Source organism: Engystomops pustulosus, chromosome 7 (genome assembly GCF_040894005.1).
Source record: "Engystomops pustulosus chromosome 7, aEngPut4.maternal, whole genome shotgun sequence".
In the NCBI taxonomy this organism is placed as follows: Eukaryota; Metazoa; Chordata; class Amphibia; order Anura; family Leptodactylidae; genus Engystomops; species Engystomops pustulosus.
The window spans coordinates 12,512,060-12,656,238 of NC_092417.1; the positions used below are offsets into that span (position 1 = coordinate 12,512,060).

Consider the following 144,179-nt stretch of genomic DNA (forward strand, 5'->3'; position numbering starts at 1 on the left):
TAGGGGGCAGTATTATAGTAGTTATATTCCTGTACATAGGGGGCAGTATTATAGTAGTTATATTCCTGTACATAGGGGGCAGTATTATAGTAGTTATATTCCTGTACATAGGGGGCAGTATTATAGTAGTTATATTCTTGTACATAGGGGGCAGTATTATAGTAGTTATATTCCTGTACACAGGGGGCAGTATTATAGTAGTTATATTCTTGTACATAGGGGGCAGTATTATAGTAGTTATATTCTTGTACATAGGGGGCAGTATTATAGTAGTTATATTCCTGTACATAGGGGGCAGTATTATAGTAGTTATATTCTTGTACATAGGGGGCAGCATTATAGTAGTTATATTCCTGTACATAGGGGGCAGTATTATAGTAGTTATATTCCTGTACATAGGAGGCAGTATTATAGTAGTTATATTCCTGTACATAGGAGGCAGTATTATAGTAGTTATATTCCTGTACATAGGAGGCAGTATTATAGTAGTTATATTCCTGTACATAGGGGGCAATTTTTATTAGTATAAAACAAACATAAATACATAAATACTTTTCCATCAAATAAATCAACATTAAAGGTCATCAGTATAAATCATACATGTTCATAAAAATAAAATTTAGATTAACTGTAACTTAAATGTCCATTTTGGCTTAAAAAAAAAAAAAAAAAAAAAAAGAAAGAAAGATATATATATAACAGATACAATCGCATATTACAATCAGTCTAGATGGATGTTCCTCCAGAGTCTTATATTCTGGCTCTTTTTCTTGACCTCTAATGACTGGATCCACCTGAGCTCGGACATGATGAGGCTTATGGCTTTATCATGGTGGAATGGCTCGCTGTGTATGGACACTCTGGTTCTCATGTGCCAGTGATAGTATTTAATGACTTGGATAACTATATACATGGTCTCCTGGTTGATGTTATGTACATTAGATCTTATACCATAAAGGATTTCTGGGTACTGAAGGGACTGCAGTGATGGTATCTTTAGCTTGGTGGATATGTGACGCCAGATATTACGTCCACCCCAGCACTCAGATATAAAGTGGACCATAGTCTCCTCTGTCTGACACCCGAGGGGACACATACGGTCTGCCACACTAAGGAACTTTAGATTTCCCCTGACAAAGAGCTTTCCCTGTAATGAGAGCCAGGCGATGTCACAGAACTTGGGGGGCAGCCTCCGACCATTCAAAAACCTCAGACTGTCCTGTAGGGTGGTGGTTGGACAGTCTGGAATTGCCAGCTGTAAGCAATAGAAGGTCCTACAGACTCTGGAGTACAGATCTTTCCTGGTCTTACTCTCAATAAAACCTTTGTCTATCCCCCATTTCTTCAGACACCTTATTCCATACTCCAGATACTGGGGGAGGAAGCCAGGAGTCCATCGGCCCCTCTTGAGACTGCCGCCTCGCATCCAAGATTCTGCAAAAGGCAATATCCAGTCCCTGACACTACTTACCCACAGGAGACTGTTATTTGAGTCCAGGCAACCAAAATTGACTTTCAGAAACATGGAGTCAAAGAAAACCCTTGGATTTAACATATCCAGTCCACCCTCTCTCCTCCGTAGGTAGGTTATCCCTCTTTTTACTGGGTTCAACCTGTTCCCCCATAAAAGCTGGAAGAACAGGCTAAAGAGCCGAGCGGAGAAAGATTCTGGCAAAGGAAATACGACAGAGACGTAGAGGAAGACAGGGACCAGGTAAGTCTTCAGCAGAGTAACCCTTTCTCTATAGGTCAGCCTCCAGTTCTTCCATCGCTGAACCTTTGCATTTCCGGTATCCAACTTCTCTTCCCAATTTAACTTGGAATTATCTTCCCTCCCAAATTTCACCCCAAGGATTTTAATATGGGTGGAGGCCTTGGCGAACTCTGGCAGATCAAAGCCAGGAGCAGTATCCAATGTCCAGAAAGCTTGACTCTTCTCAAGGTTGACCAGAGACCCGGAGGCCTCTGAGTAACTTCTGATGGCTGCAGACAACATCTCCACCTCACGAGGTTCAGATATCACCACAGTCACATCATCCGCGTAGGCAACAACATCCAGGGGCAAGCAATGGGGGACCGGCACCCCCTGAAAATCGCACCGCTGCAGTGATCTCAGGAACGGATCGATGGCAAACACATACAGAAGTGGACTCAGGGGGCAGCCCTGTCGCACCCCTGCCTCTACCCTGAAAGTGTCCCCCTGCCAACCATTGATCAGAGGAAAGCTCTTCGCCTCTCTATACAAAGTCCTGAGCCAATCCACAAATTCTCCCGGAATACCGTACTTTGATAAAGTGGCCCATAGATAATCATGATCAACCCTGTCAAAGGCTTTAGCCTGGTCCAGACCTACAACATATCTCCCACACCTCAGAGCTTTACATCTCTCCAACATCTCCCTTATCGAGATGACTGCTCCAGAGATGTTCCGCCCTTTTACCGTGCCGTACTGAGAGCCTGCCAACAGTGCCGGGGACAAACAGACTAATCTACAGAATAGAATTTTTGCCAAAATTTTTCTGTCAACATTCAAGAGGGCGATCGGCCTCCAGTTCTTGATGTCACTAGGCTCCTTACCTTTGGACAGCAGAATTAGCGATGAGACCCTCATGGATGGAGGCATCAGGTTATTTTCTAGACAATTTCTGTAAACATCCACGAGGATTGGAGCTAAGAGGTCTCTGAACTTCTTATAAAATTCTGCCGTTATCCCATCAGGACCTGGTGCCTTCTTCAGATTTAACTTATCAATTGCCTCTTTTATCTCCTCCACCGTTATTTCTGCTGTTAAAGGAGAAAAGTCCAATTCTCTAGTATCAGGGCCTGGAGTTGCCTCCAAGAATTGGGTCACTTTTTCCTTATCCAAAGCTTTCTTCTGAAACATGTCAGTATAGTACGATCTCACCACTCCCAGGATTCCCTCCCGAGACTCTTGTAAAACACCCTGGGAGTCAGTGAGACCAGCGATCAGTTTTTTCTCCACACGCTCCCGGCAATTCTCAAATGGATCCGGTGCCCCTCGGGTGCCATAGTCACGTTCGACTACCAGGGAGGTGTACCTACTGTACTGATACTGTCTTATCTCAGATTTCAGCCGGTCAATCCTTTGTTGGTCATCCCCACCCACCGAATAGAGCGACTCCAATTCTTTCCGCAGTCTCAGATACTGGCTGTACTTACTTCTCCCTTTCTTAATTGACAGTCTCTGCAAGAGGGATCGGATCTCCTCCTTGACGTCCTCCCACCAGTCGGCCATGTTGTCATAAAAATCCACTCTGTCAAGTTGGTTCTGGAAAAAATAGTGCAAGTATTCCTCAACAGAATTGTCATCTAATAGACTAGAATTTAGTCTCCATAGCCCTCTACCAACATCAGGATACTTATTGGCACCCAAACAAAAATATAAGGCCAAATGATCGGAGTATGGGACCGTTCTTTCCCTTCTTTCCCTTATGGCTTCAGTAGGACTCACCAGAGCGAGATCTATCCTACTGCTGCGTCCTGCACAAGTGTAGGTGAACTTAGGACTCCTACCACCCTGTACAAAAACATCGGACAGGCCAGCCTGCTGAATTATACTATTAAGGACCTTACAGTCCCTGGTAAGGGGCCTACTGTTCCTGTCCATGGTGGTAGTGGTGGCATTAAAGTCCCCAGCCATGATGACAGGAATAGACGTGAATAGATAAGGCTTTACATCGTTAAAAAGCTGAGTCCTTTCGGTCACTGTTTGTGGGCCATAGATGTTAATGAGCCGGAGTCTTCTGCCTCTGATGGTGACCTCTAGCAGCAGGCACCGTCCCATCGATACCTCTGTGAGTCTGTGGACGGTGACATCATGGGTGTTAAACAAGATAGAGACCCCGGCATAAGGCTCCACAGCCAGCGACCAAAAGGAAGGACCAGACTGCCAATCTCTCTCCGCCTCTCGCATGAGACCCAAGGTGTTTAATCGTGTCTCCTGTAAGAAATATACATCGGCCTCGAGATACTTCAGGTGGTCATATACAACATGCCTGGTCCTTCTAGCCCTAATGCTATTCACATTGCTGGTGACCACAGAAAGATGGAACTCTGCCATCAGAAGAAGAAATAGAAAGAGCATCCCCATCATCATAGATCAGAGTCAGAGTTGTCTTGCTGACTACTAATCTCCATATCCCATACAGACTGAGACTCGGCATGAAGCGGTTTCCTTTTTGTGGGAGGATCCCCCCCCTGGATCATCATCATACTCCTCCATCATGCGCTTCAGTTCTCTCTCTATTTCCTCCTCTCCATCTGACTCGGACAGTACGCTGTACCTATTAGTGGTTACGGTAACATCAGCCTGACTCTGTACTTTCATTTTAGAGGGTTTTTGGACAGTGGTCCATGCAGTCTCAGGTTTTCTGGTGCTCCTGTCCTTTTTCCTCTTTTTAACAGCACTATTATTATCCCCAGTGGCAGGTGCTGAGGCAGGGGAAGGGACAGGCACTGGCTGCTCTGCAGGCTGCTCCACTACCTCCATGTCCCCCTCAATGTTAGCTATCTCTGGGTGGTCCGGGGCACTACCACCAATGTCAGGGGTCTCTGGTACCGTTTGAACTGACCCTGACAATAGGGCCTCCTCCTCCTGCTCCTCCTCTGGTATATCTGCCCCTTCCATCAGGTCTTCATCGGGGAGGTCCCTACAGATGTTGTGCCAGGCTTCAGGACAGTCCCTATGGGGGTGACCAATCTGACCACAAAGGTTGCACCTGATGGTCTTGCAGTTGGCGCTCACATGGCCGAGGTCCCCGCACAGGGTGCACTTCACTGTGGTGCAGTTACTCGCCATGTGACCGGATCTCCCACACCTAAAGCATAACCTCGGCTGACCAACATAAAAGCATACACCCTTCTCTCTGCCGATAAAGAATTCCTAGCCCGCAGGCTGTTTAAGCTTGGGGGCGGCAGGACTGGCAGTGTTTCGCTTCCCCCCCCCCCCTTTTTTGGTTATTATAAGTAAATCCCGTCCCCTGCCCGGGGTTTTTTCTGGGCAGCCAATCAGGTGGCCAGGAAGTGCTCCTGGCCACTTGATGGCGCTAGCCCTGGGCTATTTAGCCCCGAGCGCGGAGCTAGTCCAGCCTCTTTTGGACTTGCTCCGCGCTCAAGAGATTCCAGTGTACCCCTGCAGGAACTGCAAGTATGGCAGACCCTGCGCTCCTAGCTCTGCTGGAGGAAAAGCTGAGGAGAGAGGGCTCCGGCTGGTTGACTCCGTTATTGTCCCAGCCGGATCCCTCTCCTCCGTCAGTGGCTGCTCCTCTGTCCCCACCCCCCTCTGCCCGGCCTGCACGGCGCGGTCGCGCACCGTGCAGGCTCAGCCCTTCCCCCATTAAGACGCGGAGCCGGGCGAGGGCTCCGTCTCGGAACCCGACCTCGGCTCCGACGTCTGCGGAGCGCACCCGGCGCTCTGCCAGGAATAAGTGTCGCGTGCCGGCCGCTACAGGTGGGCCGGCCGCGACCACCTCAATTAGGCCCCCGCGTATGGAGGAGACACAGGACGGGGCTGCTCCTGTGTCTCCTCCCCCCGGCAACTTGCCTGCGCCGGCGAGCGCAGCACAGGTTGCTGGGGTGAATAAGTCTGGCCCTCCGCCCACACAGCCTGGCCGACTGGCCAGGTGGTTTGGGCTGGGGGTCAGTAGTGCACAAAACACTACACAGCAGGACACTTCCCAGCCCCCCCCACACCCGCCCCCATCTTCCACCACGGCCCCCCGCTCAGAGTCTAGTGCGACGGCGCAGCAGCCGTCGCGTACGCGTAGCACATTAAGCCCCCCCGCACACACGTTCACCCCCTCCCTCCCCTGTCCGGGTCCCGGTAGTGAGAGCGAGAGCGGAGAGTTAGATGAACCCCCGGATCGGCAGTGCTCGATTTCAGCGACTGGCGGTGCGGGGGGCCGGCGTGACGGGGGCTTCGGCCACTCCAGCGCTGCCTGTGGTTGCGCGGTATTCCCGCAGCATGGGTGCTGCTCGAGGGGTGGGTCCCGCGCGCGTAGCCCTGAGGGACGGTGTAGCCACCGCTCTCGTTCAGCCCGCTCTTTTTCCCGCTCTTCCTATGCGAGCCGCCGGCGGTCCAGGTCTCGTGGCGGAGACAGCAGACGTTCTGGGAGATCCAGCTGGGGCCGGACTTGGTCCAGGCGCTCTTCGTCCTCATCTAGTGGTGGCTATACCCGCTCACGTGGTAGGCGGTCAAGGAGACGGCAGGACAGTCCCCCTCCGCAGGGGGTAGATGATGCCAGGGTGCCGCCGACGGTTCCAACTGCGGTGCTGCCTAGTGCTCCCATGGCGCCTCCTCCTACACCGGCGATGTCCCAGGTCGTTCCCCCGGCGGGTGAGTTGACGTATGACAATGCATGGAAAAAATCATATGTTGCAGGGGATGATGTTGTTGGCGCCCTTAAGGCGGTATTAGCCAAGATGGAGGCTGGGGCGCCCCCAGGGGCGACACAGTTGCCGCCTGAGCAGGCTATGGGGTCGGCTGGGATGTTGTTTAGAGATTCCCATTTTTGTGGCGTGGCTCCTCTGGGGCTGCGCGTGGCGGCCGACCTCAGGGAAAAAATAGTGAAGTTCGAATACATTGATATTTGGTCATTGTTATCTCCGGAGCAATTGACTGTTGATAAGGAGAAGCGATTCGAGAAAGGTGACGATAGGAAACCAAAGGTCGCTAGGACTTTCGGTAATTGGCTTCAGGCATTCGCGATTATGGCAAGTATTGTGGTTAACCGGAGGCCTGAGTGTGCTCGGGATCTGTTTGTATACATGGATACCATTTACACTGCACACAAATTACACGGGGGTGCGGGATGGTGGAGGTATGATGAGGAGTTTAGGCGCCGCTTGGCGGACAACCCGGAAGTGGGTTGGGCGTCAAAGGCGACCGATGTCTGGATTCAATTCATGATGTCGCAGAAGCCACAGGTTCCTTTTCAGTCGGGAGCCGTCTCGGGCGCTCAGCCTGGGGCGGCCGCCAAACGACCGGGCTCTTGTTGGCTTTTCAATGAGGGACACTGCCGCTTCTTTGCCTCCTGTAGATTTAAGCATGAGTGTTCCATATGTGGCGGGGCGCACTCTGCCCTTCGCTGCTTTAAGAGGAACAGACCCCCATCTAAATCCGCTGCTCCAGGCAGGGGGGAGGACACCAGTACAGGTGCAAAGGATGCGGCCGTGGCTAGACAGCTACCATCTGAAGCGGGAGGCAAAGGTGTTGCGTGAAGGTTTCACTTTTGGTTTTGTAATTCCCTTTGTGCCGCAGGACGGTTTGATGTTGTCCGGGAATCTTAAGTCGGTAAGGGATAATGAGTTGCTGGTGGTTGAAAAGTTGTTAAAGGAAGTGGAGTTGGGCAGAATGGCGGGCCCCTTTTCTGTTCCGCCTTTTGAGAATCTGCGGGTATCACCATTGGGTCTTGTACCAAAGAAAGAGTCTGGTAAATTCCGTTTAATCCATCATTTGTCCTATCCGGCGGGCGAATCTGTGAACGACGGTATTCCTCGGGAGGAGGTGGCGGTATCCTACACTTCGTTCGACAAGGCAGTGCTTTTGGTTAATGCAGCGGGCCCTGGGGCCCTTATGGCCAAGTCGGATATTGAATCTGCCTTCCGCCTCCTTCCGGTGCATCCGTCCTCTTTTCATTTGCTGGGTTGTAGGATAAATGAGTCTTTCTTTGTGGACATGTGCCTTCCGATGGGTTGTTCTATTTCTTGCAGTTATTTTGAAATGTTCAGTAGTTTTCTTGAATGGGTAGTCCGTTTGGAGTCAGGTTCCAATTGGATTATTCATTATCTGGACGATTTTCTGTTCATAGGTAAGAACGGTTCAGCTGATTGTTTGAGGCTGCTGAATGTTTTTCGCTGTATGGCTGAGTATTTTGGAGTTCCGTTGTCGGCTGAGAAGACGGAGGGCCCTACTACAAGGCTGACCTTTTTGGGAATCCTTATTGATTCCGAGGCAATGACCCTTGGCCTCCCAGCCGACAAGTTGGAACGTTTGCGTGGAGACATTGATCGGTGTTTATTGTCAGAAAAAGTTACGTTGCAGCGCTTGCAGTCGTTGTTAGGGCAGTTAGCTTTTGCATGCAGGATTTTTCCTATGGGTAGGGTTTTTTCGAGGAGGTTGTCACTAGCTACGGCTGGCACCGTCAAGCCGTATCATCACATTCGTTTGACTTCGGTCTTGAAGGAGGACCTGAAGGTGTGGCGGTCCTTCTTGACTGATTATAGCGGTGTGTCAGCCTTTCTGGAACAGGAGATTGACAACGCCGATTTACAGCTGTATACGGATGCGGCAGGGTCAGTAGGCTACGGAGCAATTTTTGAGAAAAAGTGGTCTGCAGAGCGTTGGCCCGCGCAGTGGGTGGAAAGAGATTTCACTAAGAATTTGACGTTGCTGGAACTCTTTCCGATCGTGGTGGCGGTGGAGCTGTGGGGGCAAGAGATGAGGAATAAGAGAATTCGTTTTTGGTCAGACAATGAGAGCACGGTTCAGGCTTTGAATAATCTAACCTCAAGTTCACTGCAGGTGTTGGCCTTGCTCAGACATTTGGTGTTGCGCTGCTTACAGTTGAATATTGTTTTCAGGGCTAGACATGTTCCCGGTGAATTTAATGTTGTTGCTGATGTATTGTCTCGTTTTCAGCTTCAGCGTTTCAGGGATTTCCACCCCCTGGCGGACCAGGAGGGGTCCCCCTGCCCCCTTTTCCTGTGGGATCTGGTGGTGCACAGTTGACCCCGTTGATGCAGTCCTCGTTGGCGGAGAGTACTTGGAATAGCCATGGTAAGGCGTGGGGAGAGTGGTTTAGTTTGCTGCCAGCTGAACGAGGGGATGCTGTAGCGGTAGCTAAGGCTACTACGTTGCGTTATTTGGCAGGGCTGCGGGCGGACGGTTTGTCGGTCGCGGCGGTAAAAAAGAAGCTGGCCGGGGTGTCTTTTGTCCTGAAACTGTGGGGCCTGCATGACGTTACAAAAGATTTTCAGGTCCAGTTGCTGTTGCGGGGTTGGGGAAAGGAGCCAGTTGCCAAGGATTTGCGCAGACCTGTTTCCTTTGCGTTGTTGCAGCGTTTATGCATGGCTGCCGTGGATATATGCTCCTCGGAGTATGAGGCGTTATTGCTACAGTGTAGCTTTGCGCTGGCGTTCTTTTGCGCTTTGAGGGTCAGTGAGTTGGTTGCTGCATCTAGCCGGGCGAAGGCTAGCTTAGTAGAAGGGGACGTTATCGTGGTGGGGGAGTTTGTGAAGGTCCTGGTGAGGAGATCTAAAACGGACATTTATGGCGCGGGCCGCTGGCTGTCGGTGGGCAAGGTGGGTGGCCCCTTTTGCCCTTTCCTTTTGTTGGGTAGATTCATCGCGCAGCGCCCAAAAGCCCCCCCCTTCTTGTGTCATAGGGACGGTTCCCCCCTCACAAAATTTCAGTTTACTTCTTTGTTTAAGAAGGCGCTGGCGTGCGCAGGTGCACCTGTGTCGGAGTTCGGGACGCATTCATTCCGGATAGGGGCCGCAACAACGGCCGATGCGGCGGGGCTCTCGGATGCTGATATTATGCGCATTGGCAGGTGGAAGTCAGATTGCTTTAGGCGTTATATTCGCCCAAATCTGCTGTTGGACTAACTTGTTTTTCTTTTGCAGAGTTTGCCCGTCCGAAAGTTTGGATTGTCGGTCATTCATACATACATTGGGCTGCACGGAGGGCCGCTGTCCGGCCAGGAGGCCTGAATTTGGGTTTTACCTCCGCAGAGCTGTCTTGGAGGGGAATTAGAGGCCTTAAATGGCTCCAAGTTTTGCCGGAGGTGGTGGCCATCAGCAAGGCTTCTTCGGGGCCTACAATACTCGTTGTCCACGCTGGGGGGAATGATATGTGTTCAACTCGCCTCGCTGATTTGATTTCGGTGATGAAATCGGATTTCGAGCGTTTTTCCGCCTTTTTCAGTGACCTTGTGGTGGTGTGGTCGGAGGTAGTGCCACGGGTGATTTGGAATGGCGCCCGTAACCCAGATTCCATCGAGAGGGCTAGGCGCATGCTCAATATGCGTGTAGCCCGTTTTGTGAGGTCCAGAGGTGGCGTAGTTATACGCCATAGGCAGTTGGAGGGGGATAACTCGGGCCTTATGAGAGAAGACGGGGTTCATCTGAATGAGATTGGCCTGGATATTTTTATTTCAGGCCTTCAGGACGCCATTGAGAGGGCCCTGTTCCTGTTGTGTGGGGGTCGGAGCACAGTGTAGGGGTACACTGTACTCCTAGTGGCCTGTGGTGGAATCTGGACCCTCTCGGCTTACGTCGAAATCACCTGTCGGACCAACAAGGACATGCCCCCGCGTAGGCGGGGCCAGGCATGCGAGGTGAATAATGCCGGAAGGGTCTGGGTCTTCCCACAGGTCAGTTTAATTGTTTGTAAATATTGTTAATAAATAAAGCTGTGGCCGACCTCCATTTTTTCCCATCACACAGCCTCACGTCTAGTTTTTAAGCAGGGGACGGTTGGGGGTTATACCATTGGGTTGGTTTGTTGATACTGCCAGTCTTCCTAGCCCGCAGGCTGTTTAAGCTTGGGGGCGGCAGGACTGGCAGTGTTTCGCTTCCCCCCCCCCCCCTTTTTTGGTTATTATAAGTAAATCCCGTCCCCTGCCCGGGGTTTTTTCTGGGCAGCCAATCAGGTGGCCAGGAAGTGCTCCTGGCCACTTGATGGCGCTAGCCCTGGGCTATTTAGCCCCGAGCGCGGAGCTAGTCCAGCCTCTTTTGGACTTGCTCCGCGCTCAAGAGATTCCCACCCGCCCACCCTTAGATAATGTTTTTGGGTTTTTGATAGGTAGTTGCTAGGTAAAGTTTTTTGTTATGTATATTTTTGTTTGCAATTTGTTTTGTATATATTTGATGTTTTAATTATTTCTCTGTTTTGTTGGTAGTCACAGCTTGGCCTGTGGTGGAATCTGGACCCTCTCGGCTTACGTCGAAATCACCTGTCGGACCAACAAGGACATGCCCCCGCGTAGGCGGGGCCAGGCATGCGAGGTGAATAATGCCGGAAGGGTCTGGGTCTTCCCACAGGTCAGTTTAATTGTTTGTAAATATTGTTAATAAATAAAGCTGTGGCCGACCTCCATTTTTTCCCATCACACAGCCTCACGTCTAGTTTTTAAGCAGGGGACGGTTGGGGGTTATACCATTGGGTTGGTTTGTTGATACTGCCAGTCTGAGTTGGGGAGGTGATGGGTGATGTTCTGGTGTTGGTGTAATTTAACCAGGACCCTCCACCCCCCGGTCCAGATCCCATCCTCATCCCTGGTCTTAGTCATGTCTGACATGAGGGTGCAATGTCTCTTGAGCCATATGATGATGTCTTGAGGGGGGACAGACTCGTTCCAGAACATTATGGTGACAATCGCTGTATCTAGTTTGGAGATGGGAATGAAACTAAACTTACTCCACCCCTCAGTATCTCTGTATCGGGGGCATTGAGCCCAGAACCGGTCCAGATTACACATGAGCTTGAAGCTGATATCATACCCCTGTCTGTCTGGAAGATTTATTACGGCCAGGATGTCGGCTGGCTGGAAACCCATCTGGGTGCACAACATGTCCCTGACCACATGCCTCCTGTCAGGCAGATCTTCCTTAGCCCCTCTATGCCTAAACCTGACAACATTCCTCCTCTTGAAGGCCTGGCCGGTGTAATGGGTGCTGGAGGAGAAAAATGGGGAACCCCGGCTCCACGCATTCCCAGATGACTGACCCCTGTCCTGCTGTGGGGGATGTGTGGGCTGTGCACTGTCTGTACTAGGGGGCAGCTGACCACCCGGACCATGGGGCATCTGAGCAGCTGGACCATAGGGCTCTGCTGCTTGTGGTGTAACTAAAGGGGGAAATTCCTCGCCCTCTACAACATCAACATTGGGGGTCTCTGTGTCACCAGCTGCCACAGATTGTACCTGAGATGACTCCTCAGCTGGGACATTATCAACCACAAAAACATCAACATTATCAGAAATATCTGCAATATCAGACATGTCAGCAACAGTATCAAAATTAACCCTTTGCACAGCACAGTCCTGAATGTCCTGCTCAGATTCATCCTGAACCTCACAGTCCTGCTCAGATATACCTTGGGGTACAGATACAGTGTTACCTGCATGTGAGAGTCCAGAGTCCTCCTGCAGTGCGCTGCCTTCTGGGACTTTTGGTGTCTCCTCCACTACTTCACTGGCAACATCAGGTTTACTTACTGCTGGAGCTTGTAGTACCTTGTCATGGCATGCTGGGACTTGTAGTACCTCGTCAGGCCACGCTGGGACTTGTAGTACCTCGCCAGGGCATGCTGGGACTTGTAGTACCTCATCAGGTGTAGTGGCAGGACTTGGCTGTTGTTGCTCTTTCTTGTAGACTTGTCCCTCTTCAAAGGGCAGAGTAGCTGGCTGTAGTATGGGCCTTACATGGGACTGCTGAGTCTCAGTCCTGGATGATGAGGCCTTGTCTCTCTCAAACCTCTGCTGGTTTCTGAAAGTCTCTCCCACTGGCCCCATTTGCTCAATGATGGACTCCATCTCCTGCACAATGTCAGCAAGTTGTTTTGCGCACGTGTCCAGCTTCTTGTCCAGCAGGTCCTGCTTCCCCGGGTTTGCTGCTTTTAGCTTATACGTGCAGTCAATCTGTTTTTGCAGGAAAAGTTTCTGCTCTTTCAATGCCTCCATCTTCCTCACCAGTCCTGGGATCTGTCTGGCCAGCTGGAGCTCAGGTGATGGGGGCTGGAGCTCAGGTGATGGGGGCTGCAGTTTGCTGCTGCGCTGTTGTTCCGGCCTGCTTGCAGTACTGGACCCTGCAGGTGCACCATGACTGCTGTTTCCTGGCACTGAACCCCGTGATTTTGGTGCAGAGTTCAGAGATTCCTGGATTTTCCCGGCTGCTGTCACAATCTCCTGATGGGCGACTGGATCCCGGATGTCTTGCAGACACGACGCTGGTAGCACCTTTGGATCTTGCTTCATGGCTGCCTTTGGTCTCTTTCACAGCCTGCATTCCCCCAAACCTGGTACGATCAGATGGTAACATCACCTGCTGCTGCAGGTTCTCCTGGATGGTCTGCCTTTCCAGTGATGTCCTCCTCTGCCTGCCCGGGGTGGAGGTGGATTGTCCACCTGAGGCTTGCACTGGACGCTGCTGCACACTCTGGATGATACCTGACTTTGGACTCTGCAATACTTCATGCTTGTTCACAGGCAGAACAACCTTCCTACTGGTAGGTGGTTTCACCAAATTCTTGCTTACTGTTGCTTCTTTTTCTACACCAACTTTCCTGACACCACTGCAACTGCTGACATTTGTTCCAATAACAGACATTTTAGGGTTAACATCTCTTACTTCAGCTTGCTGATTGCTGTTCGCCAAATTAGGCCTAGAAGCCTGGGCCTTGCTTGGGGAGCTTCCCCACCCAGGGTGGCCCCGCCCTGGGCTATCTCCAGACATGCAGAGGTCTCAGGAGCTCACACCACGCACAATCTCACCTCTAGGAGGCAGGATTATAGTAGTTATATTCTTGTACATAGGGGGCAGTATTATAGTAGTTACATTCTTGTACATAGGGGGCAGTATTATAGTAGTTACATTCTTGTACATAGGGGGCAGTATTATAGTAGTTATATTCCTGTACATAGGGGGCAGTATTATAGTAGTTATATTCCTGTACATAGGGGGCAGTATTATAGTAGTTATATTCCTGTACATAGGGGGCAGTATTATAGTAGTTATATTCTTGTACATAGGGGGCAGTATTATAGTAGTTATATTCTTGTACATAGGGGGCAGTATTATAGTAGTTATATTCCTGTACATAGGGGGCAGTATTATAGTGGTTATATTCCTGTACATAGGGAACAGTATTATAGTAGTTATATTCTTGTACATAGGGAACAGTATTATAGTAGTTATATTCTTGTACATAGGGGGCAGTATTATAGTAGTTATATTCTTGTACATAGGAGGCAGTATTATAGTAGTTATATTCTTGTACATAGGGGGCAGTATTATAGTAGTTATATTCCTGTACATAGGGAACAGTATTATAGTAGTTATATTCTTGTACATAGGGGGCAGTATTATAGTAGTTATATTCTTGTACATAGGGGGCAGTTTTATAGTAGTTATATTCTTGTACATAGGGGGCAGTATTATAGTAGTTATATTCCTGTACATAGGAGGCAGTATTATAGTAGTTATATTCTTGTACATAGGGGGCAGTATTATAGTAGTTTATATTCCTGTACATAGGGGGCAGTATTATAGTAGTTATATTCCTGTACATAGGGGGCAGTATTATAGTAGTTATATTCTTGTACATAGGGGGCAGTATTATAGTAGTTATATTCCTGTACATAAGAGCAGTATTATAGTAGTTATATTCTTGTACATAGGGGGCAGTATTATAGTAGTTATATTCCTGTACATAGGGGGCAGTATTATAGTAATTATATTCTTGTACATAAGGGGCAGTATTATAGTAGTTATATTCCTGTACATAGGGGGCAGTATTATAGTAGTTATATTCCTGTACATAGGGGGCAGTATTATAGTAGTTATATTCTTGTACATAGGGGGCAGTATTATAGTAGTTATATTCCTGTACATAAGAGCAGTATTATAGTAGTTATATTCTTGTACATAGGGGGCAGTATTATAGTAGTTATATTCCTGTACATAGGGGGCAGTATTATAGTAATTATATTCTTGTACATAAGGGGCAGTATTATAGTAGTTATATTCCTGTACATAGAGGGCAGTATTATAGTAGTTATATTCTTGTACATAGGGGGCAGTATTATAGTAGTTATATTCCTGTACATAGGGGGCAGTATTATAGTAGTTATATTCTTGTACATAGGGGGCAGTATTATAGTAGTTATATTCCGGTACATAGGGGGCAGTATTATAGTAGTTATATTCCTACACATAGGGGGCAGTATTATAGTAGTTATATTCCTGTACATAGGGGGCAGTATTATAGTGGTTATATTCCTGTACATAGGGAACAGTATTATAGTAGTTATATTCTTGTACATAGGGGGCAGTATTATAGTAGTTATATTCTTGTACATAGGGAACAGTATTATAGTAGTTATATTCTTGTACATAGGGGGCAGTATTATAGTAGTTATATTCTTGTACATAGGAGGCAGTATTATAGTAGTTATATTCTTGTACATAGGGGGCAGTATTATAGTAGTTATATTCCTGTACATAGGGAACAGTATTATAGTAGTTATATTCTTGTACATAGGGGGCAGTATTATAGTAGTTATATTCTTGTACATAGGGGGCAGTATTATAGTAGTTATATTCCTGTACATAGGAGGCAGTATTATAGTAGTTATATTCTTGTACAAAGGGGGCAGTATTATAGTAGTTATATTCCTGTACATAGGGGGCAGTATTATAGTAGTTATATTCCTGTACATAGGGGGCAGTATTATAGTAGTTATATTCTTGTACATAGGGGGCAGTATTATAGTAGTTATATTCCTGTACATAAGAGCAGTATTATAGTAGTTATATTCTTGTACATAGGGGGCAGTATTATAGTAGTTATATTCCTGTACATAGGGGGCAGTATTATAGTAATTATATTCTTGTACATAAGGGGCAGTATTATAGTAGTTATATTCCTGTACATAGAGGGCAGTATTATAGTAGTTATATTCTTGTACATAGGGGGCAGTATTATAGTAGTTATATTCCTGTACATAGGGGGCAGTATAATAGTAGTTATATTCTTGTACATAGGGGGCAGTATTATAGTAGTTATATTCTTGTACATAGGGGGCAGTATTATAGTAGTTATATTCTTGTACATAGGTGGCAGTTTTATAGTAGTTATATTCTTGTACATAGGGGGCAGTTTTATAGCAGTTATATTCTTGTACATAGGGGGCAGTATTATAGTAGTTATATTCTTGTACATAGGGGGCAGTATTATAGTAGTTATATTCTTGTACATAGGGGGCAGTATTATAGTTGTTATATTCTTGTACATAGGGGGCATTATTATAGTAGTTATATTCCTGTACATAGGGAGCAGTATTATAGTAGTTATATTCCTGTACATAGGGAGCAGTATTATAGTAGTTATATTCTTGTACATAGGGGGCAGTATTATAGTAGTTATATTCTTGTACATAGGGGGCAGTATTATAGTAGTTATATTCCTGTACATAGGGGCAGTATTATAGTAGTTATATTCTTGTACATAGGAGCAGTATTATAGTAGTTATATTCCTGTACATAGGGGCAGTATTATAGTAGTTATGTTATTGTACATAGGGGGCAGTATTATAGTAGTTATATTCTTGTACACAGGGGGCAGTATTATAGTAGTTATATTCCTGTACATAGGGGGCAGTATTATAGTAGTTTTATTCCTGTACATAAGGGGCAGTATTATAGTAGTTATATTCCTGTACATAGGGGGCAGTATTATAGTAGTTATATTCCTGTACATAGGCGGCAGTATTATAGTAGGTCTATAATACTGCCCTTGTGTACAAGGATATAAGTAGTTATAGAAGTGACTCCTTTACGTTCCTTCTATTACACTTTGTATATTGTAGTAATCTTCATGCTCACGCTCCATGTAGAATCAGTCATTATGTGTTAGGCTTCTCCTCTGCACTTCAGTTGCTATGAATTTGTGTTGACTTCTCTGGTTCTCTTGGCATCTCCAGGGCTCGTTGCTATATTTACCCGCATCGCTCCGACTTTTCTGATTTATTCCTTTAATTATCAGCAGTATTTGGGTACATTCTGTGTGCTCCGGAGCTGCTGATGCGGCTGTTGTCCGGTTTGTTCATAGATTCTTGAGTTGTGAGTTGGTTTCGGGATCTTCCGGGATGCGGGTTATGGTGGTGTAACTCTTACGGTTGTGTTAACGTCTATCGACCTCCTGTGTATAACGGCAATCAGAGTGTCTGGGGCCGCAGGCTCGACTCTTTACTTATTGCATTCAGGCGATGTTATGTCCTTGCAGTCGGAGCCCCCAGGGGCAGGAGAGCTGTCAGGACAGACGAGAGATGTCAACCGTTGCCTGCTCGATACGTCTTTTCAAACTTCCGGAGAACAAAAGGTGATGGAGACAAAGTGAACCTCTGGGAGAGCAGATCCGGCAACGAGGCAACACAAAATGCTGTTTTTCTGCGCCGCAATGCCATTTATTGTGTCTGGACTTGACGGATCTTTTCTTATAGTCCATAGGGTTATCGGGAAAACATGACCTTCCAGCGAGACGCAATGATATGCGTCGGGGAGACCGTGACTGTGCATAGCACGACCATGGAGGCTTCAGTGCGGGGATTATTTGTGGGTCTAATCTGTCAGATAATTGGGTTGTAAGGTCTACGTAGACTTCAATCATTCATTCAGTCAATGACTATTCCAAAAAATCTTCCCATAACCATGAACATTTGGTTCTTTCGATAGGGTAGAGTAACCCACATCTTGCATCATCTTATCACCTCCAGAGTAAATTCTAGGAACCATGGAGGCTTCAGTGAAGAGATTATTTATGCTGTAATCAGTTTTTAAGATTTGCATACACTTTGATCACTCATTTGGTCAATCACTATTCCTAAAATTCTCTCCATAGACATGAACATATGGTTCTTCTGAAAGAGTAGAGTGGTCACTTCTAACATCACCCTCGAGAACGAATCTTAAGAATCATGGAAGTCTTAGCCGATGGATTAATTGTCAGATAATTGGCTTTTAAGGTCTTCATCAACTCTTTGGTGGGACTTTGGTGGGACTTGCTGGGTTTCTGGCTAGACTTCTGGCGTATTCTGTACCAAAACCCACCTACCGACATACTTATGAAGTCCATTTTGTTCCCCATGGTTGGGTGGAAAGCTCTACAGTCTTAAAAGACTTAAGTTGTCAAGGTCTGCACTGTCATAATAATTCCACCATTGAGTAAAAAGTGATTCCTAAAAATCTCACCACACACGTGAACATCTGCTTTTATGCTATTCCTTAAGATGTCCCTATACACATGAACACCCGGTTCTTCTAAATGGGTGAAGTGACCACCACTACAAGCCAGTAATCTCCATAAAAAATAAATCAAAGAAATCATGGAGGCTCCATTGGTGGGATTATTTGTCAAATAGCCGTGTCTAATAGTCTTCTTGTTCTCTTTGGGTCTATATCAATCCCAAAACATCTCTCTGAACACATGAACTCTTGGACCTTCTGAATAGGTAGAGTGGTCACCTCTGGAATCCAGTAATCTCCTTCGAGAATAAACTGTAGAAATCATGGAGGTTTTGGTGGTGAGATTATTTGTTAGATGTTAGGATCAGTGGATCCTCTGGACCACCGCGGGAGGTGGTACTAGCCAACACCCGGGTCCGGAGTCTTGCAGCACCTGGTATTCACCAGAGCCCGCCACAAAGTGGATTGGACTTGTTGCGGCAGGATACCACTAGGTCGTTCCCAGGTGTGACTACCCCGCAGTGGCAGCCGAGGTCGAGGTACCTTAGCGGATGACAATCTCGTAGTCAGGTCCAGGCACAGGGTCAGGGCAAACGGCAGAGATGCAAAGTCCGGGGTCAGCAACAGGAGGTCCAGGCAGGTGGGAACGGGAACACAGGCACACGGAACACAGCAACACGGAGGAAATTAGGTAACACGGCTACACAGGACTCAGGGGCGGAGACACACAGGAACACAGGAATACACAGGAACGCAGGAATACTCAGGAACGCAGGAATACTCGCTTGGAAGCTTTCTCTAAGGCTATGAGGCACAAAGATCCGGCAGGGGACACAGGAAGAGGCAGGATTCTTAAAGGTGAGGTGTTCAGCCAGTGCACCAATTAGCGGCGCGCTGGCCCTTTAAATTTTCGGCAGGAGCCGCACGCACGCCCTAGGAGGCGGGGACGCGCGCGCACGGCAGTCGGGGAAGAGCAGGAGCCGGGAGAGGTGAGTGATGAGACCGGGCTGCAGCGGGGGCACATGGGGGAGCACGGATGCGCCCGCGATCCAAGACAGGGATCGCGGGAGCACCCGTGACATCAGATAATTTGAGGTCTCCATATTCAATTTTGGTCAACAACCTAAAAAGATTGCTACACACATGAACACTTGGATCTTCTGAATGAGTAGAGTGGTCACCTCTGGCATCCAGTATTCGTCTTCAACAATTAATCATACAACTCACAGAGACTTCAGTGGTGGGATTATTTGTCACTCAACTAGTTCTCAAGGTCTTCATAATCTCCTTTCGTCAAGAACTATTCCAAAATTGTCATCATACGATTGGATTGGACAATTGGATCTTCTGAATAAGAGGGCGGTCAACCTTGACACAAACTTATCGTCTTCGAGAAAAACAAATAAGACATGTTGAAATTTAAGGAGCCCATTGAATGTTTGCCTGGTCCTACAAAATTAGGAGTCTAATAAGAACGATCACATCTAAGAAACCTTGGAGAGATATGTAATCATATCTTCATGAATGGTGTAAGTAGCAGTGTAATCCCAGATAAACTAGGGGTGCAGCATATCCTCACACAGCTGTGCTTGGCTCACTGCATTGAGCTGCTACTAAGCCCCTCTACTTTGCTCTGAGTAAAAGCTGTAGAAGCCTTCTAATTCAATATTATGGTAAAGGGGAGGAGTTGTGGAGCAGTTTGATGCAGAGAGCACAGCAGTGTGAGGATAATACTACAATACTGGAATATAAATCCAATTTTCACAGTCCTGCTGGCACCAGCCACAGACACAAAGGTCTGATTACACATCTCTCCAGGGCCAATACCTAACACTCTCTCGAAACTGTTGAACGATCTCTTTAACCATCTATATATCTACGCCGGGGTTCACTCTGGGCAACGTTCCTGGGATTGTTGCCCTAGGATACAATGTATCCGTCTCTCCATGTGTGACTATCACACCCAGGAGGAACACACGGAGTCTGTGTTTTTGTAATGTAGCATCTGCGGCTGACAACTGCTGTGTGCTGAGAGGGCTGGGGGCTCATCTCCACACCTCCGGAGTAGAAGCTACCGGTGGATCCAGCCAGACTGGTAAGAGCACTTGAAGTGCGGGGAGAGATGATGACCTGATTTTCCAGCACACTGCTCGTACACTACGGGGAATATCATGCGAGAGGATGGAGGGATGGGGGGGCACAGAGAGCGAGGCGCCGAGTTAACCTCTTCTCCACAAGACGGTCATTTCCCTTCAGACACAACTCAAAAGTTTAGGTAACATGTGATAAGCCGCTGTCAGCTTACCACCCCTGGTGATAGCGCCCCCTGGCACCATATCTGTGGTATTAAACGTAAAGTCTACGAGATTAAAGAGGTCCAGATCAATGAATATTGGAATAAGGCGAAATACGTCCTTCGAGGGCAGTAACAACCTTGTTGCCTCGGAGACGCATTGATCGGGCGTTTAACTTAAAGAGACCTTAAAACCCACCAGTGAACATTTATGTGTCTGTGATGTATCTCAGCGGATGTATCGCAGATTAATAATTCAGATACCGCCTCTGCCTTGTTCAGAATGATCCATGTTGTACTTGGATGATCTGAAGAGAAGCCTTCGAGTAAACTTCTCTCACTGCTGGTGTATCTAAGCCATTCCTGTGAGATACAATAAGCCTTTCTTGTATATGACTGTCGGCTGAGCTGCTGTATCTAAGCACATTACTTGCTGTATAATTCTGTCTGAGTATCTAATCCTCTAAAACATAAAACTGTCTCCAGAGTAGCACATCTCATACGTGATACTGCACTGTGTGGTTGTATCTAAGCCAGTCAAGTCCAATACAGTCCACTCTTCTGAAATATCTAAGCCCGTTGGGTGTGATACTGCCTCCAGGAAGTGAAACTGCTCCATATATCCTGGACATGGTATCTTTGTGCTTTGGACTACCCTCCTGTTGGTGGAGGTCAGACTGTAAGTTCTGCTCGCCCAGGAGATGATAGGAAGTGGTGGGGTGTGACCGGGTGGTAATTGTCATCATCTGTGAGTCCAGGAAGCTTTATGAAGAGAACTGGATCTCTGCGCTGTCCAACTGCTGAAATGCATCAGGGGCTCTGGCTTGGCACGGGTGGCGGGCTGGAAAGAGCACCAGCTGTTTCACCCATTTGCTTAATATGAACCGTGATTTGGGGGACACTTTCTCTGGAAGCGTTTGAGGACAGAGGCGAGACGATGTCTGGCGAGGAAGAACACCAAGACCGGGAGCCAAGATCTTCTGAAGTAAATAGTGCGAAGTTCTGCAAGAATGCAAAGGACAGATCCAAGGTTGTCTTCAGCTCACAATGGTTGGAAGTCACCCGTTCCATGCCGGTATTGTACAGGGTGGGATTGGTGACCGATACCACGCCTCTGGAGGCCGATGATGGAAAGAAAAGGAACCCATTAGGAACACAATGGCCCACACTTATCAACGTTTTCATGTATTTATGAAGCGTTTGTGTTGCTGCACTTTGTACTCCACAACACAAAGCTGTGCACCTAAAGGGGCGCTCCGGAGCGGATTCGCACTGGCCGATACATTAATGACCGTGCGACGGTCTTTAATAATCTGGCGCACCCTGCACATTAGTGAGGACAACTGCACATAGTGCCCTACTGCCTCACTATTGATAAATGTGGTCCAATGTGTACAGATACACTTAAAGGTACAAGGTCTTGGAACAGTTTATCACCTTCCTAGTACTTTAAAGGGACCCAAAGGCAACAGGGATAGAAACCATAAGAGGTCAATGATTAGGTCACTTAATCACAAGAGGCCAAGGACTGGGCCACCTAATCACAAGACCTCAGGGCCTGGATCACCAAGTCATGTAATATTGCTCACTGGGTCACCAAACCCCAATACATCTGGGCTGGGTCACCAAGCAACTTAACACAGGACACTGCATCACAAAGCCACAAGACACCAGGGACTGGACTATCAAGTTTGTAGACACCAAGAACACCCATAGGACTGCAGCGACTGAATAACCAAACAAAATGACACCAGGGAATGGACACCAATGTACCAAGGTACACTGGGCCACGCAATATCAAGGGTAAGACCTTCAAGACGTATGACATTGGGGTCTGGACCACCAAGCTACAAGACACCCGGGAATGGACCACCAAGTCCTCAAAGCCAGTTACGAGGACATTAACCCACAAGGCAACAGGCACTGGATCATCAAGGAACAAGACAACAGAGATGGAAACACCAAGCAAAAAGAGACCAGGAACTAGGTTGCCAAGTCATAGGACACCAGAGGCTTGGTCACCAAGTCTCAGGACGGCAAGGGTCGAATCAATAATCCACCAGTCATCAAGGACTAGATTGCCAAACCACAAGGCATCTGGGGCTGGGCCAAAAAGCTACAAGACATAAGGGAAGGGCCCACCAAGCCACAAGACATCAGAGACTTGACCACTTATCTTCAAGACATCAGAGATTGGACCACCAAGGCACAAGACATCAGAGAGTTGACCACTTATCTTCAAGACATCAGAAATTGGACCACCAAGCCACAAGACATCAGAGAGTTGACCATTTATCTTCAAGACATCAGAGATTGGACCACCAAGCCACAAGACATCAGAGAGTTGACCATTTATCTTCAAGACATCAGAGATTGGACCACCAAGCCACAAGACATCTGGGGCTAGACTACCATGCCACAATATGATGAAGGCCACTATCAAAGAATCACAAAGAAAGTTAACCTTAAAGGTTTGGTTTTAGAGGAGTTCTCCTTTAAGACGTGATAATAATGACCCCACCTTAGCTTACATCCGGATATGGAGCAGATACAGTACATAGATCCTGCTATCCCCCCATTACTCTGCGGAGTAGACGCCTCAATGTAACCTTCCTCTGTGCACGAGGAGAAGTGTGAAGATTTTATAAATAGTTGAAGCGCTCGACAGATGTTCTAGACGGAAGATAACAAGTCTGAATTATCGATAACAAACGCATTTTATAATTAGACTGTAACTCAGGGGAAGGCGAGATCTGCCTGCGAGCCACAACCCCACCACAGGCACAGCCGGATTATCCAGAACATTGGATGAAGCAAGATGGTGGCAAAATGCATTCTCCACCCTCCCCAGCTATATGAAAACGAATATTTCAAGGAAGAAGGTAGATACAGGCTTAGATACATAAGCAGTATCGCACAGATTAGTAGTAGAGTCACAAGGAGAAAATGTCTGCGATATTGGCTGGATGTTGGGGTTGGAGGCCCCCACAATGTTCTCAGACGGATGTTACCAAGGCTGTAATGATACAGGAACAACCTCATTAGTCTCTGTGATTGGTGAGGTCACACAGGGTCAGAGAATATGGGGGGGAATTATTCTCAGGAATTCTACTAATGATTATGAGCTGGAAGCTATGAATAACCCTTCTCCAGCATAATACCGACAATAACATAGATTATAGCAAAAAACTCTCTAAGACTATAACAAGTATACTGGATTAAAAAGCATTAAATAGTGATAAAATATACTAACCTAGTGTACTAGAATATAACTACTGTAATAGAGCCCCCTATCTACCAGAATATAACTACTGTAATACTGCCCCCTATGTACAAGAATATAACTACTATAATACTGCCCCCTATGTACAAGAATATAACTACTATAATACTGCCCCCTATGTACAAGACAATAACTGCTATAATACTGCCCCCTATGTACAAGAATATAACTACTATAATACTGCCCCCTATGTACAAGAATATAACTACTATAATACTGCCCCCTATGTACAAGAATATAACTACTATAATACTGCCCCCTATGTACAAGAATATAACTACTATAATACTGCCCCCTATGTACAAGAATATAACTACTATAATACTGCTCCTATGTACAAGAATATAACTACTATAATACTGCCCCTATGTACAACAATATAACTACTATAATACTGCTCCTATGTACAAGAATATAACTACTATAATACTGTCCCTATGTACAAGTATATAACTACTATAATACTACCCCCTATGTACAAGAATATAACTACTATAATACTGCCCCCTATGTACAGGAATATAACTACTATAATACTGCTGCCTATGTACAAGAATATAACTACTATAATACTGCCCCCTATGTACAAGAATATAACTACTATAATACTGCTCCTATGTACAAGAATATAACTACTATAATACTGCCCCTATGTACAACAATATAACTACTATAATACTGCTCCTATGTACAAGAATATAACTACTATAATACTGTCCCTATGTACAAGTATATAACTACTATAATACTACCCCCTATGTACAAGAATATAACTACTATAATACTGCCCCCTATGTACAGGAATATAACTACTATAATACTGCTGCCTATGTACAAGAATATAACTACTATAATACTGCCCCCTATGTACAGGAATATAACTACTATAATACTGCCCCCCTATGTACAAGAATATAACTACTATAATACTGCCCCCTATGTACAGGAATATAACTACTATAATACTGCCCCCTATGTACAAGAATATAACTACTATAATACTGCCCCCTATGTACAAGAATATAACTACTATAATACTGCCCCCTATGTACAAGAATATAACTACTATAATACTGCCCCCTATGTACAAGACAATAACTGCTATAATACTGCCCCCTATGTACAAGAATATAACTACTATAATACTGCCCCCTATGTACAAGAATATAACTACTATAATACTGCCCCCTATGTACAAGAATATAACTACTATAATACTGCCCCCTATGTACAAGAATATAACTACTATAATACTGCCCCTATGTACAAGAATATAACTACTATAATACTGCCCCTATGTACAAGAATATAACTACTATAATACTGCCCCTATGTACAGGAATATAACTACTATAATACTGCCCCCTATGTACAAGAATATAACTACTATAATACTGCCCCCTATGTACAAGAATATAACTACTATAATACTGCCCCTATGTACAGGAATATAACTACTATAATACTGCCCCCTATGTACAGGAATATAACTGCTATAATACTGCCCCCTATGTACAAGAATATAACTACTATAATACTGCCCCTATGTACAGGAATATAACTACTATAATACTGCCTCCTATGTACAAGAATATAACTACTATAATACTGCCCCCTATGTACAGGAAAATAACTACTATAATACTGCCCCCTATGTACAGGAAAATAACTACTATAATACTGCCCCCTATGTACAGGAATATAACTACTATAATACTGCCCCCTATGTACAGGAATATAACTACTATAATACTGCCCCCTATGTACAGAAATATAACTACTATAATACTGCCCCCTATGTACAAGAATATAACTACTATAATACTGCCCCCTATGTACAGGAATATAACTACTATAATACTGCCCCCTATGTACAAGAATATAACTACTATAATACTGCCCCCTATGTACAAGAATATAACTACTATAATACTGTCCCCTATGTACAGGAATATAACTACTATAATACTGCCCCCTATGTACAGGAATATAACTACTATAATACTGCCCCCTATGTACAAGAATATAACTACTATAATACTGCCCCCTATGTAAAGGAATATAACTACTATAATACTGCCCCCTATGTACAAGAATATAACTACTATAATACTGCCCCCTATGTACAGGAATATAACTACTATAACACTGCCCCCTATGTACAAGAATATAACTACTATAACACTGCCCCCTATGTACAAGAATATAACTACTATAATACTGCCCCCTATGTACAGGAATATAACTACTATAATACTGCCCCTATGTACAAGAATATAACTACTATAATACTGCCCCTATGTACAGGAATATAACTACTATAATACTGCCCCCTTTGTACAAGAATATAACTACTATAATACTATCCCCTATGTACAAGAATATAACTACGATAATACTGCCCCCTATGTACAGGAATATAACTACTATAATACTGCCCCCTATGTACAGGAATATAATTACTATAATACTGCCCCTATGCACAAGAATATAACTACTATAATACTTCCTCCTATGTACAAGAATATAACTACTATAATACTGCCCCTTATGTACAAGAATATAATTACTATAATACTGCCCCTATGTACAGGAATATAACTACTATAATACTATCCCCTATGTACAAGAATATAACTACTATAATACTGCCCCCTATGTACAAGAATATAACTACTATAATAATGCCCCTATGTACAAGAATATAACTACTATAATACTGCCCCCTATGTACAGGAATATAACTACTATAATACTGCCCCCTATGTACAATAATATAACTACTATAACACTGCCCACTATGTACAAGAATATAACTACTATAATACTGCCCCCTATGTACAGGAATATAACTACTATAATACTGCCTCCTATGTACAAGAATATAACTACTATAATACTGCCCCCTATGTACAGGAATATAACTACTATAATACTGCCCCTATGTACAAGAATATAACTACTATAATACTGCCCCCTATGTACAGGAATATAACTACTATACTACTACTCCCTATGTACAGGAATATAACTACTATAATACTGCCCCCTATGTACAAGAATATAACTACTATAATACTGCCCCCTATGTACAAGAATATAACTACTATAATACTGCCCCCTATGTACAAGAATATAACTACTATAATACTGCCCCTATGTACAGTAATATAACTACTATAATACTGCCCCCTATGTACAAGTATATAACTACTATAATACTGCCCCTATGTACAGGAATGTAACTACTATAATACTGCCCCTATGTACAAGAATATAACTACTATAATACTGCCCCCTATGTACAAGAATATAACTACTATAATACTGCCCCCTATGTACAAGAATATAACTACTATAATACTGCCCCTATGTACAGGAATATAACTACTATAATACTATCCCCTATGTACAAGAATATAACTACTATAATACTATCCCCTATGTACAAGAATATAACTACTATAATACTGCCCCCTATGTACAGTAATATAACTACTATAATACTATCCCCTATGTACAAGAATATAACTACTATAATACTGCCCCTTATGTACAAGAATATAACTACTATAATACTGTCTCCTATGTACAGGAATATAACTACTATAATACTATCCCCTATGTACAAGAATATAACTACTATAATACTGCCCCTTATGTACAAGAATATAACTACTATAATACTGTCTCCTATGTACAGGAATATAACTACTATAATACTATCCCCTATGCACAAGAATATAACTACTATAATACTGCCCCCTATGTACAAGAAAATAACTACTATAATACTGCCCCCTATGTACAGGAATATAACTACTATAATACTGCCCCCTATGTACAAGAATATAACTACTATAATACTGCCCCCTATGTACAAGAATATAACTACTATAATACTGCCCCCTATGTACAAGAATATAACTACTATAATACTGCCCCCTATGTACAAGTATATAACTACTATAATACTGCCCCTATGTACAGGAATATAACTACTATAATACTACCCCCTATGTACAGGAATATAAGTACTATAATACTGCCCCTATGTACAGGAATATAAGTACTATAATACGGCCCCCTATGTACAAGAATATAACTACTATAATACTGCCCCCTATGTACAAAAATATAACTACTATAATACTGCCCCCTATGTACAGGAATATAACTACTATAATACTATCCCCTATGTACAAGAATATAACTACTATAATACTGCCCCCTATGTACAAGAATATAACTACTATAATACTACCCCCTATGTACAGGAATATAACTACTATAATACTGCCCCTATGTACAAGAATATAACTACTATAACACTGCCCCCTATCTACCAGAATATAACTACTATAATACTGCCCCCTATGTACAAGAATATAACTACTATAATACTGCCCCCTATGTACTGAAATATAACTACTATAATACTGCCCCCTATGTACAAGAATATAACTACAATAATACTGATCCCTATGTACAGGAATATAACTACTATAATAATGCTTTCTATGTACAAGAATATAACTACTATAATACTGCCCCCAATGTACATGAATATAACTACTATAATACTGCCCCCTATGTACAAGAATATAACTACTATAATACTGCCCCCTATGTACAGGAATATAACTACTATAATAGTGCTCCCTATGTACAAGGATATAACTACTATAATACTACTCCCTATGTACAAGAATATAACTACTATAATACTGCCATCTATGTACAGGAATATAACTACTATAACACTGCCCCTATGTACAAGAATATAACTACTATAATACTGCCCCATACGTACAAGAATATCACTACTATAATACTGCCCCCTATGTACAAGAATATAACTACTATAATACTTCTCCCTATGTACAAGGATGTAACTACTATAATACTGTTCCTATGTACAAGAATATAACTTCTATAATACTGCCCCCTATGTACAAGAATATAACTACTATAATACTGCCCCCTATGTACAAGAATATCACTACTATAATACTGCCCCCTATGTACAAGAATATAACTACTAAAATACTGCCCCCTATGTACAAGAATATAACTACTATAATACTGCCCCCTATGTACAGGAATATAACTGCTATAAAACTGCCCCCTATGTACAAGAATATAACTACTATAATACTGCCCCCTATGTACAAGAATATAACTTCTATAATACTGCCCCCTATGTACAAGAATATCACTACTATAATACTGCCCCCTATGTACAAGAATATAACTACTATAATACTGCTCCCTATGTACAAGGATATAACTACTATAATACTGCCTCCTATGTACATGAATATAAGTACTATAATACTGCCCCCTATGTACAGGAATATAACTACTATAATACTGCCCCCTATGTACAATAATATAACTACTATAATACTGCCCCCTATGTACAAGAATATAACTACTATAATACTGCCCCTATGTACAAGAATATAACTACTATAATACTGCCCACTATGTAGAAGAATATAACTGCTATAATACTGCACCCTATGTACAAGAATATAAATACTATAATACTGCCCCCTATGTAAAGGAATATAACTACTATAATACTGCCCCCTATGTACAAGAATATAACTACTATAATACTGCCCCCTATGTACAAGAATATAACTACTATAATACTGCCCCCTATGTACAAGAATATAACTACTAAAATACTGCTCCCTATGTACAAGAATATAACTACTATAATACTGCCCCCTATGTACAAGAATATAACTACTATAATACTGCCCCCTATGTACAGGAATATAACTGCTATAAAACTGCCCCCTATGTACAAGAATATAACTACTATAATACTGCCCCCTATGTACAAGAATATCACTACTATAATACTGCCCCCTATGTACAAGAATATAACTACTATAATACTGCTCCCTATGTACAAGGATATAACTACTATAATACTGCCCCCTATGTACAGGAATATAAGTACTATAATACTGCCCCCTATGTACAGGAATATAACTACTATAATACTGCCCCCTATGTACAATAATATAACTACTATAATACTGCCCCCTATGTACAAGAATATAACTACTGTAATACTGTCCCTATGTACAAGAATATAACTACTATAATACTGCCCCCTATGTACAAGAATATAACTACTATAATACTGCCCCCTATGTACAAGAATATAACTACTGTAATACTGTCCCTATGTACAAGAATATAACTACTATAATACTGCCCCCTATGTACAAGAATATAACTACTATAATACTGCCCCCTATGTACAAGAATATAACTACTATAATACTGCCCCCTATGTACAAGAATATAACTACTATAATACTGCCCCCTATGTACAAGAATATAACTACTATAATACTGCCCCCTATGTACAAGAATATAACTACTGTAATACTGTCCCTATGTACAAGAATATAACTACTATAATACTGCCCCCTATGTACAAGAATATAACTACTATAATACTGCCCACTATGTAGAAGAATATAACTGCTATAATACTGCACCCTATGTACAAGAATATAACTACTATAATACTGCCCCCTATGTATAGGAATATAACTATTATAATACTGCCCCTATGTACAAGAATATAACTACTAAAATACTGTCCCTATGTACAAGAATATAACTACTATAATACTGCCCCTATGTACAGGAATATAACTACTATAATACTGCCCCTATGCACAAGAATATAACTACTATAATACTGCCCCTATGCACAAGAATATAACTACTATAATACTGCCCCCTATGTACAAGAATATATCTACTATAATACTGCCCCCTTTGTACAAGAATATAACTACTATAATACTGCCCCTATGTACAAGAATATAACGACTATAATACTGCCCCCTGTGTACAAGAATATAACTGCTATAATACTGCCCCCTATGTACAGGAATATAACTACTATAATACTGCCCCCTATGTACAGGAATATAACTACTATAATACTGCCCCCTATGTACAAGAATATAATTACTATAATACTACCCCCTATGTACAAGAATATAACTGCTATAATACTGCCCCCTATGTACAAGAATATAACTGCTATAATACTGCCCCCTATGTACAGGAATATAACTACTATAATACTGCCCCCTATGTACAGGAATATAACTACTATAATACTGCCCCCTATGTACAAGAATATAACTACTATAATACTGCCCCCTATGTACAGGAATATAACTACTATAATACTGCCCCCTATGTACAGGAATATAACTACTATAATACTGCCCCCTATGTACAAGAATATAACTACTATAATACTGCCCCCTATGTACAAGAATATAACTGCTATAATACTGCCCCCTATGTACAAGAATATAACTACTATAATACTGCTTGCTATGGTCAGGGGTATGACATGGTATAGCAGCGCTCCTCTCCCTGGTGTGGTATGATACTTGGGTATTCGGCTGGTGTCTCAGGACGGGGTAATCACGGTAATGGCGGTGATTATGGTCGGTCTCTGGAGGGGCTGTATATGTTGCTGCCGGTCATGGGCTCTGATTGATGGGCGCTGTGTCCTGTAGGGGGAGTGGTAATGATGCATGTGACATGTAGCATGCGGCTGCTGGATTGTTTCCAGTGTGCAGCATAAGGGGGATGGGATAGATCTGCATGGAGGGAGTGCAGGGCAGAGACATCACAGTCACATTTAGAAGGTTCTGATGGACCTCATGGACCTGTAGTACCGCCAACTATTATGATACACATCACAGTTCCCTGTTAGAGTTCTAGGAAATTTGCGTGATAATAGAGAGACAGTATAGTCTTGTGGTAGTGCCCGCTGTACTATATAGTGGTGGTCCCTGTACTATATAGTGATGGTCCCTGTACTATATAGTGGTGGTCCCTGTACTATATAGTGGTGGTCCCTGTACTATATAGTGATGGTCCCTGTACTATATAGTGGTCCCTGTACTATATAGTGGTGGTCCCTGTACTATATAGTGGTCCCTGTACTATATAGTGGTGGTCCCTGTACTATATAGTGGTGGTCCCTGTACTATATAGTGATGGTCCCTGTACTATATAGTGATGGTCCCTGTACTATATAGTGGTGGTCCCTGTACTATATTGTCGTGGTCCCTGTACTATATAGTGGTGGTCCCTGTACTATATTGTGGTGGTCCCTGTACTATATAGTGATGGTCCCTGTACTATATAGTGGTGGTCCCTATACTATATTGTGGTGGTCCCTGTACTATATAGTTGTGGTCCTTGTACTATATAGTGGTGCCTCCTGTACTATATTGTGGTGGTCCCTGTACTATATAGTTGTGGTCCTTGTACTATATAGTGGTGCCTCCTGTACTATATAGTGATGGTCCCTGTATTATATAGTGGTGGTCCCTGTACTATATAGTGGTGCCCCCTGTACTATATAGTGATGGTCCCTGTACATATATAGTGATGGTCCCTGTATTATATAGTGGTGGTCCCTGTACTATATAGTGGTGCCCCCTGTACTATATAGTGGTGGTCCCTGTACTATATAGTGGTGGTCCCTGTACATATATAGTGGTGCCCCCTGTACTATATAGTGGTGGTCCCTGTACTATATAGTGGTGGTCCCTGTTCTATATAGTGGTGGTCCCTGTACTATATAGTGGTGCCCCCTGTACTATATAGTGGTGGTCCCTGTACTATATAGTGGTGGTCCCTGTACTATATAGTGATGGTCCCTGTACATATATAGTGATGGTCCCTGTATTATATAGTGGTGGTCCCTGTACTATATAGTGGTGGTCCCTGTACATATATAGTGGTGCCCCCTGTACTATATAGTGGTGGTCCCTGTACTATATAGTGGTGGTCCCTGTACTATATAGTGATGGTTCCTGTACTATATAGTGATGGTCCCTGTACTATATAGTGATGGTTCCTGTACTATATAGTGATGGTTCCTGTACTATATAGTGGTGGTCCCTGTACTATATAGTGGTGGTCCCTGTACTATATAGTGGTGGTCCCTGTACATATATAGTGATGGTCCCTGTACTATATAGTGGTGGTCCCTGTACATATATAGTGGTGGTCCCTGTACTATATAGTGATGGTTCCTGTACTATATAGTGGTGGTCCCTGTACTATATAGTGGTGGTCCCTGTACTATATAGCGATGGTTTCTGTACTATATAGTGGTGGTCCCTGTACTATATAGTGGTGGTCCCTGTACTATATAGTGGTGGTCCCTGTACTATATAGTGATGGTCCCTGTACTATATAGTGGTGGTCCCTGTACTATATAGTGGTGGTCCCTGTACTATATAGTGGTGGTCCCTGTACTATATAGTGGTGGTCCCTGTACTATATAGTGGTGGTCCCTGTACTATATAGTGGTGGTCCCTGTACTATATAGTGATGGTCCCTGTACTATATAGTGGTGGTCCCTGTAGATCTCCCTATAGATGTGACAGCCGCAGTCTTTTCCAGTCTCTCAGATATAGTGGGAGGACTGGAGCGCTGAGTCACTAGGGGGCAGCGCTGAGGACGTTACAGTCGCTCTGATTAAATGTTTTCCTTGATAAATTAATTTTCCTTAGGACAAGGAGTTCTCGTCCCAGTCTGTTCATCCCAAAGAGAATCCGCAGCCTGTGTCCTGATGTGATTGGCTGCTACCAAAGACACATCCTATATACAGCCAGTACTACCTCAGCCCTGCTACTACCAGACACATCCTGTATACAGCCAGTACTACCTCACCCCAGCTACTACCAGACACATCCTGTATACAGCCAGTACTAACTCAGCCCAGCTACTACCAGACACATCCTGTATACAGCCAGTACTACCTCAGCCCTGCTACTACCAGACACATCCTGTATACAGCCAGTACTACCTCACCCCAGCTACTACCAGACACATCCTGTATACAGCCAGTACTACCTCAGCCCAGCTACTACCAGACACATCCTGTATACAGCCAGTACTACCTCAGCCCGGCTACTACCAGACACATCCTGTATACAGCCAGTACTACCTCAGCCCAGCTACTACCAGACACATCCTGTATACAGCCAGTGCTACCTCAGCCCAGCTACTACCAGACACATCCTATATACAGCCAGTACTACCTCAGCCCAGCTACTACCAGACACATCCTGTATACAGCCAGTGCTACCTCAGCCCTGTTACTACCAGACACATCCTGTATACAGCCAGTACTACCTCAGCCCGGCTACTACCAGACACATCCTGTATACAGCCAGTACTACCTCAGCCCTGCTACTACCAGACACATCCTGTATACAGCCAGTACTACCTCAGCCCTGCTACTACCAGACACATCCTGTATACAGCCAGTATTACCACAGCCCTGCTACTACCAGACACATCCTGTATACAGCCAGTAGTACCTCAGCTCAGCTACTACCAGACACATCCTGTATACAGCCAGTACTACCTCAGCCCGGCTACTACCAGACACATCCTGTATACAGCCAGTACTACCTCAGCCCAGCTACTACCAGACACATCCTGTATACAGCCAGTACTACCTCAGCCCTGCTACTACCAGACACATCCTGTATACAGCCAGTACTACCTCAGCCTGGCTACTACCAGACACATCCTATATACAGCCAGTACTACCTCAGCCCTGCTACTACCAGACACATCCTGTATACATCCAGTACTACCTCAGCCTGGCTACTACCAGACACATCCTATATACAGCCAGTACTACCTCAGCTCGGCTACTACCAGACACATCCTGTATACAGCCAGTACTACCTCAGCCCTGCTACTACCAGACACATCCTGTATACAGCCAGTACTACCTCAGCCCTGCTACTACCAGACACATCCTATATACAGCCAGTACTACCTCAGCCCTGTTACTACCAGACACATCCTGTATACAGCCAGTACTACCTCAGCTCGGCTACTACCAGACACATCCTGTATACAGCCAGGACTACGTCAGCCCAGCTACTACCAGACACATCCTGTATACAGCCAGTAATACCTCAGCCCAGCTACTACCAGACACATCCTGTATACAGCCAGTACTACCTCAGCCCTGCTACTACCAGACACATCCTGTATACAGCCAGTACTACCTCAGCCCAGCTACTACCAGACACATCCTGTATACAGCCAGTACTACCTCAGCCCAGCTACTACCAGACACATCCTGTATACAGCCAGTAATACCTCAGCCCAGCTACTACCAGACACATCCTGTATACAGCCAGTACTACCTCAGCCCTGCTACTATCAGACACATCCTGTATACAGCCAGTACTACCTCAGCCCAGCTACTACCAGACACATCCTGTATACAGCCAGTACTACCTCATCCCAGCTACTACCAGACACATCCTATATACATCCAGTACTACCTCAGCCCAGCTACTACCAGACACATCCTGTATACAGCCAGTACTACCTCAGCCCTGCTACTACCAAAGACACATCCTGTATACAGCCAGTACTACCTCAGCCCAGCTATTACCAGACACATCCTGTATACAGCCAGTACTACCACAGCCCAGCTACTACCAGACACATCCTGTATACAGCCAGTACTACCTCAGCCCAGCTACTACCAGACACCTCCTGTATACAGCCAGTACTACCTCAGCCCAGCTACTACCAGACACATCCTGTATACAGCCAGTACTACCTCAGCCCGGCTACTACCAGACACATCCTGTATACAGCCAGTAGTACCTCAGCCCAGCTACTACCAGACACATCCTGTATACAGCCAGTACTACCTCAGCCCGGCTACTACCAGACACATCCTGTATACAGCCAGTACTACCTCAGCCCGGCTACTACCAGACACATCCTGTATACAGCCAGTACTACCTCAGCCCAGCTACTACCAGACACATCCTGTATACAGCCAGTACTACCTCAGCTCAGCTACTACCAGACACATCCTGTATACAGCCAGTACTACCTCAGCCCAGCTACTACCAGACACATCCTGTATACAGCCAGTACTACCTCAGCCCTGCTACTACCAGACACATCCTGTATACAGCCAGTACTACCTCAGCCCAGCTTCTACCAGACACATCCTGTATACAGCCAGTACTACCTCAGCCCAGCTACTACCAGACACATCCTGTATACAGCCAGTACTACCTCAGCCCTGCTACTACCAGACACATCCTGTATACAGCCAGTACTACCTCAGCCCAGCTTCTACCAGACACATCCTGTATACAGCCAGTACTACCTCAGCCCAGCTACTACCAGACACATCCTGTATACAGCCAGTACTACCTCAGCCCAGATACTACCAGACACATCCTGTATACAGCCAGTACTACCTCAGCCCGGCTACTACCAGACACATCCTGTATACAGCCAGTACTACCTCAGCCCAGCTACTACCAGACACATCCTGTATACAGCCAGTACTACCTCAGCCCTGCTACTACCAGACACATCCTGTATACAGCCAGTAATACCTCAGCCCAGCTACTACCAGACACATCCTGTATACATCCAGTACTACCTCAGCCCGGCTACTACCAGACACATCCTGTATACAGCCAGTACTACCTCAGCCCAACTACTACCAGACACATCCTGTATACATCCAGTACTACCTCAGCCCAACTACTACCAGACACATCCTGTATACAGCCAGTACTACCTCAGCCCAGCTACTACCAGACACATCCTGTATACAGCCAGTACTACCTCAGCCCAACTACTACCAGACACATCCTGTATACATGCAGTACTACCTCAGCCCAGCTACTACCAGACACATCCTGTATACAGCCAGTACTACCAGACACATCCTGTATACAGCCAGTAGTACCTCAGCCCAGCTACTACCAGACACATCCTATATAAAGCCAGTACTACCTCATCCCGGCTACTACCAGACACATCCTGTATACAGCCAGTACTACCTCATCCCAGCTACTACCAGACACATTCTGTATACAGCCAATACTACCTCACCCCAGCTACTAACAGACACATCCTATATACAGCAAGTACTACCTCAGCCCAGCTACTACCAGACACATCCTATATACAGCCAGTAGTACCTCAGCCCAGCTACTACCAGACACATCCTGTATACAGCCAGTACAACCTCAGCCCAAGTACTACCAGACACATCCTGTATACAGCCAGTACTACCTCAGCCCAGCTACTACCAGACACATCTTATATGCAGCCAGTACTACCTCAGCCCTGCTACTACCAGACACATCCTGTATACAGCCAGTACTACCACACTCCAGCTACTACCAGACACATCCTGTATACAGCCAGTACTACCTCAGCTCAGCTACTACCAGACACATCCTGTATACAGCCAGTACTACCTCATCCCGGCTACTACCAGACACATCCTGTATACAGCCAGTATTACCTCAGCCCAGCTACTACCAGACACATCCTGTATACAGCCAGTACTACCTCAGCCCAGCTACTACCAGACACATCCTGTATACAGCCAGTACTACCACACTCCAGCTACTACCAGACACATCCTGTATACAGCCAGTACTACCTCAGCTCAGCTACTACCAGACACATCCTGTATACAGCCAGTACTACCTCATCCCGGCTACTACCAGACACATCCTGTATACAGCCAGTATTACCTCAGCCCGGCTACTACCAGACACATCCTGTATACAGCCAGTACTACCTCAGCCCGGCTACTACCAGACACATCCTGTATACAGCCAGTACTACCTCAGCCGAGCTACTACCAGACACATCCTATATACAGCCAGTACTACCTCAGCCCAGCTACTACCAGACACACACTGTATACAGCCAGTACTACCTCAGCCCGGCTACTACCAGACACATGCTGTATACAGCCAGTATTACCTCAGCCCGGCTACTACCAGACACATCCTGTATACAGCCAGTACTACCTCAGCCCGGCTACTACCAGACACATCCTGTATACAGCCAGTACTACCTCAGCCCAGCTACTAACAGACACATCCTGTATACAGCCAGTACTACCTCAGCCCAGCTACTACCAGACACATCCTGTATACAGCCAGTACTACCTCAGCCCAGCTACTACCAGACACATCCTGTATACAGCCAGTACTACCTCAGCCCAGCTACTACCAGGCACATCCTGTATACAGCCAGTACTACCTCAACCCGGCTACTACCAGACACATCCTGTATACAGCCAGTACTACCTCAGCCCAGCTACTACCAGACACATCCTGTATACAGCCAGGACTACCACAGCTGTGCTACTACCAGATACATCCTGTATACAGCCAGTAGTACCTTATCCCAGCTACTACCAGACATATCCTGTATACAGCCAGTACTACCTCAGCCCAGCTACTACCAGACACATCCTGTATACAGCCAGTACTACCTCAGCCCAGCTACTACCAGACACATCCTGTATACAGCCAGTACTACCACAGCTCTGCTGCTACCAGATGCATCCTGTATACAGTCAGTACTACCTCAGACCAGCTACTATCAGACACATCCAATATACAGCCAGTACTACCTCAGCCCTGTTACTACCAGACACATCCTGTATACAGCCAGTAATACCTCAGCCCAGCTACTACCAGACACATCCTGTATACAGCCAGTACTATCTCAGCCCAGCTACTACCAAACACATCCTGTATACAGCCAGTACTACCTCAGCCCATCTACTACCAGACACATCCTGTATACAGCTGGTACTACCTCAGCCCGGCTACTACCAGACACATGCTGTATACAGCCAGTACTATCTCAGCCCAGCTACTACCAGACACATCCTGTATACAGCCAGTACTACCTCAGCCCAGCTACTACCAGACACATCCTGTATACAGCCAGTACTACCACAGCCCAGCTACTACCAGACACATCCTGTATACAGCCAGTACTACCTCAGCCCAGATACTACCAGACACATCCTGTATGCAGCCAGTACTACCTCATGCCGGCTACTACCAGACACATCCTGTATACAGCCAGTATTACCTCAGCCCGGCTACTACCAGACACATCCTGTATACAGCCAGTACTACCTCAGCCCAGCTACTACCAGACACATCCTATATACAGCCAGTACTACCTCAGCCCAGCTACTACCAGACACATCCTGTATACAGCCAGTACTACCTCAGCCCAGCTACTACCAGACACATCCTATATACAGCCGGTAGTACCTCAGCCGAGCTACTACCAGACATATCCTGTATACAGCCAGTACTACCTCAGCCGAGCTACTACCAGACACATCCTATATACAGCCAGTACTACCTCAGCCCAGCTACTACCAGACACATCCTGTATACAGCCAGTAGTACCTCAGCCCAGCTACTACCAGACACATCCTGTATACAGCCAGTACTACCTCGGCCCGGCTACTACCTGCCACATCCTGTATACAGCCAGTACTACCTCAGCCCAGCTACTACCAGACACATCCTGTATACAGCCAGTACTACATCAGCCCATCTACTACCAAACACATCCTGTATACAGCCAGTACTACCTCAGCCCATCTACTACCAGACACATCCTGTATACAGCCAGTACTACCTCAGCCCGGCTACTACCAGACACATCCTGTATACAGTCAGTACTACCTCAGCCCAGCTACTACCAGACACATCCTGTATACAGCCAGTACTACCTCAGCCCGGCTACTACCAGACACATCCTGTATACAGCCAGTACTACCTCAGCCCAGATACTACCAGACACATCCTGTATACAGCCAGTACTACCTCAGCCCAGCTACTACCAGACACATCCTGTATACAGCCAGTATTACCTCAGCCCTGCTACTACCAGACACATCCTGTATACAGCCAGTACTACCTCATCCCAGCTATTACCAGACACATCCTATATACATCCAGTACTACCTCAGCCCAGCTACTACCAGACACATCCTATATACAGCCAGTAGTACCTCAGCCCAGCTACTACCAGAAACATCCTGTATATAGCCAGTACTACCTCAGCCCTGCTACTGCCAGTCACATCCTGTATACAGCCAGTACTACCTCAGCCCGGCTACTACCAGACATATCCAGTATAGAGCCAGTACTACCTCAGCCCTGCTACTACCAGACATATCCTGTATACAGCCAGTACTACCTCAGCCCGGCTACTACCAGACACATCCTGTATACAGCCAGTACTACCTCAGCCCAGCTACTACCAGACACATCCTGTATACAGCCAGTACTACCTCAGCCCTGCTACTACCAGACACATCCTGTATACAGCCAGTAATACCTCAGCCCAGCTACTACCAGACACATCCTGTATACATCCAGTACTACCTCAGCCCGGCTACTACCAGACACATCCTGTATACAGCCAGTACTACCTCAGCCCAACTACTACCAGACACATCCTGTATACATCCAGTACTACCTCAGCCCAACTACTACCAGACACATTCTGTATACAGCCAGTACTACCTCAGCCCAGCTACTACCAGACACATCCTGTATACAGCCAGTACTACCTCAGCCCAACTACTACCAGACACATCCTGTATACAGCCAGTACTACCTCAGCCCAGCTACTACCAGACACATCCTATATACAGCCAGTAGTACCTCAGCCCTGCTACTACCAGACACATCCTGTATACAGCCAGTACTCCCAGACACATCCTGTATATAGCCAGTAGTACCTCAGCCCAGCTACTACCAGACACATCCTATATACAGCCAGTACTACCTCATCCCGGCTACTACCAGACACATCCTGTATACAGCCAGTACTACCTCATCCCAGCTACTACCAGACACATTCTGTATACAGCCAATACTACCTCACCCCAGCTACTAACAGACACATCCTTTATACAGCAAGTACTACCTCAGCCCAGCTACTACCAGACACATTTATATACAGCCAGTAGTACCTCAGCCCAGCTACTACCAGACACATCCTGTATACAGCCAGTACTACCAGACACATCCTGTATACAGCCAGTAGTACCTCAGCCCAGCTACTACCAGACACATCCTATATACAGCAAGTACAACCTCAGCCCAGCTACTACCAGACACATCTTATATGCAGCCAGTACTACCTCAGCCCGGCTACTACCAGACACATCCTGTATACAGCCAGTACTACCTCAGCCCGGCTACTACCAGACACATCCTGTATACAGCCAGTACTACCTCAGCCCATCTACTACCAGACACATCCTGTATACAGCCAGTACTACCTCAGCCCAGCTACTACCAGACACATCCTGTATACAGCAAGTAGTACCTCAGCCCAGCTACTACCAGACACATCCTATATACAGCCAGTAGTACCTCAGCCCTGCTACTACCAGACACATCCTGTATACAGCCAGTACTCCCAGACACATCCTGTATATAGCCAGTAGTACCTCAGCCCAGCTACTACCAGACACATCCTATATACAGCCAGTACTACCTCATCCCGGCTACTACCAGACACATCCTGTATACAGCCAGTACTACCTCATCCCAGCTACTACCAGACACATTCTGTATACAGCCAATACTACCTCACCCCAGCTACTAACAGACACATCCTTTATACAGCAAGTACTACCTCAGCCCAGCTACTACCAGACACATCCTGTATACAGCCAGGACTACCACAGCTGTGCTACTACCAGATACATCCTGTATACAGCCAGTATTACCTCAGCCCAGCTACTACCAGACACATCCTGTATACAGCCAGTACTACCTCAGCCCGGCTACTACCAGACACATCCTGTATACAGCCAGTACTACCTCAGCCCATCTACTACCAGACACATCCTGTATACAGCCAGTACTACCTCAGCCCAGCTACTACCAGACACATCCTGTATACAGCAAGTAGTACCTCAGCCCAGCTACTACCAGACACATCCTATATACAGCCAGTAGTACCTCAGCCCTGCTACTACCAGACACATCCTGTATACAGCCAGTACTCCCAGACACATCCTGTATATAGCCAGTAGTACCTCAGCCCAGCTACTACCAGACACATCCTATATACAGCCAGTACTACCTCATCCCGGCTACTACCAGACACATCCTGTATACAGCCAGTACTACCTCATCCCAGCTACTACCAGACACATTCTGTATACAGCCAATACTACCTCACCCCAGCTACTAACAGACACATCCTTTATACAGCAAGTACTACCTCAGCCCAGCTACTACCAGACACATTTATATACAGCCAGTAGTACCTCAGCCCAGCTACTACCAGACACATCCTGTATACAGCCAGTACTACCAGACACATCCTGTATACAGCCAGTAGTACCTCAGCCCAGCTACTACCAGACACATCCTATATACAGCAAGTACAACCTCAGCCCAGCTACTACCAGACACATCTTATATGCAGCCAGTACTACCTCAGCCCTGCTACTACCAGACACATCCTGTATACAGCCAGTACTACCACACTCCAGCTACTACCAGACACATCCTGTATACAGCCAGTACTACCTCAGCTCAGCTACTACCAGACACATCCTGTATACAGCCAGTACTACCTCATCCCGGCTACTACCAGACACATCCTGTATACAGCCAGTATTACCTCAGCCCGGCTACTACCAGACACATCCTGTATACAGCCAGTACTACCTCAGCCCAGCTACTACCAGACACATCCTGTATACAGCCAGTACTACCACACTCCAGCTACTACCAGACACATCCTGTATACAGCCAGTACTACCTCAGCTCAGCTACTACCAGACACATCCTGTATACAGCCAGTACTACCTCATCCCGGCTACTACCAGACACATCCTGTATACAGCCAGTATTACCTCAGCCCGGCTACTACCAGACACATCCTGTATACAGCCAGTACTACCTCAGCCCGGCTACTACCAGACACATCCTGTATACAGCCAGTACTACCTCAGCCCATCTACTACCAGACACATCCTGTATACAGCCAGTACTACCTCAGCCCAGCTACTACCAGACACATCCTGTATACAGCAAGTAGTACCTCAGCCCAGCTACTACCAGACACATCCTATATACAGCCAGTACTACCTCAGCCCAGCTACTACCAGACACACACTGTATACAGCCAGTACTACCTCAGCCCGGCTACTACCAGACACATGCTGTATACAGCCAGTATTACCTCAGCCCGGCTACTACCATACACATCCTGTATACAGCCAGTACTACCTCAGCCCGGCTACTACCAGACACATCCTATATACAGCCAGTACTACCTCAGCCCAGCTACTACCAGACACATCCTGTATACAGCCAGTACTACCTCAGCCCGGCTACTACCAGACACATCCTGTATACAGCCAACACTACCTCAGCCCAGTTACTACCAGACACATCCTGTATACAGCCAGTACTACCTCAGCCCAGCTACTACCAGACACATCCTGTATACAGCCAGTACTACCTCAACCCGGCTACTACCAGACACATCCTGTATACAGCCAGTACTACCTAAGCCCAGCTACTACTAGACACATCCTGTATACAGCCAGGACTACCACAGCTCTGCTACTACCAGATACATCCTGTATACAGCCAGTAGTACCTTATCCCAGCTACTACCAGACATATCCTGTATACAGCCAGTACTACCTCAGCCCAGCTACTACCAGACACATCCTGTATACAGCCAGTACTACCTCAGCCCAGCTACTACCAGACACATCCTGTATACAGCCAGTACTACCACAGCTCTGCTACTACCAGATACATCCTGTATACAGTCAGTACTACCTCAGACCAGCTACTATCAGACACATCCAATATACAGCCAGTACTACCTCAGCCCTGTTACTACCAGACACATCCTGTATACAGCCAGTAATACCTCAGCCCAGCTACTACCAGACACATCCTGTATACAGCCAGTACTATCTCAGCCCAGCTACTACCAAACACATCCTGTATACAGCCAGTACTACCTCAGCCCGGCTACTACCAGACACATCCTGTATACAGCCAGTACTACCTCAGCCCAGCTACTACCAGACACATCCTGTATACAGCCAGTACTACCTCAGCCCGGCTACTACCAGACACATCCTGTATACAGCCAGTACTACCTCAGCCCAGCTACTACCAGACACATCCTGTATACAGCCAGTACTACCTCAGCCCAGCTACTACCAGACACATCCTATATACAGCCAGTAGTACCTCAGCCCAACTACTACCAGACACATCCTGTATACAGCCAGTACTACCAGACACATCCTGTATACAGCCAGTAGTACCTCAGCCCAGCTACTACCAGACACATCCTATATACAGCCAGTACAACCTCAGCCCAGCTACTACCAGACACATCTTATATGCAGCCAGTACTACCTCAGCCCTGCTACTACCAGACACATCCTGTATACAGCCAGTACTACCACACTCCAGCTACTACCAGACACATCCTGTATACAGCCAGTACTACCTCAGCTCAGCTACTACCAGACACATCCTGTATACAGCCAGTACTACCTCATCCCGGCTACTACCAGACACATCCTGTATACAGCCAGGACTACCTCAGCCCTGCTACTACCAGACACATCCTATATACAGCCAGTACTACCTCAGCCCAGCTACCACCAGACACATTCTATATACAGCCAGTACTACCTCAGCCCAGCTACTACCAGACACATCCTGTATACAGCCAGTACTACCTCAGCCCAGATACTACCAGACACATCCTGTATGCAGCCAGTACTACCTCATGCCGGCTACTACCAGACACATCCTGTATACAGCCAGTATTACCTCAGCCCGGCTACTACCAGGCACATCCTGTATACAGCCAGTACTACCTCAGCCCAGCTACTACCAGACACATCCTATATACAGCCAGTACTACCTCAGCCCAGCTACTACCAGACACATCCTGTATACAGCCAGTACTACCTCAGCCCAGCTACTACCAGACACATCCTATATACAGCCAGTACTACCTCAGCCCTGCTACTACCAGACACATCCTATATACAGCCAGTAGTACCTCAGCCGAGCTACTACCAGACATATCCTGTATACAGCCAGTACTACCTCAGCCGGGCTACTACCAGACACATCCTGTATATAGCCAGTACTACCTCAGCCCAGCTACTACCAGACACATCCTGTATACAGCCAGTACTACCTCAGCCCAGCTACTACCAGACACATCCTGTATACAGCCAGTACTACCTCAGCCCAGCTACTACCAGACACATCCTATATACAGCCAGTAGTACCTCAGCCCTGCTACTACCAGACACATCCTATATACAGCCAGTAGTACCTCAGCCGAGCTACTACCAGACATATCCTGTATACAGCCAGTACTACCTCAGCCGGGCTACTACCAGACACATCCTATATACAGCCAGTACTACCTCAGCCCAGCTACTACCAGACACATCCTGTATACAGCCAGTAGTACCTCAGCCCAGCTACTACCAGACACATCCTGTATACAGCCAGTACTACCTCAGCCCGGCTACTACCTGCCACATCCTGTATACAGCCAGTACTACCTCAGCCCAGCTACTACCAGACACATCCTGTATACAGCCAGTACTACCTCAGCCCATCTACTACCAAACACATCCTGTATACAGCCAGTACTACCTCAGCCCATCTACTACCAGACACATCCTGTATACAGCCAGTACTACCTCAGCCCGGCTACTACCAGACACATCCTGTATACAGTCAGTACTACCTCAGCCCAGCTACTACCAGACACATCCTGTATACAGCCAGTACGACCTCAGCCCGGCTACTACCAGACACATCCTGTATACAGCCAGTACTACCTCAGCCCAGCTACTACCAGACACATCCTGTATACAGCCAGTACTACCTCAGCCCAGCTACTACCAGACACATCCTGTATACAGCCAGTATTACCTCAGCCCGGCTACTACCAGACACATCCTGTATACAGCCAGTACTACCTCATCCCAGCTACTACCAGACACATCCTATATACATCCAGTACTACCTCAGCCCAGCTACTACCACACACATCCTGTATACAGCCAGTACTACCTCAGCCCAGCTACTACCTGACACATCCTGTATACAGCCAGTACTACCAGACACATCCTGTATACAGCCAGTACTACCTCAGCCCGGCTACTACCAGACACATCCTGTATACAGCCAGTACTACCTCAGCCCTGCTACTACCAGACACATCCTGTATACAGACAGTACTACCTCAGCCCTGCTACTACCAGACACATCCTATATACAGCCAGTACTACCTCAGCCCTGTTACTACCAGACACATCCTGTATACAGCCAGTACTACCTCAGCCCAGCTACTACCAGACACATCCTGTATACAGCCAGTACTACCTCAGCCCAGCTACTACCAGACACATCCTGTATACAGCCAGGACTACCTCAGCCCTGCTACTACCAGACACATCCTATATACAGCCAGTACTACCTCAGCCCAGCTACTACCAGACACATCCTGTATACAGCCAGTACTACCTCAGCCCAGCTACTACCAGACACATCCTATATACAGCCAGTACTACCTCAGCCCGGCTACTACCAGACACATCCTATATACAGCCAGTAGTACCTCAGCCTAGCTACTACCAGACACATCCTGTATACAGCCAGTACTACCTCAACCGGGCTACTACCAGACACATCCTATATACAGCCAGTACTACCTCAGCCCAGCTACTACCAGACACATCCTGTATACAGCCAGTAGTACCTCAGCCCAGCTACTACCAGACACATCCTGTATACAGCCAGTACTACCTCAGCCCAGCTACTACCTGCCACATCCTGTATACAGCCAGTACTACCTTAGCCCGGCTACTACCAGACACATCCTGTATACAGCCAGTACTACCTCAGCCCATCTACTACCAAACACATCCTGTATACAGCCAGTACTACCTCAGCCCATCTACTACCAGACACATCCTGTATACAGCCAGTACTACCTCAGCCCGGCTACTACCAGACAAATCCTATATACAGCCAGTACTACCTCAGCCCAGCTACTACCAGACACATCCTGTATACAGCCAGTACTACCTCAGCCCTGCTACTACCAGACACATCCTGTATACAGACAGTACTACCTCAGCCCTGCTACTACCAGACACATCCTATATACAGCCAGTAGTACCTCAGCCCTGTTACTACCAGACACATCCTGTATACAGCCAGTACTACCTCAGCCCAGCTACTACCAGACACATCCTGTATACAGCCAGTACTACCTCAGCCCAGCTACTACCAGACACATCCTGTATACAGCCAGGACTACCTCAGCCCTGCTACTACCAGACACATCCTATATACAGCCAGTACTACCTCAGCCAAGCTACTACCAGACACATGCTATATACAGCCAGTACTACCTCGGCCCAGCTACTACCAGACACATCCTGTATACAGCCAGTACTACCTCAGCCCAGCTACTACCAGACACATCCTATATACAGCCAGTACTACCTCAGCCCGGCTACTACCAGACACATCCTATATACAGCCAGTAGTACCTCAGCCTAGCTACTACCAGACACATCCTGTATACAGCCAGTACTACCTCAACCGGGCTACTACCAGACACATCCTATATACAGCCAGTACTACCTCAGCCCAGCTACTACCAGACACATCCTGTATACAGCCAGTAGTACCTCAGCCCAGCTACTACCAGACACATCCTGTATACAGCCAGTACTACCTCAGCCCGGCTACTACCTGCCACATCCTGTATACAGCCAGTACTACCTCAGCCCGGCTACTACCAGACACATCCTGTATACAGCCAGTACTACCTCAGCCCATCTACTACCAAACACATCCTGTATACAGCCAGTACTAGCTCAGCCCATCTACTACCAGACACATCCTGTATACAGCCAGTACTACCTCAGCCCGGCTACTACCAGACACATCCTATATACAGCCAGTACTACCTCAGCCCAGCTACTACCAGACACATCCTGTATACAGCCAGTACTACCTCAGCCCGGCCTCTACCAGACACATCCTGTATACAGCCAGTACTACCTCAGCCCAGCTACTACCAGACACATCCTGTATACAGCCAGTACTACCTCAGCCCAGCTACTACCAGACACATCCTGTATACAGCCAGTATTACCTCAGCCCTGCTACTACCAGACACATCCTGTATACAGCCAGTACTACCTCATCCCAGCTACTACCAGACACATCCTATATACATCCAGTACTACCTCAGCCCAGCTACTACCAGACACATCCTGTATACAGCCAGTACTACCTCAGCCCAGCTACTACCGGACACATCCTGTATACAGCCAGTACTACCTCAGCCCAGCTACTGCCAGACACATCCTGTATACAGCCAGTAATACCTCAGCCCAGCTACTACCAGACACATTCTATATACAGCCAGTACTACCTCAGCCCGGCTACTACCAGACACATCCTGTATACAGCCAGTACTACCTCAGCCCGGCTACTACCAGACACATCCTGTATACAGCCAGTACTACCTCAGCCAGGCTACTACCAGACACATCCTGTATACAGCCAGTACTATCTCAGCCCGGCTACTACCAGACATATCCTGTATACAGCCAGTACTACCTCAGCCCAGCTACTACCAGACACATCCTATATACAGCCAGTAGTACCTCAGCCCAGCTACTACCAGACACATCCTGTATACAGCCAGTACTACCTCAGCCCGGCTACTACCAGACACATTCTATATACAGCCAGTACTACCTCAGCCCGGCTACTACCAGACACATCCTGTATACAGCCAGTATTACCACAGCCCTGCTACTACCAGACACATCCTGTATACAGCCAGTAGTACCTCAGCTCAGCTACTACCAGACACATCCTGTATACAGACAGTACTACCTCAGCCCAGCTACTACCAGACACATCCTGTATACAGCCAGTACTACCTCAGCCCGGTTAGTACCAGACACATCCTGTATACAGCCAGTACTACCTCAGCCCGGCTAGTACCAGACACATCCTGTATACAGCCAGTACTATCTCAGCCCAGCTACTACCAGACACATCCTGTATACAGCCAGTGCTACCTCAGCCCAGCTACTACCAGACACATCCTGTATACAGCCAGTACTACCTCAGCCCAGCTACTACCAGACACATCCTGTATACAGCCAGTACTACCTCAGCCCAGCTACTACCAGACACATCCTGCATACAGCCAGTACTACCTCAGCCTGGCTACTACCAGACACATCCTGTACACAGCCAGTACTACCTCAGCCCAGCTACTGCCAGACACATACTATATACAGACAGTACTACCTCAGCCCGGCTACTACCAGACACATCCTGTATACAGCCAGTACTACCTCAGCCCAGCTACTGCCAGACACATACTATATACAGACAGTACTACCTCAGCCCGGCTACTACCAGACACATCCTGTATACAGCCAGTACTACCTCAGCCCAGCTACTACCAGACACATCCTATATACAGCCAGTCCTACCTCAGCCCAGCTACTACCAGACACATCCTGTATACAGCCAGTACTACCTCAGCCCAGCTACTACCAGACACATCCTGTATACAGCCAGTCCTACCTCAGCCCAGCTACTACCAGACACATCCTGTATACAGCCAGTACTGCCTCAGTCCAGCTACTACCAGACACATCCTGTATACAGCCAGTACTACCTCAGCCCTGTTACTACCAGACACATCCTGTATACAGCCAGTCCTACCTCAGCCCAGCTACTACCAGACACATCCTGTATACAGCCAGTACTGCCTCAGTCCAGCTACTACCAGACACATCCTGTATAAAGCCAGTACTACCTCAGCCCTGTTACTACCAGACACATCCTGTATACAGCCAGTACTACCTCAGCCCAGCTACTACCAGACACATCCTGTATACAGCCAGTACTACCTCAGCCCGGCTACTACCAGACACATTCTATATACAGCCAGTACTACCTCAGCCCAGCTACTACCAGACACATCCTGTATACAGCCAGTAGTACCTCAGCCCAGCTACTACCAGACACATCCTGTATACAGCCAGTACTACCTCAGCCCGGCTACTACCTGCCACATCCTGTATACAGCCAGTACTACCTCAGCCCAGCTACTACCAGACACATCCTGTATACAGCCAGTACTACCTCAGCCCATCTACTACCAAACACATCCTGTATACAGCCAGTACTACCTCAGCCCATCTACTACCAGACACATCCTGTATACAGCCAGTACTACCTCAGCCCGGCTACTACCAGACACATCCTGTATACAGTCAGTACTACCTCAGCCCAGCTACTACCAGACACATCCTGTATACAGCCAGTACGACCTCAGCCCGGCTACTACCAGACACATCCTGTATACAGCCAGTACTACCTCAGCCCAGCTACTACCAGACACATCCTGTATACAGCCAGTACTACCTCAGCCCAGCTACTACCAGACACATCCTGTATACAGCCAGTATTACCTCAGCCCGGCTACTACCAGACACATCCTGTATACAGCCAGTACTACCTCATCCCAGCTACTACCAGACACATCCTATATACATCCAGTACTACCTCAGCCCAGCTACTACCACACACATCCTGTATACAGCCAGTACTACCTCAGCCCAGCTACTACCTGACACATCCTGTATACAGCCAGTACTACCAGACACATCCTGTATACAGCCAGTACTACCTCAGCCCGGCTACTACCAGACACATCCTGTATACAGCCAGTACTACCTCAGCCCTGCTACTACCAGACACATCCTGTATACAGACAGTACTACCTCAGCCCTGCTACTACCAGACACATCCTATATACAGCCAGTACTACCTCAGCCCTGTTACTACCAGACACATCCTGTATACAGCCAGTACTACCTCAGCCCAGCTACTACCAGACACATCCTGTATACAGCCAGTACTACCTCAGCCCAGCTACTACCAGACACATCCTGTATACAGCCAGGACTACCTCAGCCCTGCTACTACCAGACACATCCTATATACAGCCAGTACTACCTCAGCCCAGCTACTACCAGACACATCCTGTATACAGCCAGTACTACCTCAGCCCAGCTACTACCAGACACATCCTATATACAGCCAGTACTACCTCAGCCCGGCTACTACCAGACACATCCTATATACAGCCAGTAGTACCTCAGCCTAGCTACTACCAGACACATCCTGTATACAGCCAGTACTACCTTAACCGGGCTACTACCAGACACATCCTATATACAGCCAGTACTACCTCAGCCCAGCTACTACCAGACACATCCTGTATACAGCCAGTAGTACCTCAGCCCAGCTACTACCAGACACATCCTGTATACAGCCAGTACTACCTCAGCCCGGCTACTACCTGCCACATCCTGTATACAGCCAGTACTACCTTAGCCCGGCTACTACCAGACACATCCTGTATACAGCCAGTACTACCTCAGCCCATCTACTACCAAACACATCCTGTATACAGCCAGTACTACCTCAGCCCATCTACTACCAGACACATCCTGTATACAGCCAGTACTACCTCAGCCCGGCTACTACCAGACACATCCTATATACAGCCAGTACTACCTCAGCCCAGCTACTACCAGACACATCCTGTATACAGCCAGTACTACCTCAGCCCTGCTACTACCAGACACATCCTGTATACAGACAGTACTACCTCAGCCCTGCTACTACCAGACACATCCTATATACAGCCAGTAGTACCTCAGCCCTGTTACTACCAGACACATCCTGTATACAGCCAGTACTACCTCAGCCCAGCTACTACCAGACACATCCTGTATACAGCCAGTACTACCTCAGCCCAGCTACTACCAGACACATCCTGTATACAGCCAGGACTACCTCAGCCCTGCTACTACCAGACACATCCTATATACAGCCAGTACTACCTCAGCCAAGCTACTACCAGACACATGCTATATACAGCCAGTACTACCTCGGCCCAGCTACTACCAGACACATCCTGTATACAGCCAGTACTACCTCAGCCCAGCTACTACCAGACACATCCTATATACAGCCAGTACTACCTCAGCCCGGCTACTACCAGACACATCCTATATACAGCCAGTAGTACCTCAGCCTAGCTACTACCAGACACATCCTGTATACAGCCAGTACTACCTCAACCGGGCTACTACCAGACACATCCTATATACAGCCAGTACTACCTCAGCCCAGCTACTACCAGACACATCCTGTATACAGCCAGTAGTACCTCAGCCCAGCTACTACCAGACACATCCTGTATACAGCCAGTACTACCTCAGCCCGGCTACTACCTGCCACATCCTGTATACAGCCAGTACTACCTCAGCCCGGCTACTACCAGACACATCCTGTATACAGCCAGTACTACCTCAGCCCATCTACTACCAAACACATCCTGTATACAGCCAGTACTAGCTCAGCCCATCTACTACCAGACACATCCTGTATACAGCCAGTACTACCTCAGCCCGGCTACTACCAGACACATCCTATATACAGCCAGTACTACCTCAGCCCAGCTACTACCAGACACATCCTGTATACAGCCAGTACTACCTCAGCCCGGCCTCTACCAGACACATCCTGTATACAGCCAGTACTACCTCAGCCCAGCTACTACCAGACACATCCTGTATACAGCCAGTACTACCTCAGCCCAGCTACTACCAGACACATCCTGTATACAGCCAGTATTACCTCAGCCCTGCTACTACCAGACACATCCTGTATACAGCCAGTACTACCTCATCCCAGCTACTACCAGACACATCCTATATACATCCAGTACTACCTCAGCCCAGCTACTACCAGACACATCCTGTATACAGCCAGTACTACCTCAGCCCAGCTACTACCGGACACATCCTGTATACAGCCAGTACTACCTCAGCCCAGCTACTGCCAGACACATCCTGTATACAGCCAGTAATACCTCAGCCCAGCTACTACCAGACACATTCTATATACAGCCAGTACTACCTCAGCCCGGCTACTACCAGACACATCCTGTATACAGCCAGTACTACCTCAGCCCGGCTACTACCAGACACATCCTGTATACAGCCAGTACTACCTCAGCCAGGCTACTACCAGACACATCCTGTATACAGCCAGTACTATCTCAGCCCGGCTACTACCAGACATATCCTGTATACAGCCAGTACTACCTCAGCCCAGCTACTACCAGACACATCCTATATACAGCCAGTAGTACCTCAGCCCAGCTACTACCAGACACATCCTGTATACAGCCAGTACTACCTCAGCCCGGCTACTACCAGACACATTCTATATACAGCCAGTACTACCTCAGCCCGGCTACTACCAGACACATCCTGTATACAGCCAGTATTACCACAGCCCTGCTACTACCAGACACATCCTGTATACAGCCAGTAGTACCTCAGCTCAGCTACTACCAGACACATCCTGTATACAGACAGTACTACCTCAGCCCAGCTACTACCAGACACATCCTGTATACAGCCAGTACTACCTCAGCCCGGTTAGTACCAGACACATCCTGTATACAGCCAGTACTACCTCAGCCCGGCTAGTACCAGACACATCCTGTATACAGCCAGTACTATCTCAGCCCAGCTACTACCAGACACATCCTGTATACAGCCAGTGCTACCTCAGCCCAGCTACTACCAGACACATCCTGTATACAGCCAGTACTACCTCAGCCCAGCTACTACCAGACACATCCTGTATACAGCCAGTACTACCTCAGCCCAGCTACTACCAGACACATCCTGCATACAGCCAGTACTACCTCAGCCTGGCTACTACCAGACACATCCTGTACACAGCCAGTACTACCTCAGCCCAGCTACTGCCAGACACATACTATATACAGACAGTACTACCTCAGCCCGGCTACTACCAGACACATCCTGTATACAGCCAGTACTACCTCAGCCCAGCTACTGCCAGACACATACTATATACAGACAGTACTACCTCAGCCCGGCTACTACCAGACACATCCTGTATACAGCCAGTACTACCTCAGCCCAGCTACTACCAGACACATCCTATATACAGCCAGTCCTACCTCAGCCCAGCTACTACCAGACACATCCTGTATACAGCCAGTACTACCTCAGCCCAGCTACTACCAGACACATCCTGTATACAGCCAGTCCTACCTCAGCCCAGCTACTACCAGACACATCCTGTATACAGCCAGTACTGCCTCAGTCCAGCTACTACCAGACACATCCTGTATACAGCCAGTACTACCTCAGCCCTGTTACTACCAGACACATCCTGTATACAGCCAGTCCTACCTCAGCCCAGCTACTACCAGACACATCCTGTATACAGCCAGTACTGCCTCAGTCCAGCTACTACCAGACACATCCTGTATAAAGCCAGTACTACCTCAGCCCTGTTACTACCAGACACATCCTGTATACAGCCAGTACTACCTCAGCCCAGCTACTACCAGACACATCCTGTATACAGCCAGTACTACCTCAGCCCGGCTACTACCAGACACATTCTGTATACAGCCAGTACTACCAGACACATCCTGTATACAGCCAGTACTACCTCAGCCCTGCTACTACCAGACACATCCTGTATACAGCCAGTACTACCTCAGCCCAGCTAGTACCAGACACATCCTGTATACAGCCAGTACTACCTCAGCCCTGCTACTACCAGACACATTCTATATACAGCCAGCACTACCTCAGCCCAGCTACTACCAGACACATCCTGTATACAGCCAGTACTACCTTAGCCCAGCTACTACCAGACACATCCCGTATACAGCCAGTACTACCTCAGCCCAGATACTACCAGACACATCCTGTATACAGCCAGTACTACCTCAGCCCAGCTACTACCAGACACATCCTGTATACAGCCAGTACTACCTCAGCCCTGCTACTACCAGACACATCCTGTATACAGCCAGTACTACCAGACACATCCTGTATACAGCCAGTACTACCTCAGCCCGGCTACTACCAGACACATCCTGTATACAGCCAGTACTACCTCAGCCCAGCTACTACCAGACACATCCTGTATACAGACAGTACTACCTCAGCCCTGCTACTACCAGACACATCCTATATACAGCCAGTAGTACCTCAGGCCTGTTACTACCAGACACATCCTGTATACAGCCAGTACTACCGCAGCCCAGCTACAACCAGACACATCCTATATTCAGCCAGTAGTACCTCAGCCCTGTTACTACCAGACACATCCAGTATACAGCCAGTACTACCTCAGCCCAGCTACTACCAGACACATCCTGTATACAGCCAGTACTACCTCAGCCCTGCTACTACCAGACACATCCAGTATACAGCCAGTAGTACCTCAGCCCTGTTACTACCAGACACATCCTGTAAACAGCCAGTACTACCTCAGCCCGGCTACTACCAGACAAATCCTGTATACAGCCAGTACTACCTCAGCCCAGCTACTACCAGACATATCCTGTATACAGCCAGTACTACCTCAGCCCAGCTACTACCAGACACATCCTATATACATCCAGTACTACCTCAGCCCGGCTACTACCAGACACATCCTGTATACAGCCAGTACTACCTCAGCCCAGCTACTACCAGACACATCCTGTATACAGCCAGGACTACCTCAGCCCAGCTGCTACCAGACACATCCTGTATACAGCCAGTACTACCTCAGCCCAGCTACTACCAGACACATCCTGTATACAGCCAGTACTACCTCAGCCCAGCTACTACCAGACACATCCTGTATACAGCCAGTACTACCACAGCCCAGCTACTACCAGACACATCCTGTATACAGCCAGTACTACCTCAGCCCAGCTACTACCAGACACATCCTGTATACAGCCAGTACTGCCTCAGCCCAGCTACTACCAGACACATCCTGTATACAGCCAGTACTACCTCAGCCCAGCTACTACCAGACACATCCTGTATACAGCCAGTACTACCTCAGCCCAGCTACTACCAGACACATCCTGTATACAGCCAGTACTACCACAGCCCAGCTACTACCAGACACATCCTGTATACAGCCAGTACTACCTCAGCCCAGCTACTACCAGACACATCCTGTATACAGGCAGTACTACCTCAGCCCGGCTACTACCAGACACAGTCTGTATACAGCCAGTACTACCTCAGCCCTGCTACTACCAAACACATCCTGTATACAGCCAGTACTACCTCAGCCGTGCTACTACCAGACACATCCTGTATACAGGCAGTACTACCTCAGCCCGGCTACTACCAGACACATCCTGTATACAGCCAGTACTACCTCAGCCCTGCTACTACCAGACACATTCTGTATACAGCCAGTACTACCTCAGCCTGGCTACTACCAGACACATTCTGTATACAGCCAGTACTACCTCAGCCCAGCTACTACCAGACACATCCTGTATACAGCCAGTACTACCACAGCCCGGCTACTACCAGACACATCCTATATACAGCCAGTACTACCTCAGCCCAGCTACTACCAGACACATCCTATATACATCCAGTAGTACCTCAGCCCGGCTACTACCAGACACATCCTATATACAGCCAGTATTACCTCAGCCCAGTTACTACCAGACACATCCTGTATACAGCCAGTACTACCTCAGCCCAGCTACTACCAGACACATCCTGTATACAGCCAGTACTACCTCAGCCCGGCTACTACCAGACACATCCTGTATACAGCCAGTACTACCTCAGCCCAGGCTGCTACCAGAGACACAGCCTGCATACAGCCAGCCCATATCTCAGCCATGTCTGCTACCAGAGACACTACCAGCATACAGTCAGCCCATATCTCAGCCATGTCTGCTACCAGAGACACAGCCTGCATACAGCCAGCCCATATCTCAGCCATGTCTGCTACCAGAGACACTGCCAGCATACAGCCAGCCTGTATCTCAGCCATGTCTGCTACCAGAGACACTGCCAGCATACAGCCAGCCTATATCTCAGCCATGTCTGCTACCAGAGACACAGCCTGCATACAGCCAGCCAATATCTCAGCCATGTCTACTACCAGAGACACTGCCAGCATACAGTAAGCCCATATCTCAGCCATGTCTGCTACCAGCCCAGCTACGACCAAACACATCCTGTATACAGCCAGTACTACCTCAGCCCGGCTACTACCAGACACATCCTGTATACAGCCAGTACTACCTCAGCCATGTCTACTACCAGAGACACAGTCAGCATACAGCCAGCCCATATCTCAGACATGTCTGCTACCAGAGACACTGCCAGCATACAGTCAGCCCATATCTCAGCCATGTCTGCTACCAGAGACACAGCCTGCATACAGCCAGCCCATATCTCAGCCATGTCTGCTACCAGAGACACTGCCAGCATACAGCCAGCCTGTATCTCAGCCATGTCTGCTACCAGAGACACTGCCAGCATACAGCCAGCCTATATCTCAGCCATGTCTGCTACCAGAGACACAGCCTGCATACAGCCAGCCAATATCTCAGCCATGTCTACTACCAGAGACACTGCCAGCATACAGTCAGCCCATATCTCAGCCATGTCTGCTACCAGAGACACAGCCAGCATACAGCCAGCCTATATCTCAGCCATGTCTGCTACCAGAGACACAGCCAGCATACAGCCAGCCCATATCTCAGCCATGTCTACTACCAGAGACACAGTCAGCATACAGCCAGCCCATATCTCAGCCATGTCTGCTACCAGAGACACAGCCAGCATACAGTCAGCCCATATCTCAGCCATGTCTCCTACCAGAGACACTGCCAGCATACAGTCAGCCCATATCTCAGCCATGTCTGCTACCAGAGAGACAGCCTGCATACAGCCAGCCTATATCTCAGCCATGTCTGCTACCAGAGACACAGCCTGCATACAGCCAGCCCATATCTCAGCCATGTCTGCTACCAGAGACACTGCCAGCATATGGCCAGCCCATATCTCAGCCATGTCTGCTACCAGAGAGACAGCCTGCATACAGCCAGCCCATATCTCAGCCATGTCTGCTACCAGAGACACAGCCTGCATACAGCCAGCCCATATCTCAGCCATGTCTGCTACCAGAGCCTGCATACAGCCAGCCTATATCTCAGCCATGTCTGCTACCAGAGACACAGCCAGCATACAGCCAGCCCATATCTCAGCCATGTCTGCTACCAGAGACACAGCCAGCATACAGCCAGCCTATATCTCAGCCATGTATGCTACCAGAGACACAGCCAGCATATGGCCAGCCCATATCTCAGCCATGTCTGCTACCAGAGACACAGCCTGCATACAGCCAGCCAATATCTCAGCCATGTCTACTACCAGAGACACTGCCAGCATACAGTCAGCCCATATCTCAGCCATGTCTGCTACCAGAGACACAGCCAGCATACAGTCAGCCCATATCTCAGCCATGTCTGCTACCAGAGACACTGCCAGCATACAGCCAGCCCATATCTCAGCCATGTCTGCTACCAGAGACACAGCCAGCATACAGCCAGCCCATATCTCAGCCATGTCTACTACCAGAGACACAGTCAGCATACAGCCAGCCCATATCTCAGCCATGTCTGCTACCAGAGACACAGCCAGCATACAGTCAGCCCATATCTCAGCCATGTCTGCTACCAGAGACACTGCCAGCATACAGTCAGCCCATATCTCAGCCATGTCTGCTACCAGAGACACAGCCTGCATACAGCCAGCCTATATCTCAGCCATGTCTGCTACCAGAGACACTGCCAGCATACAGCCAGCCTGTATCTCAGCCATGTCTGCTACCAGAGACACAGCCAGCATACGGCCAGCCCATATCTCAGCCATGTCTGCTACCAGAGACACAGCCAGCATACAGCCAGCCAATATCTCAGCCATGTCTACTACCAGAGACACTGCCAGCATACAGTCAGCCCATATCTCAGCCATGTCTGCTACCAGAGACACAGCCAGCATACAGTCAGCCCATATCTCAGCCATGTCTGCTACCAGAGACAATGCCAGCATACAGCCAGCCTATATCTCAGCCATGTCTGCTACCAGAGACACAGCCAGCATACGGCCAGCCCATATCTCAGCCATGTCTGCTACCAGAGAGACAGCCTGCATACAGCCAGCCTATATCTCAGCCATGTCTGCTACCAGAGACACAGCCTGCATACAGCCAGCCAATATCTTAGCCATGTCTACTACCAGAGACACTGCCAGCATACAGCCAGCCCATATCTCAGCCATGTCTGCTACCAGAGAGACAGCCTGCATACAGCCAGCCTATATCTCAGCCATGTTTGCTACCAGAGACACTGCCAGCATACAGCCAGCCTACATCTCAGCCATGTCTGCTACCAGAGACACAGCCTGCATACAGCCAGCCCATATCTCAGCCATGTCTGCTACCAGAGACACTGCCAGCATACAGCCAGCCTATATCTCAGCCATGTCTGCTACCAGAGACACTGCCAGCATATGGCCAGCCCATATCTCAGCCATGTCTGCCACCAGAGAGACAGCCTGCATACAGCCAGCCTATATCTCAGCCATGTCTGCTACCAGAGACACAGCCTGCATACAGCCAGCCCATATCTCAGCCATGTCTGCTACCAGAGCCTGCATACAGCCAGCCTATATCTCAGCCATGTCTGCTACCAGAGACACAGCCAGCATACAGCCAGCCCATATCTCAGCCATGTCTGCTACCAGAGACACAGCCAGCATACAGCCAGCCTATATCTCAGCCATGTCTGCTAACAGAGACACAGCCAGCATATGGCCAGCCCATATCTCAGCCATGTCTGCTACCAGAGACACAGCCTGCATACAGCCAGCCAATATCTCAGCCATGTCTACTACCAGAGACACTGCCAGCATACAGTCAGCCCATATCTCAGCCATGTCTGCTACCAGAGACACAGCCAGCATACAGTCAGCCCATATCTCAGCCATGTCTGCTACCAGAGACACTGCCAGCATACAGCCAGCCTATATCTCAGCCATGTCTGCTACCAGAGACACAGCCAGCATACAGCCAGCCCATATCTCAGCCATGTCTACTACCAGAGACACAGTCAGCATACAGCCAGCCCATATCTCAGCCATGTCTGCTACCAGAGACACAGCCAGCATACAGTCAGCCCATATCTCAGCCATGTCTGCTACCAGAGACACTGCCAGCATACAGTCAGCCCATATCTCAGCCATGTCTGCTACCAGAGACACAGCCTGCATACAGCCAGCCCATATCTCAGCCATGTCTGCTACCAGAGACACTGCCAGCATACAGCCAGCCTGTATCTCAGCCATGTCTGCTACCAGAGACACAGCCAGCATACGGCCAGCCCATATCTCAGCCATGTCTGCTACCAGAGACACAGCCAGCATACAGTCAGCCAATATCTCAGCCATGTCTACTACCAGAGACACTGCCAGCATACAGTCAGCCCATATCTCAGCCATGTCTGCTACCAGAGACACAGCCAGCATACAGTCAGCCCATATCTCAGCCATGTCTGCTACCAGAGACAATGCCAGCATACAGCCAGCCTATATCTCAGCCATGTCTGCTACCAGAGACACAGCCAGCATACGGCCAGCCCATATCTCAGCCATGTCTGCTACCAGAGAGACAGCCTGCATACAGCCAGCCTATATCTCAGCCATGTCTGCTACCAGAGACACAGCCTGCTTACAGCCAGCCAATATCTTAGCCATGTCTACTACCAGAGACACTGCCAGCATACAGCCAGCCCATATCTCAGCCATGTCTGCTACCAGAGAGACAGCCTGCATACAGCCAGCCTATATCTCAGCCATGTTTGCTACCAGAGACACTGCCAGCATACAGCCAGCCTACATCTCAGCCATGTCTGCTACCAGAGACACAGCCTGCATACAGCCAGCCCATATCTCAGCCATGTCTGCTACCAGAGACACTGCCAGCATACAGCCAGCCTATATCTCAGCCATGTCTGCTACCAGAGACACAGCCTGCTTACAGCCAGCCAATATCTTAGCCATGTCTACTACCAGAGACACTGCCAGCATACAGCCAGCCCATATCTCAGCCATGTCTGCTACCAGAGAGACAGCCTGCATACAGCCAGCCTATATCTCAGCCATGTTTGCTACCAGAGACACTGCCAGCATACAGCCAGCCTACATCTCAGCCATGTCTGCTACCAGAGACACAGCCTGCATACAGCCAGCCCATATCTCAGCCATGTCTGCTACCAGAGCCTGCATACAGCCAGCCTATATCTCAGCCATGTTTGCTAGCACAGCCTGCATACTGATAGTACTACCTCAAACAGCCTTATTGATGATATTAGATAGAAGTGTTTTTTTATCATTATCTCAGGCAGACAGGCAGTAACATGGTTGAAACCAGAATCCATTGTGGTCTAGTCCAGCATAATGGTCCGTGCTTACATCCCTGGTGGTGTGAAGAAGTAAAATGTTACTCATATTATCTTTGGAGGTCTATGGTGGTTAATGGTTTATTCCAGCATCCCTGGAGGGCTTAGGTGGTGAAGTGGTAAATGTCAGCATCCCTGGTGGTCTAGGTCTGTAAAAAAGTCAATGATAGCATCCCTGGTGATCTAGAACAGTACTGTACAGATCAATATCAAAATACCTAGTGGTCCAGGGCACAGTAGCATTTCCCCTTCCCTTGAAGTCTTGGAGAGCATCATCCCTGGTGGTCTAGTGCTTGGCTTTACAAGTGTTAGTAGTATATCAATACTAGGGCGTGTGATGTGGTCTAGAGTAGAAAAGACATTTTGGGAACTGACCTTGTAAGGTCTACCACACTCATCCGTGAGTGGGTGGAGTCACAATGCCATCAAATATACCATAGGCTCCATTCAGGATAAGAACCCTTAAAGGGGAACTCCACTTGAAGAGCAAACACTCCAATGCAGATCTGAAGTAGCCATAGATAATTCATATAAATACGTCGATATGATTCCAGACATCTGCTATAAGATCAGATACCCTGTGTAGTCAATTGGAGTTCCCCTTTAACTTTCTTCATCTCTATTGTGGGCTATCTGTGCTGGTGCAGTTAGGGGTAGGAGCATAATACACGTATCATAGGATGATGTAGAGTTGGTCTCAAGGTCAACAAGGAGAGAAAGTCCAAGCCCTTCCAGTCTAGGTTTCGGGGTGGCACTTTAGGAGACGCCTGACCTGTGACATCCGGCTATTACTTCAAACCTAGAGCAAAGTGGTGGGTTCCCGCTTTGTTTTTGTGCATGGAGTTCCCCTTTAAGTCCCTTTTCCTATGTGAAGGGGTTAATCTGTCCTCCAGTAGCGGCTCCATGGTGACGAGCAATGACCAGAGAATATTCCGGTTTGGTCACAGCCGCCTGGAGTCCTCGGGGAGCTGATCCTATTAGCCTGTCAGTCTCGGACGCGGAGTTCTTTTTTTTTCCCTTCCCTTGTAATGTGCCCTGTGTAGTATGAGCTGAGCTGCTGCAAGTGGGTAATTAGCGTGCCCGCTGCCCAAGTTATTAGCCTTAATGTGGCAGCATTACCGCGGTCAGACCGGGGGCGCGCTCGTTATTAGCCACTGGGGATGAGGGACGCTTGGTGCCCAGCTCTACGCCCCCTCCATCCTCTTCACCTGCCCCTCACACAACCGTCTAATCACTCCGTGCCCAGGAATAATTACCGCCAGCCCTAATTAATTATCACCGGCCAATAGTACAACGTAGGGGCACCCCCCGGATGGGCATTACGACCCCCCACCACCTCCTGCACACTCCGAATCCTGGCATTTCCGTATCAGTCTCTTGGCCAGGGCTCGTGTCACCAGCCAAACCCGATGCTCCCTGTCTGTCTCGCTCCTCTCTATGAATATTTGATGCTCTTCAAATTTAACGGCGCCCCCGGGGTCAGCCGCGTTTTTTAATTATGCATGGCGTAACGAGAAAACAAATGCGTCCGGAGATGGAAATGTATTTATTCATCTCTGCAGCGGAGTGGGTCCCATCTGTCACTCGGCAGATGAACTGACTGCCGCGCTTAACCCGTTACAAGGTGGCGCCGGTGCCCCCCCCCAGCTATGTGATCCTTATCATACAGGAGAACAACGAAGAGGGGAGAGTGTGACCCCACAAGAGAAAGATGCTGACATACACACTAAGGCTACATTCACACTAACTTGTGCCCACCGCACCATAGCACAGCGGGATTACGTCGGTGCCGCTCGCCCCCGTCCCTCTCCATAGAGAAACATGGAGCACGGCGCTATATTTCCGGGAACGATAGGACATGTCCTATCTTTCTCCAGGCTATGGAATGGCACCGCTCCCGTACAACGCCGTGCACCCATTGCCCTCTATATACGTATGTACGTTGGCGGATACACGTCCCCCATACAGCTGTGTGAATGCAGCCTAAGGGGCAGGTATATCTTAAAGAGAACCTGTCACCAGACTTGACCTCACTAAACTCCCAGCCCCCTCAAGTATTGAAATATCCCTTCTAGAATTTCTTCTTTTATGTGAAATCTCATCCATTTTACCTATTAAAAAAAGAATTTGCTCCAGTCAGGAAAATATGACTCTTCTCACCCCATTTTCACATGAAAGGAGTCAAGTTTAGTGGTTGCAGGAGTAGTGTCACTTCTTGAGCCCCTATATTGGGGCACATTTACTTACCTGGTCCGGCCCGTTTAGGCGCAGGCTAAGGCGCTATTCTACTCCCGGGCAGATGGGTGGATACAAAGCATTCTCTGGTCTCAGGACCTGCACAGTTGTGGTCATGTGATTGTGTGCGGAGGTCCTGCACAGGAGGAGGGAGGAGCGCTACTCTCTTCCTCGGTTCTAGCACGGGTCCTACACAGAACGCGATGAGTCTGTAGATGTGTTCTAGATCCGTTCTAGATACAATGGATACATATAAGATGGATATATGTGGATATGAGATATATACACGCCCCGTACACTGCCATGATGCAGCTCAGGCTCCGATTTCTGCAGGAGATGGAATTTCCCCGGATTTCGGGCTCGTTAATACCTGCAGTCGCAAAGACATGAAAGTATCTCCTCCGTCTGCAGCCGCCATGAATTAGTTATGTGGGGGGAGCAGGGACCCCGACGTTTGATGGAACATTAAGGAAGAGAAACCGCTAAAAGGTCCCCAAACCAGAAAGCAGCTGTCACTCAGCATCCGGATCAGCGGCGGAGCCGGGAGTCAGGAGCCGGCACATCCCATGCTTTATGTATCACAACTGTCTCAGAATAAGGAAGAAGAAGAAGAATCCCACATCCCAGCGGCTCGCCCTGTCCTCCAAACCAGGGTCACCCCACCCCAACACCCCACACATACTGTATATAGTAACACAGAGGTGACCTCCTCACTACAGCGCACCTAGAGGCCAGGAGGGGAATTACACCACACAACATAGTGATGTGTACAGGGTCCCCCCCTATCTATCTATATACCATCATCTATCTTACATCCCCCTCTAGCAGTACAGGTCTCTGTTCCGGATAGTTATCACTTCCAGGTTTCTGCCCTTCTCTTTTGCTTGGTCTCAGCTGGACAATAATCTCCTCACACACAGGAGCGACAACCCAGCAGTGATCAGCACAGAGGACACATGAAGGTCCCCACCATCATCTCCAGTCATATACACTGCTGAAGTACTGATACCTGTGTATCTAATCCTCTCATTTGTGATACTGACTGATACCTGTGTATCCAATCCTATCCTGTGTGATATTGTCTTTTGCGCTGTGTATCTAATCCTATCCTGTGTGATACTGCCTGCTGAGCTGTGTATCTAATCCTATAATGTGTGATACTGTCTTCTAAGCTGTGTATCTAATCCTATCCTGTGTGATACTGTCTGCTAAGCTGTGTATCTAATCCTATCCTGTGTGATACTGTCTGCTGGGCTGTGTATCTAATCCTATCCTGTGTGATACAGTCTGCTGAGCTGTGTATCTAATCCTATCCTGTGTGATACTGTCTGCTGAGCTGTGTATCTAATCCTATCCTGCGTGATACTCTCTGCTGAGCTGTGTATCTAATCCCATCCTGTGTGATACTGTCTGCTGAGCTGTGTATCTAATCCTATCCTGTGTGATACTGTCTGCTGGGCTGTGTATCTAATCCTATCCTGTGTGATACAGTCTGCTGAGCTGTGTATCTAATCCTATCCTGTGTGATACAGTCTGCTGAGCTGTGTATCTAATCCTATCCTGTGTGATACTGTCTGCTGAGCTGTGTATCTAATCCTATCCTGCGTGATACTCTCTGCTGAGCTGTGTATCTAATCCTGTCATGTGTGATACTGTCTGCTGAGCGGTGTATCTAATCCTATCCTGTGTGATACTGCCTGATGAGCTGTGTATCTAATCCTCTCCTGTGTGATACTGCCTGCTGAGCTGTGTATCTAATCCTATCCTGTGTGATACTGTCTGCTGGGCTGTGTATCTAATCCTATCCTGTGTGATACAGTCTGCTGAGCTGTGTATCTAATCCTATCCTGTGTGATACTGTCTGCTGAGCTGTGTATCTAATCCTATCCTGCGTGATACTCTCTGCTGAGCTGTGTATCTAATCCCATCCTGTGTGATACTGTCTGCTGAGCTGTGTATCTAATCCTATCCTGTGTGATACTGTCTGCTGGGCTGTGTATCTAATCCTATCCTGTGTGATACAGTCTGCTGAGCTGTGTATCTAATCCTATCCTGTGTGATACTGTCTGCTGAGCTGTGTATCTAATCCTATCCTGTGTGATACTGTCTGCTGAGCTGTGTATCTAATCCTATCCTGCGTGATACTGTCTGCTGAGCTGTGTATCTAATCCTATCCTGTGTGATACTGTCTGTTGAGCTGTGTATCTAATCCCATCCTGTGTGATACTGTCTGCTGAGCTGTGTATCTAATCCCATCCTGTGTGATGCTGTCTGCTGAACCGTGTATCTAATACTATCCTGTGTGATACTGACTGCTGAGCTGTGTATCTAATCCTATCCTGTGTGATACTGTCTGCTGAACCGTGTATCTAATACTATCCTGTGTGATACTGACTGCTGAGCTGTGTATCTAATCCTATCCTGTGTGATACTGTCTGCTGAGCTGTGTATTTAATCCTATCCTGTGTGATACAGTCTGCTGAGCTGTGTATCTAATCCTATCCTGTGTGATACAGTCTGCTGAGCTGTGTATCTAATCCTGTGTGATACTGACTGCTGACCCGTGTATCTAATCCTCTCCTGTGTGATACTGTCTGCTGAGCCGTGTATCTAATCCTATCCTGTGTGAAACAGTCTGCTGAGCTGTGTATCTAATACTATCCTGTGTGATACTGAGTGCTGAGCTGTGTATCTAATCCTATCCTGTGTGATACTGAGTGCTGAGCTGTGTATCTAATCCTATCCTGTGTGATACTGTCTGCTGAGCTGTGTATCTAATCCTATCCTGTGTGATACAGTCTGCTGAGCTGTGTATCTAATCCTATCCTGCGTGATACACTCTGCTGAGCTGTGTATCTAATCCCATCCTGTGTGATACTGTCTGCTGAGCGGTGTATCTAATCCTCTCCTGTGTGATACTGTCTGCTGAGCTGTGTATCTAATCCCATCCTGTGTGATACTGTCTGCTGAGCGGTGTATCTAATCCTATCCTGTGTGATACTGAGTGCTGAGCTGTGTATCTAATCCTATCCTGTGTGATACTGTCTGCTGAGCTGTGTATCTAATCCTATCCTGTGTGATACTGTCTGCTGAGCTGTGTATCTAATACTATCCTGCGTGATACTCTCTGCTGAGCTGTGTATCTAATCCCATCCTGTGTGATACTGTCTGCTGAACCGTGTATCTAATACTATCCTGCGTGATACTCTCTGCTGAGCTGTGTATCTAATCCTATCCTGTGTGATACAGTCTGCTGAGCTGTGTATCTAATCCTATCCTGTGTGATACTGTCTGCTGAGCTGTGTATGTAATCCTATCCTGTGTGATACTGTCTGCAGAGCTGTGTATCTAATCCTATCCTGCGTGATACTCTCTGCTGAGCTGTGTATCCAATCCCATCCTGTGTGATACTGTCTGCTGAGCTGTGTATCTAATCCTATTCTGTGCGATACTGTCTGCTGAGCGGTGTATCTAATCCTCTCCTGTGTGATACTGCTGAGCTGTGTATCTAATCCTAGCCTGTGTGATACTGTCTGCTGATCTGTGTATCTAATCCTATCCTGTGTGATACTGTCTGCTGAGCTGTATCTAATCCTATCCTGTGTGATACTGTCTGCTGAGCTGTGTATCTAATCCTATCCTGCGTGATACTGTCTGCTGAGCTGTGTATCTAATCCTATCCTGTGTGATACAGTCTGCTGAGCTGTTTATCTAATTCTATCCTGTGTGATACTGAGTGCTGAGCTGTGTATCTAATCCTATCCTGTGTGATACTGTCTGCTGAGCTGTGTATCTAATCCTCTCCTGTGTGATACAGTCTGCTGAGCTGTGTATCTAATCCTCTCCTGTGTGATACTCTCTGCTGAGCTGTGTATCTAATCCTATCCTGTGTGATACTGTCTGCTGAGCTGTGTATCTAATCCTATCCTGTGTGATACTGAGTGCTGAGCTGTGTATCTAATCCTATCCTGTGTGATACTGTCTGCTGAGCTGTGTATCTAATCCTATCCTGTGTGATACTGTCTGCTGAGCTGTGTATCTAATCCTATCCTGTGTGATACTGACTGCTGAGCTGTGTATCCAATCCTCTCCTGTGTGATACTGACTGCTGAGCTGTGTATCTAATCCTATCCTGTGTGATACTGACTGCTGAGCTGTGTATCTAATCCTATCCTGTGTGATACTGTCTGCTGAGCTGTGTATCTAATCCTATCCTGTGTGATACTGTCTGCTGAGCTGTGTATCTAATACTATCCTGCGTGATACTCTCTGCTGAGCTGTGTATCTAATCCTATCCTGTGTGATACAGTCTGCTGAGCTGTGTATCTAATCCTATCCTGTGTGATACTGACTGCTGAGCTGTGTATCTAATCCTATCCTGTGTGATACTGTCTGCTGAGCTGTGTATCTAATCCTATCCTGTGTGATACTGTCTGCTGAGCTGTGTATCTAATACTATCCTGCGTGATACTCTCTGCTGAGCTGTGTATCTAATCCTACCCTGTGTGATACAGTCTGCTGAGCTGTGTATCTAATCCTATCCTGTGTGATACTGAGTGCTGAGCTGTGTATCTAATCCTATCCTGTGTGATACTGTCTGCTGAGCTGTGTATCTAATCCTCTCCTGTGTGATACAGTCTGCTGAGCTGTGTATCTAATCCTCTCCTGTGTGATACTCTCTGCTGAGCTGTGTATCTAATCCTATCCTGTGTGATACTGTCTGCTGAGCTGTGTATCTAATCCTATCCTGTGTGATACTGTCTGCTGAGCTGTGTATCTAATCCTATCCTGTGTGATACTGCCTGCTGAGCTGTGTATCTAATCCTATCCTGTGTGATACTGTCTGCTGAGCTGTGTATCTAATCCTATCCTGTGTGATACTGAGTGCTGAGCTGTGTATCTAATCCTATCCTGTGTGATACTGTCTGCTGAGCTGCTGTCACACGCAGACGCAGACCAAACCGCGCCCACCGGGCGGTCCGCGGTCCAATCGCATCGGCGTTTTCAATAGAAACATAGAGAAACGCCGATGCGATTGGACCGCGGACCGCCCGGTGGGCGCAGTTTGGTCTGCGTCTGCGTTTGCAAACGCAACGTGTGACAGCGCCCTAAGCGTCCGTTCATAACGCGGACTTAACCAGGGGATAATGAAGGGAGATCCCAGGTAATCAGCAGCTGTAGACTCTGCCTGGACAGGCAATAGTTAAGTGGGTGTAAGTTATTGACCAATGATTTGGCTGCATTGTAAACTGGAGTGTGATTGGAGAGGTGCTACCACCTGACCAGGAGGATAAAAACCCCCGTGCAGGGTGGAGCACAGGCCTCTTTACCACCAGCTCTCTTTGAGCACATGCTCTTTCCAGCAAAGCCTCTAGACCACTAGATCTGTCTACAGAGACAAAGAAGAGAGACACTTAACCCAATCCCAGGCCCAGAGTCTGGAGACTCAGAGCTGCAGCTTGCACAACTGGACAGAGCTCCATCCCAGCCAGCATCTACTACCAGGCTGGTGCATCTATTCCTGAGGACCCTCTCCATGACCACTCCTGTACCAGAATCTGCTGGGAGACCGTCTAGGCCCGTTGCCTTTTTCTGTCCAATACAGAGCTGTGAGTTATTTTGCACAACATTGCCTCTGTCTGATCCCTGGATATGGCTGTTACCACCACGGGCTCCCCCATCCATTACCCAGGGACTCATCCTACAGACACTCAGGGGTTGCCCCAGGGAAAACAAGTACATCAGCCTCTCCCTCCAACATTTCTTGCACACACACCACCTGCTGGAGAGCTGCCAGGCTGTAGGACAGCCCTCCGGTCCCCATACCAAACACCGTGACCACAGCGTGCCTAGGCCGCAACCGCCAGCCACTCCGGTATTCTGGGCCCCGGCTGCATCCAGGCCCCAAGAAAAGGACCCGGTGGGGGATGTTGCATATCTAATCCTATCCTGTGTGATACTGTCTGCTGAGCCGTGTATCTAATCCTCTCCTGTGTGATGCTGAGCTGTGTATCTAATCCTATTCTGTGTGATACTCTGGCCCCATGCCATGTACTATGCTGGTGTAGTTTGCTCCCTTGTCCCTATGTCAATTCTTCCGGTCCAGGTGTTGGTGTTATGGGGGGCTGTGAGTGTCAGTGTTATGGGGGCTGTGGGTGTCAGTGTTATGGGGGCTGTGGGTGTCAGTGTTATGGGGGGCTGTGGGCGTCAGTGTTATGGGGGGCTGTGGGTGTCGGTGTTATGGGGGGCTGTGGGTGTCAGTGTTATGGGGGCTGTGGGTGTCAGTGTTATGGGGGCTGTGGGTGTCAGTGTTATGGGGGCTGTGGGTGTCAGTGTTATGGGGGCTGTGGGTGTCAGTGTTATGGGGGCTGTGGGGGTCAGTGTTATAGGGGCTGTGGGTGTCGGTGTTATGGGGGGGCTGTGGGGGTCAGTGTTATGGGGGCTGTGGGTGTCAGTGTTATGGTGGCTGTGGGTGTCAGTGTTATGGTGGCTGTGAGTGTCAGTGTTATGGGGGGCTGTGGGTGTCGGTGTTATGGGGGGGCTGTGGGTGTCGGTGTTATGGGGGGGCTGTGGGTGTCGGTGTTATGGGGGGGCTGTGGGTGTCGGTGTTATGGGGGGGCTGTGGGTGTCGGTGTTATGGGGGGGCTGTGGGTGTCGGTGTTATGGGGGGGCTGTGGGTGTCGGTGTTATGGGGGGGGGCGGCTGTGGGTGTCGGCGTTATGGGGGGGGGCGGCTGTGGGTGTCGGCGTTATGGGGGGGGGCGGCTGTGGGTGTCGGCGTTATGGGGGGGGGGCTGTGGGTGTCGGCGTTATGGGGGGGGCTGTGGGTGTCGGTGTTATGGGGGGCTGTGGGTGTCGGTGTTATGGGGGGGCGGCTGTGGGTGTCGGTGTTATGGGGGGGCGGCTGTGGGTGTCGGTGTTATGGGGGGGCGGCTGTGGGTGTCGGTGTTATGGGGGGGGGGGCTGTGGGTGTCGGTGTTATGGGGGGGGGGCTGTGGGTGTCGGTGTTATGGGGGGGGGGCTGTGGGTGTCGGTGTTATGGGGGGGGGGCTGTGGGTGTCGGTGTTATGGGGGGGCTGTGGGTGTCGGTGTTATGGGGGGGCTGTGGGTGTCGGTGTTATGGGGGGGCTGTGGGTGTCGGTGTTATGGGGGGGCTGTGGGTGTCGGTGTTATGGGGGGGCTGTGGGTGTCGGTGTTATGGAGGCTGTGGGAGTCGGTGTTATGGGGGGGGGGCGGCTGTGGGTGTCGGCGTTATGGGGGGGGGCGGCTGTGGGTGTCGGCGTTATGGGGGGGGGGGGCGGCTGTGGGTGTCGGCGTTATGGGGGGGGGGGCTGTGGGTGTCGGTGTTATGGGGGGCTGTGGGTGTCGGTGTTATGGGGGGCGGCTGTGGGTGTCGGTGTTATGGGGGGGCGGCTGTGGGTGTCGGTGTTATGGGGGGGGGGGCTGTGGGTGTCGGTGTTATGGGGGGGGGGCTGTGGGTGTCGGTGTTATGGGCGGGGTGTCGGTGTTATGGGCGGGGTGTCGGTGTTATGGGCGGGGTGTCGGTGTTATGGGGGGGCGGCTGTGGGTGTCGGTGTTATGGGGGGGGGCGGCTGTGGGTGTCGGTGTTATGGGGGGGGCGGCTGTGGGTGTCGGTGTTATGGGGGGGCGGCTGTGGGTGTCGGTGTTATGGGGGGGGGGGGCTGTGGGTGTCGGTGTTATGGGGGGGGGGGGGCTGTGGGTGTCCTGGTCTTGGTGGTACCCGTGCCCCTGCCAGTGCTGTGTAGTGGTGGTCCCGGCGGTGCCCCGGTAGTACTAGGCATGTGTCAGGCTGCATTCTCTGCAGTTCAGTCCTCTCTGGTTGGCACTGCGCCCCCTCCCCCCGCACCTGTGTATTAATATCAGGTGATTTGAATAATTGAATAATCCGGCTGCTGACGCTTTCCAAATGCCTTCAATCTCCGAGTCGTCTCCGCATGATGGAAGGTTCCATGGCAAAATGTCAGCGTCCGCCGCAGAGGCGCAGCGCTAGGTGAGCAGAGCCCCCCCGTACATCACTATTATTTATGGGGTTTATCAAGGCGCACGAATATATTACAGAACACAGAGGATTCAGCAAAAAGTCACCAACATCAGTCATAGCAGCAGCATAAAGGGGAACACACAGAGATAGATGGATAGATAGGAGATAGATAGATAGATAGATATGAGAGATAGATAGATAGATAGATAGATATGAGAGATAGATAGATATGAGATAGATTGATAGATAGGAGATAGATATGAGAGATAGATAGATAGATATTAGATAGATGATAGATATGAGATAGATAGATAAGAGATAGATAGTAGATAGAGAGATAGATAGATAACCCTATGCTGTAGGTATCATATATCTTGGATTGTACTGTATTAGTGTCTTAATTCTTTAACCCTTTACATGCTGCGCTCCCCGGTTTGGGCAGAGTATTGGGATAATCAGAGGCTGCAGATATTTGCTCCTCTGATCTCCATACAGGGGGTGCAGGTGCGGTCACAGCTCGCCGCCTGGTTATAGATGCGTCCAGCAGAGCTGTGTATGTGCTGCCTAATGACGGGTACACAGCAGCACAGAGGGGAGGAGGCGCGGGAGCCGCCATAGGACATCACAGGTGATGAGGTATCCGCGCCACTGTTTAGACCGCTATCATGTAGGGAGTCCTGTTCCCAGCAGAGTTGTCAGTCTGGGAGCAGGATACAGTGAGGCTGCAGGGTCTCCCTTAGTAGCAGATTTTATCTCTCTGTTGATAAGGAGATCTGCATGCTTACATCTAACCCCCCACGTGTTTTCTTATACAGTTTAGTATTTACCCTTTGTGCTCTTTCCTTAGCTATAGTAGTCTAGGAACAGGTGCAGGGCAGGGACACCCAGCAATTGCCCGATCCGCTGCTGGGCACGACCCCCTTCATGTCCATTTACACCCACAAGATTGTATCAATCCCTACTCAGCTGGTCCTTTCAACCTGAACGTGAAAAAGGCACGTAGAGAAACAATTTTGTTAGAAAATACTGCAATAAAATACTGTAGCCGGTTAAAACTCACTGCTCAGCGCTGTGTAAACAAACACACTTGACATAGGGAACAGGGTTAAAACTCACTGCTCAGCGCTGTGTAAACAAACACACTTGACATAGGGAACAGGGTTAAAACTCACTGCTCAGCGCTGTGTAAACAAACACACTTGACATAGGGAACAGGGTTAAAACTCACTGCTCAGCGCTGTGTAAACAAACACACTTGATAAAGGAAACAGGGTTAAAAATCACTGCTCAGAGCTGTGTAAACAAACAGTGTTATGAGAGAGAGCAGAAGGAAAAGCTCAGGAAAAAAATTATCTCAAGGTCTGTGGTGGGGTCTAAATGTATTTAAGGGTCTAGTTTGGGGACTGAACTTATTTAGGGATCTGGTTGACTAACATAAATATTGGTGCAAGCTTAGAGGTCTGAATTTTTGTTCTGAGGACTAAATGTATTTATTGGGACAGGTTTGGGCTGTCAGTGAACCCCCTGGACCACCACGGGAGGTGGTACTAGCCGACACCTGGGACCGGAATGTAAGTGGCACCTGGACTTGCTGCGGCAGGATACCACCAGGTTGTTCCACAGGTGTGACTAGCCCGGGGTGGCAGCCGAGGGCTCGGTACAGAATCAGTGATCAGGCTCACGGGCGGGTACAGGAAGGTAGTCAGGGCTGGCAGCGGAGATCCCGAGGTCATAGTTCAGGTCCGGGGTCGGCAACAGGAGATCAAAGCAAGGCAGGTACAGGAACACAGGGAAAAACGCAAAGGAAGCTTTCTCTTAAGGAAAACCCGGAAGTGGCCAGTGCCAATCAGCAGTGCGCTGGCCCTTTAAATCTTCGAATGGACAGGACCAGGAGCGTGGAGAGGTAAGTACAGGCCGGGGGGAGGGGCATGTGACCATGACATGGATCGCGAGGGCATCCTTGACATGGGGTCTGCTCTGAGGCCTAAATTCATTTAGTGGGTTTTCTCTTAGAGCACCGGCCTGGGGCCCCATAGAGACTCTCTCCCAGTGCTTTCCCCTGCTTCTGGTCAAAGGCCACATCCTGCTAAAATGCATCCACACATGGTATGTAGTCGCGTCAGAAGGAGGGGGTCACACAGAAAAAAAGATGGGCTCAGTGTAAGGGCAACTTACAAGAGTGTGGGGAGGCTTCCCTTTCTCCAGATTTGGGTCATACCAATAGACTTGGCACCAATGATACATAAGGGCAGTTTGCACCTGCATCTACCTACCTGCCCCCCCCCCCCCCTCCCTCAACCCTTTAAACTGATGTATTTTTTTAAACTTGGGAAATTTTGATGCAGCACGCCAGATAAAATCACAAATCTGGTTGCCAATCTCTACTAGAGATGTAGGTCTCGCACTGTCGCGGGTTGGGGGCGGTTATCATGCACATCACGTAGAGTTTATGCGCGGTGTATAAAAACCCCGCCTCACATATACATCCATAATCCTCCTGACGCCACATGGCACCGAGGCCAAGCACATGGAAATCAATCCCATCTTCCCATCAGCATATCTTAATGGGACCAGTAAATACAGCAAATTAATTACACACACATAGACGAAACCTTAAAGGGCAACTCCATTCACATCCTGTGGACACATGCTGGGAATCAGGAACCTCGTATGGATACAGTAGAATTCAGAACTTCCTCCCTATATGCCAGTGATGGCTAACCTATGGCACTGGTGCCCGAGGTGGCACTCGGAGCCCTTTCTGTGGGCACTCAGGCCATCACCAGAGATGACTCCAGGTATCTTCCTGCAGTCCCAGACAGCCCAGGACTTGCTGTGCACAGAGTTATTTTAAAGTAACAGTTGTACCTGGGACTATTTTCTGCTTTATTGGTGCCTCAGGGGCTGGTATCAATGAAAACTGTGACAGAGAAGGGAGTATAAATCACAAATTACATTTCTGTGTTGGCACTTTGCGATAAATAAGTGGGTCTTTGTTGTAGTTTGGGCACTCGGTCTCTAAAAGGTTCGCCATCGCTGCTATATGCTGTTTACATGGCGACAAAATTTAGGACCATGATTCTTCGCTGCACAGTTACATATTCAGATTTCCAATGAGTGGGCGTGGCTTACTGAATAAGCCACACCTCCAAGAACAGCAATTAGCAGCACGGTGGCTTCAAGTCCCAGGGTCAACATCTGCAAAGAGTTTGTATGTTCTCTCCGTGTTTGTGTGGGTTCCTCCGGGTCCTCCGGTTTCCTCCCACACTCCAAAACATACTGGTAGGTTGATTAGATTGTGAGCCCCAGGGACTGATTTGGAAGCTCTGTTCAGAGCTGCGTTATCTGTGTGCACTATGCGCTAATATGGCCGTCATTACGAATTTTCACCCAACTTTTCTAAAACCCTGAACACAAAATGTGGTCGTACATATTCTTATACTAAAAGTCTGCATAGCTAGGTATATTGATTCTGTTATATCACAAAGTATGGTCGCCATTGTATGGACGCCATTACAATGATCGCATGTGCTGTCACCCAGCTTTTCTTGAACCCTGAGAAGAAAAACCTGGATGTTAATACATCAAGTCTGAATCATTCTTTAGACATTCTGGAATCTCAGAAAGTTGGGTGCTTATCTATAAAACATTAATACAAATCTCATAAGTGTTGTTACACAGCTTTCCTACAACCCTGAACAGAAAATCTGCTAAGCAATACAACAAAATTTCGGCCCTTATTAAAATTCTGTGGATTGTACATTCTGGAATCAAGGAAAGTTGGGTACTTATGAATTTGTGCATCATTACAAGTCTTATAGGTGTTGTCACCTAGCTTTCCCAGAACCCTGAACAGAAAATCTGCCCAACAAAAATAAATAAATAAATGTCCTACCCTTCTAAATGTCTGTAGATTGCAGAGTCTAGCATCTTAGAAAGTTGGGTGCTAACGAGTATGGGTGTAATTACATTTAACACAAGTCACCCAGCTTTCCCAGAACCCTGAACAACCGACCTTCCCAGTTATGGACTACTACATTACCTAATCCTAATATCTTGCCATGTTTACCATTGAGGATTCTCAGAAACGCTAGCTGCCAATCAATACGTCCCTGATGATTTCTTCTACTCCACTTTCCAAGACTCCTGAAGGGCAAATCGGCTGGCCAATGATGTGGGAAAGTGGAGACATTTTCCTTACTTTTAGATGTGGGAAAGATGTCATTTGCTGGTCACCCATCTTTCCCGGGAGCTGATAATGATTACATGTGGGAAGGAGGAGTGCAGGACTGTATGTGCTTTCTAATGTGAATATGTAATGTCCAGCGCTCTCCCTGCTACACTACGCAGACAAACGCTGCCCCCTACTGGCCGTCACTGCTGGCTTACACTAATAGAGGGCAGTAGCCATCACTAGGCTGAGGGGGGGGGGTATACACATCAGCCTGTCCTGAAATACTCTGCACTGCTGGGAGGATCCAGCAAACTCTCAGGGTATACAGAGACCTGAAATACTCTGTGCTGCTGTGTCCTTATTATTATCTCACGGGCTTTTACCCCTTTAAGTTTCCCTAATTTACTTCCCCATTAAGAAGAGGTATTGTAGGAGTAATGGACGTCGTAGCAGCAGCCATCCAGCTTTCCCAGAGCCCTGCACAGCATACATTCAGGGGTTTGTGCGACTTTTTTGATGACTTTTTTTTTGGCATTTTTACTACATTTGTTTGAGACTTTCTTTACGGTTCTGACTAAAGGGGTTAAATAATGGATTATAGCAGATATTTTAGGAAAAGTTGTATCTTTTATGACAATAAAATGAATTTTCTGGAATAACATGTCTCAACTTCCTTTTTAAAACTTTCTTTAGTCTCAGGAGGGGGCGAGAAGTACAGGACTAACGTGTCTAAGGCCACATTCACACGACCGCTGGGGGACGTATATATATGGGCGCAAGCTTGTGGCCGTATATATATGTCCCCCATAGGCCGGCAATGGGTGCACGGAAAGGTACGGAGCAGCTCAGGTGCGGCACCATCACGCTCTGTATACATGTCCCATCTTCCCCTGTATTACGGCATCGTGCGCCATATATCTCTATGGAGAGGGGTGCAGCGCTCACCCCCTCCTCCTCTCCCGTGCATCAACGTGTACCCACCGTGGTATAGCAGGACGGGCACGTGTTAGTGTGAACGTAGCCTAAGTGTAGGTTGCGTCACCAGGGCACACAGCTGCAACCCTTTGCGTTGCGTTTTTTGGACCGTGCGTTTTCAGTCCGATTAAAAACGCACGCGGTTTTGTATATTTACCCTGCGTTCGGCTGGTTTTAATCTATGTCACAGCTGCCAACACTCCTAGAAATGAAGATAAACGGGTTCAAAGCAGCCAAACGCCTGGTAAACCTGCAAAAACGCATGCGTATTTAAGGCCGGCGGCACACGTGGCGTTTCGAAACGCATGCGCTTTTGGAAAACGCATCCGTTTTTGACCGGTTTTACCTACTATCTTAATTAAAATGGGTCAAAAAAGCATGCGTTTTTTTAATGGACTGCTTCAAAATGGCCCAAAAACGGGTTCAAAACGCCACGTGTGCCGGACTGAAAACGCATGCTTTAAAACAGTCCAAAAACGTGACGCGTGGCATCACCCTTTGGCTGCAGTCATACGGGCCATAACGCTACGCTAGTGACCCACAGGTTGGGGGAGGGGGATGTTCGGCACAATTGCATCCGCGCATATTGCATTTATAAAAAAACAAGACATCGGGATCTGGTTCCCCATCGCATGTATTTCCCTGGAAACGCATCTGCAATCGCCCCCCCCCCCCATGCACTAGCGCTGCATCATTAATGCGATGCCAGCGACACGTGTGATCACGGCCTTTCACAGTTGGATCACCCCCAACTCCTGACCTCTCTGAGGGCCCGTTCACACAATGCATTGCGTCGCATTTTTGTTGCGTTTTTGACACATCTGGCAAAATGCTGCCGTCCCTGTTGCATGTAAACGCCTGTATTCCCCGTCCTCCTGTCTCTATGTTGCGTTTTTTTTAGAAGGACACAAAATTCTAATTGCTTTGCCTTCCGTTTTGTAATGCGTTTTTACATTTTGCATGTGGACACTGCATGGCGCTATTACATTGTACACTAATGTATGGTATAGGAGTAATATTTGGATAGTATATGGCGGTGTTGCATTGGTGATCTGGCTCAGTATGGTATGATTAGGTCCTCTTTGAGTGATGTTATGTAGACACTATATGGCGCTATTACATTGTACACTGTAATGTATGGTATAGGGGTAATATTTAGACAGTATATGGCGGTGTTACATTGGTGATCTGGATCAGTACGGTATAATTAGGTCCTCTTTGAAGGGTGTTATGTAGACACTATATGGCGCTATTACATTGTACACTGTAATGTATGGTATAGGGGTAATATTTGGATAGTATATGGCGGTGTTACATTGGTGATCTGGTTCAGTACGGTATAATTAGGTCCTCTTTGAGTGATGTTATGTAGACACTATATGGCGCTATTACATTGTACACTGTAATGTATGGTATAGGGGTAATATTTGGATAGTATATGGCGGTGTTACATTGGTGATCTGGTTCAGTATGGTATAATTAGGTCCTCTTTGAGTGATGTTATGTAGACACTATATGGCACTATTACATTGTACACTGTATGGTGCTGTATAGAATGTGGCCATATAGCGATGATACATGGAATATAGTGCAGCTTGCGGTCACCAGGGCGGTACAATTTATACTGCACGTGATGGGGGATGGTGACATAGCGGAGCCGGCTCTCTGTGTACATATATATCGCCATCCAGCATCCTGACAGATCGAGATGGATGGAGCTGTTATTGCAGCGACTGATGTAAGGATTAATAATTTATCGCCATCCTGTGCATGAGCGATGGCTTATTACACAATGTTGCGGAATAAATACTTTAATGGTTTGGCGGATTAAAACCCCCGGCGCTGGCCGCATAATAAGAGACTGCTGACAAATCCCAACCTGGCGTCCTGAGCTATCGCTGTGGCAGAGCGTGGCGGGGGAGTTACCTGAGCGCACGCTGCTGATGATAGTAGCTTTGGGGTGCTATAGGGGGCAGATAGTTTTTAGGGTTGCGGCTCATGGTGGAGTTCTAAGAGGGGGCCCAAAATACAGTCCACACAAATGTCCCCCTTAGTTCGTGAGACACTGGGGCGGAGCGCATTTAGGTCGGGTTTCCCGACGATCAGATTTTGGCGCATCGGCTTGCACATGACAGAAATCGGGGGGAGTGGCCAACGGACAACCTGACGGATTCGGACAACGCGCGGGATGTAACAACTAGAAATGTGTCGCACGACAGGCACTTACAAGCACCAGGAAGAAGCAGGTGAACTCTGGCGGACCTGGTCAGGGAAGCGACAGATGCAGGAACTCGGGCGCACGATCTTAGTGAATCGCTGCAGACCCGAATCGTCGTTGGACAACGCACCGCGAGATCGCAACAGGACCGGGTAAGTAAATCTGCCCCACCGTACCACCATCACTGACTCCCCACGCCGCGACTAATCGCCCAGCTACAAGAACTTTCTAAATTTCCGCAGCGCAGAGAATCAGATCAACAACACGTATGAGAATAAAAGGCGGATCAATAAATATTCCCAATGCTCCGTCCCGTGTATAATCATCGCTCAGCGCTAACGAGGAGAAAATGCAAAGCAAAAAGCAAAAAAAAAAATCCTGGCGCCGATCCCTGCGGGAGCATCCGAGGACAAAGCACTGTGGGTAATGAGGGGCGCGGAAGGGTTAATGCTCCATTATATCCTCTTATAAAGAGCCGAGGTCGTAGTTGTATCCGTCTCACGGAGCCGCGTGTTCGGTGGCGCCGGGCTGTGAAGCGGGAAACGGGCGGCTCCGCCCAGTCCAAGTCTTTAGGTGAGAGAGAAAGTAGAGAAATCATTTTAATTAGAGGCCGGGATGACAAAGGAGCTCTGTGTGGTGCGCCGCCATCTGCCCGCTAACAGCTGATAATTAATTTTATTTGATATGAAAAAATGCAGCAAATGGGGATTTCGTGCCCATAACAGTAAACAACTTATTTGCGGAATTAGTTAGTAACTGTACGCGGTGATTTAAGGCCGGAGACGGCGCACTCAGCTCCAGTGCTCATTTATCTCCTGGCAAACTTGTGCCGGAACTTTTCCAAAAAATTATCGTCCTCGTATTGCAACGAGAGGCCATCTGCGGAAGGGAAGTGAGACGTTCTCGAAAAAGATCTCTACATGGCAGGATGGAGACTTAGAAGGACCCCGCTCATGTCTAGAAGATGTGAGGATTAATCTCAAACATGAGGGAGGATTGAAAACCAGGTCCGGTACCCAAAAAGCTCAAATTCTCATAAATCGGCTCTAGTTTTCAAGCATTGTTCCTCCTCCCCCAATACAGTCTACAGCTTTTTTGTCTACGACCAACAACCAACGTCCTGGATATCAAACCAAAATCTCAAGTATCTGAGGAATAATCTCCAACATGGGGAGGATCAAAAACCGGCCCCAATGCACAAAAAGCTCAAATCCCTATCCATCAGCTCTAGTAATCAAGAGAAATCATTGACCCTCAACCCAAGTCTCAGACCATCTTCTCCAGTCCACGACCACCAACTAAGGTCCTTGGTTTCCAACCATAAGCACCACTCTAGGGGACACGTTTACTAAGGTCCTTGTGCCCGTTTTGTGTTGCGGCTGCACTAGTCTTCTTACGACACATATTTCGGGTCTGAAGGGCGCGTTCCAGTGCTCAGCCGGACCATGTGACACATTTCTCATGCATTTATCTGCTTCTCCGTAGTGTTCCAGCCCAACCCACTAATAGGAAACCCAGGTTCTCCGCCATGATCACCAGTTCTCATCACACATTTTATCCTGAACCTCTAGCTCTGTTCCTCAACAGGAATCCCAAGTAGTTCAGCGCCAAATATTCTGGTTCTGAAAAAACAGCTGTAGTCCCCAACCATTTGGTCGAAATCTCATCTTTCAGCTCAGATCTTCAACAGGAGACTTGGGTCTTCACCAATGACCAACAGTTCTCAACCATATATTATCATCATGGAACACTTATCATCAGGCCTCCAGTAATTGCCAGAAAGGAACCACTAAAAGCCAGAGTTCTCTTTCAGTCCTGGACTTTAGACCAGGATCCTTTAGATGGGAATTCCGGCTCTTCTTAGTGATCTGGTCATTAGGCTCAGCTCACTAAGAAGAGCTGGCTCTTTTGGCTCCTGAACGGTTCCCTATTAAATATATAATAGAGAGCTGCAGGCCAGTAAGTTACTCCCAAAATCACTTTTAACCCGATTTTATTGGGTTAAAGGGGGCGTGGTGAGCCGTTTAGGGCGGGGTTTAGTGAGCCACCAGCTCACTGACGGGAGCCGGCTCAAGTCTTTCACGAACAAGAGCTGGCTCTTCGTGCCGGCTCGATCACAAACGACCCATCACTACCCAACAGCTCTGCTACTCATCCACAAGCTCTGGCCTTCATTTCTCAACCACCAGCTCCAGACCCACATTAACAGAAATATGGAGATATCAACATACAATGGGGCACATTTACTTACCCGGTCCAGTCGCGATCCAGCGGCGGGTTCTCCGACGCTGATTCGGGTCTGGCCGGGATTCACTAAGGTCTGTGCACCGATATCCACTAGGTGTCGCTGCTGCGCTGAGGTCCGCCAGAGTTCACCTTCTATTTATTGGTGCATGTAAGTGCATGTCAAGCGACACTTTTTTTTTAAAATACTGCGATTTTTCCGCATCCGTCGAGTTTTCCAATGGCCATACCCCACGATTTCCGTTGCGTGCATGCCAGCGGCGATGCACCACAATTCAATCGCGTGCACCAAAAACCCGGGGCAACTCGGCGCAACTCGGCGCAAATCGTAAAAATTCGGGAAACCCGGGGAAAAAAAGCGATTCGTGCCCTTAGTAAATGACCCCCAATATGTTACTGCCTCCGATACCAAGAGACCCGAGTGCAACACCTGTGACACATTATAAAGAGGAGACTCATGTAAGAGGTAAGTGCCGATACTGACGGCTCTGAGCATCACAGGAATCAGCTACAGATCGCAGTGACAGGCGCACGTATGCTGCAAGCTATTTATATGGTGTTTCTTCCTCTCGGATAGCAGCAAATGTCACCAGATTATAGAGGCGACCGCCATGATGTGCGCACACTGTGCCCAAGAACCGGGAGAATTTCACAGAGCCTGATAAAAACAATTAAAGGGGTTTTCCCACAAAAGAAAATTCTCACATCTCACATCCCCTAGTGATGTTAACACAATAAAGATCATTTTACTTTACTTTACAATTTTAATCAGTGTTATTGCTGTTTTAGCTCCTATCTCTCCCTCAGAGATGATTACACAGAGGCTGATAGATCATTACACTGTTACACTGTGAGCCCTGCTACATCTCACAGCTATGTGCCTGCCTCCCCCTTCCCCCAGATCTCCTTGTAGCATGTAGTTTGCAGCTTGTCTCTGCTCAGGATGTGCTGACAGGCTGTGAATCAGTGAGTGTCTCTGAGCTCCATGCAGGGGGCGGGGCTACCGCCACACAGCTGAGACAGACAGAAAACTCTTCTGCACGATCTCATCCAAGATTGCTGCCTGACCCTAAGTCTGAAGTTACAGGGTCATGTCTAGGGTCAACTGAAATTGTGTAGAGCAGGACTGATAGAGACAGGCTGGACTTAAATCTGTGAAATGCTGCATTTTTACATCACATCCTCAATCTTTACATTTTACCCAGAGCTGCACTCACATTACTTATCCTGCACTGATCCTGAGTTACATCCTGTATTATATCCCAGAGCTGCACTCACTATTCTGCTGCTGGTGCAGTCACTGTGTATATACATGACATTACTTATCCTGCACTGATCCTGAGTTACATCCTGTATTATATCCCAGAGCTGCACTCACTATTCTGCTGCTGGTGCAGTCACTGTGTACATACATGACATTACTTATCCTGTACTGATCCTGAGTTGCATCCTGTATTATATTCCAGAGCTGCACTCACTATTCTGCTGCTGGTGCAGTCACTGTGTACATACATGACATTACTTATCCTGTACTGACCCTGAGTTACATCCTATATTATACACCAGAGCTGCACTCACTATTCTGCCGCTGGTGCAGTCACTGTGTACATACATGACATTACTTATCCTGTACTGATCCTGAGTTGCATCGTGTATTATACTCCAGAGCTGCACTCACTATTCTGCTGCTGGTGCAGTCACTGTGTACATACATGACATTACTTATCCTGTACTGATCCTGAGTTACATCCTGTATTATACCCCAGAGCTGCACTCACTATTCTGCTGCTGGTGCAGTCACTGTGTACATACATGACATTACTTATCCTGTACTGACCCTGAGTTACATCCTATATTATACACCAGAGCTGCACTCACTATTCTGCCGCTGGTGCAGTCACTGTGTACATACATGACATTACTTATCCTGTACTGATCCTGAGTTGCATCGTGTATTATATTCCAGAGCTGCACTCACTATTCTGCTGCTGGTGCAGTCACTGTGTACATACATGACATTACTTATCCTGTACTGATCCTGAGTTACATCCTGTATTATACCCCAGAGCTGCACTCACTATTCTGCTGCTGGTGCAGTCACTGTGTACATACATGACATTACTTATCCTGTACTGACCCGGAGTTACATCCTGTATTATACTCCAGAGCTGCACTCACTATTCTGCTGCTGGTGCAGTCACTGTGTACATACATGACATTACTTATCCTGTACTGATCCTGAGTTACATCCTGTATTATACCCCAGAGCTGCACTCACTATTCTGCTGCTGGTGCAGTCACTGTGTACATACATGACATTACTTATCCTGTACTGATCCTGAGTTACATCCTGTATTATACCCCAGAGCTTCACTCACTATTCTGCTGCTGGTGCAGTTACTGTATACATACATGACATTACTTATCCTGTACTGATCCTGAGTTACATCCTGTATTATACCCCAGAGCTGCACTCACTATTCTGCTGCTGGTGCAGTCACTGTGTACATACATGACATTACTTATCCTGTACTGATCCTGAGTTACATCCTGTATTATACACCAGAGCTGCACTCACTATTCTGCTGCTGCTGGTGCAGTCACTGTGTACATACATACATGACATTACTTATCTTGTACTGATCCTGAGTTACATCCTGTATTATACCCCAGAGCTGCACTCACTATTCTGCTGCTGGTGCAGTCACTGTGTACATACATGACATTACTTATCCTGTACTGACCCTGAGTTACATCCTATATTATACACCAGAGCTGCACTCACTATTCTGCCGCTGGTGCAGTCACTGTGTACATACATGACATTACTTATCCTGTACTGATCCTGAGTTGCATCGTGTATTATATTCCAGAGCTGCACTCACTATTCTGCTGCTGGTGCAGTCACTGTGTACATACATGACATTACTTATCCTGTACTGATCCTGAGTTACATCCTGTATTATACCCCAGAGCTGCACTCACTATTCTGCTGCTGGTGCAGTCACTGTGTACATACATGACATTACTTATCCTGTACTGACCCGGAGTTACATCCTGTATTATACTCCAGAGCTGCACTCACTATTCTGCTGCTGGTGCAGTCACTGTGTACATACATGACATTACTTATCCTGTACTGATCCTGAGTTACATCCTGTATTATACCCCAGAGCTGCACTCACTATTCTGCTGCTGGTGCAGTCACTGTGTACATACATGACATTACTTATCCTGTACTGATCCTGAGTTACATCCTGTATTATACCCCAGAGCTTCACTCACTATTCTGCTGCTGGTGCAGTTACTGTATACATACATGACATTACTTATCCTGTACTGATCCTGAGTTACATCCTGTATTATACCCCAGAGCTGCACTCACTATTCTGCTGCTGGTGCAGTCACTGTGTACATACATGACATTACTTATCCTGTACTGACCCTGAGTTACATCCTATATTATACCCCAGAGCTGCACTCACTATTCTGCTGCTGGTGCAGTCACTGTGTACATACATGACATTACTTATCCTGTACTGATCCTGAGTTGCATCCTGTATTATATTCCAGAGCTGCACTCACTATTCTGCTGCTGGTGCAGTCACTGTGTACATACATGACATTACTTATCCTGTACTGATCCTGAGTTACATCCTGTATTATACTCCAGAGCTGCACTCACTATTCTGCTGCTGGTGCAGTCACTGTGTACATACATGACATTACTTATCCTGTACTGATCCTGAGTTACATCCTGTATTATACCCCAGAGCTGCACTCACTATTCTGCTGCTGGTGCAGTCACTGTGTACATACATGACATTACTTATCCTGTACTGATCCTGAGTTACATCCTGTATTATACTCCAGAGCTGCACTCACTATTCTGCTGCTGGTGCAGCCACTGTGTACATACATGACATTACTTATCCTGTACTGATCCTGAGTTACATCCAGTATTATACTCCAGAGCTGCACTCACTATTCTGCTGCTGGTGCAGCCACTGTGTACATACATGACATTACTTATCCTGTACTGATCCTGAGTTACATCCAGTATTATACCCCAGAGCTGCACTCACTATTCTGCTGGTGCAGTCACTGTGTACATACATGCCATTACTTATCCTGTACTGATCCTGAGTTACATCCTGTATTATATTCCAGAGCTGCACTCACTATTCTGCTGCTGGTGCAGTCACTGTGTACATACATGACATTACTTATCCTGTACTGATCCTGAGTTACATCCTGTATTATACCCCAGAGCTGCACTCACTATTCTGCTGCTGGTGCAGTCACTGTGTACATACATGACATTACTTATCCTGTACTGATCCTGAGTTACATCCAGTATTATACTCCAGAGCTGCACTCACTATTCTGCTGCTGGTGCAGTCACTGTGTACATACATGACATTACTTATCCTGTACTGATCCTGAGTTGCATCCTGTATTATATTCCAGAGCTGCACTCACTATTCTGCTGCTGGTGCAGTCACTGTGTACATACATGACATTACTTATCCTGTACTGATCCTGAGTTACATCCTGTATTATACCCCAGAGCTGCACTCACTATTCTGCTGCTGGTGCAGTCACTGTGTACATACATGACATTACTTATCCTGTACTGATCCTGAGTTACATCCTGTGCTATACCCCAGAGCTGCACTCACTATTCTGCTGCTGGTGCAGTCACTGTGTACATACATGACATTACTCACCCTACAGAATGTGAATGCAGCTCGAGTGTATGATACAGAATGCACTTAAACGTTTTACATTTATAAGATATATATAAATTAGAGCTCAATGATGGATAGTCCCTTTAAGGAACTTTTAATGAGAATGTTAGATCTCTGATCCATTACTGAAAAATTAGAGGTATAGGTAAGTTTCCACAACCATTATAATTCTGCAACCTGAGAAAAGTACAAACCGTGATCCCCCAGGGATGAGAGACGTCAATACAACAACTCACAGCATCTTCCATGTTGCATCTTTAATTAATAGCATTCTGTGATCCGGAGCAGCGGTGTCACGCCTCTACATGGACCCGTCACTGCCTGCGTATACAGCACATACTAAAATAGAAGGAATGACGAAGGCAACCATCCTGGCTTAAAGGGCCACACATCGCTGGTCCACTGGTGAGAAGACACACAATATGGAGACTGCAGACATGTGCCCACTCCATGTGCAATGCCTGTCTAGTCAGCCGAGAAAAACAGGACCATTCCTGAGGGATCACATACTGAAATTCAGGGTACAGGACACTGGCACTTGGGGTACAGGACCGCAGAGCTGGAACAAGGTATTTTGTTCCTTAAGCCGATAATATAAATTGCAAAAAGCAGCGAAATGTGGCAGAATCTGAGATGATTTCAGCCTTTCTGCTGCCTAAGGTGAAAAATGTGACTATATCACACACATAAATATATACCAGCAGTAACTATATTACAAACATAATTAGTACCAGCTATGAATATACCTCACAATACCTCATACATAAATATACACCAGCAAAGAATATACATAAATATATACCAGCAGTGACTATATCACACGCATAAATATATAACAGCAGTGACTATATCACACACATAAAAATATACCAGCAGTGACTATATCACACACATAAACATATACCAGCAGTAACTATATGACACATAACTATGTACCAGCAATGACTATATCACAAACATAAGTATGTACTAGCAGTGACTAAATCACACATAAATATGTACCAGTAGTGACTATATCACACACATAAATATGTACCAGCAGTGACTATATCACACACATAAATGTATACCAGTAGTGACTATATCACACACATAATTATGTACCAGCAGTGACTTTATCACACACATAAATATGTACCAGCAGTGACTATATCACACACATAAATATATACCAGCAGTGACTATATTACACACATAAAAATATACCAGCAGTGACTATATCACACACATAACCATATACCAGCAGTGACTATATCACACATAAATATGTACCAGCAATGACTATATCACAAACATAAGTATGTACTAGCAGTGACTAAATCACACATAAATATGTACCAGTAGAGACTATATCACACACATAAATATGTACCAGCAGTGACAATATCACACACATAAATGTATACCAGTAGTGACTATATCACACACATAAATATATACCAGCAGTTACTATATCACACACGTAAATATGTAGAAGCAATGACCATATTGCAGTGACTATATCACACACATAATTATGTACCAGCAGTGACTTTATCACACACATAAATATGTATCAGCATTGACTATATCACACACATAAATGTACCAGCTATGAATATACCTCATAATACCTCATGCATAAATAAATACCAGCAATGACTATATTAAGCACATAATTTACCTGATACATAAATTTACTAGACACATAAATATATACCAGCAGTGACTATATCACACCCATAAATGTATACCAGGAAATAATATACATCACACAAATAGAAACCAGCAGTGACTATATCACACACATAAATATGTACCAGCTATGAATATACCTAATAATACCTCATACATAAATATATACCTGCAATGAATATACTTATAACATAAATACATACCTGCAGTGAATGTACTACACACATTAATATATACTATCAAGGAATATACTTTTCAAATATTATATATATATATATATATATATATATATATATTCCACATATAAATATACACTCACCGGCCACTTTATTAGGTACACCATGCTAGTAACGGGTTGGACCCCATTTTGCCTTCAGAACTGCCTCAATTCTTCGTGGCATAGATACAACAAGGTGCTGGAAGCATTCCTCAGAGATTATGGTCCATATTGACATGATGGCATCACACAGTTGCCGCAGATTTGTCGGCTGCACATCCATGATACGAATCTCCCGTTCCACCACATCCCAAAGATGCTCTATTGGATTGAGATCTGGTGACTGTGGAGGCCATTTGAGTCCAGTGACCTCATTGTCATGTTCAAGAAACCAGTCTGAGATGTTCCAGCTTTATGACATGGCGCATTATCCTGCTGAATGTAGCCATCAGATGTTACAGGGTACATTGTGCTCATAAAGGGATGGACATGCTCAGCAACAATACTCAGGTAGGCTGTGGCGTTGCTACGATGCTCAATTGGTACCAAGGGGCCCAAAGAGTGCCAAGAAATTATTCCCCACACCATGACACCACCACCACCAGCCTGAACCGTTGATACAAGGCAGGATGGATCCATGCTTTCATGTTGTTGACGCCAAATTCTGACCCGAACATCCGAATGTTGCAGCAGAAATCGAGACTCATCAGACCAGGCAATGTTTTTCCAATCTTCTACTGTCCAATTTTGATGAGCTTGTGCAAATAGTAGCCTCAGTTTCCTGTTCTTAGCTGAAAGGAGTGGCACCCGGTGTGGTCTTCTGCTGCTGTAGCCCATCTGCCTCAAAGTTCGACGTACTGTGCGTACAGAGATGCTCTTCTACCTACCTTGGTTGTAACGGGTGGTGATCTGAGTCACTGTTGCCTTTCTATCAGCTAGAACCAGTCTGCCCATTCTCCTCTGACCTCTGGCATCAACAAGGCATTTCCGCCCACAGAACTGCCGCTCACTGGATGTTTTTTCTTTTTCGGACCATTCTCTGTAAACCCTAGAGATGGTTGTGCGTGAAAATCCCAGTAGATCAGCAGTTTCTGAAATACTCAGACCAGCCCTTCTGGCACCAACAACCATGCCACGTTCACAGGCCACAAATCACCTTTCTTCCCCATACTGATGCTCGGTTTGAACTGCAGGAGATTGTCTTGACCATGTGTACATGCCTAAATGCACTGAGTTGCCGCCATGTGATTGGCTGATTAGAAACTAAGTGTTAACGAGCAGTTGGACAGGTGAACCTAATAAAGTGGCCGGTGAGTGTATAGCAGCCATACAAACTTCAGTCAAAACTAATTCATTGAATTATATCTTATGCAAGGCCTGAAGGAAGGAACATGACTCTAGAGTCATGCTCCTCACTTCAGGCCCTGCAACATGCATTATTTAATTAATTAGCTTTGATTGGAGTGTTCCTTTTAAAATTAGGACATAGCTGCTCCCTGTTACCTCTAGGTAAGTCTTGTCCATCCTGGTTTTCATCTAGGTGGACTCCATTGGTGACAGTTCTCTAATAGGTAAAATATTTGCTGCCCTGGTGACATCTCCACACTACGCCCCTGAAAATACCACAGTATTACAGTACAGTAGAGTATGTCTCACAAATCGCTCCTAAATAATATACAACTTTCACAACCAACTTTCACAACCCTCCGAATATATATATGTCACAGTTTGGTCCCGCGACCCACATCGCGGCTCGCGGGCTCACCCGTGCCCCTCTGCTCCCGCTAACACGGCGACCGCACATCTTACTTGTCCCGGCTGCCTTGGCTACATCCACGTTCCCTATTCCTAGGGCGCGCACGGCACCAGTTTTTCTAGATTTAAAGGGTCAGCGCGCCATTAATTGCCCCTGGCCATTTTCAGAATTTCATATAAGCCTGCCTCTTCCTGCACACCCTGCCGGATCTTCATGCCTCTTGTCTTAGAGAAAGCTGTGTCTGATACCTTATGCTGTTTTTGAGATTTCCCTTTGTGACCCCGGTTCCGTTCCTGACTACGCTCTTCTGCCGCCCGCCCTGACCTGTTGCTAAGGCCCCCGACCCTGTGCCACCCGTTTGACCTCTTGCCTATCCCCGACTATGAGATTGCCTACCGTTCCTGTACCTCGACCTTGGCTGCCACCTCGGACAAGTCGCGCCTGTGGGATGACCTAGTGGTACCATGACGCAGCAAGTCCAACCTGCTTTGTGGCGCGCTCCGGTGAAAACCGGGTGCCACTCAGACTCCGGTCCCAGGTGTCGGCTTGTATCATTGTCTGTGGTGGTACAGAGGATCCACTACTACCTACTAAATAAATGGTACACACAGCTATTCCCTGATTGTATAGGGCATAGTCCTACCCGAATGAAATACATAGGGAACCCTCTGAATTAGTTCCATAATCTGCCCCCCAGTAAATGATTGTATTATGTACCCTATCCCCCTGACTGATATAGAGTATCCCCCCTAGTAACACTGAGTCCAGGAAGGAGTTAATCAGTCCCGCTAGTGTCTGCGCTGGGTGCCCCGCTGGGTGTCCTCTGGCAGTGACAGATGTTTATGAAGTCTCTTCTAATACCTGTTCTCTCTTAATGAGTATGAGGAGGAGGGGGGCGCCCACTGCCGCCATCACACATGCAGATAACTCTCCTCTTGTATTACACGCTGTGGTTGTGGCCCCCGGATATAAATAGATGTAAGATATGACCGGTGTCTCGGGGGCCGTCACCTCTTAAACGCACAACAACAATTAGGCCTACTAGGCCTCGTTTATCCAGACTGTCTCTGTGGAACATAGCAACCTATCAGAGCACAGCTTTCATTTTCTGAACTGCTTTGAAAAAATGAAAGCTGGGATCTAATTGGCTGCTGTGGACAACAGAGACTGTCTTACTGTTACACAGTTTTGATAAATGAAAACCCTTAGGCCGGGCCTAGTATGAGCAGGGTGAGATGAACTGGGTCCTCGCCTTATAAGTGAGGAGGGCCTGCTCTACAATCTGGGTCCTTCATAAAGATGTGTCATGGCAGTCATTACTAACATCCATCAACCACGATGTTACCCCTATGGTTTGGTTACCGTGCCTCAGACAACATCTGTGACTTTAGTCTTAATAACTATAGGGTAGTAACAGGGTCCTGCCAGTCCCGGGGGTCCCAGTGATTGGACCAGCCGCACTCAGACATTTATCAATGGTAAAACCCTTTAAGATACTGGGCCCTAACAAATCGGCCGCACATGTTGTCATCAGCGGCTTGGCTTATAGTATTTGGCTCCGTATCCAGCATGGTGGGATTTTATTTATCTGCTGTACGTCTGCAATTCCAAACCTTAATTTAGGAAACTCATCATATTGAGTCTTCATACTCAGAGACCCCTGTCAGGTAAAAGGGCTCAATCTCTCCACAAGAGGGTGAAAATGTCTCTGCCCCCTGCTGGTGTAATGATGTGGGGAGCCATGACATAGCACAGTCACCCCTGGCAGTGATAGGAGGACATACTGCCCCCTGCTGGTGAGATGATGTGGGGGCCATCGTATAGGACAGTCACCCCTAGTAGTGATAGGAGGACACTGCCCCCTGCTGGTGTGATGATGTGGGGAGCCATGACATAGCACAGTCACCCCTAGTAGTGATAGGAGGACACTGCCCCCTGCTGGTGTGATGATGTGGGGGGGGGGGGGGACATGACATAGGACAATCAACCCTAGAAGTGATAGGACAGACTACCCCCTGCTGGTGTGATGATGTGGGGATCATGGCATAGGACAGTTATCCCTAGTAGTGATAGGAGGACACACTGCCCGCTGCTGGTGTGATGATGTGGGGGCCATGGCATAGGACAGTCACCCCTAGCAGTGATAAGAGGACACACTGCCCCCTGCTGGTATGATGATATGGGGATCCAAGGCATAGGATAGTCACCCCTAGTAGTGATAGGAGGCCACACTGCCCCTTGCTGCCTTGATGATGTGGGGATCCATGGTATAGGACAGTCACCCCTAGTAATTATAAGAGGACACTGTCCCCTGCTGGTGTGATGATGTGGGGATCCATGGCACAGAACAGTCATCTCTAGTAGTGATAGTAGGACATACTGCCCCCCTGCTGCCGTGATGAAATAATGATCCATGGCATAGGACAGTCACCCCTAGCAGTGATAGGAGGACACACTGCCCCCTGCTGCTGTGATGATAGGGGGATCCTAGGCTTAGGAAAGTCACCCTTAGTAATGATAGGAGGACACACTGCCCCCTTTTGGTGTGATGATTTTGGAAACCATGGTGTAGGAAAGTCACCCTTAGTAGTGATAGGAGGACACACTGCCCCCTTTTGGTGTGATGATTTTGGAAACCATGGTGTAGGAAAGTCACCCTTAGTAGTGATAGGATGACACACTGTTACTGCTGGCATGATTGTGTGGAGATCCATGACAAAGGACAGGCAGTCACCTCTAGTAGTGATATGAATGGACACAGCTGAGTGATATGTGCAGGTTACTGCGGGGACACCGTTGTTTTATAGGCTACTGTGGGGCAGGTGGTAGAAGAAAATGAGACTTCTCTGATCAAGGATGCCATCTGTGGGTCACCAGATTTATAGAAACAGCTGAAGTTCACAATTCTTCATCATCACCCCTGTGCTGGGACTCTCTGGTATCTTCCCTTATGAGGGCGACCTACAATGGAGGCATCTTATACTACAACAGATTTATTATCCACCATAAGACACTGTCTAACTCTGCTTGTTTCTAGTCCTGAATCTATCTAGTAAACTTTCTTCTGGTTCTATTTCTATGTTGTAGACTTCGTACTAGTAACACATCTATTTAGTAACCTTGGTATTCTTGGTTCTGGTATCGTATCTATGTAGTAAGCCTGATTCCATTGCTGTATCTATGAAGCAAGCTTGGTTCTGGTAACATGTGTAGGTAGTCATTTGTGTTCTAGTTTTATTTCTATGAAATAGACTTGGTAGTAGTAACAAATGTATGTAGTATCCTAGGTTGCTGGTACCATATCTATTAGTAAGCTTGGTTCCAGTGTTGTATCTATGTTATAAGCTTAGTTCTGGCAATGTGTCTATTCTTGGTAATGGTATTGTATCTGTGTAGTACACTTGAGTGGTCACAATCTATTTACAGGGTCCATGATAGTCTTACACTGTAGTCTACTACACCACATCGCAAACATAAGATGGAAGGGTCCACAACTTGCCAGTAAGGGGCCCTGAAATTCCGGGTGGGGGCCCTGTGCCCTCCTATATCTCACCTTGTATCCAGGCTAGGGAAGCCACCAGGGTCCTAGAGCCTCCTCTCTATTGTATAGTTTTCTCCCCCAAAACTTCTCCTTCCGCGCTTACATTGTTGTCACCTACATGAATCATCATTACAGAGATTTTATAGCGACAACTTCTTGGTGCAGGATTTTGAGTATAACACATGGCAGATGGCGGCCATGGAACACATTCTGTACAAGGTTCTGAATTCTGCAAGTCGCGCCGGAGCTGCGAGTATCTATCTGGAGCTCTGACAATTCCAGGAATCCATGAAATATAGATGTTATAACCATTTAACGCGAAGAAATCCCATCTAAAAACACAATGCAGAGGCTGACAGGCGCGATCGGCTGATGATGAAAGATGATAAAACGCGAGTGGTGTGCTGTATACCGATGTGAGGTGCACCAATACACAGGTCACACATTTATTGTACTAAAACATATGATTACCAGCATTTTATTATTACATCCTGTATTATACCCCAGAGCTGCGCTCACTATTCTGCTGCTGGTGCAGTCACTGTGTACATACATGACATTACTTATCCTGTACTGATCCTGAGTTACATCCTGTATTATACCCCAGAGCTGCGCTCACTATTCTGCTGCTGGTGCAGTCACTGTGTACATACATGACATTACTTATCCTGTACTGATGCTGAGTTACATCCTGTATTATACACCAGAGCTGCACTCACTATTCTGCTGCTGGTGCAGTCACTGTGTACATACATGACATTACTTATCCTGTACTGATCCTGAGTTACATCCTGTATTATACTCCAGAGCTGCACTCACTATTCTGCTGCTGGTGCAGTCACTGTGTACATACATGACATTACTTATCCTGTACTGATCCTGAGTTACATCCTGTATTATACCCCAGAGCTGCACTCACTATTCTGCTGCTGGTGCAGTCACTGTGTACATACATGACATTACTTATCCTGCACTGATCCTGAGTTACATCCTGTATTATACCCCAGAGCTGTACTCACTATTCTGCTGCTGGTGCAGTCACTGTGTACATACATGACATTACTTATCCTGTACTGATCCTGAGTTACATCCTGTATTATACTCCAGAGCTGCACTCACTATTCTGCTGCTGGTGCAGTCACTGTGTACATACATGACATTACTTATCTTGTACTGATCCTGAGTTACATCCTATATTATACACCAGAGCTGCACTCACTATTCTGCTGCTGGTGCAGTCACTGGGGCACATTTACTTACCCGGCCCATTCGCGATCCAGCGGCGCGTTCTCTGCACAGGATTCGGGTCCGGCTGGGATTTAAGATGGTAGTTCCTCCGCCGTCCACCAGGTGGCGCTGCAGCGCCGAAAATAATCTTAACGCCCCGGAATGCACCATCCCATAGAAGGTGAAGGTGAGCGCTCCCCAAGCGACACATTTTCGGATTTTAAATGCGGCGGGTTTTCCGAATACGTCGGGTTTTCGTTCGGCCACGCCCCTCCGATTTCTGTCGCGCGCATGCCGGCCCCGATGCGCCACAATCCGATCGCGTGCGCCAAAAACCCGGGGCAATTCATGTACAAGCGGCGCAAATCGGAAATATTCGGGTAACACGTCGGGAAAACGCGAATCGGGCCCTTAGTAAATGACCCCCACTGTGTACATACATGACATTACTTATCCTGTACTGATCCTGAGTTACATCCAGTATTATACTCCAGAGCTGCACTCACTATTCTGCTGCTGGTGCAGTCACTGTGTACATACATGACATTACTTATCCTGTACTGATCCTGAGTTACATCCAGTATTATACCCCAGAGCTGCACTCACTATTCTGCTGCTGGTGCAGTCACTGTGTACATACATGACATTACTTATCCTGTACTGATCCTGAGTTACATCCTGTATTATACCCCAGAGCTGCACTCACTATTCTGCTGCTGGTGCAGTCACTGTGTACATACATGACATTACTTATCCTGCACTGATCCTGAGTTACATCCTGTATTATACCCCAGAGCTGTACTCACTATTCTGCTGCTGGTGCAGTCACTGTGTACATACATGACATTACTTATCCTGTACTGATCCTGAGTTACATCCTGTATTATACTCCAGAGCTGCACTCACTATTCTGCTGCTGGTGCAGTCACTGTGTACATACATGACATTACTTATCTTGTACTGATCCTGAGTTACATCCTATATTATACACCAGAGCTGCACTCACTATTCTGCTGCTGGTGCAGTCACTGGGGCACATTTACTTACCCGGCCCATTCGCGATCCAGCGGCGCGTTCTCTGCACAGGATTCGGGTCCGGCTGGGATTTAAGATGGTAGTTCCTCCGCCGTCGACCAGGTGGCGCTGCAGCGCCGAAAATAATCTTAACGCCCCGGAATGCACCATCCCATAGAAGGTGAAGGTGAGCGCTCCCCAAGCGACACATTTTCGGATTTTAAATGCGGCGGGTTTTCCGAATACGTCGGGTTTTCGTTCGGCCACGCCCCTCCGATTTCTGTCGCGCGCATGCCGGCCCCGATGCGCCACAATCCGATCGCGTGCGCCAAAAACCCGGGGCAATTCATGTACAAGCGGCGCAAATCGGAAATATTCGGGTAACACGTCGGGAAAACGCGAATCGGGCCCTTAGTAAATGACCCCCACTGTGTACATACATGACATTACTTATCCTGTACTGATCCTGAGTTACATCCAGTATTATACTCCAGAGCTGCACTCACTATTCTGCTGCTGGTGCAGTCACTGTGTACATACATGACATTACTTATCCTGTACTGATCCTGAGTTACATCCAGTATTATACCCCAGAGCTGCACTCACTATTCTGCTGCTGGTGCAGTCACTGTGTACATACATGACATTACTTATCCTGTACTGATCCTGAGTTACATCCTGTATTATACCCCAGAGCTGCACTCACTATTCTGCTGCTGGTGCAGTCACTGTGTACATACATGACATTACTTATCCTGTACTGATCCTGAGTTACATCCTGTATTATACTCCAGAGCTGCACTCACTATTCTGCTGCTGGTGCAGTCACTATGTATATACATGACATTACTTATCCTGTACTGATCCTGAGTTACATCCAGTATTATACCCCAGAGCTGCACTCACTATTCTGCTGCTGGTGCAGTCACTGTGTACATACATGACATTACTTATCCTGTACTGATCCTGAGTTACATCCTGTATTATACCCCAGAGCTGCACTCACTATTCTGCTGCTGGTGCAGTCACTGTGTACATACATGACATTACTTATCCTGTACTGATCCTGAGTTACATCCTGTAGATCTTTTATTTTATATAAAAGTAAAAAACATAACAATACACACAAAACATAATATACAATATATACAATATCTTACCTGCTGGTCCAGCCACATTCACACCTAGTAAAAACAATAACTTACAATACACTGAAATGAATAAACACCAATTACCACAACCCCCACCCAACACCCGCAAATAAACAAAAATGACTATAAATATACATAAACCCACCCTACACCCTCTAATAACAAACCACCCCACACAGATCACATCCCACACCCGTTTTTTTTTTTTTTTTTTTTTTTTATATATAATAACAAATACACACAACACTACACTAAACTAAATCCCTCGCCCGCACCCTCCCCTTCCCCCCAGACACTGGTCTAACGTCCAAAGTTTGCGTTAAGTAGTCCAGACCAGTGCCCAGGGTCATAGAGTCCAACAGTTCGTAAATCCCACCACCATCACCCCCCTCCCAACCACCATCACCCCCCTCCCAACCTAACACTAATCCCAAACCCCACTATATACAATATATACAATATATACAGTATTTACAACACAACATAAAGAAAACAGAATACAAATAAAATCTCAACAACATCAATCCAAACCACATAAAGCCCAGGTTCGGTGCCTGCAAGCCCAACATCACTATAACCTCAGGACACAAAACAAAAATCTACAGTGCAGCATCAGCCCAACACCAGGAGAGGAGATGACAGACTAAGGGACACTAAAGGAGAACCCCCTCCAAAGGAGAGAGGCCCTCCCCGTGCCCAGGCTCTCATACTCCAGAGAGCGCACCTTCACCAGGTCCCCCAGAATGTTCCTAACCACCTCATCCACCGGGAGGATTTTACGCTGCGTCGATACTAAACACCGTGCGTTCCACGTGTGGTACCTGACCACTAGACTAACTAGGAATAACGTGCAGCGGTCCCGGCCACCCAGGCCTCTGAATGCTCCATAGGCCCACTCCGCATAGGAGAGACCGGCCAACCCGGGCCAATGGATGGAAGCGCCCACCGGGTTGTACACCTCTGTGTTAAAGGGGCACTGAAGCAGGAAGTGGTCCATGCTCTCCAGCAGGCCACCGCACTCCTCCCGGGGACAACCCCTTTCCTCAGAGCTCCTACACTTCAGATTGTCCCTCACACACAGCTTTCCATGGAAGCAGCGCCAAGTCACGTCCCAAAACTTCAAGGGGATCCTGATGGAATTCAATAAACTCAAACCCAGCCTCAGATCCCGACTTGGGCAATCCCTGAGGGCCAGAGGCTTCTGGAAATGGGTCAACAGAACCCTATGGTCAAGGAGTTTCCTCGACATGGTCCTGATCTCCCACATTCCCAGACCCCACCGGCGAATCACCTTCAGAACCGGGGTAGCGTAAGCCGGAAGATGCCCATGCGGTGTGCGAAGATCCTTCACTTGCCCTCCTGTCTCCCATTCCTGGAAGAAAGGCCGAAACCATCCCCTGCAGGAGTATACCCACGGAGGAGCCCTCTCTTTCCAGAGGTTTGCAACATTGATCTTAAGAAAGGTATTCACTAGGAACACCACAGGGTTGACCATACACAACCCTCCTTGTCTCCTCGTGCGGTAAGTAACCTCCCTCTTGATTAGGTTCAGCCTATTCCCCCATAACAGCTGGAAGAACAGACTGTAGACCCGAGTCCAGAGGGGTTCTGGCAACATGCACACACTGCCTAGATAAATCAGTAACGGGAGCAGGTAAGTTTTGACCAGATTAACCCTTTCTCTGAGGGTCAAAGACCAACCCTTCCACTGGTCCACCTTCTGAGCGGCGATCTTAAGCCTGCCGTCCCAGTTTTGCATGGGGTAATCCCCCTGGCCAAATTCGATGCCGAGAACTTTGGCAGAGTCCTGGGGCCCTGGAAGAGTGTCCGGGAGATCAAAGCCTGGACCTCCCTCTCCCAGCCAGAGACTCTCACACTTATCCCGGTTGATCTTGGACCCAGAAGCCTCTGAGTAGCGGTCAACCTCTGACATCACCCATTGCGCCTCCCCTCCCGAGGACACGAAAACGGTGACATCATCGGCATACGCTACCACCCTTAGAGTGGCTTCCGGTGCTGCCCGATCCATCCCGACTCCCACCAACGGCCCACGATCAATCCTCCTAAGGAATGGGTCGATCGCGAACACGTACAGTAGTGGGCTCAGAGGACAACCCTGGCGAACACCAGACCCGACCTCAAAAGAGCGGCCAATCCAACCGTTCACAAGCGGGAAACTCTCTGCCCCTGTGTACAAAACTTTCAGCCAATTGACAAACTCCCCCGGCAGGCCATACCTCAGAAGGACAGACCAGAGGTACTCGTGGTTAACCCGGTCAAACGCTTTTGCCTGATCCAAGGACAGCAAGTACCCCTTCCAGTTACCAGCCCTGCCCTGCTCCACTGCCTCCCGGACACAAAGCACAGCACTAAATGTACTGTGGCCTGGAACAGAGCAGTGCTGGGTCCCCGAAAGGAGCCGGGGTGCAAACTGCACCAGCCGATTAAACAGCACCTTTGCCAAAACCTTTCTGTCCGTATTGAGAAGCGCTATGGGACGCCAGTTCTCAATACGAGATCGGTCCTTACTAGAGATGAGCGAACATGCTCGTCCGAGCTTGATGCTCGGTCGAGCATTAGGGTACTCGAAACTGCTCGTTGCTCGGACGAATACTTTGCCCGCTCGAGAAAATGGCAGCTCCCGCCGTTTTGCTTTTTGGCGGCCAGAAACAGAGCCAATCACAAGCCAGGAGACTCTGCACTCCACCCAGCATGACGTGGTACCCTTACACGTCGATAGCAGTGGTTGGCTGGCCAGATCAGGTGACCCTGGGATAGACTAGCCGCTGGCCGCGCTGCTCGGATCATTCTGTCTCTGGATGCCGCTAGGGAGAGAGCTGCTGCTGGTCAGGGAAAGCGTTAGGGTGTTCTATTAGCTTACTGTTAGGCAGGAGTGATTCTCAAAGAACCCAACAGCCCTTCTTAGGGCTACAATAACGTTCTACTTTTTTTATTTTAATTTGCATCTTTTACCATTTTGTGAGGAATTAGCAGGGGGACTTGCTACCGTTGTGTTTAGCTCTTAGTGGCACACATATCCATAGCAAAGGCTGAAGTGGCAAAATTCAGTAGGGGTTGGATTTCTATTAGGCAATAACTCAGTGTCATCTCATCTGGCATAGTAGTGTGCTTCCTTTGATACTTGGCTAGAAAATAGCCATAGGAGAATACAAATAGCTTCTTGAAGCCTACAGTAGCGTTCTATATATTTGATTTCTGGTTGATCTGCTGGTGGCTGTAGTTTCTGCAGTGCATGTACTTGCCAATTCTGAGCAATTTGTAGTGAGACTTGCGACCGCTGTGTTCTGCGCTTAGTGGCGCACATATCCATAGCAAAGGCTGAAGTGGGAAAATTCAGTAGGGGTTGGATTTCTATTAGGCAATAACTCAGTGTCATCTCATCTGGCATAGTAGTGTGCTTCCTTTGATACTTGGCTAGAAAATAGCCATAGCAATAGGATAGGATTGTTTGGTTCTAAAAACTCAAAAAAAAACAAAAAACACAAAAAAAAACAAAAAACACAAAAAAACACACAAAAAAAAAAAAAAAAAGTAAAAAAAAAAAAAAAGTTATAACTCTCATTTTAAAAATGTTTAACCCCAGGGCTAGGGGTAGAGGACGAGGGCGGGGACGTGGGCGTCCAACTACTGCAGGGGTCAGAGGCCGTGGTCCTGGGCGGGGTGAGACACCACCTGCTGATGAGGGAGCAGGGGAACGCCGCAGAGCTACACTCCCTAGGTTCATGTCTGAAGTTACTGGGACTCGTGGTAGAGCACTGTTGAGGCCAGAACAGTGCGAACAGGTGATGTCGTGGATTGCTGACAATGCTTCGAGCAATTTGTCCACCACCAGTCAGTCTTCCACGCAGTCCACCCATGTCACCGAAATCCCCACTCCTCCAGCTCCTGCACCTCAGCCTCCTCCCCCCCAGTCTGCCCCCTCCCAGGAAAATTTGCCATTTGAACCGGCATACTCTGAGGAACTGTTTTCTGGACCCTTCCCACAGTCACAAACCACTTGTCCGGTTGCTGCTGAGCAATTTTCCGATGCCCAGGTTTTCCACCAGTCACAGTCTGTGGGTGATGATGACCTTCTTGACGTAGTGGAAGTGTGTAAAGAGGTGTCCGACGATGAGGAGACACGGTTGTCAGACAGTGGGGAAGTTGTTGTCAGGGCAGGAAGTCCGAGGGGGGAGCAGACTGAGGGATCGGAGGATGATGAGGTGACAGACCCAAGCTGGGTTGAGAGGCCGGGTGAACACAGTGCTTCTGAGACGGAGGAGAGTCCTCGACCTGAACAGGTTGGAAGAGGCAGTGGTGGGGCCAGACGGAGAGGCAGGGCCAGAGCTGGTGCATCAGCGCCACTGTCAACTAGTGAAGCTCCCGTGGTGAGGGCTCTTGCGGCGAGGGCTAGATCTTCAGAAGTGTGGAGGTTCTTTAAGGAAACACCGGATGACCGACGGACTGTGGTGTGCAACATTTGCCAAACCAGGCTCAGCAGGGGTTCCACCACTACTAGCTTAACTACCACCAGTATGCGCAGGCATATGAATGCTAAGCACCCCACTCAGTGGCAACAAGCCCGTTCACCTCCGGCCGTGCACACCACTGCTCCTTCCCCTGTGTCAGCTGCTAGTCAGCCCCCTGCCCAGGACCCTGGCCCAAAAACCCCATCGTCGCCTCCACGATCCTCCACAGCATCCACCAGCGTTCAGCTCTCCATACCCCAGACGCTGGAGCGGAAACGCAAATATAGTGCAACCCACCCGCACGCCCAAGCCCTTAATGTGCACATCTCCAGATTGCTTAGCCTGGAGATGCTGCCCTATAGGCTAGTAGAGACCGAGGCCTTTCGCAACCTCATGGCGGCGGCCGCCCCTCGGTATTCGGTCCCCAGCCGCCACTACTTTTCCCGATGTGCCGTCCCAGCCCTGCACCAGCACGTGTCAGACAACATCATCCGTGCCCTGACCAACGCCGTTTCTGACAAGGTCCACCTGACCACGGACACGTGGACGAGTGCTGCCGGGCAGGGCCACTATATATCGCTGACGGCACATTGGGTTAACTTGGTGGAGGCTGGGACCGAGACTGACCCTGGGGCTGCTCATATACTGCCGACGCCGAGGATTGCGGGGCCTACCTCGGTCCAGGTGTTTCAGGCCTACTATGCCTCCTCCTCCTCCCACCCCTCCTCCACCTCCTCCTCCGAACTACCATCCGTGGGCACGGCGCCATCAGTCGGTAGCTCTAGGCACAGCAGCAGTGCCGTCGCTAAGCGACAGCAGGCGGTGCTCAAACTGCTGAGCCTAGGCGACAAAAGGCACACCGCCCAAGAGCTATTACAGGGCATCACGGCGCAGACTGATCTGTGGCTGGCACCGCTGAACCTCAAGCCGGGAATGGTTGTGTGTGACAACGGCCGTAACCTGGTGGCGGCTCTGCAACTCGGCAGACTGACACATGTGCCATGCCTGGCCCATGTGTTAAATCTGATAGTGCAGCGTTTCCTCAAGACATACCCCAATCTGTCTGATTTGCTCACGAAGGTGCGCCGCATCTGTGCGCATTTCAGGAAGTCCAGCCCAGATGCTGCCACTCTCAGGGCAGCGCAGCGCCGCCTCCAACTGCCCGCTCACCGACTGTTGTGCGACGTGCCCACGAGGTGGAATTCAACACTGACCATGTTATCCAGAGTTTACCAGCAGCGCAGAGCGATTGTAGACTGCCAGATGTCAACTTCCACCAGAACTGGTAGTCAGGTCAGTCAGCTTCCTCAAGTCTACAATGAGGAGTGGACGTGGATGTCTGATATCTGTCAGGTGCTGAGTAACTTTGAGGAGTCAACACAGATGGTCAGTGGCGATGCCGCCATCATCAGCCTCACCATCCCGCTGCTTGGCCTGTTGAAAAACTCTCTGGTCAGCATGAAGTCGGAAGCTTTGCGCTCGTCACAAGAGACGGGGGAAGAATATTCCCTTGTTGATAGCCAAAGCACCCTGAGGTCTGTTTCTCCGCATATCGGAGGAGGTGGAGGTGGAGGAGGATGAGGAGGAAGAGGAGGAGAATGTTGGCGAGACACAAGAGGGGACCATTGTTGAGTCCTTCACTGTTCAGCGTGTATGGGCAGAAGAAGAGGAGTTGGAGGAGTTGGAGGAGGAGGAAATGGACAGTCAGGCCAGTGAGGGGAGTGAATTCTTACGCGTTGGTACTCTGGCGCATATGGCAGATTTCATGCTAGGCTGCCTATCCCGTGACCCTCGCGTTCAAAGAATTTATTCCAGCACCGATTACTGGGTGTTCACTCTCCTGGACCCACGGTACAAGCAAAATCTTGCCACTCTCATCCCTGCAGAGGAAAGGAGTGTGAGAATGCATGAATACCAGCAGGCCCTGGTGCACAAGCTGAAACAGTATTTCCCTTCTGACAGCGCTAGCGGCAGAGTGCGTAGTTCTGCGGGACAAGTAGCGAGGGAGAGTAGGCGAGCAGGCAGCTTGTCCAGCACTGGCAAGGGTACGCTTTACAAGGCTTTTGCCAGCTTTATGTCACCCCAGCAAGACACTGTCACCTGTCCCCAGTCTCGGCAGAGTAGGGCTGATCTTTACAGAAAGATGGTGAGGGAGTACGTAGCTGACCATACCATCGTCCTAAATGATCACACAGCTCCCTACAACTACTGGGTTTCAAAGCTGGACATGTGGCACGAACTGGCGCTGTACGCCTTGGAGGTTCTTGCCTGCCCTGCCGCTAGCGTCTTGTCCGAGCGGGTTTTCAGTGCAGCTGGTGGCATCATCACCGATAAGCGTACACGCCTGTCGACTGACAGCGCTGACAGGCTGACGCTTATTAAGATGAATAAAGGCTGGATTTCTCAGAATTTCCAATCTCCACCAGGTGAAGGAAGCTCAACCTGAATAATTGATCCACTCCTCCTCCTCCTCCTCATTTTCCTCCTTCTCCTCCTCTTTGTACAGTAAAGCAGAGGAAAATGGCTATTTTTTGACAGGGCCCACTGGCTCTTGCTATACTTCATGCATTTAATTTTTCTGGAGGGCCACCTACCCGGTCCTCTGTTTGAAACAATTTTTGTGAGTGCCACATACAGGCACTCAATCTATTCCATTTTTCTGGAGGGCCACCTACCCGGTCCTCTGGTTTGAACAATTTTTGGGACTGCCACATACAGGCACTCAATCTATTCCATTTTACTGGAGGGCCACCTACCTGCTCCTCTGGTTTGAAGAATTTTTGGGACTGCCACATACAGGCACTCAATCTATTCCATTTTACTGGAGGGCCACCTACCTGCTCCTCTGGTTTGAAACATTTTTGGGACTGCCACATACAGGCACTCAATCTATTCCATTTTACTGCAGGGCCACCTACCTGCTCCTCTGGTTTGAAGAATTTTTGGGACTGCCACATACAGGCACTCAATCTATTCCATTTTACTGGAGGGCCACCTACCTGCTCCTCTGGTTTGAAGAATTTTTGGGACTGCCACATACAGGCACTCAATCTATTCCATTTTACTGCAGGGCCACCTACCTGCTCCTCTGGTTTGAAGAATTTTTGGGACTGCCACATACAGGCACTCAATCTATTCCATTTTACTGGAGGGCCACCTACCTGCTCCTCTGGTTTGAAGAATTTTTGGGACTGCCACGTACAGGCACTCAATCTATTCCATTTTACTGCAGGGCCACCTACCTGCTCCTCTGGTTTGAACAATTTTTGGGACTGCCACATACAGGCACTCAATCTATTCCATTTTACTGGAGGGCCACCTACCTGCTCCTCTGGTTTGAAACATTTTTGGGACTGCCACATACAGGCACTCAATCTATCCCATTTTACTGGAGGGCCACCTACCTGCTCCTCTGGTTTGAAACATTTTTGGGACTGCCACATACAGGCACTCAATCTATTCCATTTTACTGCAGGGCCACCTACCTGCTCCTCTGGTTTGAACAATTTTTGGGACTGCCACATACAGGCACTCAATCTATTCCATTTTACTGGAGGGCCACCTACCTGCTCCTCTGGTTTGAACAATTTTTGGGACTGCCACATACAGGCACTCAATCTATCCCATTTTACTGGAGGGCCACCTACCTGCTCCTCTGGTTTGAAAAATGTTTGGGACTGCCACATACAGGCACTATCCAAATTAAATTGTCTCCATAGCAGCCTCCACACGTTGTCTCCATTGCTACCTCCAAAAGTCGTCCATATAGCTGCCTCCATACATCGTCCCTTTATCAAACGAGGTGTGTCAGGCAGAAATTTGGGTTGTTTTCATGGATTCCACATCAAAGTTGTTAACTTTGTCGCCACCCTGCTGTGTAATCCACAAAATATACTTGCAAACTTTTACCATTTAGGGATATTATTTCAGCGCTTCTTGCGCATCTGTTTACATTCCCCTCACCCGCCATATCCTAAACTTATAAGAACGCTACTACACTTGATCTTATACAAAAGTGCTGTTTGGGGAGTAGCCTAGAGACAGGGGCTTGGATTTGCGAAAGCTCGCCTGGCAGCGGAGCGCCAGCTCCATGCGCATCATGCGCTTCTTGCGCATCTGTTTACATTCCCCTCACCCGGCATATCCTAAACTTATAAGAACGCTACTACACTTGATCTTATACAAAAGTGCTGTTTGGGGAGTAGCCTAGAGACAGGGGCTTGGATTGGCGAAAGCTCGCCTGGCAGCGGAGCGCCAGCTCCATGCGCATCATGCGCTTCTTGCGTATCTGTTTACATTCCCCTCACCCGGCATATCCTAAACTTATAAGAACGCTACTACACTTGATCTTATACAAAAGTGCTGTTTGGGGAGTAGCCTAGAGACAGGGGCTTGGATTGGCGAAAGCTCGCCTGGCAGCGGAGCGCCAGCTCCATGCCAAGATCCAACTAACATAGTTTTAACTGCAGCACCTTTAATCTACTACTAGTTCACTGCCTCCATACATGGTCCCCTTATCAAACGAGCTGTGTCAGGCAGAATTTTGGGTTGTTTTCATGGCTTCCATGTTAACTTTGTCGCCACCCTGCTGTGTAATCCACAAAATATACTGGCAAACTTTTATCATGTACCGATATTATTTGAGCACTTCTTGCTCACCTCCTTTGGTTCCTCTCTGCCACCCATTGGTTTGAAGCCTGAGTCCATTTAGGGTATGTCGCCATGACACTCTCTAGCCTGCTGCCGCTGCCTCTGCATGCCGTCCCCTATAGTGTCAGGGTCAATTATTGCATGTTTTAGATGCTATCTAGCTTCATTCTGTCACTCTGTCATGGCCATGCTGTTGCCCATAATTTTGGCATAATGGTGCGTTTAAGCAGCCTCAGAGGCATCCATGCATGCTGCCCCTGCTGTTTCCTGTCCATTTCCGTGGTGTTTCCATCCTTTTCTGAGGTTCCCAGGTGTTTGGCCAAGCTTCCCTGTGCAGAGCCTTGGTCCCCTTGAAAAATGCTCGAGTCTCCCATTGACTTCAATGGGGTTCGTTATTCGAGACGAGCACTCGAGCATCGGGAAAAGTTCGTCTCGAATAACGAGTACCCGAGCATTTTAGTGTTCGCTCATCTCTAGTCCTTACCCTTTGACAGAATGATCAGGGCAGACCTCCTCATTGACTTCGGCAGAGCGCCCGAGGAAAGACACTCATTGAATACCTCAGTCAAGAGGGGAACCAAGGCATCCTTAAAGGTCTTATAAAACTCGGATGTTAAGCCATCCGGACCCGGCGATTTCTTGAGGGCGAGCCCTTCAATCGCCAGGCTGACTTCCTCTTCCCTGATCACTTCGGTCAAAACATCAAGAGAGGGGTCTACTCCTGGCTCAGGGACAGTTTCAGCCAGATAATCCGACATCACATTCCGATCTAGATCCTTCTCGCCCAAGAGGTGTGAGTAGAAGGATCTGACGACCTCCAGAATCCCTGATCTGGACCTTTTCAGGGATCCCGTACTGTCAACCAGTCCTGTGACAACTTTACCATTCACTGACATCTTGCAGTTTCTGTAAGGGTCGGGCGAGCGGTATTTCCCGTAATCCCTCTCAAAAACCAAAGATGCGTGTCTATCGTACTGACACCTCTTCAGCAAGGATTTCACTCTGGAGATGTCCTCACGACTACCTCCAGTCGAGACAAGGTGCTCGAGTTTCCTCCTCAGGCCCTGATACAGGCGGTACCTGTCCAGGCTCCTGAGGCTCGAGAGCTGGCGGAAGAATCTCGCCACCCTTTTCTTGAGCATGTCCCACCACTCTGACTTACTGCTACAAAGGCCCAGCAATGGTACCTGGCTCTGAAGAAAGTCCTCAAAGGATTGTCTGATCTCCGCTTCTTCCAGGAGAGACGAATTGAGCTTCCAGTAGCCTCTTCCCATCCGGGGGGTCTCTCTGTGAGCACTCCGCTTCATGTCTCCAGCCCCGGAAGGACCGCTGTCACCCGCACCATCATGGACATCCAGGTTCTTGCTGCGCCGCTTCACACTAGACCCAGGGGGAGTAGGAGCTGTATTACAACGATTCCTGGTGGAACGTCTCACCCCTGAGTCCTCTATAGCGCTGGCCGGTAGCTGGCTACCCCTGCCCCCCGCCGGCCTGGCCCGGGAAGCAGGAGCCTGGGGCTTGCCGCTCTGGCTCATGCCTGGAAACCCACCCCCTCCCTGGGAAGGGAGAGAGCAGGCCCCAGGTGGAGGTGGATTATTCCTGGAGCTCAGAGCAGCAGCAGCACACAGCCTCTCACAGCAACAGACAGAGCTTAACGATGTAACGAGCTCCAGGGATGCACTCACTATTCTGCTGCTGGTGCAGTCACTGTGTACATACATGACATTACTTATCCTGTACTGATCCTGAGTTACATCCTGTATTATACTCCAGAGCTGCACTCACTATTCTGCTGCTGGTGCAGTCACTGTGTACATACATGACATTACTTATCCTGTACTGATCCTGAGTTACATCCTGTATTATACTCCAGAGCTGCACTCACTATTCTGCTGCTGGTGCAGTCACTATGTATATACATGACATTACTTATCCTGTACTGATCCTGAGTTACATCCTGTATTATACACCAGAGCTGCACTCACTATTCTGCTGCTGGTGCAGTCACTGTGTACATACATGACATTACTTATCCTGTACTGATCCTGAGTTACAACCTGTAGATCTTTTATTTTATATAAAAGTAAAAAAACATAACAATACAAACCAAACATAATATACAATATATACAATCTTACCTGCTGGTCCAGCCCCATTCACACCTAGCAAAACAATAACTTACAATACACCGAAATGAATAACACCAAATACCACAACCCCCACCCAACCAATTATCACAACCTAAACCAAACCAATAAACAATAAGACAAGCCACACCCACAAATAAACATAAATGACTATAAATATACATAAACCCACCCCACACCCTCTAATAACAAACCACCCCACACAGATCACATCCCACACCCATTTTTTTTTTTTTTTTTTTTTCTTTTTAAATATATAATAACAAATACACACAACACTACACTAAACTAAATCCCTCGCCCGCACCCTCCCCTTCCCCCCAGACACTGGTCTAACGTCCAAAGTAGTCCAGACCAGTGCCCAGGGTCGTTCATAAGTCCCACCACCATCACCCCCTTCCCAACCTAACACTATGTCCCAAACCCCACTATATACAATATATACAATATATACAACATAACATAAAGAAAACAGAATACAAATAAAACCTGAACAACATAAATACAAACCACATAAAGCCCAGGTTCGGTGCCTGCAAGCCGCTACATCACTATATGTTCAGATACAAAACAAAAATCTACTGTGCAGCTTCAGCCCAACACCAGGAGCGGAGACGACAGACTAAGGGACACTAAAGGAGAACCCCCTCCAAAGGAGAGAGGCCCTCCCCGTGCCCAGCCTCTCATACTCCAGAGAGCGCACCTTCACCAGGTCACCCAGAATGTGCCTAAGCACCTCATCCACCGGGAGGATTTTACGCTGCGTCGAAACTAAACACCGTGCGTTCCACGTGTGGTACCTGACCACTAGACTGACTAGGAATAACGTGCAGCGGTCCCGGCCACCCAGGCCTCTGAATGCTCCATAGGCCCACTCCGCATAGGAGAGACCGGCCAACCCGGGCCAATGGATGGAAGCGCCCACCCGGTTGTACACCTCTGTGTTAAAAGGACAATGAAGCAGGAAGTGGTCCATGCTCTCCAGCAGGCCACCGCACTCCTCCCGGGGACAACCCCTTTCCTCAGAGCTCCTACACTTCAGATTGTCCCTCACACACAGCTTTCCATGGAAGCAGCGCCAAGTCACGTCCCAAAACTTCAAAGGGATCCTGATGGAATTCAATAAACTCAAACCCACCCCCAGATCCTGACTTGGGCAATCCCTGAGGGCCAGAGGCTTCTGGAAACGGGCAAACAGAACCCTTTTGTCAAGGACTTTCCTCGACATGGTCCTGATCTCCCACATTCCCAGACCCCACCGGCGAATCACCTTCAGAACCGGGGTAGCGTAAGCCGGAAGATGCCCATGCGGTGTGCGGAGATCCTTCACTCGCCCTCCTGTCTCCCATTCCTGGAAGAAAGGCCGAAACCATCCCCTGCAGGAGTATACCCACGGAGGAGCCCTCTCTTTCCAGAGGTTTGCTACATTGATCTTAAGAAAGGTATTCACTAGGAATACCACAGGGTTGACCATACACAACCCTCCTTGTCTCCTCGTGCGGTAAGTAACCTCCCTCTTGATAAGGTTCAGCCTATTCCCCCATAACAGCTGGAAGAACAGACTGTAGACTCGAGTCCAGAGGGGTTCTGGCAACATGCACACACTGCCCAGATATATCAGCAATGGGAGCAGGTAGGTTTTAATCAGGTTAACCCTTTCTCTGAGGGTCAAAGACCAACCCTTCCACTGGTCCACCTTCTGAGCGGCAATCTTAAGCCTGCCGTCCCAGTTTTGCATGGGGTAATCCCCCTGGCCAAATTCGATGCCGAGAACTTTGGCAGAGTCCTGGGGCCCTGGAAGAGTGTCCGGGAGATCAAAGCCTGGACCTCCCTCTCCCAGCCAGAGACTCTCACACTTATCCCGGTTGATCTTGGACCCAGAAGCCTCTGAGTAGCGGTCAACCTCTGACATCACCCATTGCGCCTCCCCTCCCGAGGACACGAAAACGGTGACATCATCAGCATACGCTACCACCCTTAGAGTGGCTTCCGGTGCTGCCCGGTCCATCCCGACTCCCACCAACGGCCCACGATCAACCCTCCTAAGGAATGGGTCAATCGCGAACACGTATAAAAGTGGGCTCAGAGGACAACCCTGGCGAACACCAGACCCGACCTCAAAAGAGCGGCCAAACCAACCGTTCACAAGCGGGAAACTCTCTGCCCCTGTGTACAAAACTTTCAGCCAATTGACAAACTCCCCTGGCAGGCCATACCTCAGAAGGACAGACCAGAGGTACTCGTGGTTAACCCGATCAAACGCTTTTGCCTGATCCAAGGACAGCAAGTACCCCTTCCAGTTACCAGCCCTGCCCTGCTCCACTGCCTCCCGGACACAAAGCACAGCACTAAATGTACTGCGGCCTGGAGCAGAGCAGTGCTGGGTCCCCGAAAGGAGCCGGGGCGCAAACTGCACCAGCCGATTAAACAGCACCTTTGCCAAAACCTTTCTGTCCGTATTGAGAAGCGCTATGGGACGCCAGTTCTCAATACGAGATCGGTCCTTACCCTTTGACAGGATGATCAGGGCAGACCTCCTCATTGACTTCGGCAGAGCGCCCGAGGAGAGACACTCATTGAATACCTCAGTCAAGAGGGGAACCAAGGCGTCCTTAAAGGTCTTATAAAACTCAGATGTTAAGCCATCCGGACCTGGCGATTTCTTGAGGGCGAGCCCTTCAATCGCCAGGCTGACTTCCTCTTCCCTGATCATCTCTGTCAAAACATCAAGAGAGGGGTCTACTCCTGGCTCAGGGACAGTTTCAGCCAGGAAAGCCGACATCACATCCCGATCTAGATCCCTCCTGCCCAAGAGGTGCGAGTAGAAGGATCTGACGACCTCCAGAATCCCTGATCTGGACCTTTTCAGGGATCCCGTACTGTCAACCAGTCCCGTGACAACTTTACCATTCACTGACATCTTGCAGTTCCTGTAAGGGTCGGGGAGCGGTATTTCCCGTAATCCCTCTCAAAAACCAAAGATGCGTGTCTATCGTACTGACACCTCTTCAGCAAGGATTTCACTCGGGAGATGTCCTCACGACTACCTCCAGTCGAGACGAGATGCTCGAGTTTCCTCCTCAGGCCCTGATACAGGCGGTACCTGTCCAGGCTCCTGAGGCTCGAGAGCTGGCGGAAGAATCTCGCCACCCTTTTCTTGAGCATGTCCCACCACTCTGACTTACTGCTACAAAGGCCCAGCAATGGTACCTGGCTCTGAAGAAAGTCCTCAAAGGATTGTCTGATCTCCGCTTCCTCCAGGAGAGACGAATTGAGCTTCCAGTAGCCTCTTCCCATCCGGGGGGTCTCTGTAACATTCAGAGAAAACAAAATTAGACAGTGGTCGGAGAACTCCACTTCTACAACGGACACTGCTGAAGAAATGGCTTCCTCCTTTAAATAAAACCTGTCTATTCTAGACCTGCAGCTACCCCTATAATAGGTGAACCCCGCGTGGCCTGGGGTGTGCCGGATGTGGACATCCACCAGGCGAGCCTCACTAGCTATGCTATTAAGAGCGACGCTATCATAAGTCAGCTTGTCTCTGGAACCTCCCCTATCCTGGGACCTCGTGACAGCATTGAAGTCCCCTCCAAAGACCACCTGCCGACTTGTAAAAAGGTAGGGCTTGATCCTCATAAAGAGACACTTCCTGTCCCACTTGGACTGGGGACCATAGATGTTAATTAGGCGAAGTTCTTGTCCCTTCATGAGGACATCCAGGATCAGGCACCTCCCCATTTCTAACTCAATAACTCGTTGGCATTCTACCGGTGCGGTAAAAAGGACCGCCACTCCGCTATACGGCTCGGCCGCAAGAGACCAGTAGGAAGGCCCGTGTCTCCATTCCCTCTTAGCTTTAAACACGGCCGCCAAATCCGGCAGCCTGGTCTCCTGCAAAAATAAAATGTCGGCTTCAACACTGCCGAGAAAATCAAAGGCCGCAAATCTAGCCGCATCAGACTTAATGCTGGCGACATTAATGGACACCAGCGTCAACGGAGTGGGTGCCGCCATCATGAGTGATTGAGTTAGACGGCTTTCTTTTTACCCATCTTACCACCACCCTCGGGAAATGAACACCCCCTTTTTAGACATATTGTGGTGTCCATCTCCCGCACCTCTGATGCTTCAGGGGCAGATCCAGGACCTGCCCCCTCATCCTCGTCTCCAGACTCTGGGCCAGTCTCCCCTCCTGAGGACCCTGACTCCCCAGGGGGAGACTCGGCACCCCCTGCAGGCTCCGCCACCTCTGGCCCTTCACCCTCAGCCCCTCCATCGGCAGGAGAGGCTCCATCCAGGGCCAGGAATCGATTTGAAAGTTCGACCAGCGGGGGGTCGGTTGCTCCTTCCTTGGGTACCTTAGTCAGGGTGGGAGAAGATCTTACACCTCCCTTCTTTTTACCCTTTTTCTTCTTTTTGGCGCCACGCTTACGCTTTTCCTCTAGCCACGCCCTATTATCCTCGTCCATACTCTCATAATGGGAGGAGTCTGAGCACCTTCCTCTCTCTCGATCCTCCTGACCTCCTCATCCAGTACATCATCCCCTGGGGCCTCAGCGACAGGTGAGGTCTCCAGGAGAGCGCCAGAGGTTGTCCCAGAAGCCCGAGACTCCCCCCGCTCTCTCTCCTGTTGACGCTTCTCTAGACGCCTTAGCTGGGCTGGCGTCTTTTTCCTGTCTTTCTTCCCTGGCCCCTCCACTCCTCCGCCTTTGCTAGTCCCCTCCCCAGCAGATTCAGCCTCATGGCTTTCATCCGCTGAGGTTGAGCCCGCATTAGCGAAGGAAAGAGGACAACGACTGTATGGGTGACCGAGATCACCACACAGGTTACACCTAATCTGCCCTGTACAGGATGCAGCGAGATGGCCGACACCCCCACACAACGCACACTTCTGCACGGTGCAGTTTGCGCTGAAATGTGTGGGGTCACCGCACCTGTGACACAGCTTAGGCTGCCCCCAGTAGAAGATCAGGATCCGATCCCTCCCCAGGAAGGCTGATGAAGGGATGTGGGCGACTGAGTTACCTGAACGCCTCAACTTCACCATGAAGGTCCAGGCCCCTGACCAGATACCATACTCATCTCTATTTTTCTCGGGTACTCCCAGTACCTCTCCATAACGATTCATCCAGGTCATGATGTCAAAGCAAGATAGTGATTCGTTACGGGTAAGAACGGTCACTTTCTTGAGTTCGCTCTGGCGGGACACTGCTTGCACAGCAAAGTCCCGCCACTCGGGCTCGTTGTATCTCAGCTCATAGTTGGACCAGAAGAGCTCAAGCCCCTCCGGCCGAACAAAGCTGATATCAAACTCTGATGTACCATAGGGATGGATCAAGGCAAAGATGTCAGCCGCCTTGAAGTCCATCTTCAGCAGCAGCTCAACTACCCGTGCCCGAGGGGGACACACATCACTGCCACGCCACCGAAGACGGATCACATTCCTACGGTTAGCACCCGGCCCGGTTGTCGGGAGCGACCATGATGTCTCCCTGCCTCTTTGCTCTCGGAAGGCAGACAGGCCGTGCCTCTCTATCCAAAACGACAAATCAACCTCCTGCCCTGCTACATTGATCGTCCTTTCTCCCTTCTGTAAGGCCTGCAGGAGGCGCCGTTGCAAAAAGCCGTCCCCAGAGCCCAAAGACGAGGATGATAGAACCCTACTTCTTCCAGCAGCGACACTGGCATAGCTCTTAATAGGGGCCGCCACTGGGGGAGCAACCGGACCAACCCCTGCACCCACCACATTAACACTACCCACCTCCATGCCACTCGCACCACCAGTCACTCCATCACTCACTCCCATAACTGGTAACGGTTCTGCACCACTCACTCCACTCACATCAGCCACCACAACATTACTGACACCATTCACACTGGCTGGACCAGCAACAACATCAGGGGACATAACCACCTCCGCATCTTCGGGCACAAGGGACGGGGGTCCCCTCGCAGAGCATCGCCCAAAGGGGACCCCAACTCTTGTCACACTTGTGCCCTCCGCATCATCGGTAGCAGATGTTATTTTGCTTTTCCTGGGGCTTGGAAACAATCGCCGCTGCTCTTTAGCCGGTGTGAGGCGCCGCTGATCTCCGGTCTGCACAGAATTATCATTATCCCCAACACCGACACAAAACAGTACTTTCTGTTTGGGAGGTCCTGAGCTCTCAGCCTCAGCGACCCCTCCACACTGCCGCCGCCCCTCAACTGGGTGATCAGCGGCAACAGCATGAAGAGGCGCCGAGGCATGAAGAGGCACCGAGGCACCGGAAGCTGCCACTAGTGCCGGGCTATCCCCCCCTCCCACTGGGGGACGCACCACAGCACCGGATTTTGTTGGTATCGCCACATCCGAGCTGCCCTTACTGTCCGGCCTTGCGGCCGATGCCTCCCCTGCTCCCCCACTGTTACCACAAACAGAGACGGAGCCCATCGCCACATCAGATGTCACACCTGTAATCTCCCTGCACCTTTGCACCGGGTCCACAGCAGAACTCGGGGGGGTTTGGGTAGCAGGGCTTGCACAGTAAGCTGACCCTGCGCTTTGCCCGGGGGGGTGTACAGGGAGGGGGGTAAAGATGAATCGTACCTCTTCTTGCTGCTTTGGCCTGGTCTTCTTACTCTTCCTCCGGCTGCTCCCCCCAGCGGCTTCCTCTGGGAGTTCATCACCAAACGAAAAGTTCTCCATGCGCACTGGGGACTCGAGCAGCCGGATCTCCGCCATGAGCGCCCCTCCCTGGCTGCCGGTGTCACTGTCCTCCCCCGAGCGAGGTGTTACTGCTGGCTGTCCTGCAGGGGGCCCACTGCACGAGGCCTGCTGATCTTCCTGCAGGCCGCCAGGTGGGAACTGCTGCTCGTTATCATCATCATCATCCTCCTCCTCCACCTGGCTCGCAGGCTGCAACCCCATCAGCCTTTGCTCTCTGTTATCAGCCATCTGAGCAAATCGGTCATCATTAATCAGTTTTTCCTTAAACGGTCCGCTGTTATCACAAATAAAGGTCTTTCTTTTTTGTCAGCTTGTCAATCTCTGACTTTAGGTGATTAATCTCTCCTTTAACCTCCGTCTTGCGCTTCTTTGGCGCCGTGTTCGCCCTGGCGCGGGCACATCGCAGCTCCTCCCGGAGCCTCCTGATGGTCTTAGTCGCCTCTTCGTACTCACAGAGGTGGCTCTGGACCCGGGAGGCATAGGTGGACAAAGACTCCCGGGGTCCCTGCACCGCCCAGCCTCCCCCCGCATGGTCAGCCTTACCTCTGTGAGCACTCCGCTTCATAGCTCCAGCCCCGGAAGGACCGCTCTCACCCGCACCATCATGGACATCCAGGTTCTTGCTGCGCCCCCTCACACTGGACTCAGGGGGAGCAGGAGCAGTATTACTACGACTCCTGGTGGAACGTCTCACCCCTGAGTCCTCCATAGCGCTGGCCGGTTCCTGGCTACCCCTGCCCCCCGCCGGCCTGGCCCGGTCAGCAGGAGCCTGGGGCTTGCCGCTCTGGCTCATGCCTGGAAACCCACCCCCTCCCTGGGAAGGGAGAGAGCAGGCCCCAGGTGGAGGTGGATTATTCCTGGAGCTCAGAGCAGCAGCAGCACACAGCCTCTCACAGCAACAGACAGAGCTTAACGATGTAACGAGCTCCAGAGATGCACTCACTATCTGCTGCTGGTGCAGTCACTGTGTACATACATGACATTACTTATCCTGTACTGATCCTGAGTTACATCCAGTATTATACTCCAGAGCTGCACTCACTATTCTGCTGCTGGTGCAGTCACTGTGTACATACATGACATTACTTATCCTGTACTGATCCTGAGTTACATCCTGTATTATACTCCAGAGCTGCACTCACTATTCTGCTGCTGGTGCAGTCACTGTGTACATACATGACATTACTTATCCTGTACTGATCCTGAGTTACATCCTGTATTATACCCCAGAGCTGCACTCACTATTCTGCTGCTGGTGCAGTCACTGTGTACATACATGACATTACTTATCCTGTACTGATCCTGAGTTACATCCAGTATTATACTCCAGAGCTGCACTCACTATTCTGCTGCTGGTGCAGTCACTGTGTACATACATGACATTACTTATCCTGTACTGATCCTGAGTTACATCCTGTATTATACACCAGAGCTGCACTCACTATTCTGCTGCTGGTGCAGTCACTGTGTACATACATGACATTACTTATCCTGTACTGATCCTGAGTTACATCCAGTATTATACTCCAGAGCTGCACTCACTATTCTGCTGCTGGTGCAGTCACTGTGTACATACATGACATTACTTATCCTGTACTGATCCTGAGTTACATCCAGTATTATACTCCAGAGCTGCACTCACTATTCTGCTGCTGGTGCAGTCACTGTGTACATACATGACATTACTTATCCTGTACTGATCCTGAGTTACATCCTGTATTATACACCAGAGCTGCACTCACTATTCTGCTGCTGGTGCAGTCACTGTGTACATACATGACATTACTTATCCTGTACTGATCCTGAGTTACATCCTGTATTATACTCCAGAGCTGCACTCACTATTCTGCTGCTGGTGCAGTCTCTGTGTACATACATGACATTACTTATCCTGTACTGATCCTGAGTTACATCCTGTATTATACCCCAGAGCTGCACTCACTATTCTGCTGCTGGTGCAGTCACTGTGTACATACATGACATTACTTATCCTGTACTGATCCTGAGTTACATCCAGTATTATACTCCAGAGCTGCACTCACTATTCTGCTGCTGGTGCAGTCACTGTGTACATACATGACATTACTTATCCTGTACTGATCCTGAGTTACATCCAGTATTATACTCCAGAGCTGCACTCACTATTCTGCTGCTGGTGCAGTCACTGTGTACATACATGACATTACTTATCCTGTACTGATCCTGAGTTACATCCTGTATTATACTCCAGAGCTGCACTCACTATTCTGCTGCTGGTGCAGTCACTGTGTACATACATGACATTACTTATCCTGTACTGATCCTGAGTTACATCCTGTATTATACCCCAGAGCTGCACTCACTATTCTGCTGCTGGTGCAGTCACTGTGTACATACATGACATTACTTATCCTGTACTGATCCTGAGTTACATCCTGTATTATACCCCAGAGCTGCACTCACTATTCTGCTGCTGGTGCAGTCACTGTGTACATACATGATATTACTTATCCTGTACTGATCCTGAGTTACATCCTGTATTATACCCCAGAGCTGCACTCACTATTCTGCTGCTGGTGCAGTCACTGTGTACATACATGACATTACTTATCCTGTACTGATCCTGAGTTACATCCTGTATTATACACCAGAGCTGCACTCACTATTCTGCTGCTGGTGCAGTCACTGTGTACATACATGACATTACTTATCCTGTACTGATCCTGAGTTACATCCTGTATTATACTCCAGAGCTGCACTCACTATTCTGCTGCTGGTGCAGTCTCTGTGTACATACATGACATTACTTATCCTGGAGTCGCTGTGTAGGGACATTACTGTGTGAATCTGATGCCCGCTCCTCACCTCCTTGGCACAGGACCCAGCACAATGGGGCACATTTACTTACCCGGCCCATTCGCGATCCAGCGGCGCGTTCTCTGCACAGGATTCGGGTCCGGCTGGGATTTAAGATGGTAGTTCCTCCGCTGTCCACCAGGTGGCGCTGCAGCGCCGAAAATAATCTTAACGCCCCGGAATGCACCATCCCATAGAAGGTGAAGGTGAGCGCTCCCCAAGCGACACATTTTCGGTTTTTAAATGCGGCGGTTTTTCCGAATACGTCGGGTTTTCGTTCGGCCACGCCCCCCCGATTTCTGTCGCGCGCATGCCGGCCCCGATGCGCCACAATCCGATCGCGTGCGCCAAAAACCCGGGGCAATTCATGTACAAGCGGCGCAAATCGGAAATATTCGGGTAACACGTCGGGAAAACGCGAATCGGGCCCTTAGTAAATGACCCCCAATATGTTTTATTACGACCAGCCTGATAAAAGCTGGATAGGGCGTCGGAGTGTCGCTCCTGGGAGAAGCTATTTTTCCTCACATTTACAATAAAGTGCCTTTAATGAGCCTTTAATTAACTTTTAACAATGTGTCTGTGGCAAGGTGATTCCATTCTGGAACATCCTTTCTTTCCCGCTTGACGCGGCGATTGATATTCCGCTAACCTGCAGCTGATGCATTCACATTGAATGAACCTTGGACCCTCGGTGACAACGAGGGACAATGAGCCAATGAATCGGGAACCTAAATCTGTTACAAGTTAAAGAGGGACGTGCGGTCATAAAACATTCTGCGAGGAGTAATTGTGGATATCTCCGGATATCTTGAAAATTAATGGGACGCTCACTTCTATTTTTACTGCGCAAGTTATATCCCACCTGTAGCTTGCATGGAGGCACAAAAAGGTGGTGTATTGAGTGCCCATGGCCCATGGCTACCTATGGAGGCACAATATGGTGGTGTATTGAATGCCCATGGCTACGTATGGAGGCACAATAAGGTGGTTATTGAATGCCCATGGCCCATGGCTACGTATGGAGGCACAATATGGTGGTGTATTGAATGCCCATGGCTACCTATGGAGGCACAATATGGTGGTGTATTGAATGCCCATGGCCCATGGCTACCTATGGAGGCACAATATGGTGGTGTATTGAATGCCCATGGCCCATGGCTACGTATGGAGGCACAATATGGTGGTGTATTGAATGCCCATGGCCCATGGCTACCTATGGAGGCACAATATGGTGGTGTATTGAATGCCCATGGCCCATGGCTACCTATGGAGGCACAATATGGTGGTGTATTGAATGTCCATGGCACATGGCTACCTATGGAGGCACAATTTCCATGGCCCATGGCTATGGCTATGGAGGCACAATGTGGTGGTGTATTGAGAGCCCATGGCCCATGGCTACGTATGGAGGCACAATATGGTGGTGTATTGAGTGCCCATGGCCCATGGCTGCGTATGGAGGCACAATATGGTGGTGTATTGAATGCCCATGGCCCATGGCTTCATATGGAGGCACAATGTGGTGGTGTATTGAGTGCCCATTGCCCATGGCTTCATATGGAGGCACAATATGTTGGTGTATTGAATGCCCATGGCCCATGGCTATGTATGGAGGCCCAATGTGGTGGTGTATTAAATGCCCATGGCTCTGTACTACGTATGGAGGCACAATATGGTGATGTATTGAGTGCCCACATGGTGCCAATGGCTTGGGACTGTATACGGTGGTACTATACCAACATACCTATGGCTCAATAGTTTGTGTGATGGGACATTAAGTGCCTAGAGCTTCATATAACAAAAGGAGGCATCCTATAGCAGAATACAGAGTGCCTATGGGTCCACCTTACATACTGAGGCATCATACAGGTGTATACACAGTGTATATGACTGTAAAACGTGCGAAGACAACATTTGGCAGCAGAGAGCGTGTCTATGGCTCAATACTAAATCTGGGCTTGATATGAGTTTCTAAGGCTCTGTCGTAGTTATGAGGACACAATATGGTGACTTCCTATGTCTATGTTCCACACAGGCATTATACTTCTCTACAGAAAGTGTGTAGGGACACCATATCGCGAGAACTTGCCACAACAGTCAAGCTTGAGTTGAAAACATGGCCATCATCCATGGTTCCTCAAATGTTTAGAATCTGAGAAAATTTTGAAGACCAAGTCTACCAAGTACAGATTTCTGAATATCATAATAATCATTGAAGCTCACACTGGCCAGAAAGTGATGGCAGACAACACAAAGTCAGGTAGAATACATCAAAGCTTATTAAATGGTCCAAGGAAATGATGTGACACACTGGGGCTTCCACGGATCGCATTTCCGTCAGACGTTTTCCGGTTTTGCGCGGCTGTGACAGGGATTTCGCAGGGGATTTTGTCGCACGAGTTCAGATTGTGGCGCAGTTGCGCTGGCTTTCATGCGGCAGAAATCGGGGAGCCGGGCCGTCGGACGATCCGACTGATTCGGACTAAGCGTGGGAGTTAAGATTCAAATTGCGTCGCATCCAATGCACTTACATGCACCGGGAAGAAGAAGGTGAACTCCGGCGGACCCGGGCGGGGAAGCCACACATGCACAATATCGGACGCATGATCTTAGTGCATTGTCGTCGGACAATGCACTTTCGGGAACTCCGAGGGATCGGGTGAGTAAATGTGCCCCACAATATTTAAGAAGAGTCGGTCTTCACCATTCTCCACAATCTGATCATCAGAAGATGTCTCATCAGTCTTGACCTAGGATGAAAATGTTGATACCTGACTTATATTTATGTGTCATCTCTTGAGTATTGGAACTCGGTCCATATCAGTCTCCGGGCTCTTCTCATTTATCAGTGGAAGAAGTTCTAAGGAAAATTGTTGTTTTTTGACAACAGATTATCGATGGGACAGGAAGAAACAAGCTTCTGTCCATGGTAAAAGAAACAAATGTTCATCCTCGACTAGAAGAGCAGCCCATCCATAGGAGGAAGGTGACAAGGGAATGGCGAGCTCTTCATCACGGCGGGACACAGTGCCTCCATATTCTGTACATGACCTCACAGCGTGATAAGTTGCTTTCTCCAGAAAGACATAGAAACAACACATTTGTTTTCCTGCCGGCTGAAAAAAAAAGATTTATGTGACGGCAGGTGCCACCGCGGAAGGAGATGAGGAGAACATTTTGGAAATAGATGTAATAAGAAATCGCTATGTAGAAGGATTTCATGGGGCTCAACAGAAAATTTAAGATCTTGATGCTCCATATTGGGCCATAAAGTCAATAAAAGTGACGGAGGCCACTTCAACGCCAAGAGTAGTTTGTCATAGACATCACCAGCTTTCCATGATGTCCATAGCAAGAAGCCAGTTGTCTGATAACCTCCCACTGTCAGCTATTGCCTCTTGGATCTTCTCTTCTACATTGAGGGATTTCCATGCCTTCTCTTTTCACCTACCTGTGGTCATATCTATTAAAAATATATAACCGTATGAAATAGTCTTGTTAAGATATTGATTTATTTTGTCCAGTTTAAAGGAAATATTTCAGGAAGTTCCTTCGACAGGAGTAACATCCACTGATTGCTAACCTATGGAACATGGTGTTGATGATGAAGAAAGGAGGCAGAAATACCCTTCCAGGAACGGTTGTAATTCGGAACCCAAACTACTCAGGCAATTTTCTAACTGGGACTGTTTCTGTTTGGTTGTAGGAAAGTAGCAAGTGCACATAATGGTTCTTTAAATATGGAGCATGCACATGTCCTATGGGGTGGAATACGAGAGGAGAACGAGAAGGAAACAGTGTGCCACCAGCAAGGGAGGAGCTGTAGCAGGTAACCCTGAGGACTATTAAGGAGCAAGCTTTTGCCTGATTTTAGGACTTTCTAGAATGTAAGTGGACACAAGGTTATAAATGAAAGCCCCACCTAAGTCTAAAGTAGTAGGGGTTAGTTTAGAGAGCAGAGGGGCATTGGCTACAGAGAGGCAGTCCACCTCGTAATAAGCTCATCACCACTGAAGAACCTTAACCACGTGCACCACTGATGATAGGAATGTTGCAGAGGGGAGAGATTTGGATATGGGCATTGTCCTGGGTATCTCACCAACGTAGAGTAAGAGGATGGAGTCATTTGCACACATTGGGGCTCATTTACTTATCCCGCGGTGCGTTGTCCGGCGTGGATTCGGGTCTGCCGGGATTCACTAAGGTCGTGCGCCCGATATCCAGTGGCTGTCGCTGCTGCGCCAAGGTCCCAGGAGTTCACCTTCTTCGCCCCGGTGCATGTAAGTGCTGATCTTGTGACACAAATCGTTTTTTAAATTCCGCAGTTTTTCCGAATCCGTCTGGTTGTCCGACGGCCACGCCCCCCGACTAAATTGCGGCATTCGGACCCTTAATTAATGAGCCCCATTGTAAATATTGAGCCTGGAACAGGTGGTAAAGAGATTGCGCCTCTGTTCTATGGAAGTATAACCATATAATCAAGTCTGATGAAAGGAGCTGTGAATTTCATTTGCCACTTGGTTTCTAAATTCGTTTAGAAGGGCACCACAAATACATCACTATTGCCCGGAAAACCTAACACATCTGGACATAGTCATTTTTGAATACTGGTGGTAGAGCACCTTGTCCTTCATGACCAGCGATACATTCCACCAAAGTCACTCATACTTCACCTATCATAGCACAGGTACCATACAATAATTACACATAAAATACACTATATTTACTGCAACTGGCACCATGAAGAGGTCATGCATGGATAGTGGAAAACTTCTGACCCTTATTACAACAGGAGGATGAGCGTTGTGCAGAGTAAACAGAGCAGGAACATTGGTAAGTACCTGTTATTATGGGAGGAAGGGGAACTTTCATGTCCGTGAATTAATACCAGGCACCATACTGTTTCTATAGCAATGACGGACATTTATCTAAAGAGAAGATTCTTGCAGTGGATGGTAGAGACGCGCGTCACTCTGACGTCTTCCGGGCTTAATCTTCGGCCTTTTTATCTGCGGAGTCATATTTTACCTTTTCTTTCAAGGACTGTTTCCCCTCTTGTTTAACAAAATTATACTCTACAGGAGCCCGGCAAATTGCCACTAATTTTATTTAACAGCACTTACACCAACACGGCGGCGGTAAAGTTAGGAGTGGACTTAATTAAAACCTAATGTAGACAGGACATCCTCACCTTGACAGCAGGAGCCAAACCCACGTCAAAAACAGCAAAAAGGATGAAGAACAATACAAGCAGAGAGCCTACAAATGGGCCAGAAGCAATTAATCGGGTTACACCGGTTCTATCAAAGACCCCCAAGTCGGTGGCATTGTCAGGAGAAGTGTAGAGTGCCGATTCTCCCAGAGCTTTACTTCAATGCCAAAAACACAAGAGGAGATAGCGTTTCCCGAATAAAGAGAAGAAAGCACCAATGATCAGAGACATCCCACGGCCCCCAGACAACGGAGTACACATACAAGATGCCAAAATGTTCCACAGAAGAAATAATGAGGGGACCACATCTGGTGACGAATAAATTCATCCTTTGTATTTGCAAAAAAGTTGCATTTAATAGACAGAATCAATTAGACCGAATTATTGGAGTGCAAGATCCTTTTTCGCACAACAACTTCACTTGCATCATTTATAAATCTGTAGGCACAAATCTTTCTTTGAAAGAAGAGCCCACCAACATAACAGAGGACCCTCTAGCAGACACAGGTTGTCACACACATTAATATACATCAGAAGTCTAAACTATTTGGAAGGGACTACAACAGACTGTTTGAAGAAACCAATGGGGCACAGTTTCTGTCGGGTTTCCCGACTATTTCCGTTTTGCACCGCATTTAACAGGGGTTTTTGGCACACGATTGGATTTTGGAGCATCGGCGACGGCTTTCATGCGACACAAATCGGGTGCGTGCCCGTCGGACAACCTGACTGATTCGGACTGAGCGCGGGATTTCAAATTCAAAGTGTGTCGCAAGACAATGCACTTACATGCACCGGGAAGAAGATGGTGAACTCCGGCGGACCTCAGCGGGGGAAGCGACACATGTAGGATATCGGGCGCACAATCTTGAATCACGCCGGACTTCATCCTTGTCAGACAGTCCAGATCGGGGATTGCGCAGGGACCGGGTAAGTAAATGTGCCCCAATATGTTAACATTCAGCTCCAAAAGAGATTAATTCCTGGTCCCAAAGTTCATCCATGTCAAGGAAACTGGGTACTTTTTGGATTATTAGAGTTCTTATATAACCCACCATATCATTGGATCCTTTAAAAATAGGTTCACTAGAATGAAAACTGAGATATGTGGGCAGGCGCAAGGTAAAGGTGGAGTATAACAAGCTGGTCTACTCTGTGGATCTTTTAGTCCAAAAATTTGGTATGGCTAGAGAATGAACTTAAAGTTATGGGGCCTGGTACAAATTCAGCAATGTGGCCTCCACTTATCACATACCATTTATATTGGTATCTTCTATCTTGGCAGAGTAGCCTTAGTCCCCATTGGGCTTAAGGGACTGATAGCTATACTCAAAGGTTGTGTAGAGGTAAAGGAATTTTTGAAGACTGCACGATTTTGAGCCAAGTGAATCTCTTGTGGATTTCTTGCCCTTAGAGGAGTGGCTTTATTTTGCACGGTGATTGACATCTCAGGTTGTTGGTATTGACCCCTGGAATAGAAAATATAAAACAACTCCCATCAATAAAGTTTATTCAACATTTTTATCCATTCGTTCTTTAACAGTAGGTCTTCAATCTTCACCCAAAAATTTGATTTGACTAAAATATGAGACTTAAAACTAATTGGGGCTCATTTACTAAGGGTCCGCGGAGCAAATTTTTGTGAAGTTTCCTTACGATTTCCATTTTGCACCGCATCGCGCCGGTGATTGGATTTTGGTGCATCGGCGACAGAAATGGGGGGGGCGGGGCGTGCCGTTGGACAACGTTGGATTTAACATTTAGAAATGTGTCGCAAGACACGCACTTACAAGCACCAGGAAGAAGAAGGTGAACTCCGGCGGACCTCAGCGGGCGCACGACCTTCATCCTCATCGGACAGTCCGAAACGGGGATCGCGACTGGACCAGGTAAGTAAATTTGCCCCATTGTGTTTACAATCTTTCATACAAATTTCCTTCTAGATGGTCTTCCTCCCGGATGCTCGGATTTCTATATGAATCTCAACATTTTCAACGAGGCTACATCCATACATTACACCTCCTCCCACACTCAGAAGATGCCTGCCCATCCATCAGGGCTTTATTTTTGTAGAGTGGGGCCCTGGCATCCCTAGTTTTCATTAGATTGATATATGAGAAATGGAAGCACAGCTCGGAGGGGATTTATTAACTGGAGCCTGAGATTGAAGTCTGCTCCTTCCATGCATGCAGATGGCAGCAGATGAGTAATGGATGGCCGTCCCTTGCCTTCTTTTTGTCATTAGGGGTTCTCCTGTGTTATACTCGCCTCCATTGTAGAGTAAGATGTGTTGTTATCTCAAGGAGGAGAAGACCTGATGACAGTTTCATCTTTATTGGGATATGCTCTTACTTAGAGGTTAGTCCGTAATGACTGACAAAGTCTTGGTTACTGTTGCTGTCTGTAACTAGAGACTAGCCAACCTCCAAGTTCAGATAACGCTTCAGAAACTGTTGTTGTGGCCACATGAGGTCTCCATGATGATCCAACTGGAAATGTGAAGATCCAATTGGACACTCTTGCTGTGTATTTTTTTCAACCTAGTTTGTTCACGCTAAGGCCTCCATCTTTATCATGCGGTTCCTTCGGTTTCCTTGTCTGATACTTGTATTTGGCCTCCTCGTGAGAACCTCTGGAGATATTCCATAAGAACCAACTACACTGAGATGGTTACAAGTAACAGAAATAAGGCTTCCAAGCTGAGGATAACTGGAGACATCTTTCTTCTTTCCATGGATCAAGCCACTAATATTGGGGGTCATTTACTAAGGGCCCGATTCACGTTTTCCCGACGTGTTATTCGAATATTTCCAATTTGCGCCGATTTTCCCTGTATTGCCCCGGGATTTTGGCACACGCGATCGGGTTTTGGCGCATCGGTGACGGAAATCGGGGGGCGTGGCCGAGCGAAAACGCGGGACTCGCGTTTACCTTCACCAGGAATAGGCCGGTGAATTTCAGGGCATTCCGGTGGGCCTTGAAGAACTTCAGTGCAGCAGCGCCACCTGGTGGACGTCGGAGGAACTGCCTTAGTGAATCGCCGGAAGACCCGAATCCACCGCAGAGAACGCGCCGCTGGATCGCGAATGGACCGGGTAAGTAAATCTGCCCCTATGTGTCATGCTAAACTAATGCGCAGAGTTTGAGCACTTTCAACATTGTACAGGGATTATGAACTTTTACAGAAGTGGTCATAAAACCAAAGGAACTACAAATCTATAAACAAGGTAAACCAAGGCCATAATCAAGGCAAAGTATAGTGTTCCGGAGTGGACACTTGGAAGTTCATTTTTCCAGTCGCATCATCATCGAGACCCAAAATGGTCACAGTCAACGTAAGCGGAGAAACAGACAAGCATTACGCAAAGAAGGTGAAGGTCCACCACCTTAGATGAAGAAATAAGGTCCATGTAGTAGAACTTTGTTAAGTCTCTGCTTCGGCTTGGTGGTGGTCCATCGTTGAGCTGAAGACTATTATAATAAGAGGCAATCTAGTTATTTGGGTGTACTGCCTGACAACCAAATATACTGAACGAGTCAGATTCCATACCCCACCATAGCTTGTAGGGGTCTTGAGAACTATCAAGTAGACTCATTTGTGGGGTCGAAATAGTTAAAGAACCAGCACTATCCGGCTTCCGTCATGCTAACGTGGCCACCAGACACCAGTTCTATCAATTAGTGTCTTGCGTGTCAATATTTTACAATGAACACCATACGCTGATTGATGTCTCCATTCACAGAAAAGGGGCTCCTCCACCACGACCTCGTCTCAGTGATCAACTTAATAAATATCTGGAGATTGAGCGTCCATTAAAAAAGTGCAATGAGAAGAGACTGTAAATCATTTTTAAAGGGAATGAGCTCTTTGTAAGATGATCACTGCTTATCGACGCTTTCGATAATTATTATGTGTAGTTTTCCCAACTGTGGTAGATAAGGATGTCCAATGATGGATGTTGGGGTACCACCGTGTTCCAGTAAAGAACATAACATTCAATATAGACAGACCAATCTATCAGTACTGGTGCAATAGTCATTGACCATAAAGAGCTGAACTGGAACTGAGGACCGAAACATGATGCTTTGTCTTCATGAAAGACCTACTGGCATTGAGCAGACATTCAGAATCCATAAACTGATGAACCACAACTTGACAGAACAGATAATATCCACAGATGTTGAAAAATGAATTCACTGAGAACATAGAGCAACGACTATAGGACTGTGAGATGGAAATCAACAGGACATTAGGTAACAATAGACGTTTAATAAGAACTCGACAGAGAGCCGAAACTTCACCGGATGTTCAAGGACAATTGAATGTTCAACCGGACCACAAGAGAACACTCGTTAGAGGGGAAACGGGCTTTGGAAACAATGTGCCGTGCTGCGGGAGTGGGCTTCAATGTGCCACTGGTCAGAGTAGAGTAGAAGTGAACTAGAAAAAGGGAATTTCCTCTAGAATGGACTGATACTTGGAGTATTGCAGAACATCACCTTCAGATAATGGGCTTGGGATTAGCTATAAACCAAACTGGATCCACAATCTGGTTTGGAATTTTGAAGCTGTTTTTGGATGGTTTCTGACCTTCTCCATAGCGATCAAGCCCCTTGTTCTACATTTTGGTGATCGTTACTAATGTGACCTTCTGGAGCTTTCGTAATCTGTCACTATAATTTTTGAATTACATTAAAGGGGTTATCCGGGTTTAAAAATTTTTTTATGGCCGGGCTGGGGAGGGCTAGTTAAACATAATAATCATGTACTTACCTCCTCCGGCGCCGCCGATGTCCCGCGCCGCAGTCTCTTCGATCCGTGCCCCTGTTTGTTTACAGGGGCACGGAAGCCGTGCACAGGGAGCTTCCGGTCCGCGATGTGGACGGCTCCTCCCATCCGTCCCTATCTCTCAGTGTTGTAAGCGCTGGGAGATGGTGCGCATGGGAGCATCCGGCCGGCCGGAAGCTCCCTGTGCGCCGGTGTAATGAAACCGGCACACGGAGAAGACCGGCCGCGGCGCAGGACATCGGCAGCACTGGAGGAGGTAAGTACATGTTTATTGTGTTTAAATAGCCCTCCCCAGCCCGGCCATAAGAAATTTTTTAAACCCGGATAACCCCTTTAAGGGGCAGTTTGGCCCTTGGCTCCATGTTGGATCATGGTGTACTTGTTGATGTATTCATTTCCCATCTTTCAGGCCACTTCCTGGAACGAGAGGTGAGATTAGAAAGTTTCAGATCTCACTACGACAAAATATGAATCAATAACTGCAGATAGCTGTGGAACAGGTAAGGACATCACACCTCCAGCCTGGAGATTTTTGGCAGATGTTTCAAGGATGTGGGAAGGAGTTGGCAGCGTTCATCCACCTCCTCTGTTCTCCGTTCTCTTCTGCTTCATCCATCTAGCACTTACATTGGTCTATTGTGGGGAAATATGCAACGTTTTCTAGGATGGGTTAAGGAAAACCGCACAACCTTAACCGTAACTACCTTGTAAAGCAGCTCCCTTGACATCAAGCATGACCTTCGGGAAGCCTTATGACATGATACGGGACAGCGCTGTTTCGAACTGGTTGGGTCTCCTCAGTACAATGCAGGGAACTGGTTTGGCAGAGTGAGAGGCTATTGACTGGGGTCGGGAAGTAAGAGGTCTCCTTACGGAGATTACCAATAAAGTCCGTTGTCCCATTCACATCCAGGGTTGGAATGGCCCACTGGCATACTATAGGATCTTCTGGTGGTCCTAAGCTCGATAATAGGGTACAAAATGTTGTGATGAAACAACCCAATTCTGAGGCAACCCGCGCCTATTTGCTTGGTGTTAATGAGTGATGTGCATCCTTTGTATCCATTGTTCCAGAGGTTCCCCTATGTACTTTCTTCATCCATATTTTGGGTCAAGTTCCTCCATCCCTAAGTTATATTGGGCATGCCTTTTTGTGGATGGCCTCCACAGATTGGTCATCATCCGTGGACAGATATACATTTATAAATATCATGATCACACTCATAGGGGCAAATTTACTTGTGTGCCCAAGTTTCTTCATCCGTCGCTTCCCCGCCGAGGTCCGCCGGAGTTCACCTTCTTCTTCCCGGTGCATGTAAGTGCATTGTCTTGCAACACAATTCTAAATGTTAAATCTTGCGCGTTGTCCGAATTCATCGGGTTGTCCGACGGCCCGCCCCCGATTTCTGTTGCGTGCACCGATGCAACAAAATCCGATCACGTGCGACACGATCCCCGGCGCGATGCGGCACAAAATGGAAATCGTCGGGGCATGTGCCCCCTCTGGCACCAACATCATACACATGTCCTACCAGCCCTGGTCACTAACATCATACACCTGTACTAGCAGATAGATTACACCTCTGTGTGACTTTGAGTGACTTGTCCTCTCCAGCCGGAGCTCCTGGTGCACATCATCTGGTGACCTGAGACTGTGGGATGAATGAGTCTCCTTGGTATTTGGGCGCGGTCCAGCTCACACACTCATCAGGCTATTGTTACTGTTATATTGATTGTCCTCCTAGAGCCCTGCTTTACAGTCATCAGCTCCTCCTGAAGGAAAACAGCGCCCCCTGACTCCAATCCATGTGTACTGCACCCCCAGCAGCCGGAAATATTACTTTTATTATTGTATGAATAATACACAAGTGTGACCCCGGCCTGTGCAGCCGCAGAGACCAGATTTCCCCAGAGATTTCATGGAAATACTGACATATTACAAAGCAAGAGTCTCCAGCGCCCCCGGGAGCCGCACTTCCATCCAAGAGAGGAGGACATTATAAAAGAGCAAGAGATTTGTATCCATCATCTCCGCAATAACACTGAGAGGAAGTGTATATATTATCTTCAGGGACGTCCATCACAGGGTCCTACAACAGCGAGAGACTCACTCATACAATGTGCTGGTTATATACATGTACATAGGAGGCAGTATTATAGCAGTTATATTCCTGTACATAGGGGGCAGTATTATAGTAGTTATATTCTTGTACATAGAGGGCAGTATTATAGTAGTTATATTCCTGTACATAGGAGGCAGTATTATAGTAGTTATATTCCTGTACATAGGAGGCAGTATTATAGTAGTTATATTCCTGTACATAGGGGCAGTATTATAGTAGTTATATTCCTGTACATAGGGGGCAGTATTATAGTAGTTATATTCTTGTACATAGGGGGCAGTATTATAGTAGTTATATTCTTGTACATAGGGACCAGTATTATAGTAGTTATATTCTTGTACATAGGGGGCAGTATTATAGTATTTATATTCTTGTACATAGGGGCAGTATTATAGTAGTTATATTCCTGTACATAGGGGGCAGTATTATAGTAGTTATATTCCTGTACATAGGGGGCAGTATTATAGTAGTTATATTCTTGTACATAGGGAGCAGTATTATAGTAGTTATATTCTTGTACATAGAGGGCAATATTATAGTAGTTATATTCCTGTACATAGGAGGCAGTATTATAGTAGTTATATTCCTGTACATAGGAGGCAGTATTATAGTAGTTATATTCCTGTACATAGGGGCAGTATTATAGTAGTTATATTCCTGTACATAGGGGGCAGTATTATAGTAGTTATATTCTTGTACATAGGGGGCAATTTTTATTAGTAAAAACGAACAAAATACATTATACATTCTTATCAGAATTTACAATAAATCATATATCAAAATTACATTTGTAATAACTTAAATGTCCATTACTGGTTTAAGGGAAAAAAGTCAGAAATAAACAGAATTACATGATGCATCAGTATAGACTTATGTTCCTCCATAACTTCCTATTCTCATCTTTTTTCCCAATCTCTATGGATCGGATCCACCTGAGCTCAGACATGATGAGTGTGACTGCGGTCATGTGCTGGAAGGTCTCGCTGTGGATGGAGACTCGGCTCCTGTGGTGCCAGTGGTAATACTTTATGGTGGTGATAATGAGGTACATGGTCCCCCGGTCAATGTCCGTTATATGTGGTGTTACCCCATAGATGATATCTGGGTATCTAAGAGACTGCAGCCTTGGTATATTCAACATGCGCGACACCTCCTGCCATATCTGCCTCCCTCCCTGGCACTCGGTAGTAAAGTGCTGCATAGTCTCCTCTTGTTGACATCCTTGGGGGCACATACGGTCAGAGACGCTCAGGAATTTTAAATTTCCTCTGACGAAAAGCCTCCCATGCAGAGACAACCAGGCGATGTCAAATAATTTGGCGGGAAGCCTCGGTCCATTAAGGAACTTCAGACTCTCCTGCAGGGTGGCCGTTGTGCAGTCCCTCAGAGCTGGCTGTAAAGTATAAAAGGTCCTACAGACACTGGTGTAAAGGTCCTTCCTGGTCTTATTCTCCAATAATGTCTTATCTATTCTCCACTTTTTCAAACACCTGAGACCATACACCAGATACTGGGGGAGGAGGCCAGGAGTCCATCGGCCCCTCTTGAGACTGCCGCCTCGCACCCAAGACTCTGCAAAAGGCAATATCCAGTCCCTGACACTACTTACCCACAGGAGACTGTTATTTGAGTCCAGGCAGCCAAAATTAACTTTCAGAAACATGGAGTCAAAAAAGACCCTTGGATTTAACATATCCAGCCCACCCTCTCTCCTCTGCAGGTAGGTGATCCCTCTTTTTACTGGGTTCAACCTGTTCCCCCATAAAAGCTGGAAGAACAGGCTAAAGAGCCTAGCGGAGAAAGATTCTGGCAAAGGAAAGTCTTCATCAGAGTAACCCTTTCTCTATAGGTCAGCCTCCAGTTCTTCCATCGCTGAACCTTTGCATTTCCGGTATCCAACTTCTCTTCCCAATTTAGTTTGGCATTATCTTCCCTCCCAAATTTCACCCCAAGGATCTTAATATGGGTGGAGGCCTTGGCGAACTGTGGCAGATCAAAGCCAGGAGCAGTATCCAATGTCCAGAAAGCTTGACTCTTCTCAAGGTTGACCAGAGACCCGGAGGCCTCTGAGTAACTTCTGATGGCTGCAGATAACATCTCCACCTCACGAGGTTCAGATATCACCACAGTCACATCATCCGCGTAGGCGACTACCTTCAAAGGCAAGCACTGGGGGACAGGCACCCCCTGAAAATCACACCGCTGCAGTGATCGCAGAAACAAGTCTATGGCAAACACATACAGCAGTGGACTCAGAGGACAACCTTGTCTCACCCCTGCCTCTACTTCAAAAGTGTCCCCCTGCCAACCATTGATCAGAGGAAAGCTCTCAGCCTCACTATACAAAGTTCTCAGCCAATCTATAAATTGTCCCGGAATACCGTACTTTGACAAAGTGGCCCATAGATAATCATGATCAGCCTGGTCCAGACCTACAACATATCTCCCACACCTCAGAGCTTTACATCTCTCAAACATCTCTCTTATCGAGATGACTGCTCCAGAGATGTTCCGCCCTCTTACTGTGCCGTACTGAGAGCCTGCCAACAGTGCCGGGGACAAACAGACTAACCTAGAGAATAGAATTTTTGCCAGAATTTTCCTGTCGACATTCAAGAGGGCGATCGGCCTCCAGTTCTTGATGTCACTAGGCTCCTTACCTTTGGACAGCAGAATAAGGGAGGACACTCTCATGGATGGAGGCATCAGGTGATTCTCTAGACAATTAGTAAACACATCCACAAGGATCGGGGCCAAGAGGTCTCTAAATTTCTTATAAAATTCACATGTTATTCCATCAGGACCTGGTGCCTTCTTCAGATGTAACTTATCAATGGCCTCTTTAACCTCCTCCTCTGTTATTTCTGCTGTCAAAGGAGAAAAGTCCAAATCTCTAGTATCAGGGCCTGGAGTTGCCTCCAAGAATTGAGCCATTTTCTCTTTATCCAAAACCTTCTTCTGAAATAACTCAGCATAGTAGGATCTCACCACCCCCAGGATACCCTCCCGAGATTCCTGCAAAACTCCCTGGGAGTCAGTGAGACCTGTGATCGATTTCTTGGCCACACGTTCCCGGCAATTTTCATACGGATCGGGAACGCCCAGTTTTCCATAATCTCTCTCGATCACCAGGGAGGTGTAGCGGCTGTACTGATACTGCTTTATTTCAGACTTCAGTCGGTCAATTTTATATTTGTCCCCCCCTCCCGCCGAATACAGTGACTCCAATTCTTTCCGCAGCTTGAGATACTGGCTGTACTTACTCTTACCCTTCTTCACTGACAGTCTCTTCAAGAGGGACCGGATCTCCTCCTTGACGTTCTGCCACCAGTCAGATATGTTGTCATAGAAGTCTACTCTCTGGAGCTGGTCCTGAAAAAGGGAGTGAACAATATTCTGGACATAGGCATCATCCAGGATGTTGGAATTGAGCCTCCATAACCCCCGACCAATATCCGAGCGGTTAGAGGCTCCCATACAAAACAATAAGACAAGATGGTCAGAATATGGGACAACTCTCTCGCTCATCCCACTTACAGTCTCAGAGGGACTCACTTAGGTTTCCTACCACCCAGGGAAAACACATCACATAGATGGGCCTGTGATACGATGTTACATAGTACTTTAGAGTCTCTGACCACTGCTCTGCCTGAGGACCTGTCACCCGATGTCAAAGTAACATTAAAATCGCCCGCCATTATCACAGGGATTGAGGTAAAAAGATATTGTTTTACCTCGTTGAATAGCTGGATTCTCTCAGTCACTGTCTGTGGGCCATAGATGTTGATCAGCCGGAGCCGCCTACCATGGATGGTCACCTCTAGCACCAGGCACCTCCCCATAGCAACCTCCGTCAGCCTGTGCACCGTCACGTCTGTGGTGTTAAACAGTATAGCGACCCCGGCGTACGGCTCCACAGCCAGTGACCAGTAAGAAGGACCAGACCGCCACTCACGCTCAGCCTCACGGAGATACCCCAAGGTGATCAGATGGGTCTCCTGCAGGAAGATGACATCAGCGTCCAGATATCTTAGGTGATCATACACGGCGTGTCTGGTCCTTCTTACTTTAATGCTGTTGACGTTGCTAGAAGCAACTTTTAGAGAGAACCCAGCCATTACAACGAGAAAAAGCAGAGCAGCGACCCCCATCATCATGAGTCAGAGTCAGTGTCCCCCTGTCTTCCACCTGTCTCCATGTCTGACTCTACAGTTGTGTCCACAGGAGGGGGCTTCTTTTTAGTTGGGGGGTCCCCTGTGTCCACCTCACACTCATTTTCAATGCGCTGTAACTCGCGCTCATAATCCCCATCCGACTCCGACAGAGCATCAAACCGGTTAGATAGGACCATGACCCCGGCATCACCACTGGCTTTTCTCCTGGTTTTTGGACCTAAGTTGCTTTCTTCCTCCGGTTTACAGGAGGATTTATCTTTTTTCTTTCTTTTGTTCTTTTTCACCTCCTCATATTCACCAGGAGCTACAGAGGTGGCTGCCTGAGGCTGTTTGTGAGTCTCCACCTCCATATTCCCCTGAGTGCTCTCTGATTGCTGATGTGCTGGTACTGTATCACCTGACCCCTGTACCTCCCGCCTGGTCAAAATTTTCCCTGACACCAAGGCCTCCTCCTCTAAGGCGTCTGCCTCCTGCACCATCTCATCATCAGAGAAATCCCTGGCGATGTTGTGCCAGGCCTCCGGGCAATCCTTGTGTGGGTGCCCAATCTCTCCGCAGAGGTTACATCTAACCATCTCACAGGTGGCGCTGAGATGACCGACCTCCCCACATAGGTTACACTTCACCACTGTACATATTTTGGCCACGTGACCGACTTTACCACATCTAAAGCATTTCCTTGGTTGTCCAGGATAGAAGCAGATGCCTTTCTCTCTGCCTATGAAGAAGGAGTTGGGGAGGTGTAGGGTGATATTGTTAAACTGGCGCAACTTTACCAGAACCTTCCACCCTCCAGTCCAGATACCGTCGGCGTCTCTATTCTTGGTGAGGTCTGACACAAGATCACAATGGCGCCTGAGCCACACCAGATTATCCTGAGGGGGAACTGACTCGTTCCAGAAGATGACATTAACCACCACAGTACCTGGTCTGGATATGGGGACAAACGTGAACTTACACCAGCCCTCAGTGTCCCTGAACCGGGGGAGTTTATCCCAGAACCTATCCAGACTAGACATGAGCTTAAAGCTGACATCATAGCCCTGTCTGTCTGGAAGGTTGATGACTGCCAGGATGTCATCTGGCGTGAACCCCATCTGGCTGCACAGGAGATCCCGCACCACAAACCTCCTATCTGGGAGATCTTCCTTTGCGCCCCTGTTTCTAAAACGCACCACATTCCTCCTCTTAAACGCCTGCCCCGTGTAGTGTGCGCCGGAGGTGAAAGAGGGAGCGCCACGGCTCCAGGCATTTCTAGGAGGTTCCTGACGGGGCTCACTCTGGTTATTGGGGGGAGGGTCTGATCTAGAGGAACCTGACTCATCTGAGGGGCTTGATGTTAGTGGGGGGAAGTCGTACACATTATCCTGCACAACCCCCTTTCTCCCAGCCACCTCTATGTTATCCTCCGGTGGCTGCACATCCCATACAGATTGAGGGTCCCCTCCATCCCCCGACCCCTCAGGAACATCATGATGACCCCCAGTGTCCCCAGTGTCTGCTCCAGCAGTAGAACGGTCCTGGGTTACCACATCACCCTGACACATAGGTGCATGTCCACTGTCCTGCTGCGGTGTAGTGCCTCCTGGGACTTGTGGTGCCTGTGCCTGCTGCGGTGTAGTGCCTCCTGGGACTTGTGGTGCGGGTGCATGCTCCTGCTGATGGACGGCTGCAGACCTTGGCAGCTGCTGTTTTCCCTTCTCGCCCTCTTGAAACACAAAACTTGGTGCTTGTAGTATGGGACGTGTTCCTCTCTCATCAGGGGACATGCTGGACACTGACGCAGCGTCAGAGGGTCTGGACATGGATGCAATGTTCTGTCTGGCAAAGCGTTCCTTGTTCCTATAGGACTCAGACAGCGGCCCCATCTTCTCCAGGACACAGTCCATCTCTCCCACCACCACCGCCAGCTCTTTGCTCAGTGAGTGCAGCTTAGAGTCATACAGGGCACTACTCTCAGGGTGCGCAGTTTTTAGTGAATACATGCAGTCTATTTGCATTTGCAGCATCTGTTTGTGGTGACTTAGCTCCCCCATCCTCCTTACCAGTGCTGGGATCTCCTCCACCAACTGCAGCTCAGGCGCTCGGGTGGTCTCCATCACCTGCCGTGCTGGTCGCTGTAGTCCTCCAGGCTGAGTGCATCCACCTGTCTCCTTGTGTGTCACATCTCCAGGCTTGCTGCTTGCACCGGCCTTTGCAGGGACATGTTGTGGCTTCACAGCAGATCTGGTGCGGCCTGGAGCGGCCATGCTGGACACCACATCCCTCTGCTGCAGGTTTTCTTGCAGGGTTTGTTTCTCTATGGACGTTCTCCTCTGCCTGGGTGCAGGAGTGGGGGGCTGTGCACCTGCTGCTGGTCTGACAATCTGCTTCACCTGTGCTCCTCCACGCTGGGCTGGTGAGGAACTTCCTTCATTCTTTGCTGCACTCACTTTCTTCACATCAACTTTCTTTGTAGCATCAACATTACATTCATTCTGTCGATTCTCTTGCTGACTGGAAACTTTTGGATTTACATCCATCTGTAGAATTGATTGGGAGTTCACTCCCGGTGTAGGCCTGGAAGCCTGGGCCTTGCTTGGGGAATCTCCCCACCCAGGGTGGCCCCGCCCTGGGCTCGCTCCAGACATGCAGAGGTCTCAGGAGCTCAGCTCATACACGTCCTCACAGCAAGGGGGCAGGATTATAGTAGTTATATTCTTGTACAAAGGGGGCAGTATTATAGTAGTTATATTCTTGTACATAGGGGGCCGTATTATAGTAGTTATATTCCTGTACATAGGAGGCAGTATTATAGTAGTTATATTCCTGTACATAGGGGACAGTATTATAGTAGTTATATTCTTGTACATAGGGAGCAGTATTATAGTAGTTATATTTTTGTACATAGGAGGCAGTATTATAGTAGTTATATTCTTGTACATAGGGGGCAGTATTATAGTAGTTATATTCCTGTACATAGGGGGCAGTATTAAAGTAGTTATATTCTTGTACATAGGGAGCAGTATTATAGTAGTTATATTCCTGTACATAGGGGGCAGTGTTATAGTAGTTATATTCTTGCACATAGGGGGCAGTATTATAGTGGTTATATTCTTGTACATAGGGAGCAGTATTATAGTAGTTATATTCTTGTACATAGGGAGCATTATTATAGTAGTTATATTCTTGTACATAGGGGGCAGTATTATAGTAGTTATATTCCTGTACATAGGGAGCAGTATTATAGTAGTTATATTCTTGTACATAGGGGGCAGTATTATAGTAGTTATATTCCTGTACATAGGGGGCAGTACTATAGTAGTTATATTCCTGTACATAGGAGGCAGTATTATAGTAGTTGTATTCTTGTACATAGGGAGCAGTATTATAGTAGTTATATTCTTGTACATAGGGAGCAGTATTATAGTAGTTATATTCTTGTACATAGGGGGCAGTATTATAGTAGTTATATTCCTGTACATAGGGGGCAGTATTATAGTAGTTATATTCTTGTACATAGGGAGCAGTATTATTGTAGTTATATTCTTGTACATAGGGGGCAGTATTATAGTAGTTATATTCCTGTACATAGGGGGCAGTATTATAGTAGTTATATTCTTGTACATAGGGGGCAGTATTATAGTAGTTATATTCTTGTACATAGGGGGCAGTATTATAGTAGTTATATTCATGTACATAGGGAGCAGTATTATAGTAGTTATATTCTTGTACATAGGGGGCAGTATTATAGTAGTTATATTCTTGTACATAGAAGCAGTATTATAGTAGTTATATTCTTGTAAAAGGGGACAGTATTATAGTAGTTATATTCCTGTACATAGGGGGCAGTATTATAATAGTTATATTCTTGTACATAGGGGGCAGTATTATAGTAGTTATATTCTTGTACATAGGGGGCAGTATTATAGTAGTTATATTCATGTACATAGGGAGCAGTATTATAGTAGTTATATTCTTGTACATAGGGGGCAGTATTATAGTAGTTATATTCTTGTACATAGGAGCAGTATTATAGTAGTTATATTCTTGTACAAAGGGGACAGTATTATAGTAGTTATATTCCTGTACATAGGGGGCAGTATTATAGTAGTTATATTCTTGTACAAAGGGGACAGTATTATAGTAGTGATATTCTTGTACATAGGGGCAGTATTATAGTAGTTATATTCCTGTACATAGGGGGCAGTATTATTGTAGTTATATTCCTGTACATAGGGGGCAGTATTATAGTAGTTATATTCTTGTACATAGGGGGCAGTATTATAGTAGTTATATCCCTGTACATAGGAGGCAGTATTATAGTAGTTATATTCTTGTACATAGGGGGCAGTATTATAATAGTTATATTCTTGTACATAGGAGGCAGTATTATATTAGTTATATTCTTGTACATAGGGGGAAGTATTGTAGTAGTTATATTCTTGTACATAGGGGGCAGTATTATAGTAGTTATATTCCTGTACATAGGGGGCAGTATTATAGTAGTTATATTCTTGTACATAGAGGGCAGTATTATAGTAGTTATATTCTTATACATAGGAGGCAGTATTATAGTAGTTATATCCCTGTACATAGGAGGCAGTATTATAGGAGTTATATTCTTGTACATATGGGGCAGTATTATAATAGTTATATTCTTGTACATAGGAGGCAGTATTATAGTAGTTATATCCCTGTACATAGGAGGCAGTATTATAGGAGTTATATTCTTGTACATAGGGGGCAGTATTATAATAGTTATATTCTTGTACATAGGGGGCAGTATTATAGTAGTTATATTCTTGTACATAGGGGGCAGTATTATAGTAGTTATATTCTTGTACATAGGGGGCAGTATTATAGTAGTTATATTCTTGTACATAGGGGGCAGTATTATAGTAGTTATATTCTTGTACATAGGGGGCAGTATTATAATAGTTATATTCTTGTACATAGGAGGCAGTATTATAGTAGTTATATTCTTGTACATAGGGGGAAGTATTATAGTAGTTATATTCTTGTACATAGGGGGCAGTATTATAGTAGTTATATTCTTGTACATAGGGGGCAGTATTATAGTAGTTATATTCCTGTACATAGGTTATATTATTGTACATAGGAGCAGTATTATAGTAGTTATATTCTTGTACATAGGGGGCAGTATCATGGTAGTTATATTCTTGTACATAGGGAGCAGTATTATAGTAGTTATATTCTTGTACATAGGGGGCAGTATCATGGTAGTTATATTCTTGTACATAGGGAGCAGTATTATAGTAGTTATATTCTTGTACATAGGGGGCAGTATTATAGTAGTTATATTCCTGTACATAGGTTATATTATTGTACATAGGAGCAGTATTATAGTAGTTATATTCTTGTACATAGGGAGCAGTATTATAGTAGTTATATTCTTGTACATAGGGAGCAGTATTATAGTAGTTATATTCTTGTACATAGGGGGCAGTATTATAGTAGTTATATTCCTGTACATAGGGGGCAGTACTATAGTAGTTATATTCCTGTACATAGGGGGCAGTACTATAGTAGTTATATTCCTGTACATAGGGGGCAGTATTATAGTAGTTGTATTCTTGTACATAGGGAGCAGTATTATAGTAGTTATATTCTTGTACATAGGGAGCAGTATTATAGTAGTTATATTCTTGTACATAGGAGCAGTATTATAGTAGTTATATTCCTGTACATAGGGGACAGTATTATAGTAGTTATATTCCTGTACATAGGGGGCAGTATTATAGTAGTTATATTCTTGTACATAGGAGCAGTATTATAGTAGTTATATTCTTGTACATAGGGGACAGTATTATAGTAGTTATATTCCTGTACATAGGGGGCAGTATTATAGTAGTGATATTCTTGTACATAGAGGGCAGTATTATAGTAGTTATATTCCTGTACATAGGGGGCAGTATTATTGTAGTTATATTCCTGTACATAGGGGGCAGTATTATAGTAGTTATATTCTTGTACATAGGGGGCAGTATTATAGTAGTTATATCCCTGTACATAGGAGGCAGTATTATAGTAGTTATATTCTTGTACATAGGGGGCAGTATTATAATAGTTATATTCTTGTACATAGGAGGCAGTATTATATTAGTTATATTCTTGTACATAGGGGTAAGTATTATAGTAGTTATATTCTTGTACATAGGGGGCAGTATTATGGTAGTTATATTCCTGTACATTGGGGGCAGTATTATAGTAGTTATATTCTTGTACATAGGGGGCAGTATTATAGTAGTTATATTCCTGTACATAGAGGGCAGTATTATAGTAGTTATATTCTTATACATAGGAGGCAGTATTATAGTAGTTATATCCCTGTACATAGGAGGCAGTATTATAGTAGTTATATTCTTGTACATAGGAGGCAGTATTATAGTAGTTATATTCTTGTACATAGGGGGAAGTATTATAGTAGTTATATTCTTGTACATAGGAGGCAGTATTATAGTAGTTATATTCCTGTACATAGGGGGCAGTATTATAATAGTTATATTCTTGTACATAGGAGGCAGTATTATAGTAGTTATATTCTTGTACATAGGGGGAAGTATTATAGTAGTTATATTCTTGTACATAGGAGGCAGTATTATAGTAGTTATATTCCTGTACATAGGGGGCAGTATTATAGTAGTTATAGTCTTGTACATAGGGGGCAGTATTATAGTAGTTATATTCTTGTACATAGGGGGCAGTATTATAGTGGTTATATTCTTGTACATAGGGTGCAGTATTATAGTAGTTATATTCTTGTACATAGGGGGAAGTATTATAGTAGTTATATTCTTGTACATAGGGGGCAGTATTATAGTAGTTATATTCTTGTACATAGGGGACAGTATTATAGTAATTATATTCTTGTACATAGGGGGCAGTATCATGGTAGTTATATTCTTGTACATAGGGGGCAGTATTATAGTAGTTATATTCTTGTACATAGGGGGCAGTATTATAGTAGTTATATTCTTGTACATAGGGGGCAGTATTATAGTAGTTATATTCTTGTACATAGGGGCAGTATTATAGTAGTTATATTCTTGTACATAGGGGGCAGTATTATAGTAGTTATATTCTTGTACATAGGGGGCAGTATTATAGTAGTTATATTCTTGTACATAGGGGGCAGTATTATAGTGGTTATATTCTTGTACATAGGGGGCAGTATTATAGTAGTTATATTCTTGTACATAGGGGGAAGTATTATAGTAGTTATATTCTTGTACATAGGGGGCAGTATTATAGTAGTTATATTCTTGTACATAGGGGACAGTATTATAGTAGTTATATTCTTGTACATAGGGGGCAGTATCATGGTAGTTATATTCTTGTACATAGGGGGCAGTATTATAGTAGTTATTTTCTTGTACATAGGGGGCAGTATTATAGTAGTTATATTCTTGTACATAGGGGGCAGTATTATAGTAGTTATGTTCTTGTACATAGGAGGCAGTATTATAGTAGTTATGTTCTTGTACATAGGGGGCAGTATTATAGTAGTTATATTCTTGTACATAGGGGGCAGTATTATAGTAGTTATATTCTTGTACATAGGGGGCAGTATTATAGTAGTTATATTCTTGTACATAGGGGGCAGTATTATAGTAGTTATATTCTTGTACATAGGGGGCAGTATTATAGTAGTTATATTCCTGTACATAGGAGGCAGTATTATAGTAGTTATGTTCTTGTACATAGGAGGCAGTATTATAGTAGTTATGTTCTTGTACATAGGGGGCAGTATTATAGTAGTTATATTCCTGTACATAGGGGGTAATATTATAGTAGTTATATTCCTGTACATAGGGGCAGTATTATAGTAGTTATATTCTTGTACATAGGCGGCAGTATTATAGTAGTTATATTCCTGTACATAGGAGGCAGTATTATAGTAGTTATCTTGCTGTACATAGGAGGCAGTATTATAGTAGTTATCTTGCTGTACATAGGGGGCAGTATTATAGTAGTTATATTCCTGTACATAGGGGGCAGTATTATAGTAGTTATATTCTTGTACATAGGGGGCAGTATTATAGTAGTTATATTCTTGTACATAGGGGCAGTATTATAGTAGTTATATTCTTGTACATAGGGGGCAGTATTATAGTAGTTATATTCTTGTACATAGGGGCAGTATTATAGTAGTTATATTCCTGTACATATGGGACAGTATTATAGTAGTTATATTCTTGTACATAGGGGGCAGTATTATAGTAGTTATATTCTTGTACATAGGGGGCAGTATTATAGTAGTTATATTCCTGTACATAGGGGGCAGTATTATAGTAGTTATATACTTGTACATAGGGGGCAGTATTATAGTAGTTATATTCCTGTACATAGAGGGCAGTATTATAGTAGTTATATTCTTGTACATAGGGGGCAGTATTATAGTAGTTATATTCCTGTACATAGGGGGCAGTATTATAGTAGTTATATTCCTGTACATAGGGAGCAGTATTATAGTAGTTATATTCCTGTACATAGGGGGCAGTATTATAGTAGTTATATTCTTGTACATAGGGGGCAGTATTATAGTAGTTATATTCTTGTTCATAGGGGGCAGTATTATAGTAGTTATATTCTTGTACATAGGGGGCAGTATCATGGTAGTTATATTCTTGCTATCTTCTGGCTGATAGCAGAAAACAATAGATGACAGCAGGTTTCGTGTCTGCGCTCTGTTATTCATATTCAGTGGAGAGGTAGTATTCGCTATTCGCTTTGTTCCTGGGTAATGTCTGTGTCAGTATTTTCCGGTAGAAGTGCCTTCTTTTGTTCTCTTTCATGTGAGGTATTCTGGAGATCAGACGTGCGGCCATGATGCCCCCGGCCTCTCATCTATTATTTGATTTTAAAACCGTCTCCAGACAAACAAGTGATTAGGAAGGAAAGTAATGAATTCTACAAGAACATATAAATGGGTTGGATGAGAACAGAACTATATAGCTGGTGTTGCAGAGTATGGCGGGCTAGTGAGTGGCGGTGGTACGAGTTGGGCTTACCCTGCATGGAGCCCCCTTACCCGTAAAAAAGTGCATATTTGTATGCAGACATTTATACACTCACATACGTATTATATACTTATATATATATATATACACATAACATTTTACATTTATACACACACCTTTATACACTCATACACACATACATACATGTAAACACTTATACACACACATTTATAGATTTATATACTCAGACATACAGTATATACACATAATATACACACTCATACAGTATATACACATCATATATATACACACATACAGTATATACACATCATATATACACACACATTTATAGATTTATATACTCAGACATACAGTATATACACATAATATACACACTCATACAGTATATACACATCATATATACACACATAAAGTACATTCCCTTTTTTCTCTCACTCTCTTTTCCCTCATCTTCCCATAATGTCTGTTCTCATTGTGTCTTCTTCTATCATCCTCCCGTGATGTCTCTTTTCTCTCATGCCTTTCTCTTTTATTGTCTCTTCTCTCATTCCCTTTTTCTCTCACTTTTTCCCTCCCTCATCCTCCCATGATGTCTCTCCTCTCATTCACTCTCTCCTTGTCATCCTCCTCTCTCTCATGGTCTCTCCTCTCATTCCCTTTTCCTCTCACTCCTTCCTTCTCCCATGATGTCTCTTCTCTCTCATCCCTCTCTCCTTATCTTGTCTCTCCTCTTTCCCTTTTTTCTCTCACTCCTTCCGTCTCTCATGATGTCTCTTCTCTCACTTCCTCTCTTGTCTTCCTCCTCTCTCCCTTTCCTTCTCTCTCCTTCCCTCTCTCATCCTGCAATGATGTCTCTTCTCTTGTCTTCCTCCTCTCTCTTTTTCCTTGTCTCTCCTCTCTTTCCCTTTTCCTCTCACTCCTTCCCTCTCTCATGATGTCTCTTCTCTTGTCTTCCTCCTCTCACTCATTGTCTCTCCTCTCTTTCCCTTTTCCTCTCACTCCTTCCCTCTCTCATGATGTCTCTTCTCTTGTCTTCCTCCTCTCACTCATTGTCTCTCCTCTCTTTCCCTTTCCTTCTCTCTCATCCCTCTCTCATGGTCTCTCCTCTCTTTCCCTTTTCCTCTCACTCCTTCCCTCTCTCATGATGTCTCTTCTCTTGTCTTCCTCCTCTCACTCATTGTCTCTCCTCTCTTTCCCTTTCCTTCTCTCTCATCCCTCTCTCATGGTCTCTCCTCTCTTTCCCTTTTCCTCTCACTCCTTCCCTCTCTCATGATGTCTCTTCTCTCACTTCCTCTCGTGTCTTCCTCCTCTCTCTCATTGTCTCTCCTCTCATTCCCTTTTCCTCTCACTTCTTCCCTCTCTCATGATGTCTCTTCTCTTGTCTTCCTCCTCTCACTCATTGTCTCTCCTCTCTTTCCCTTTCCTTCTCTCTCATCCCTCTCTCATGTTCTCTCCTCTCTTTCCCTTTCACTCCTTCCCTCTCTCATGATGTCTCTTCTCTTGTCTTCCTCCTCTCACTCATTGTCTCTCCTCTCTTTCCCTTTCCTTCTCTCTCATCCCTCTCTCATGGTCTCTCCTCTCTTTCCCTTTCACTCCTTCCCTCTCTCATGATGTCTCTTCTCTTGTCTTCCTCCTCTCACTCATTGTCTATCCTCTCTTTCCCTTTCCTCCTCTCTTTCCCTTTTCCTCTCACTCCTTCCTTCTCCCATGATGTCTCTTCTCTCTCATCCCTCTCTCCTTATCTTGTCTCTCCTCTTTCCCTTTTTTCTCTCACTCCTTCCGTCTCTCATGATGTCTCTTCTCTCACTTCCTCTCTTGTCTTCCTCCTCTCTCCCTTTCCTTCTCTCTCCTTCCCTCTCTCATCCTGTAATGATGTCTCTTCTCTTGTCTTCCTCCTCTCTCTTTTTCCTTCTCTCTCCTCTCTT

The 144,179-nt window shown here is 47.1% G+C and overlaps 1 long non-coding RNA gene across 1 annotated transcript; it reads right to left on the minus strand.

Annotated features, from left to right (window-relative positions):
• Positions 1–19,136: 19,136 nt before the first annotated feature.
• Positions 19,137–90,264, minus strand: LOC140068651 (uncharacterized). Its single transcript, XR_011848510.1, has 2 exons — positions 90,084–90,264; positions 19,137–19,372 (listed from the first exon to the last, which is right to left on the minus strand). It is a non-coding gene; the product is annotated as an uncharacterized lncRNA (long non-coding RNA).
• Positions 90,265–144,179: the final 53,915 nt, after the last annotated feature.